Raw genomic sequence first — 144,179 nt, forward strand, 5'->3', positions numbered from 1 at the left:
TACACTCGTTTGATACCTTAGTACATGTATGCGTGCTTTTTTTTAATATATATATATACATTTTGGAGTTATAACCCCTCCTGGAGAAAACTCCACCAGCCGCCACTGGTAGAGACAGTGCTCATTGATTAACAGACAAATTGCTGTAAATAAGCCAGAGTTAGCAGCTATGCTAATTTCCATCTGTTGTCCCTAGCCAGATCTTAAAAGGCACCCTAAGATATAAAAATACATAAACTGATAAAAAAATAAAACCATAATTAAAAAGACATAAACACACCCTCAAACAGACATAGACAATGCACGCCTCTCACTACACCCTCCACATAAAAATTACAGCATACAGTAGGTCACAGTATGAATAAAGAAAGGAGGGAAAGAGAAGAATAACATTACATGGCTTTAAGCATTTGGTATGTGGTTACAGATATGATGTTCCCGAATCCAAAATTTGAGTTTGCTTTTGAAAGTTGTAAGGCTGTTACACTCCCTTAATTCATTGGGCAGACCATTCCAATAATTGGTGGCTCTAATTGAGAAGGCTGTGTGTCCAAACTTGCTTTGTCTGTACTGCACTCATTGACTGTAAAAATAGACTGCACTACACAGTCCCCTCTGGCAGTTGATCTGGTTACTCTATTGACATTATCTTTCTGTTTTATGAATTGGTGCAGTGGGGGTGGAGCAAGCCCATGAAGTACCTTAAAGATGAGACAGGCATCAGAGAATTGTATAAAGTTTTCAAAGTTAAACAAGTTATGCTTTTTCACTATAAGACAATGCTGATAACTATTTGCCTTATGGTCCAGTGTTTTTAGTGCTTGCTTATAGAGAGATTCAATTGGTTGCAAAGTTGTTTTATTGGCTTGCGACCAGCTAGTTAAGCAGTAAGACAAATGAGAGAAGAGCATTGCATGCAGAAGAGCTTTGCAGCCTTCATTGGCAGGTATGGTCTTATGTGCCTAACATTTGCCAGGTTAAATTTGACAGTATTGGCCACCTGTTTTGCATGCTTTTGAAATGAGAGTTGTGAGTCTAGGATGATTCCTAAATATTTAAAGTCAGGCAGCCCTCTGATCTTCTCTTGTTTAACTAAGACAGCAGGGTTATGAGATACAGTAGATTGTTTTGAAAAGTACATACGAACAGTTTTGCTTATGTTCAGCTGTAAGCATGAATTGGTTAGCCAGTTGGATACATGGCCCATAGCTTCAGTCAGTTGGTGTGCGGCTTGTTGTTTATTTTTAGCATGCACATAGAGGACAGTGTCATCTGCATACATTTGTATGTGCACTGATGGACAGACTGTGGGCAGGTTATTGATGTATACTGAACAAAAGAGGGCCCAGTATAGATCCTTGAGGGACATCTATTTTACAGCTTAGGTATGTAGACCGAGTGTTATTTATGCATGTACTTTGCTTTCTGTCAGTTAATATGATTTCCTCCATTTGATGGCATCCCCAGAGAAATTAAAGTAAGAAAGTTTTTACAAAACTTCATGATTGACAGTGTCAAAGGCCTTCTTTAAGTCTGAAATACTGCACCCACAATGTTCCTTTATCTAGTTTCATTTTTATATTCTCAATGAGAAAGCAGTTGGCTGTTTCTGTGGAGTGGTTACTTCGTAAGCCAAACTGCATTGGGTGCAGTGGTGTTTGGCCTTTGTTAAGATGAGTGGTCAGCTGCTTCGCCACCCATTTCTCGGCTACCTTGGAGATCACAGGTAGGATACTAATGGGTCTGTAGTTCTCCACCAGAGTTTGATCTCCAGCCTTGAAGATGGGGTTACCATAGCTGTCTTCCAGGAACTGGGAAAAATGCCTTGTTTTATTGATAAGTTAATTAAGTGGGTGATTAAGTGGGTTAAAAATTATTAAAAGTGCTAGCTATACTGTCATCTTCTCTGGTTATGATTCCATTCAATTTGAGTTCAAGTGCCTTTACGCAATGTTGAGTGTCTTTTCCAATTAATTTATTGAGATTTTTCCAGATTAATTTCCCATTTCCCTTTGCATCATCAATTACTTTTATATAGAAATCAGCTTTGGCTTTCCTTATGTTTCTTACTACTCTATTTCGGAAAGATGTATAACTATACCAGTCACTTGTAAGACCCGACTTACAAGCAGTCTTTAGTGAGGAATCTCTGTCTTTCATTTGTTTGAAGAGAACCTCATTTAGCCAAGGTAGAGTATTTTTTTGTCTTGGTCTATGTGGCATTCTTCTACTATAGGAGGGTATTATATTATTAACAGTGGTTAAGAAAAGGTTGGAGCTATTTTCTATGTCCTCAATGGACAAAAGATCAGTCCAGTTGATATCTTTTAGAGCAGATTTAAACATGTCCATATCCTGTTTTGGAATTTTCAGGTGATCCTGCTTCACAGTGATTGTATTTTCAAAACGTTTTTGGGTGAGTTTCCTTCCCAGTAGTGTAATATTATGGTTGGATAAACCTGTTAATAGATTATATGATTTTGTTATCCTTTCGGGTCTGTTTGTGAACATTAAGTCAATTTGTGTTTGAGTGGAGTCCAGTAGACGGTTCAATCCAGGATTATTACAGAGATTACCAGGAGCTGGCTTTCATACTCAGTGAAAAACAACGCTGTGTAATGTTTTTGCTGTAAACTCTTTTCCACAAAAAAACACAAAATAATAGGAGACGGTGTTAATGACTGTTCAAATATCAACGCCATTCTGAAGCAGCATGAGGGTAGTCCTGAACACACAAGCGATATGATTAAGTGGAGAGAACTTGATCTGCGCTTAAGTTGTTGGAAAACACTACACCACATATAAATGACAGTTTTGCAGGCTGAAAGAAAGAGATGGGGAGATGTCCTTGCATGCCTCATAAGTATCATACAGTCTCTAGCTGAAAGAAACCTAGCATTCAGAGGTTCATCAGATAAGCTCTTCCAACCAGATAATGGAAACTTTCTAAAAGAGGTTGAATTATTAGCTACATTTTTACCCTGTTTTGGAAAATCATGTCAGCAGAATTAAAGACGGAGAGACACATGCTCATTACCTTAGTAAGGACATACAGAATGAGCTTGTGAGTGACAGGATTCTCACAACTAGTGTGACTCAAGTGAGAGACTCAAAATACTTCTCCATTATCTTAGACTGTACACCTGACATTAGTCACCAGGAGCAGATGTGCATTATCCTCAGAAGTTTGGCTTTAAAGGGACAGCCAGAGATAAAGGAGCACTTCCTCGGCTTTGTGAATGTTGAGGCTACAACTGGCTTAAGTCTGTCTACAGTCATCTTGGACAAGCTGACTGATCTGAAAATTCCATTTGACAATTGCAGTGGGCAAGCCTATGACAATGGGGCCAATATGAAAGGTAAACACCAAGGAGTACAAGCCAGACTGTTGAGAATGAATCCCAGAGCTGTGTTTGTTCCATGTGGTGCACACACATTAACCCTCGTCATTGCAGATGCTGCCAAATCCTCCAAAGATGCTGTTGTTTTTTTTGGCTATGTATAAAAGCTGTTCACCTTTTTTTCTGCTGGCACACAAAGGTGGGATATCTTGAAAAAACATGTGAACATAACAGTGAAGTCATGGACTGACACAAGATGGGAGAGCAGGCTTCAAAGTGTCCACGCAGTCAGGTATCAGGCCTCTGAGATTCGAGAAGCCTTACTGGAAGCCAGACAGAAGATTAATGATCCTGTGGCGAAAGTGGAGGGACAGTCACTTGCAGAGGCAGTTGGTTCTTACCGCTTTTTGATATGCTGTGTAGTGTGGTGTGAGATACTGTCAAGAACAAATACAGTGAACAAGCTCCTCCAATCTGCTTCAATGCAGCTTGACGTAGCTGTGCAGTTAATCTCAAATGCAAAAGCCTCTCTCACTCAATACCGGGACACTGGATTCTCAGATGCCCAGACAACAGCCAGAAGCATTTGTGAGGAACTGAATGTAGAAGCTGTTTTGAAAGACAAGAGGCTGAGAACCAGCAAAAAGCATTTTAGCTACGAAGCACCTGATGAGCCAGTGGCTGATGCACTGCGGAATTTTGAGGTCAACTTCTTCAACATTGTGGTTGACTCCACAATAGCATCCATTGATGAACGATTTGAAACTCTGAACCAGGTGAAAACTAAATATGGAGTAGTGCTGAACTTCAGCACTGCATGTCAGATGTCCAGTGACTCCTTAAAGGCTCAGTGTATGGAACTTGAGAAAACTCTGACCTTCAACCAAGACTGTGACATCAGTGGAGTTGATCTGGCAAACGAAATCAAGAATTTACCTGACCTACCATCAGCTAATATGACTGCCTTTGAGCTGCTTTCTTTCCTTTGTGAGAAAAATCTGGAGGAACTCTATCCTAACCTTTGGATAGCCCTGAGAATTGCTGTCACTCTGCCTGTGACAGTTGCCTCAGCTGAGAGGAGCTTCAGCAAGTTAAACATGATCAAAAACTATCTGAGATCTTCCATGTCCCAGGAACGTCTGAGTGGTTTGGCCATCATGAGCATCAACCATGATGTGGGGAAGCAAATATCATATGATGACATAATTGATGATTTTGCATCCAAAAAGTACAGAAAGGGACACTTTTAATGGTGAGTAATTTGTTACACATTTAGTTCGATTTGATTTGGTCTGATTTGGTCTGTATTTATTTTGAGTTAGACTAACAGGTGGCGACACTAGTGCAATATGTTTAAAGGGGGGATGAGTGGAGGCACTGGGTGTCAGGTGCGACTATTCAGTTAAGAGTGCCCCTTAGCAGGATTTTGCCTAGGGCCCCATGGAGGTCTGAACCGGCTCTGACCTGGTCCAAGGTCTACCCCTCGGTCTCTTCCCAGCTGGACGTGCCTGGAACACCTCCCTAGGGAGGTGCCCAGGTGGCATCCTCACTAGGTGCCCGAAACACCTCAACCGGCTCCTTTCAACGCGAAGGAGCAGCGGTTCTACTCAGAGTCCCTCCCGGATGACTGAACTTCTCACCTTAACCCTGCGGAGAAATCCCATTTCGGTCGCTTGTATCCGCGATCTCGTTCTTTCGGTCATGACCCATCCTTCATGACCATCTGTCGTTCCACGATCAGGACAAAATCCGCATTGTTCCTTTTCAATCTGAGGTTTGACAATTGGCCGGACCCTCCTTTCCAGCACCTTAGAGTAAACTTTCCTGGGGAGGCTGAGTAATGTGATGCCTCTGTAATTGGCACACACCCTCTGATCCCCCTTTTTAAAAATGGGAACCACCACCCCGGTCTGCAACTCCTTCGGTACTGTTTCCGACTTCCACGCAATGTTGATGAGACGTGTCAACCATGACAGTCCCTCAACACCCAGAATCTTCAGCATTTCTGGGCGGATCTCATCTACCCCCGGGGCTTTGCCACTGTGGAGTTGTTTAACGACCTCATTGATTTCCCCCCGTGAGATTGGAGTTGATCCCCCTTCATACTCCAGCTCCGCCTCTAACATAGAGGGCGGAGTTGTCGAGTTCAGGAGTTCCTCAAAGTGCTCTTTCCACCGCCCTGACACCCTATCAGTTGAGGTCAACAGCATCCCATCCTTACTGTACACAGCTTGGATGGTTCCCTGCTTCCCCCTCCTAAGGTTTCGGATGGTTTTCCAGAACAACTTTGGTGCCGACCAAAAGTCCTTCTCCATGGCTTCTCCGAACTTCTCCCACACCCGCTGCTTTGCTTCGGCCATGGCTGAGGCTGCTTCCTTTCGGGCCTGTTGATACCTTGCAACTGCGTCAGGAGTACCCAGGGAAAACATATCCTGGAAGGCCTCCTTCTTCAGTCGGACGGCTTCCCTGACCACCGGTGTCCACCAGGATGTTCGAGGGTTACCGCCCCTTGAGGCACCTAAGACCTTGAGACCACAGCTCCCCACCGCAAGTTCAGCAATAGAGGCTTTGAACAACGCCCACTCTGGTTCAATGTCCCCAGCCTCCACAGGGATGCCTGAAAAGCTCCGCCGGAGGTGTGAGTTGAAGGCCTCCTGGACTTGGGATTCCTCCAGACGTTCCCAGTTCACCCGCACTACACGTTTGGGCTTACCAGGTCTGTCCAGAGGCTTCCCCTGCCACTCGACCCAACTCACCACCAGATGGTGATCAGTTGACAACTCCGCCCCTCTCTTCACCCGAGTGTCCAAAACATGCAGCCTCAGGTCCGATGATACGATTACAAAATCAATCATGGACCTTCTGCCTAGGGTGCTCTGGTACCACGTACACTTATGAGCATCCTTATCGAACATGGTGTTTGTTATGGCCAATCCATGACTAGCACAGAAGTCCAGCAACAAACCACCACTCCGGTTCAGATCAGGGGGGCCGTTCCTCGCAATCACGCCCTTCCAAGTGTCTCCATCATTGCCCACGTGTGCGTTGAAGTCTCCCAACAAGACAAAGGAGTCCCCTTCAGGAGCCCCATACAGGACTTCTTTCAGGGTCTACAAGAAGGCTGAATACTCTGAACTGCTGTTTGGTGCATAAGCACACACAACAGTCAGAGTTTTCCCCCCCATAACCCTCAGGCGTAGGGAGGCAACTAGGGTTGGGTATCGTTTGAAATGTATCAATTCCGATTCCGATTCCGATTCTGCTTATCGATTCCGGTTCTTATCGATTCCCCGTTTCGATTCCAAAATGGTAAAAAAAGAGCTCAAATGTTTAGATAACAAACATATCTTTATTATTTTAAGTGTGAACTGAAAATTTCACAAACTAAACAGTATATACTAAATGCATATAATACAAATGTCGACAACACAATGGAAAGCAGAAGCGGTTGAACCATTTATGGATAATAATGTTTTGAGCTGCATGTTGTGTGTTTATAGGAAACCTACTGACATAAATCATACAAGTCACATTCGAGATAAATAAAAGTCCGTCCGAGCAGCAATAGGGGCCAAATGCTAGAACTAAAATACATTCAGTGCACAGCACCTAGCTGCCTGCAACTAAATAAACAAAGTCAATAAAACAGAGGGTATGTTAAAGATTTATGCAACTCAACAGTTCTTTTTAAGAAAAATCTGCATATCAGCCTTTTCTGGTAGTATGCGTGATCTTTCTGGGCAAATAGTGTCTCCAGCAGTGGAGAAAACCCTCTCGCTAGGGGTTGAGGAAGCCTGCACGCACAAATACGGAAAGGCCACCTCTGATAGCAAAGGATATATACCAGGCAGGAATCAACTCATTGGTTAAGCTATCTCTGGAGGGAGGCGTGTACTTCGGATTTAGGGCCTTGGTCATTTCCCTGCAAAAAACGATTCAACATAACAGTATCTGTTATTGTACAAGTACCCTACAATCCCACACACATTTTTTTTTAACCTTGCATACCTAAACGACGGAGATTCGACCACAGAGAAGGGATGAAGCCCTTTTACTACAAATGCCATTACCGCTCTGTGACACTTTTTCTTTGGTCAGCTTTCCTTTTAATGCTTAAGAGAACGGTGTGTCGCGGTCAGCTCTACCTCTCTCTACTGGACATAGCGGGTGCTACTAGTGCTAGCTGTTGATAGCATACTCGGGCTCGGAGACCACAAGACATCAAAGACGGTACATTCTTTGATATCGATGCCGTGCTGTCTTAAATGTTTGCTCAAATTCGAAGTGCAACCTGACGAACAGCTAATTAACTTCCCACAGGCATTGCACTGTGCCTTGTCGTTGTCTTTTTTAGCTTAATGAAGCCACACTTTGGAGCGCTTACCGCGTTCCATCTTTAATAATGTTGTTGTGACTGGGCCATGCTGCATGCTGGTATCTAAACAAATCACACGTTGCGTTGATGCATGACATAGTCACGTTAAGTATACAGGTCCTGGCAGATAGCCTAGGTCTGTGCATATATGTAGCCTTTCTTTATAATACTAACAGGTTACCGCGTTTAAGAACCGTTAAGCAGAACCGAAATTATATTTTTTGTATGGGTACCCGGTACCCAGCATTTTATTATAGGTTCTCATTTGGAACCGAGTTTCGGTTCCCAACCCTAGAGGCAACCCTCTCATCCACTGGGGTAAACTCCAACAAAGCGGCACTCAACCGGGGGCTTGTGAGTATCCCCACACCCGCTCGGCACCTCACACCTTGGGCAACTCCAGAGAAGAATAGAGTCCAACCCCTATCAAGAAGCAAGGTTCCAGAGCCGACGCTGTGCTTAGAGGTGAGCCCCACCAGATCCAACTGTTAACGCTCCATCTCCCGCACAAGCTCCGGCTCCTCCCTCCCCAGAGAGGTGACGTTCCACATCCCCAAAGCCAGCTTCTGCTGCCCGGGTCTGGTCTGTCGAAACCCTCTGCTTTCACTGCCACCTTTCTGGCAGCGCACCCGACCCCATCGCTGTTTCCTGTAGGTGGTGGGCCCGCGGGACGGAGAAGCGGAGGTGTTGCCCATGTTGCTTTTTTGGGCTGTGCCCAGCCGGGCTCCGTGGCAAACCCGGCCACCAGATGCTCACCGACGAGTCCTCCTTCTGGGCCTGGCTCCAGAAGGGGACCCCGGGGTTCCTCCGGGTCGGGAATCCTCGCTGTGTTTGTCATGAGGTCTTTTGAACCAATTTTAGTCTGGCCCCTTACCCGAGACCAATTTGCCATGGGAGACTCTACCAGGAACACAAGGTTCCAGACAACACAGCCCCCAGGTTCATCGGGGCACACAAACCTCTCCAGATAAGGTGCTGGTTCTCGGAAAGGTTGTAATAAGTAATTACATTTAATATATTTTAGAAATTGTCAGAATTATACAGATTATAATTAATTTCAATACATAAATTTAAAAAATATGAGTATTTAAATAAAATCAAATAGATTTATATGCGTAAAAATAAACTCCACCATGATTCATGTGAGTTTAGGGGACCTTTAAAAATATTTCAGTTTATGAAAATAAAACAGTGTTTAAACCCTTACATTCTTTTAATTTATGTAGGTAATTGTCCACTTACTACTTTTGTGCAAGTACAAATTCTGATTCAACATATGAATATGGATGCACCTCACAAAGGACTGAAGCTTGCATTAAGTTGCATAAACTCCTGCCGCAGGAATGAGTACAAATAAAGCCAAATATAAATGGTCAGTAAGGAGCAAACTCAAATGTGCACAATGTTAAATATCCTGGAAGATGATGAGACTTGGGGGCCGAGGTGAGGTCTGGGTTCAGACTGTAAAGTTGTTCAGCCGCTTGTTGTTTTGCGTTTATTTGCAGTTGTTACTCATCTTTTATTTTATTTATTTTTTGTCACTTTGTTACGATGTTTGTCCTTTTGTGTTTTTTTTTGCTGGTGGCTGCACTTCCCCTTTTTGTAATAATGTGTCTCTATCTGATCATACTGAGTAACGCTCTTTGGGCAAACACAACCTGAAGAAGGTCATTACCCATATCAGAATAGGACACACAGGACTCAATCAAACACTCCACAGAACAGGCCACCACCCTACTGGACTACGCACACACTGTGTTTGTTATAAACTGAAAAATGACAGAAATGTAGCTACTAATAGATTTCAGGAATAAGGTAATTCATGTCAAGATTAATTCATTAAAACACAGTCTACAACTGGGAATTTGCTAGATAAGATACTTAACCGAAATGCAAGTCAAAATGTACATGAACTAAAATGTACTTTAAAATGATCAATAATGAATTGCTCTTTTTTACCGATCAGCTACTGTACCTTCCGGGACAGAAGGTGGCAGCAACGCACCGAATCGTTGTTTGCCAATCTCTAAGAAGAACAAGTAGAAGTGCAGTGTTCATCCGGCATACAGGGACAACACAGTAATACTATTTCTATCTTACCGCACGGACCCGGACCGGACAAATGGTCCACATTAGGGTAATATCTTTACATCAGACTACGGTTTGAGTTTGGTGTCACAACTGAATTGAGCAGCCCGGTCTCATGCATGACTACATTAACCAGGAGTCTACGCTCTTACGTCGAAAAGTAAGAGGTCACACAGACAGCTCGCGGACTTCACTTGTTAGGTAAGTGTTCTTCCTGACAGCTGCATGTATGTAACAATCTGACTGTGTGGCTCATGCTTATTACAATACACTGTCAGGGTGTCGTCCAATATATGTTCAGTGCAATAACCAGAATGAATCAGATGTGTTTACTTATATTTCTTCCTGGCATAAATCCGGATTGTTGTTAATCAATAATATCATTTAGTCCTAATTTCAACCTTTTAGCAGGGACCAATGCAAAAAATGGTGGCCTCATTATTCAAAAGACTAATTGGCCTCCAATGTTCAATACTCATCTTATCTTTTTTTGATTTAGGTATCAATTTAACAAGACCTTTTGGAAGAGTAGGTTGTAACTCTTCTTTTCCTATATGGCTTCTTCTTACATGGCCACTGAAAATGGATTTAATGACTTACTGTACTAAAGACTTTATATAATTGGCTTATCAACCCATAATTTCCTGGAGATTTATAATTTTTAACATAGTCAATAGATTTCTGCACCTCAGTTCAGTAGGTTTTGTGTTCACATTCTAATTTAAAACTGTCATGAATGCCTTCAATATCTTTTTTCTAAATCTTGTTATCTGTATCAGTGTGAGTGAATTCAGCAGAAGTCATCAAATCCAACGTCCTCTGTAGGCAGATCCACGCTAGGCCACACCGCTTCCAACAAGCGCTCACAGACTCACTGGGCTTGGCTCATCATCAATCCCAAGTCAGATTGGATCTGGCTTGCTGACATCTCAAGAAAAAAAGCAACCGTAGTTTACACACTTATACATCAACACTGGCTGTCGTCTTCTAGTTTGGATTCACGCAGGGGTTCAAGACTGCAGGGTGGTTACAGGGAAAGATCTAAAGGACATAAAGGGGTCTAGTAGCCGTATATTTGATATGGGTTAACCCTACATTAGATAAATCTAATCAGTCTTAGAACCACAATCTCAAATTGTCAAAGGGCATTCAGGGGTTTGTGCAGAATGTGATTGTTTCTTTATTCCCTCAAAATACATGCATAGGGTAAAAGAAGGAAATGACCTATACTTTTTATTTGAGATCATGTTCATTGAACTATTCACTTGGAAAGTGAAGAATTTGTATCTAGGCGCTGGAAATTTGATACCTCTTTACTTGGATATAAATAATTGAAATTAAAAAGAACTATATAAAAGAAAACATTGACCCATTTATAGACAATAATATCTGGGAGGCTGCAAAAGCGAATCATTATCTTCATACACATCATTTACAAAATGTGAAAAAGTTAGGCAAAGAATAGAACTTGAGAGAAGTGAACAGATGTGAAGAACTCCATACATCTGCACCAACAGATGAACATTGGGAACTATTAAAATATTGACATCACAAATGAAATCATAAAACAAATGAATTTAATTGTTTGAATATGTATTGTGTTAATGTAACTTATAATAAAGACACACGCTGTCTTAAACTCAAGTACCTTACTTGAAACGTTCATTCAGATACGATACAACATACTGTCGCACTAACTCCACAACTGCCGCTCTTGGCTGGTGCACCCAACATTGTCGTCCCCCTGACAACGTGTATTGGAACATGTCCCTTTTAATATATATATATATATATATATATATATATATATATATATATATATAAGTAACTGTCCACAAGAATAACACAATTACTAGGGCTGTCCCCGACCAAGGATTTTGTTGGTCGACCAGTGGTCGTCATTTACTCCGACTAATCGACTAATCGCCCCCCCCCCCCCCCCCCCCCCCCAATTTTTTTTTTTTTTTTTTTTTTTTTTTTTTACAATTTTGACCGGGATACACATCTGTGAAGTTTTACCTTTAATGCCCGGCTACCGCATCTATTCACATTTACCACTAACGCCGGGAGTAACCTTGTGTGACTACTAACAAAATGTTTCCTGGTTCATCTAAACACTAGGCCTATAGCCTACACAAGTTCTTCTCTCAGTCGGAGAGTGAGAAAAAAACCCGACGTTCGCAGAAAGACAGACGGAGTTTGAACATTCTGATTATTTATTTTAAACAGGCGCCACACACGTACTGAATGATGATGCAACAATTCAACAAAACCAAAAATAATAATACAGCCTTAAACTAATTAAAAAAAAAAACATATTATTATTTTCGTTTCTTTTGGAAATGTACATAACGAAAAAAAATATGATTGCTGTAAAATAGGCAAACATGAATAGCCCTAAACTAATAAATAGGCCTAATTTGAAACAGACAGTGCAGATTAACAGACCAACGAGGTAGACTTGCATAAAAAACCTGAAGCTCACAGTGATTTGTCCTCGGCTCTGAGTTTTCTCAAATTGTGAGAAAGGAAGACCAATTTGTCCACATTGTCAGGGAGAAGTGAACTCCGCGTCTTGCTAACAATGAAGCCGGCCTTAGAGAAGATGCGCTCCGATGGTGTGGACGTGGATGGGATGGAGTGAATACGCATGGCTGCTCTGGCCAGCTTCGGGTAACGCTCCTCGTTTTTTTGCCACCATGCTAGCGGTCCCGACTCAACTTTTGTTTTATCCTCCAAGTACCATTTCATTTCATTGTTCTGTTCTTCTGTCTGCAGCTCCTCATCTGTACCCATCAGCATGGATATTTCGTCCTGCTTTTCATTCTTTTTTGTTTTCTTCTGTGGTACAGGCCCGGGTTCGTTGTCGTCCCCACTGGCGTGCTGTGTCTGGGCAGGCTCTTCTGCTGGAGATAGACTCTCAGCTAAATCCAACACCGTAGTGTATGCCTGGTTGCGTTTCTCTTCCTCCATAAACGATAAGCTTTTAAAGCGTGGGTCCAAGACAGCAGCTTTGATGTAAATGCTGGACTGCAGCTCCTTGTTTAGCTCCCACCTCTTGTCAATTTCCTCACCAAGTGTTTTCTTCAGTGCTGTCACGGCCGCGCTGTCATCCTCGCGCAGCAACAGGTGACGTCTTTTCATGTTTATGAGCATGGGCAGCGTGGCAGAGAGAGATGCATTAAGATCTTGTGAAAGCAACTCTGTAAGTGTGACCATCGGCTTCAACACCGACACTATGTCTTCTGTTATCCTCCATTGGACCGTGGTGAGATCCAAATCGCGGTCAGATCTGTGTGTGGTAACGCTAACGGGGTCGGAAAGTACAGCGGTGACCGGCCACCTCTGTTCCAGAAGGCGCTCCAACATGCAGTGAGTGGAGTTCCATCTCGTGGAGACATCCTGGATGAGTTTGTGTTCAACCACGTTCTGTTGTGTTTGTTTTTCAGTGAGAGCCGCTGTAGCCTTGGCACTTTTCTTAAAATGTCCAACAAGACGTCTGGCAGCTGCTATGACACGGCAAATGGGATCTTTTTTAAGAGCCGCATTGATGCACAGCTGCAAAGTGTGCCCTGCGCAACGAACTCCTTGGACGTTACCCCAGGACGGGTTACGCGCTAACTGATGGGCGCACAGCACCATGTTCGCGGCATTGTCATGTACAAGAGCGACCCTTTTTTCCGCGGGGATTTTAAAGTCTGCCATGACTTCGCTGAGTCGCTCTGCTATGTTGACAGCTGTGTGGCTCACTCCCAACTCTTTCGTTTCCAGCACGAATGAATGCAGTTGCCAGTTATCCGAAATAAAATGCGCTGTGACCGTCATGTAACTTTCCATCTGGTTAGATGTCCATGCATCTGTTGTGAAGCTGAGTGCTTTGCAGTTATCGATCTTGCCCTGGAGTGTTTGTTTTATTGTGCTGTATTTGTTTGTAATCGCGTGCATCACTGTTTCACGTTTTGGCAGGCTGTATCCGGGCTCGAGGCAATTAATTAGATCTTTAAATCCCTCACCACTGACGATATTCACAGGTCGCATGTCCAGCGCTATGAAGTCAGCTATTTTGTCAGTTATGTCTCTCTTCCTTTTTTCAGACAGAGGGGCTTTCATTGTGAGCTTCTGCTGCGTTAATGATGAGGAGGATGAGGAGGATGATGAGGATGACGTGGAGGTGGAGGGGGCTAGATTGCAATAAAGTGGATGCGCCTGTAGAGATTTAAATAATAAGTTAACCAGTGAGCTGGATAATTTAGCCTTACCAATACTAGCGACAAAACTAAATGTACTTAATTCATTATTTATTAATTCAATGTATTATTTATAATTTATATATATTTATAATAGGCCTAATTGCATTAACTTCATCGCATAGGATAGCTAGGCTAGTAGGCTAAGCTACTTACATTCTTGAGGTGGTAAATCATGTTCGTCGTGGACGAATGATAGGCAAATGTTTTTCTGCAAATTTGGCATATAACCCTCTTTGGGTCATCTCTATCCTTTTCGAAATGCTCCCATATCTTAGAGCTCCTTCCAGACATGATAGCCAAATAAGTCGATGCTGTCCTTGTCAAACAAATCAAAACCGTTTAACGTCTTTCTTGTCACGCCCTTCAAATTAAAAGTCCCGGAAGCCCTTTGACGAGACGCGGCTTTTTTCCCCTGCGACCAATCGACCAATGGAATTTGGTCGACAAGTATTTTTTTTGGTCGACCAACGATTAATCGATTATTTGAGGTCAGCCCTAACAATTACCCAAATTATTAGTGGTCAAACAGTTGACCAACAACAGTATCTTAATGTCTTTTCCTGTATCCATATGATCTTGTTCTTTATATACCTATTCACGAGTATTGAGTAAGTGTTCTGTCAGTCGAAGTCCTTCAGATGCGCCGGTCGTCTGACGGGCCTGCCTGACCTATATATATATGTCTCCTGTTTCTTCTCAAGACCTGACCCTCCTCCGTCATTACTTCATAGGACCTTTGCTCTATAGGTTGAATGACTGTTGCTTTGTTCCACCACTGCTTTTGCCCAGTGAGTGGTTCAATTCGCACTCTGTCCCCTCTGTGCAGTTCAGGTAAGTCTTTTGCAGTGGAGTTCACTTCGTCTCATTTCACTCTCTCTGACCCCCTTATTCCGTCTGCTAGCCGTTGGCCTCAACAGCGCCTCACTCATAAGCAGAAGCGTTTTGGTTCGTCTCCCCATGAGCATCATTGCTGGGATGCAGTCCGTACCTTGCAGTGGAGTGTTACTGTGATCCAGTGTGACTACATAGGGGTCGCTGCCTGCCCGTTTAGCTTTAGCCATTAGCCTTTTGGCTGTTTTGACAGCCGATTCCACTTTTCCATTGCTCTGCGGTTATCCTGGAGAGGACGTTTTCTGTCTGCAGTCCCATAACCTGCTGAAGTTCCTGAACTCGTCCGATGAGTATTGAGGGCCATTTTCTGAAAACACAATATCTGGAATTCCATATCTGGAAAAGTGAGCTTTCAGTTTTTGTATCACTGTTTTAGACTTTGTATTCTCTAGATGATTTAACCCCCAGAAGTTTGTTAGATAATCCACAGTTATCATGTAGTCCCTGTCATCAAACATAAACAGGTCAGTTCCTATCTTTTCCCAGGGACACTTTGGAGTCTCATGTGGTCTCAGAATCTCTTTTTGCTGCTTTACTCCCCAGGAACTGCATGTACTACACTGTTCCATGTATGTTTTTAGTTGTGCATTCATGCCTGGCCAGTATACACACTCACATGCTCTTCTCAGACAACCTTCGATGCCTATATGTGAGGAGTGAATTCTCTGCCTGATATCTGCCCTCAGTGCTGCACAGTGATGGGCAAGTTACTTCCAAAATGTAATACAGTACATATTACTGTCTTTTTAAAGTAATAAGTTACATTACATTATTACTGTCTCTGAACTGTAATGCGTTACACTACTTTTGCGTTACTTTGAGTTATTTTCACCAAAATAACCGCAAAAGTATGGCTTTAAATGCTAACATGTAGTTTATCTATCTATCTGGCAGTACATGCTGAAATTAAACTCATGCTCCGTTTAAGTGGGCTAAATAATTATTGATTCCGGTAACATTACGTCTCTGTTTGTCATTAACAACATGTTAGTGGAGCCTCTGCACGGCCCTGTAACCTGCTGTATATGAACGAGTCTCTATGGCAACGTTAACTCACCTTGTCATTGGTGTGCTAACGGGGATTTGGCTGACAAGCTTTCTAAAAGCTGGCGATTCCACAGCTGACAGAGGCTGCATATCTTCAACACTCTGCCACGAGTCTCTTAACTTCTCGGGATTCAAGCAGCAGCCCCAGAGAAAGTTACCTTCGGTTGCTTCGGCCTGCGCACACTCCTGTCTTTCTCTTTTGTTTTCTCCGAGCCTGCAGCTCTGCATTGTGAGCCTGCAGCTCTCCATTGTGAGCCTGCAGCTCTCCATTGCGAATCTGTTTCTGCAGCCCTCTTAACCAATAGTAAACAGGCTTACTGAGTTACTATTCTACCTGCACAATTATTTCTCTGGTGTCAGAATGTCTCGCGATGTTGGTGAATTATTAGAAACAAAACACCACATCATTTCGGGTTAAAATGTGTTGTAACTGCATTAATTGAGAATTGTAACGGGTATTATATTAACCTAATTTCAGATGTACTGCGTTATATTAGTGCGTTACAGCAAAAAGTAATACATAACTGTAACTCTGTTACTTTTGTAACGCGTTACACCCAACACTACTTAGGATCTATGAGGAGTTTTCCTGTGGGCTTCCTTATTGTCAGCAGACTACTGATCCAGTCAGTGCTTCTTTCCACTGGCATTATGATCCTGCTCTCCTGTAAACTTGCAAGTTCCTTCTTTAGTGGATTGTATAAAGCAACTGGCACCCTTGGTAGATTAACTGCTTCTATGTTTGGATCCACTTCCAGCTTTAACTCACCTTGAAACACAGCTGAGTATTCTTTTTTAAACTGCTCCTCTGTCCAAGCTCCTTTCTTCTTTACAGCTCCTGAGTTCTTGCACACATTAGCAAATTGATGATGTTTTTTTCCACTTTTGTCCATATGCAGGGCTTTTCTCCTTTTTCCTTTCATGTCTCCGGCCACATAATTTACACTGAATAGTGTTCAATTTTTCTGCTGCTTCTGTTTTTTCTTTCAGTCTCTCTTTTTGTAACACTGCATGCACATTCAGCAAACTCTGTGCCTCTATGACTGGTTCCCTGTCTGGAAAGCTCTGATGCCCTCCCGAATTGTATACATTTATCCAATGTAAGATCTGTTTCTCTGAGAAGTCGTTCTCTTAGCTGTGAATCCCAAGTTCCACCGACTATCTTATCTCTGATTAGAGAGTCTGTAATAATGCCAAAGTTGCATGTTGCTGCTAACGTTCTCAGTTCTGTTAGATATTTGTCCAAACTCTCTTCTTGGCCCTGACTACTCCCTGTTCACGCACGACTGCGTGGCCACACACAGCTCCAACACCATCATCAAGTTTGCTGACGACACGACCGTCATCGGCCTGATCACAGACGGCGACGAGACGGCGTACAGAGAGGAGGTCAGAGCCCTGACATCTTGGTGCCAGGACAACAACCTCCATCTCAACGTCAGCAAAACAAAGGAGCTGATTGTGGACTACAGGAAGAGGCAGAGAGAGGCACACACACCCATCACCATCGACGGGACTCCTGTGGAGAGAGTCAGCAGCTTCAGGTTCCTCGGGGTAAACATCAGTGAGGACCTGACATGGACACATCACACCAGGGTCATATCCAAGACGGCTCGACAGCGGCTCTTCTTCCTCCGCAGGCTGCGGAAGTTCAACATGGACTCCAGGATACTCTGCAACTTCTACAGGTGCACCATCGAGAGTATCCTGACTGGCTGCATCACCGCCTGGTATGGCAGTTGCACCGCCCTCAACCGTAAGACTCTACAGAGGGTGGTGAAAACTGCTCAGCACATCACTAGGACGGAGCTGCCATCCATGGAGGACCTCTACACCCAGCGGTGTAGGAAGAAGGCCGGTAGGATATTAACGGACCCCAATCACCCCAGCAACAGTCTGTTCTGTCTGCTGCCGTCTGGCAGACGGTACCGCAGCATCCGGAGCAAGACTACCAGACTCAGAGACAGTTTTATACCACAGGCTATAAGACTGCTGAACTCCTGAGCTGTGTGAATGTCTACTCACATCTTTTTATAGTACACACATACATATATATATATTATACACATCTGCCATGCATATCTGTTTATAGTACACATATCTATATATTATACATATCTGCCATATACATCTGTTATACGTAATATATGCATCTGTCCATACCTCCTCATTCAACAGTGTAAAGTGTTTAAATACTTTCAATGTATTCCAAATATGTATATATTTCACATCCTCAAATCTTTATTGTTGATATTGTAAATATTCTTCTCTCTTCTCTCTTTTTGCACTATTGTATTTATCTTATTTCCACCATGTATGTGGAGTTGTTGGAGGAGCACGCGACATAAGATTTTCATTGCCAACATATACGTTGTATCTGCTGTGCATATGACAAATAAAACCTTGAAACCTTGAAACCTTGACTTCTTGTAAAGGAATTGTATCTTTCAATAGTGTAATTTTTCTTAGTATCACAAAATGCCTCCAATGCTGCCAATACTTCAAACTACTTGCAGCTAACATCAATTCTTCTGCATCTTCTGCCGGTAGAAAAGGTCCCCATGCTGCACAGCAAGACCCAGTACAGGGAATAGTTACAGAGGGCAGATTATTATGAATGTGCAGGTGTGTGTGTGAAACACGTAAAACACTGCTGCTGCTCTGGCAGAGATAACTAAATTTCTCAATTTCCCCTCCTCGACTACCTGGTTTTACTATTTAAAAGGTATGTCTTTGAGTTAAATGTTGTTGTTTTTTTAAATTGTATTGTATAAATTACTGACAACATTTCTCTGTGTTGGAATTCAACAGACACTGGAATGGCTGCCATACATGTAGAGATTGAGATTTAAGAAACATTTGGAGTGGTCTCTTAATTTTTTCCTGAGCTGTATGTATAGACTGCTCTACGATTTCAAAATCAAACAAATATCAGAGCACTCACATAATAATGTAACACTATCAGAGACTGGATATATTTCCTTCTCCTTTTTCTGGTTGCAATGAGGAAATCAAATTACGGCCAAAAGTTGTATTCACAATTATCAAAAGTAAGCAAGGGAAACCAGTTCTTGGAGGTTGAATTGTCCACAAATCAGCTCCTATTGTCTTCTCCTATCCCCTATTCTTGACCTCTGTGTGAAACGTCACAGGGTTAAGGAATAGTGGATAGGAGAATTCAAAAGGATTTAGGAAAAGAGGCTGCGGTGCTTTGAGAATCCGACTGCACTTACACTGTCCCACGTATTTATGATGAAGGACGTTATTAATGTGCGTCTGCTGTGGGGAACTACAATTTTCTGTACAGGACTACTGAAAGACTCTAGAGACTCTGCACCACGCTCTGATGGTGTTGTTTTTTGCTTTATGAACATATATTCTTCAGTAAAGTAAAACGTATTGTCACCCTCACCCTCCGGTCCACACATATGAATCCACATGTATCCAAATACGTATGATTTTATGAAAATATGGGACGAAGTGAAGGAAGAGACATGGGTGGTGGAAACGTGGATGCAAGTTAATAGGCTTGAGATGCAGATATTTTCTGTTGAGTTATGTTTTTTATCATTTGCAAAGATACAATTGCAGTGCTAGGTATCTGTGATTATTTACATAGAAACCAATGACTGTTCTGAAATAAGTGGGTCAAAATTCTATCTCTATTTTTTTAGCTTTTTCATGTTTTCTGCACATTGCACTTTGTTTGAAGTGGACATATGCTAATGTTCAGGTTGAACATAGTATTTAGTGTCTCTACTGGGACATACAGTGGGGCAAAAAAGCATTTAGTCAGCCACCAATTGTGCAAGTTCTCCCATTTATAAAAGATGAGAGAGGCCTGTAATTTTCATCATAGGTACACTTCAACTATGAGAGACAGAATGGGGGAAACAATCCAGGAAATCACATTGTAGGATTTTTAATGAATTAATTGGTAAATTCCTCGGTAAAGTTATTAGTATTTGGTCACCTACAAACAAGCAAGATTTCTGGCTCTCACAGACCTGTAACTTCTTCTTTAAGAGGCTCCTCTGTCCTCCACTCGTTACCTGTATTAATGGCACCTTTTTGAACTCGTTATCAGTATAAAAGACACCTGTCCACAACCTCAAACTGTCATACTCCAAACTCCACTATGGCCAAGACCAAAGAGCTGTCAAAGGAGACCAGAGACAAAATTGTAGACCTGCACCAGGCTGGGAAAACTGAATCTGCAATAGGTAAGCAGCTTGGTGTGAAGAAATCAACTGTGGGAGCAATTATTAGAAAATGGAAGACATACAAGACCACTGCTAATCTCCCTCGATCTGGGGCTCCACGCAAGATCTCACCCCGTGGAGTCAAAATGATCACAAGAACGGTGAGCAAAAATCCCAGAACCACACGGGGGGACCTAGTGAATGACCTACAGAGAGCTGGGACCAAAGTAACAGAGGCTACCATCAGTAACACACTACGCCGCCAGGGACTTAAATCCTGCAGTTCCAGACGTGTCCCCCTGCTTAAGCCAGTACATGTCCAGGCCCGTCTGAAGTTTGCTAGAGGGCATTTGGATGATCCAGAAGAGGATTGGGAGAATGTCATATGGTCAGATGAAACTAAAATATAACTTTTTGGTAAAAACTCAACGCGTCGTGTTTGGAGGAGAAAGAATGCAGAGTTGCATCCAAAGAACACCATACCTACTGTGAAGCATGGGGGTGGAAACATCATGCTTTGGGGCTGTTTTTCTGCGAAGGGACCAGGACGACTGATCCGTGTAAAGGAAAGAATGAATGGGGCCATGTATCGTGAGATTTTGAGTGAAAACCTCCTTCCATCAGCAAGGGCACTGAAGACTGAAGCGTGGCTGGGTCTTTCAGCATGACAATGATGCCAAACACACCGCCAGGGCAACGAAGGAGTGGCTTCGTAAGAAGCATTTCAAGGTCCTGGAGTGGCCTAGCCAGTCTCCAGATCTCAACCCCATAGAAAATCTTTGGAGGGAGTTGAAAGTCCGTGTTGCCCAGCGACAGCCCCAAAACATCACTGCTTTAGAGGAGATCTGCATGGAGGAATGGGCCAAAATACCAGCAACAGTGTGTGAAAACCTTGTGAAGACTTACAGAAAACGTTTGACCTCTGTCATTGCCAACAAAGGGTATATAACAAAGTATTGAGATGAACTTTTGTTATTGACCAAATACTTATTTTCCACAATAATTAGAAAATAAATTCTTTAAAAATCCTACAATGTGATTTTCTGGATTTTTTGCACAATTGGTGGCTGACTAAATACTTTTTGGCCCCACTGTATCTCCATGCTTTAATGTTCAAAAAGCTCTTTATTTTTCTCCTCCTCCTGCAGCTCTCTTCACCCTCTCTAAGCAAGCTCAACTCAGAGAACTGAGAGCCTGAAAGCAAGATATCAAGCTAAAGTTGTTAGCGGCCAAAATGTTAAAAGTAAACGCACCTTGAACACATTTAAGCGTGTTCTGAACAAAAACACATCTCCATATTTCTACACAATTTAAGGCGTAGTTGGTGGATACACAGCCTATGAGCGCAACAGTTTGTGGACGGAACACAGGGATTTTAGCCTTTGCAGACCATTTACATGCACACACCAAAATAAACACTAAAGGAAAAGGAAAACCCCTGAAATTATGAAAGAGCCTCTTTTTAGCCTCTGGCTTGAGTTTCAAAACAGGATACATGTATTTATTATCCTTGCAAGAATGGAAGTAGTCATCCCATACAGAGCATAAGGTACAACTAGTTCCTCGAACAGTGTGTTTAACATGCCTATTTACAGGAGGGGCTGTTACACAGTCAGAAGATGGAGGAATACCGGTACAAAGCAGTATACCCAGGCCCACGTCAGGAATGCTCATGCTTTGTCATATCTCCCTTGAGGCTGAATCCTCATGTTAATCGTTGTCACATAGATATCATATGCCTAAAACAGTGTGTCCTGATGCTCTTCTAGGTAATATTACATCCTGCCATATACACTGTTACACTTGGGCCTTCGTTATCATGTGCTCCTTTGAAAGAGTACATTGAGTATTTTCCCAAAAATAGCTTTTCAACTTTGAACTTATTGCCCATGTTTGTTTCTCCCATAGTGCCGCTGATGGCTGGTCGACTCTTCAAAGTGTCCGCTCTTGCCACAGCAGTGTGTGCCTCCTCTGGGTTTTACCTGTACAACAGAAAGCTGAACCTCGATGATCTGAGTGTGATCCGCTTTGGACGAGCTGCAGCCACAGTGAGTCAATGACCGCTCTGCCCTTACAGTCTTTATTTAGGGATAGTGGATTTGGTGCAACACCAGTTTAGATGTTATACTGTATGTCTTTGTCTTACAGAAGAGGATTAGGGCCACATGAAAATATATCTCGGGGGATGTGAAAAAGATATATATATAGGTAGGTAGGTAGGTAGGTAGGTAGATACTTTATTGATCCCAAGGGAAATTCAAGGTCTCCAGTAACTTATAGACAACACACACAACATACACACACAACATAAAAAGGATGATATAAAATCCACATGAATGTAAATAAAAACAAGTATAGACATAGAAAGCTTGCAGTGGCAGGGCCTGACCCTGTGCATTGTAAGGTGCTCATGGAGAATGTGCAAGGGAGTCTTACAGTGCAAGGCTAAAGCTGAAAAAAACAGCATTAAATATGAACAATCGCAAATAATGTAAACAGTAGGTGAGACACAAAAATCAGCAGCAAATATTATAATAATGTAAATAGTAGGTGAGACACAGAAATCAGCAGAAAATCTTAGAGTATTGAGTATAACAATTACAGCCAGTATTTAAGTTAAAAGTTAGGACACAGTCCAGGTTGGGGGAAGGAGGGAGGGGTGTGTGCATATGGCCTAATATAGCCAGTAGACAGTCAGACAACAAACATTGTTATAAGTGGCAGTGGAATGGAAGTGGTGGAGAGGGAGACAGACTTATGCACTTTACATGTTTTTTAGTAAAGTGTGAATTCTGACTTTTCTCTCAGAACAAAAAAGATAATCTTTTTTTTTCACATCCCCAAAAAAATCAGAAGTACGGGTACCTGTAGTGACCGCACTTCAGTGAGAGACTCTCATAATGCAGTACGGAACAATGGAGGAGGTTACAGAGTTTCTGCGCACCAGAGGGGTCCCAGAGGAAACCATGTTCCAAATGGAACACGCATAGATTTATATAAATCTATATCTATTGTTTTGGCGTTCGTAAAAAAAAGGCACACGTATTTTGAAGCTTATAAAGTGAGGCAAGAAACACACCTTTTCTGATGTGCAACGTCACAGGCAAATTATGGTCCTGTTAGGCCACAAAACAGATCTTTGTTTTCACAATGAAACTGTAGTTTCTCAGTGAATTTCCTTTATTGGTCTTGAATCTCATAACATCAGCTTTTCATTTTCCTCTTGGATGTTGTTCTGGACCCTCGGAGAAGGAGAACATGGTTAGGCAGCGGTGTCTTTCAGGCATGTCATTACCTAACAGAAATAACAAGAAACGTATAACATAACTGAAGAGCAAGTGTGTTATTTAGGAGGTGTGTTTGTGTCTTTAGGAGCTGTAGATATATTAGGACAGTAAGTGTTTTTTTTTAATTCAGCTGTGTACTACAATCAGATTATCAATGAACAGTTCATCAACATTAAAATATCTGGGTTTTTTAAAATAATATTTAGCTATTATCAAAACTTAATGTAGAATCATGCTGTTTGGTTGTCTCACTGCAATAATCACTTTTACCATGTTTTTACAGAGACAGATGTTAGCAATTCTTTCTCTGTATATGCTAAGGAATTTGCCTTAAACACTTTCAAATGCCCAAGCTATTTAAATAAGAAACACCAGTAAAATATAAATAGAGATCTAGAATTTTGCATAAAATATCCAAAAGACAGCAAGACAACAAACACAGCTGTGCTCAAGTTATGTTTCTCAATAAGCTAATTTGAGCTGCTAAAAGAGAGGAGAGGAAGCTTCCCTACTGCATAATGTGAAGTGAGTCTCTCACTGACGTTGGTTCACTACAGGTACCCGTACTTTTTTCTCAGAACTAAAAAAAAAGAAAATATTTTTTTCACATCCCACATTTTGTTTATTTTTTTACCAGGGGTCTGCATCACAAAGCACACTTTTTTGTTAAACCAACTATATTTAGCCTAACTCAGGTTTTTCAGCTTCAAACAGGGTCGATTAAAACTCAGGTCTCCATAGTAAATTGTGCTGACTGAGTCATCAGGACAACATTTAAGACAGAAGTTGATGATTTAATAGATCGACAATTATAATATGTTCCAGATCCACCTCAACATGCTCCTATCTTTTTACATGCAAGTTTTTCCTCAGCTTTTTCATACCACATATTGTCCTCGCTCGTCTGTCTCCTTTCAGCCATCAAGACGCTCGGCTTAAGTCCATGCGCTTTACCACCTCGACCACTAAATGATCCATGGGGGGCGGGCAATTTAGAGCAATAGGGCGTGATTGCATGGGACATGAAATGGGCTACCATTTATAGGTATAATTTTTTGCAGTCTTTGCGATATGTATACCACAAATGTTGATATTGCAATGATTATTCCGTAAATTGTAAAGCCCTTATATTATGAGGAATACCTGAGGAAACATGTGCCAGTTTCATACAACAGGGCATCCAAACCCCAAGGTCAAAAGCCAAGACAAAAATCAACAGAGGGAGAGCAGTACAATAATATTCTATCATAGTGGGGTTTTCCCAAAAATATAACTGCTTACTCATTACGTTCCATGTGTCTGCTCTCTCTGCAGACAGCGATCATCAGCTTTGACTATCTGACTGCTTTCAAACATGTGGAATATGGCACAGAGGAATACTGGGCTGTCAGGTCTAAGGTAGGTTGTGTGTGTGTGTGTGTGTGTGTGTGTGTGTGTGTGTGTGTGTGTGTGTGTGTGTGTGTGTGTGTGTGTGTGTGTGTGTGTGTGTCTGTGTCTGTGTCTGTGTCTGTGTCTGTGTGTGTGTCTGTGTCTGTGTCTGTGTGTCTGTGCGCACGCTGAACTGATCACGACATAACATGTCTCTTCAACTCCTATAATTGTGAATAAAGAAAATAGCTCAATCAAAAGACTACACAAACATTTTCTCTCTCCACATTAAGACAGTATCTCACACACTCATTATAATGTGGTTAAGATTATTATTGAAAATGCACTTTTTGATGTCTCTGTCCCCTGTGTGTAAGGAGACTCACAAAGTGTCAGAAAATACAACCCTCTCTCTTTTCCTCCTTACCCACATCTCTAAAAATGGGGGTACAAACGAGCTGATCCAGATTTGCTGCCGATATGATGTCATAACCGAAATGTGAGCTGGCTTTTCATTGAACTCCTGGCAACGTCCCAACCTATCGTCCCCCATATGAAACCCTGACTGAGTAACAGTATGCAACGCAGAAACAAACTAGGCTGATCAAAGCGGTGGAGACTCAGTTGACATTATAAACAAGGGTCAGCTATTGGTCAGAATTTAGGTTCAAAATTTGAACTAACCAAATGGTTCTAATATCGATATTGTTAACATTGTTTTAAAAGGCACGTTTTACATTTTTCAAATGTTCATGTCCAAAGTAAATAAAAAAACACTGAATTTGGCACTATATTTACAAGAATGTGCTTGACATAATATGTCAACATATTTTCAAGGTATATTTAAAATATACTACAAACAAAAAGGCTTTGCTGGTTTGAGTTTATGTGGGGCAGGTAGCCGATGGCCTATCACACGTTTTGCATACAGCAATTTAATGACATTATATTGAGCTAATGCTTTTATCCGTAGCAACTCACAAAAAGTGCAATGAACTATAAAGATACAAACTCAGAACAGAAGATACATGCAGGTACATTTGCTTCAAATAATTCTCTTGCTGGTGCAATAGTCTCAATTTACAGAAATCTTTGTCAGTACTTTTGGAGGAAAATGTATGCTGTCCTGATATCGATGGGTAGCTTGTTCCTCCATTTAAGTGTGAGAACAGAGACAGGCGTATTTTTGTTGAGGAGACCTAGGTCACACTTGCAGTGAGGTAAGGAGCCCATTGACCGATGCAGAGTGAGTCTAGGTAACAAAAGAGGTGCCACCGTTAATATAAAGGTCATCAAAGGAAAATACTCCGCTGGAAGGAAGGGCAGTTCTGTCTTTACTTTGAGCCTCAAGTGGTGTGCAGACACCCACCGAGAGATGTCAGCCAGACGAGTGGACATGTGTGCGACCGCTTAGGTTGCATACCAGGAAGAAAAACATCAGTTAGATGTGATGTGCGTAGCTGTGGTAGGAGAAGCCTTGAGAATTAATGGGCATACAGAGAAAGAGGAGATGACCTAGGACAGTCCACTGTGGGACCCCAGTGAGGAGTGGACGAGAGTCTGGGACAGATCCTCCCCAAGTTACACTGTAGCTCTGTTGAGAGGCCTGCTCTAAACCAGACTGATGCAGATCAAAAAAGATGATGTGATGACAGTCCAAGAGAGTTGATTAAAGATGGCACACTCAAAAATGAACAATTGCAATGGTATCCAAGCACTGTGCTTTCATTTTCTTTGGGGGAATACTTTCAAAAACTAGCTACTTTTTGCTGGTTTCTCCAAAGTTCTCTTGAGTTTTTTGGGGGTATTTACCTTTTTTCCAAAATGATGCCCTCACTTACATCAGTACTCTGACGGCTGTGATGGCATGCTAATAGATAGAATAGCAGCCACATGAGGAGATGTTATTTTAGGGGATGAGGTGGAAGAAAAGGAGATGATGGCCACAGCAGGAACAAACAGAAACTGATGTAGTGATCCTTTTCTCTTCCTCAGCTGCACGACAAAAAGGCAGAACAACAGAGCTGATTAAGGTCAGCAGCCATTTTAAAGGTGGCTTTTCACAGCTCAGATTCAGATGGCTGAATAGGTTCATGCAAATTCTCTTTCAGCACCACTGAAGGTTACAGTTTAAGATTTATTTCATCCCTTCTAGAAATGTGTCTAAGGGTGTCACAGCAACATGAAGTCTCCACTGATTATTTTTTTTTTATCACAATTTGTGAAATCTTACCAGAGGAAAAGGCTTCCTCCATCAGATACTGTAAGGATTCTTGTAGTTTTCCCTTTTTTCTTGCAACTCTAGCTGTTGTCATAATTACTTCTACAACTTAAATGGTCCTTGTTGTATTCAAAATTCAAACTTTTCAAAACAGCAATCATGACTGGCATTTGGGAGCGAACACCCAACATGTGTCTCAGAACATGCTTTTGCCCTATTACTATTTATGTTTTTATGTAACGCTGATTTACAGATAGTACAGGTGTGCTGTGATACGGTAAAGCCCAAACCCCGGGGTGTAGGGCATGATCACACATTCTAATGCTGCTATTCCATCATTAACTGTTGCAAGTTTTGATGAGTTTAGCTAACTGAGCAATATATTGTTAAAGGCAGGTAGGTTTCTCTCAGTCTGTAAAAAAGTATTCATACCATTTTCGGGATGATCATAACATTTGCAGTTAATAATCATTAGACCCTATTTTTATCCCATTATTTAGAGCTTCAATTATGATAGATATCAATGTATCAGATGTATTTGTTAAACACAAATATGAAGAAAAAAAAACTATGACTAGATAACAAAAAAAATGTAAACAAATGAAAAAATGCATGATATGAAAATAAAACATCATGAAAACAATACTGTAATTCTCTGTTTGAACAACAGAGGGCGCTCTGTTTCAAGGCGCAAGGCAGAGGAAGATCTGAGTGGAGGAATCACCATACTCTTTCCGATAGGAGAATTTATTTAAGATATATTCAATGCCACTTTGGCAAAGACAAGAAAACACTGTTTTGGTCTGCATATGATAAACCATATATTTAGAAAATTATTTTATTTATTTGATGAAAAAAAAGAGAAAACATTTTCACTTCACAACATTTGTAATGATTCTCATTTTGTTTAGAAAAAATCTAAAGAAAATCCCAGACTAATTTTATGTATTGAATATGTACTCCACAATTGAATTGAACAGCTTTGTTTTTCAGTTTTTAATAACAAAGACAGTAGATAGATAGATAGATAGATAGATAAATGGATGGATATATAGGTACTTTATTGATTCCAATTTGGGAAATTTTTGCATTGCAGCAGCTCAATAAAAAAACTAAAATAGCTATACAAATGAATGACATATACATAAAAAATGAACACAAAATGAAATAAAATATTAAAAAAATATATAAATATAAAGTAGGATATTGTATATACATTAGGTGTTAGAGGAATGGAATATTAATATAGGATCTAAATGTGAAATGAACAGTGTTCAAGTCCAGTAGTGCAATAGAAGCTGTGGATAAGAGAGTTGTCTGCCAGCCAGAGGTGAATTGGTATAGAGTGTTATGGCAGTAGGCAGGAATGTTCTCCTGTACCTGTCCTTGTGACAGTGGAGTCTGTTGGAGAACGAGCTCTGCTGTCTGTCCAGCTGCAGGTGGAGAGGGTGGGTGGGGTTATCCATGATGGACAACGGTTTGTTGAGAGTCTTCCTCTCCACCACAGCTTCAAAAGGGTCCAGTTTGATGCCGATGACCGAGCTAGCTTTCCTGATCAGTTTGTTGATTCTGCTAGTGTCACTGGCTCTGATGCTGCCCCACCAGCCGGTAGGAAAGAAGAGTGCACTAGCAACAACAGACTGGTAGAAGATCTCCAACATCTTGCTGCACACGTTGAAGGATCTCAGCCTCCTCAGGAAATAGAGTCGGCTCATCCCCTTCTTATAAACAGCATCAGTGTTGGCCCTCCAGTTCAGTCCATTGTGTAGGTGCACTCCAAGGTACTTGTACTCCTCCACCACAACCACATCCTCTCCCAGGATGCACAGGGATGGATTAGGTTTAACATTCATGACAAAAATGGGCATGAAAGCTCATCCAAAATATATATATATATATCCCAAAGTGATACAAAATAAATATCAAAAAACATAAATGATTAAAATAAAAGCTACATGGTGGGGCGGGGTGTACATTGGGTTATCGCCAGAGAACTTGATCTCAAATTGGACCGACATGGTTGCCAGACCATAGTACTTTGCGATAGAGCCCCAGGTGCTGTGCTGTAGCTGTTCAAGTTTAAGATGAGACATTACTTATTTTACCCAGCGCTTGTGAAACGTTGGTGCAGCCTTCCAACTAAGGAGCATCAGAGGTCTAGCAAGTAAGGTAGAGAACGCCACAGCCTCAGCCTGATCCATTGTAATCTGTGTTTCTTGTGGGACCCCCGCCAAATAATGGCGTCAATCAATGGGTTAGCATCAACAGCCTTATTACACATATACTAAAAAGGTTTTAAATATACCAGTCAAAAAAGGGGTCAATTTTGGACAGAGCCAAAACATGCGACTGAGGCTGGCTGGGTCCCGACTGCACCTGGTGCAGGTTGAGTCTAATCCTGGGAAGAATCTGGCCAGCTTACTTGCAGATAGATGTAAAGCCGTAAATTGTAGCAGCCCATGTCTAATGCACATAGAAGACGAGTATACATCATAATTGCTGCCTGCCTAACAGTATCGGATGTATTAATTCCCAGCTCTTCCTCACATTGCCGCGTTAAGTGATTAAGCGAAGTGCAGGAAACCCTCTGGATATTGTCATATAAAACAGACACCAGACCCCTGTCACACGGATCCATATTTAAAAATTCATAAATCCAGGTACGCTGCTACAGTGTTTTGAGTTCTGATCTAACTACGTACCTGCAGATATTTAAAGAAACATGGCTGTGGGATACTGAAGTCCTTCTTTAAATTTAAAGGAAATAAAGTGTCTGTGAGCGTTCGGGCTCACACCTGGGTTCCCAATGATGGAAGGACCACTGGTACTTTGAAACAAAATATATTTATTTCCGAACAGCCAGTTAACAACGTTCTTGCTGGCTAGTTGATTTCGTCCGGCGTGGGAGGTGGAGACTGTTCTCCCTCAGTACCCAGTCTACTGCAAAAGAAACCCAGAACCAGGTTACGACCGTGACTTTAATCAGTGCCTGATTAGCTGATCCCGATCAGCTATCTGGTCTCCAATTTGGCCTGTAATAATATTACCTTCCTCATCTTTTATTGCGGATATAAAACATGCTGTTCCTGACCGTTTAAGTTGATGGCAGAAAAGTTTTCTGGCATGCTCCCCATGTTCATAGAAATTAAAGCGTGATTATAAGTAAAGACATACAGATCACCATTGGTCAGAATGAATTAATCCTATCAATCAATTCCGTAGCTCGTTTGGATTTCCTTTTAGTTTCACCAGCGTTATAAAATATAACTTGCCCCTTCACATATGCTTTCATGGTTTCCCACAGTGTGAAATAACTTATCTCCGGGGACTCATTGGTTTCGAGAAATGAATCTATTTGTGTGTTTATAAAGTCCACAAAGTTTTTTTCGGCAAGAAGTCTTGGGTTAAGGTGCCTAGGTTTGCAAGCACTACTGACCCATTTAACAGATGACCTTGAATAATTATTTAACAACCATTGTTGTCTCTTATGGAATTTGACTCTTCTGCAGGAGAATAGCACCCCCCAGCCCCCCCGGCTCGGGCTACTAAAATTGGAGTGGTACATACTCCTCTTTGAAGCGTTAGCTGCTCTTTATTTAATAGATGCGTTTCCTGTAAATATGCTATTTCGGTTTTTAGTTTGTTTAGTTGAGAAAAACACCTTGCTTCGCCTAACCAGGTGATTCCCTCCCCTCACATTCCAACTCCCCACAGTGGTGTCTGCCCTGCCTATACCTTTATCTACCGACGCCATCAAGACAGTCCTTCAAATGATGACACTGCATTGCAGAGTCCCTGAGCTTGGTAAAAGTGTTGTAGCCAGAAATAAGTAAAATAATAAAATAAAAATAAGAGGGGTGGGAGGAGGAGGATGAGCACTTGAACACATATGCTTTCATAAACATAAAACACAATCTAGATTTGACATTCCTCAACATGACAAACGATATGCATGTCTCTCGCATGGAGACTGCTTGCACTTCCAGTAAACCCCTTTCCCTAAACTGCCTACCATGCGAACCCCTCATGGGAACAGAATAGTTACTCAATACAGAGCCTTCTCTTCAGCTGACCAGGCAATGCTGAATACAGTCGGTCTGCTTCAGATCGCACGCTGCTCCCGGTCAAGGGTTGGAGGCTTGTCGAGAGGTAAACATTTAGCATATTACGGATGCTTCCCTTGCTCGCATCCTCCCTTCACTCCTATAATGCGGATATTGTAGCGACACGATCTTGCCCCCAAATCTTTGAATGGGTTTTAATAGAGCAATATTCTGACATTAGTCGTTCCCGGGAAAGTTTACTCTAAGGTGCTGGAAAGGAGGGTCTGGCCAATTGTCGAACCTCAGATTGAGGAGGAACAATGCGGTTTTTGTCCTGGTTGTGGAAGAACGAACCAGCTTTTCACTCTCGCGAGGATCCTGGAGGGGGCCTGGGAGTACGCTCATCCGGTCTACATGTGCTTTGTGGATTTGGAGAAGGCTTATGACCGGGTTCCCAGAGAGATACTGTGGGAGGTGCTGCGGGAGTATGGGTTGAGGGGGTCTCTACTCAGGGCCATTCAATCTCTGTACTCCCAAAGCGAGAGCTGTGTCCGGGTCCTCGGTAGCACGTCGGACTGATTTCCGGTGAGGGTTGGCCTCCGCCAGGGCTGCGCTTTGTCACCAATCCTGTTTGTGATATTCATGGACAGGATTTCGAGGCGTAGTCGTGGGGTGCAGTCCGGTGGGCTAAGGATTGCACCACTGCTTTTTGCAGATGATGTGGTCCTAATGGCTTCATCGGTCTGTGACCTTCAGCACTCACTGGATCGGTTCGCGGCCGAGTGTGAAGCGGCTGGGATGAGGATCAGCACTTCCAAATCTGAGGCCATGGTTCTCAGCAGGAAACCGATGGACTGTCCACTTCAGGTAGGGAATGAAGCCTTACCCCAAGTGAAGGAGTTCAAGTATCTCGGGGTCTTGTTCTCGAGTGAGGAAACAATGGAGCGTGAGATGGGCCGGATAATCGGAGCAGCGGGAGCGGTACTGCAGTCGCTTTAACGCACCGTTGTGACGAAAAGAGAGCTGAGCCAGAAGGCAAAGCTCTCTGTCTACCGGGCCATTTTCGTTCCTACCCTCACCTATGGTCATGAAGGATGGGTCATGACCGAAAGAACGAGATCACGGATACAAGTGGCCGAAATGGGATTTCTTTGCAGGGTGGCTGGGATCTCCCTTAGGGATAAGGTGAGAAGTTCAGTCATCCGGGAGGGACTCGGAGTAGAACCGCTGCTCCTTCGCGTTGAAAGGTGCCAATTGAGGTGGTTGGGCACCTAGTGAGGATGCCACATGGGCGCCTCCCTAGGGAGGTGTTCCAGGCACGTCCAGCTGGGAAGAGACTGAGGGGTAGACCTAGGACCAGGTGGAGGGATTATATCACTTCGCTGGCCTGGTAGAGCCTTGGAATCCCCCAGTCAGAGCTGGTTGATGTGGCCAGAGAAAGAGAAGTTTGGGGCTCTCTGCTGGAGCTGTTACCTCCGCGACCCTAACGGAAAAGTGGGAGAAGATGGATGGATGGATGGATAATTTTGACACATGCCAGCTGATCTACTTGCAGTGCTGAACGACGCAGTCAAACTGGGCAACTTCATCAAAGCTCGCCTGCTAAATTCAAGAATATTCAAAGTGTTATGTAATGAGATGGGCAGCGAACACAAATCACTGCTGCTGCACACAGAGGTGCGTTGGCTGTCCCGCGGCAAAGTGCTGACAAGGCTCTTTGAACTCCGGCACAAACTGCAGCAGTTTTTTGAGGAGAATCCGTTTCATTTGGCATCCAGTCTGCATGACGAAGATTTTCTGAAGAGGCTCGTCTATCTAGCGGACATCTTCTCAGCTCTGAATGAACTCAATCTATGTCTGCAGGGAGTCATTGTAACTGTGTTCAACACACAAGACTGGATTGAGGCCATGATAAAGAAGTTATGGTTCTGGGTGAGTTGTGTGAGTGGGAACACACACCTGTGTTTCCCTACGCTTCACAAGTTCTTGGGGCAAAATGACGTTGACCTGGGTGAGCATGTGAAAAGTCTCATAATTGAACACCTCAACCAACTCGCCGAGCAGCTACGGAAACACTTCCCACCTATGGACACATCTCGCGCTTGGATTCGCAATCCATTTGAAGTTTCCCTGCCCGTCCCACAGCTGTCATTTCACGAGCATGAGCAGCGGATCGAGCTGTCATCTGATGGAGCGCTGCAGTTACAGTTTAAACGAAAGTTACTTGTGGAGTTTTGGACCGATTCACTGACATCATACACAGTCCTGGCAAAGCAAGCCTTGAGAGTTTTGATGCCCTTCGCCACAACTTATCCCTGCGAGGCTGGTTTCTCTGCTATGGCAGCATTTAAAACTAAACATCGGCAAAGACTGGATGCTGTTGAAAGGGATTTGAGGCTTAAACTGTCTTCCATTGTGCCAAACTTCGGAGAGCCTTGTGCCAAGATGCAAGCCCACCCGTCGCATTAATATGGGTAAGTATTTGTCGGTGTTGATATTATTGTTACAAATATAGGCCTACTGGGAATACTCACACATCATCCTCCCCGTCTCCCATCCCCCCTCCCTCTCTCGCTGCAGGCTGAGTGACTTTTGCGCTGCGCTTGAAAAGTTCCAGATGGATCCTCATTTATCCTCTTTTAATTTAGGCTTATTTTATGTTTCTGAGCCTATGCTCTTTGTTACTTATGTTGTGGACTGTGTGTAGTTTTATTGTAGCATTTAAAGTTTCAGATTGATCCTCGTTTTTATTTATTTGATCTGTTTCTGACCCCATGCTCTTTAATTTTGTGGATCGTTTGTAACTTGATTGCAATTGAATTCAATGTACTGTCGTTGTAATCTCCATTACCATTGTGTTATGATGATGTTGATGTTAGCTCCACGGTCATTTAATATTGCTGCAATTTTTCTTTGTTGCATTATATTGAAACTTTGTTGATGTTGTTATTGTCATGCGTGCTCTGGTTATTTGCGCATGATTAAACATCAGTCGCTTTATATGGCGATAAAACAAAGCTTTGTTGCGGGGTTTTTTTTGTTGCTTTTTTTTGGGGGATGCGTCAACCCGGTTGGGACGTAGAAGGGGGTGCTCCGCAAAAAAAGTTTGGGAACGCTGCTCTACACATTACATTTTTCAGACTAAATTTTACTCAAGTTGAAGAACATTTTACGCTAAAAGATAACATTTGGTTCCAACCTATATAGAGTAAAATGTACTCTTTGCTCAGTGTTGTAGTTTTAGAGATCATGTTAGTCTATTTTGTGCTTAGATTTTACTCTGCTTGATGGTTATTTACTCTTAAGTAGCGTATATTAAAAACAACTCTTCTACCATTTTACTCCCAATCGAATGTCAATTTACTCCCAATAGAACTTCATTTTATTCCCAGTAGAACGTCATTTTACTCCCAATAGGACGTCATTTTACTCCCAATCCAACGTTCATTTACTCCCAATAGAATGTAATTTTACTCCAAATACAACGTCATTTAATCAGAATAGAATAAATTAACCCTAATGATCTTTACACTAAACAAGGTCAATAAACCAAAGTGCTTAACAAAATCCAATTTATTATCATGTGCAAGACATAACTCAATGTTAATCCCTTTGGAAATGTACTGATTTAAAGATATAAAAGAAAAGGGAGGCCTCAGTAAAATGGAAATTAAAATGTTGGGCTCTGTTCACCTTCAAGACATAAGCATACTGTATATCCTATTTAAAAAAAAAAAAAATAGTGCCTCTTTACTTTCAACAGATGAAAATAAAAACATTAATATTTTTCTATTGCACAATACATCAGTACAATACATTATAAAGGGCGTCCTATGCATCTTTGTTTGATCACAGGAAACATTATGGGACAATAAATAAACTTGCATCATCACAACTGTATATCAAATGCTTTGTAACAGAAAAGTTATTTGACTTCAACCACACAAGGTCCGTCTGTAGTACGCATGACTTTGAATGCATTGAAATGCTCATCAAGACATACGGTTTGCAGAACAAAAGTAACCAACAGTGGTCACTAATGGAAAAATAACATGGTGGATTTTGTGAAAAACTGGCATCTCACTATGGACTTTAACACGGACAACTAATCTTGTTCGATACATATTTTTATGGTGGCCCATCTAACATTCCAAACCTTGGTGTCAATTGGTATCTAAAGAGGCTCAGCTATCTCACAGCCCCATTCCATTCCATGTAAAGACAACATTTTACTTGGACGCAAATGTCTGAAACTGTAAGCCATTTGACTTTGGTGTTTGTTGGCCAATGTTTTAGTTACATTTTTGAAGCTTTTTAATAGTTTTTTAAAGAAGTTGTGCTTTGCTTCATAGCGCATGCGCTAGCTATGCCAAGTTGTGCCAATTTTAAGAATACATGTAGGATAATGCAGCATAAAATGATGCTTTGGTAGCAGCCTCTTGTTTGGATGTGATCAAATTTTTCAGAAAAACTGTAATTTCCATTTTTAACTTTGGAGAAAATACAATGTTTACTATTTGAAGTAACAGTAGTAGCAAATAACAGTGTTGATCATTTGGAGAAATTAAGTCTCTAAAGATAAGCGGTAGATTGCGAAGTAAACACAAGGATTGGATAGCATTTAACCCCAAGTCATTTGATCCCTCAGCCAACATTACTGGAGGAGGTTTGTTGTTTTGCTCCATGTAACCATGGTTAAAGCTCTTAATTCTTCTCTCAACTTCCTTTGATGTTGTGCCATCGTCTATCAAGTGAAGTATTAGCAGTTTCATTTCATACTGTGCGACTCCTTCTAAGATAGCATGCATAATGTCAACAGAGAAATTTGCACATATGAAGTGCTGCAAGGAATTTAGAGAGCAAGAACACCCATCACATATGGAAGAGTTGGATTTTTCCATTCTTTGGCAATGTTCTGCATGAAGTGCTTGAGTTAGCATAATGATCTTAGGTGAATCTTCATCAAATACTGTCTGAAAGTCCTCTTTAAAAGTGGCAACTATATCTGGCACTGAATGATTCAATAAAACCAAACAAACAGTGGAGACTAAGGTTTTCACCTGTTACTTGGACAATAGTTCCATACACTGGCTGATCAAACAAGTGAAGCATAATTCCATCCCTCTCAAGTATTTGGATATCTTGCGCAATTGGATAAAGGATTTTTGAAAAGCAATATGTTTGTATGTCTTGGGCATGAAACAAACCAACCAAATGAATATTGAGCAGAATTGAGTTGTGTTTTGGAGAAACATTTTGCAATGTAAAATAGATTGTTCCCAATTTATGTGTTTCCAGTTTTGATCCTAGAGGATTGTCAGTTTCAAAATTGTCATAGAAAAGCTGAATCTGAAATGTATATTTCTGTTTAGAACAAGAGCATGACTCTTTAAAAAATCTCCATCACAAAAATGATGAAGAACATTTTCTTTTGAAATGGTTTCAGTCTGCAGTATCTCCTTGATATTAGAGTCTTTTTTAATGAACTGTAATGTTTTCAAGATTGGGACGTAAACAAATAATGTATTAGTAAGAACAACCTGTTCATAAGCTCCAGTAGTCCGATTGCGCAGGGTATCAAATCTTGTCCCAAGAATATATTCCACTGGGTCTACCGTTCCCCACTTCTCTGTAAAATATTGTCTTACTTTCTGAGTTTAATACGCCAAAAACATTTTCCGTTTTTTCAAAACACTGATTGATTTTACACTCAATGTCAATTTTGTGAGGCTCCTGTAAAGATAAACACTTTTTTTACAGACTCTTTTGCTTGAGTACGGATATCATGAACAATCTCTTCCATGGAAATGACCAAAGACTTAATGGTGGTTTCACCTACACCTGCCACTTAAAGTTTGGCTACTGTTGCTGCGCAGCTGTCTACGAGACTCTTATCAAGAAGGACTGATTCAGAAGGGGTAGTTAGTGATGGCAAATCATCACTATGACTTGATGCCAAATCTTCAGCTGTAGAGGGGCCTTCACCAGGATCAGAACAAGGTGTTTGTGTTTTATTGAGATGCTTTCTAAACCTGGAAAAAGTGCCATAAACTTGAGAACAACCAGCCTGACCGCATTTAAGGCAAAGTGTCTTACTTGATCAAAGTCCATGAATTAGGTTCAAGTGTTTTGTCAGGGAATTAGAATTTGCTTGCAAACTTTTGCAAATAAAACACAACTTTTCAGTGTTAGCTCAATGCAATATTAGAGCCCTCCAATACAATCTCAGTATCAACTCAATTCAGCATCCGAGCCCTCAACTCTGAAACCCTAGGATTCACCTTAGTGGTTTCCGCATCGATTTCATAAATCGTGGTTTGCAAGAAGTTGTACACATTCACCAGATCCTGGTTATAGGAGGTACCAAAGACGAAATGAGCTTTGAAAAGCTCATCAATACAGGCAAGACAGTCTGGTGACTTACAGGGTATTGCATGTTTGTCAATCACGATGAAGTACTTGTGAATCACACTCCTCTCGGTCCCCACAACACGCAGATAGAGTTGACAGCTTTCCATGATGCTGTCCAGTTGCCCCTGAATGCTGGTCCCAGTCTGTGACAGAAAAACTTAGTTAGCCTTATTAAAATAATACATGATTCACAAACTGTTTTCATTTAAAATGACAGACATACCTTATCTTACCTTGATTTGACTATGAACTTTATAAAAAATCTTAGGATTACCAATGTGGACTAAACAGTAAACTTTCTTTTAATTTCATTGAACCGTTACCTCACCTTGAGAAACTTCACAAGATGCTCCCTGGCTTGTCTGGCTGAGAGCTTTCCTGGTCTCTTGTGGCAATGAGTTGACGGTGGCAGAAGGTGTAGAAGGACCGTAATGGATGACATATCACTGTCCCATCCTGAAAAAAACAGTACAAACGTGTACACAGTCATTCCATTTTGCCTTAAAACTAATTCTCCCTTCAATGAGAACAAATATTTTATTCCATTGAACACATTTCAGTCTCCATGCCAGGTACCCACTACCATCTTCTACATTGTAATAATGCTCCTGAAGTAAAAGGGTGTAATTCAGTTTGAATTAGCAGGTTAAATACAGTTTTTATCTCATTAAAACTACACACTAAACTTGGCATTATTGCCACTTAAGGAAAGCTTTAGTGGAGAGTTAATAATAATAAATGTTATTTATGGGCGCCTTTCAAAGCTCTCAAGGACACCTTACAGAACATAATTAGGAATAAGCAACAACAAAGGTCAAACAGTAATTCCAGACTTAAAAAAACAAAGATTTAAAAACAACAATCCGATTAGAGTTATTATGGCAGAGTACGCCAGTTTAAAAAGGTGGGTTTTCAGGCAGGATTTAAAGGTTGAGAGTGAGTCCATATTGCGGATGTCTTGTGGGAGAGAGCTCCAGAGGCTCTTGACCCCATGGTGGTCAAGCGGGCAGAAGGTACAGTGAGTTGGAAAGCAGAAGAGGATCGGAGAGCACGAGAGGGAGTGTAGGTGTGAAAGAGTTCAGAGAGATATGGAGGTGCAAGAGTGTGAAGGGCCTTGAAGGTGAGGAGCAAAATGTAAAAGTCAATGCGGTATTTAACAGGGAGCCAATGGAGTTGTTGAAGAACTGGAGTGACAAGATCCATGGAAGGAGTTCTGGTGATGATACGGGCGGCTGAGTTTTTGGACCAGTTGGAGCTTATGAATAGATTTTTGAGGAAGACGAGAGAAGAAAAAGTTGCAATAATCTAAACGGGATGTAACAAGGGCGTGGATGAGAATGGCGGTGCTGTTGGGTGTGAGTGACGGGTGGAGATGGTTAATATTGCAGAGGTGGAAGTAGGCAGATCGAGTAATGTTGTTCATGTGAGCTTCAAAAGATAGGGTGCTGTCGAGGAAGACAACCAGACTCTTAACTTGGGGGAGGGGGGGACTGTGTAGTTCTCAATGGTAAGGAATCATTTGTCAGTTTTGGCCACAGTGGACTTGGAGCCAACTAAAAGAACCTGGGTTTTATCACTGTTTAGTTTGAGAAATTTAGATGAGAACCAGGATTTGATTTCCATTAAGCAGTCGGACAGGGTAGTGGGGGGAGAGTGCAAGTGGGTTTGTTGGAAAAACCGAGCTGGGTGTCATCGTGTAACAGTGAAGTTGGATATTGTATTTTCTGAAGATATGGAGGTAGATGATCAATAGGAGGGGGCCCAAGACAGAACCCTGAGGAGCACCAGTGCAGACTGGATGGGACTGATTTGAAGTGTTTGAGTTGGACAAAGTGAGTACAGTCGGAGAGGAAAGATCTGAACCAGGTGAGGGATGTGCCAGTTAACACATATTGTGGGCATACAGAAATGTTAATAGCTCTTTAGCTGAACTGGAAACATCACCCAACAGTGTAATATTTCCACATTTGAGGACAGAAAGCAAAAGTCCCAGAGAATTGTGTGACACCTAGTTTCTAATGTACTTACAAAGGCAAACTTGCTCCTCGGATCGGCCAGGTTCGGGAACAAGGAAGTGATGCCCTTTGCCTATTCCTCTTTAACACACCTTGAAGGACTTGTCCTACAGACACAGACACACACAGTGTGAGATGCAAACACACAACTTCTATAAGAGAAGGATGTCGTACTTCACTATATCAAACCAATAAAAATTGTAATAGGTGTGAAGGTATTTAATGATTTTATGAAAACATACCCATGATCACTTGTCATATGTGCAACCAATATCTTGACCATATTGCATCTCCTGGCATCTGTTAGTCTTTTAGGCCAAGCATACTCGTTCATGATCCTCTCTCCACCAGGTTTGTTCTTCAGAATGTCTTGAATCATCTTTGTGGAAGTAATAATACAAAGAACACACTGAGACGTTTAAAACATAAAATATCAAGTGTTGAAAAACACACTATAATCATTATTTTACAACTGTCATTCATCTGTCATTTATCACTACATTTTCACATTTGTTTAAACTTTCAGAAAAAGGCTGTAATGAAGTCTGAAGAGCTTACTTTGGCTAAACGACTATCCTCTTCTCTCTTTGTAGAGGCAGGACTACGCTGCAGTATAATGGTGTCATCAGAGTCCCCACCGCTGTAGCTTGTAAATGAGGCGCTTGCAGAGGAGTTTAACGAATTGGGAATAAAGACAAATTTGGTGTGATTGACAATAACCATAACACAATTTAAGTAGAAATGTCTGTTATAACTCAAAGAGTTGTTGTTAATTATAAATGGAATGCTAAATATTCACATAAGCCCCACTACAGAAGGGGTTTGATAGTTAGGGAGAAATAAATATGATTGTAATAATGAGAAACAACAAATCAGCAGAGACATTTGAGTGTTAGGGCAGACAGGACTGTATAGATAAATACGGGGCGCCAAGATAGGTAGAAACGCACCATTTCGATCTTGAGGCAAACAAATCTCCAGGACACCAAGGTCTTGTTTCTGTATTAGAAACTCAAACACCTCCTCATCAACTTCAGTCTTTGATACATGAAAGACTTTTAGGTCCAATGTGGGAATGTCAAATCATTAGTATTATTTATTATTATTATTATTATTATTATTATTATTATTATTATTATTATTATTATTATTATTATTATTATTATTATTATTATTATTGTTGTTATTATTGTTATTATTGTTATTATTGTTATTGTTATTATTATGTATGCACTGAATAATGATGCATATAAATCTTGAGTTCCCTAAAAATACAGAACCAATTCTTTCTTTTAAGATAACTCTTATTTTACTGTTATATAATTACATGTGCTTAATATCAACGGAAGAGATTTGCTTACACAATTGCTTGATTAATTGGTAGAATACTCATCTACAACCGCAATTCTGACGGAATAGTTAATACAGGCAATAGTATGATGATTAAAAACATGTTTTTGGCTAACGGAGTAGAAGACATTCCTTAGGTACACCTATTAAGGCATGTAACCACTAATCAAGTGTATTTCTGTATAGCCTCTGATAAATATGCATGAAAAACCTCTTCCAGTTGTGCCACGCATAAACTGACAACCCAAGTATGTTCAATAGGTTAGTGTGAACTATATTCAATTTTCACTCACCACAATCCAAAAAGTATTTGAAGGTTAGTTGCCCCTCGTAGCAAATGTACCCTCTGATGATCCCTGTACTTGACCCTTACATTTTCATCCTTGATGACAAGAAACATATTTAATTTTAATAGCATTATTACATCATTACACAGCAAGTTCAAAAAAAACAATACAATTTACATTTCCACTGTAACCACCAACATTAATAGTTGATTAGTATGTAAACAAATTGAAATAATGTTATTTTGTAGGGTGTCATGGAAGGCACCTAATATAACATTTATTATTATTATTATTATTATTATTATTATTATTATTATTATTATTATTATTATTATTATTATTATTATTATTATTATTATTATGTGTACCCCCTCTCACAATTCCACAATGCATTAGTCAAAAGCATTGGATTCAATTCAATAGGTCAAAAGATCTTCAAAGAAACTAAATTGTTACAAGCTGTCTGCCTACACACAAGGTGCTATGACCTAGACAGTGAAAGAAACACTGCGAAACAATTTCAGCTCTAGTCAGAGTAAAACACACGTGGTGCTGTTACTTCAGCTAAAAGCTGACCTAGTGTTAGCAGCTGAAAGCTTTTTAGTACATCTGCTCTCTGTAAAATCCGAGAGAAAGTGATGGTAGCCAGTACTGCTCAGTTAATGATTAAATACAGTTATTTCACTGATCCACTATGCATTAATACTGTCCTTAAACCGCTAAAAGTGCTGTATACTAATGTTCACAGCTAAAAGCTAACGCTAGCATCTGACTTTTACACTGAGCTTACTATAAAATGGTAGCAAGCTGTGTTGTTGCTCAACTGTTTAGCTAAACATTAATAATATGGAATAATTTCCTACCATTACACATGGGATTAATATTGTCCATAAACCACTGAAAGTACTGTACAAAACTGGATTGAACTGATTTAATGATAGCTTTCATATCCGCTAATTCAGTTTCAGACCACATCAACACCCTGAGAAAACCCCCCTTGCTTTGAAAGGATGAGATCCTTGTTTTCCATCCAGACCATAACAGATTATTCTGTCCTTCAGCTCAACCGCCAACCCCTCATCCAGTACATCATGAGACTGGACAGAAGAAATAATATGCAGACTGGCATTTTATATAATTTTTCTCATTTATTAATATCTGTGTAATTTAATTTAGTTAACAGTGTCTTGTAATAGTTGTAGTTGTTTTATTTTGTGCTTTATTTCGTGGACATATATCTAGCGAGGCCTTTCGCAACACCTCTCGGCCCTCCTTTAGGTGCAGCTTTGACATGTACTGTCGTTGGGTTCAAGGCAGTCTATGAGTATGTCACACTCTCCCAGCTCCGGCTTCAGCGTCTTAGTGTTTCTGCTTCAGATGTTCCTCTTGGCCTTCCTGAGAGCTGGACAGTTTACCACTGTGCTTCTGTCCCAGCAACCTCCTTGAACTTAGAGGGCGGCTTTTTTTCTGGCCCTTCACATCAGCGCCTCCAATGCTGCTCAGCCCGACGAACAATGCTGATCTTCTTTTGGTGTGATCTGATTCAAGCCAACTCGTTCCACTTATCCCACCTCCTGAGACTTGTGCTTTCGTCTTCTTCCTGATGTTCTGGAGCCTGTTTCTACCTATTGTCTCAAACGTTCAGCTGCGATGCCAGCATTGACTGTGCTCAGCTTCTGATCCACCTCCCCCTTCCCCACTGCCTCTGAAGCAAAGTCAGCATCTTTAGCATCTCATTTCACAGTGAAGGTGTTTCTGCTGCTGGCCATTTGATCCATTCAGACTTTCTGTTATAGAGGCATTACTCACACACGGCTTGTCTGATCACTTGTTCAATCCTACAACTTTGCAAGTGTATTGATGAAATCAAAATGAAAACTTGAAATGGATGCGGTCTGAGCAAAAGCCCTGGAAAGAGGCCTAAATACGGCCCCATGAAGGGTTGCACATCAGATGGTGGTGGAGAACTGCAGAGTTTGTGAAACCATCACACACACACACACACACACACACACACACACACACACACACACACACACACACACACACACACACACACACAGCGGTCTATGTGATTTGACGGTGCATATGTGGAGATCGTGGGAGGAGGCCAGCGTCAGCAAATCCCAGATCAGCGTTGGTTTCAGGGTTTCAGCGAGCAGCATTGCCATGGTGATGTCATCCTTAAGCTGTGCGCCTGCCTTCATTGGACAAAGCATACTGATTACTGGAAGAGAGGAGAGAGGAGGAATGATAAAACTGGAGATTAGACCACGAGCCACGGGCAAACTGATACCAGATTCTCATACTGATCGTCTTCCATGCACATTTGTACAGAAAGGGTTCTCACATGACTGCAGGTGATCGTGATGTTTAGAAGGCAGTTGGGATCAAACTGAGATAATAATAAATAATTATTGTATACAGTATGTCACTGATTTATTAAGAAGACCTGTGTAAGGTGCATCGGTACTCGAACACAAGAATGAACATGGCAGCCATTTCAAACAGAAGGATAATATTAGTTTTTATAATGTTAAAGAACTAACAACAATTGATATCCCATTCCATTTAATCTCTTCAGGATGAGAACAGAAAAGCTCTGGCCTTGAGAGTTTCCTTGCTGTAGTCTACAGACACAGTTTTTAATACACATGTGTCTATCACTTGATGATGATATACTTTGTTTTTGTTTTTCTAATTCTATTACCTCTTGGACCTCGATGAAATGAAGTAACTCGGCACATGTCCACTCTCACAATAAACTGTTGTAATGACGAGGAAAACTGGAACAGACGTTGTCGATTTTAATTACCATTAGCTAAATGTGATAAAATCAATGTTAAGACCTGGGTTTTAATTTAGGTATGATTTCAGATTAAACATTTTAATAAGCAACGTTTTCGAATAATATAGAACAACATATTTTGGAAAATCACTGTGTTAATGCAGTTAATTCCATCGGAATATTTATTATCAGATGACTGGTTTTATTAAATCAGAATTAAAACAAGTAAAACTTGAAGAAATTAAGGGGGGGAAAAGGAAACAAGTCCAACTTGTCTTTTTTCAAGATCCTGAAGATTCCTTTTTTTATTTCCAGCATTGTGAGATTAAAGTTTTAATTATGTCCTTCTCGAAATTAATAATTTAAGAAGTGTGTTTTACCCATGGCTCCTTATTAAAGGTTCTATTAATAAATTCATATTAAAATATTGATATATTGTTTGAGGATGATTTGATGCATTTGGTGTTTTTGTTTAGTTTATCCAGAAACACATTGTATTTAAAAAAAATCATGTTTATGTATGATATATCACAAAAAAAATGTTATACCAATTATGTGTCAAAGGTTTTCCCATTACTATAACTGGCCATTTATAGGTGACGGATGGTGCCTCCATCCAGATTCTAAAAAGGTTCCCGCTGGAGGGATCATCTGCTCTTCTCCTGTCCCTCTGCTGTGTCATCAGTGCCCAGATGACACTCATGTCAAGTGGTCCAATGTGTGTGTGTGTGTGGGGGTGTTACTGAGGTTAAGGGGAGCTAATTTCACGGCTTTTTATTTGCAGTGGTCTCAGGAGATGAGCTCTCTATAAGCATTATCGCTTCCAGCTGGTTCTAATGAGACAGAAGGGACAAGGGCCCACACACACACACACACACACACACACACACACACACACACACACACACACACACACACACACACACACACACACACACACACACACACACACACACACACACACACATACACATTCATCATTTTGGGCCCTTCAACAAAATAGTCATTTCATTCTGTTAAAACTGTTATTTTAATAATAAGCTGAGATATATTATTTTTATTATTTTATTACTGCTGTATATCTTACTGTCTCCAAACCCCACAACCGTCAACTATTTCTTTAATATTTTGAATGTTAAACAGGCATAAATGTAAAAATTTCACAATCTGTTTTTGAACTTTCCCCTCATGGCTGCTTTTTGGTGAAAAAACATGTTTTATCAGAAAGTAAACAAGTCAAGCATAACGTACTGAAATGTAGCCAAATGGACTTTATTCTACTATATATGTCTTATTTAAAATCTTACCATACAGTGGGGCAAAAAAGTATTTAGTCAGCCGCCAATTGTGCAAGTTCTCCCATTTAAAAAGATGACAGAGGCCTGTAATTTGTATCATAGGTATACCTCAACTATGAGAGACAGAATGAGAAAAAAAATCCAGAAAATCACATTGTAGGATTTTTAAAGAATTTATTTTCAAATGATTGTGGAAAATAAGTATTTGGTCAATAACAAAAGTTCATCTCAATACTTTGTTATATACCCTTTGTTGGCAATGACAGAGGTCAAACGTTTTCTGTAAGTCTTCACAAGGTTTTCACACACTGTTGCTGGTATTTTGGCCCATTCCTCCATGCAGATCTCCTCTAAAGCAGTGATGTTTTGGGGCTGTCGCTGGGCAACACGGACTTTCAACTCCCTCCAAAGATTTTCTATGGGGTTGAGATCTGGAGACTGGCTAGGCCACTCCAGGACCTTGAAATGCTTCTTACGAAGCCACTCCTTCGTTGCCCTGGCGGTGTGTTTGGGATCATTGTCATGCTGAAAGACCCAGCCACGCTTCATCTTCAGTGACCTTGCTGATGGAAGGCGGTTTTAACTCAAAATCTCACGATACATGGCCCCATTCATTCTTTCCTTTACACGGATCAGTCGTCCTGGTCCCTTTGCAGAAAAACAGCCCCAAAGCATGATGTTTCCACCCCCATGCTTCACAGTAGGTATGGTGTTCTTTGGATGCAACTCTGCATTCTTTCTCCTCCAAACACGACGAGTTGAGTTTTTACCAAAAAGTTCTATTTTGGTTTCATCTGACCATATGACATTCTCCCAATCCTCTTCTGGATCATCCAAATGCCCTCTAGGAAACTTCAGACGGGCCTGGACATGTACTGGCTTAAGCAGGGGGACACGTCTGGAACTGCAGGATTTAAGTCCCTGGCGGCGTAGTGTGTTACTGAAGGTAGCCTCTGTTACTTTGGTCCCAGCTCTCTGCAGGTCATTCACTAGGTCCCCCCGTGTGGTTCTGGGATATTTGCTCACCGTTCTTGTGATCATTTTGACCCCACGGGGTGAGAACTCGCGTGGAGCCCCAGATCGAGGGAGATTAGCAGTGGTCTTGTATGTCTTCTATTTTCTAATAATTGCTCCCACAGTTGATTTCTTCACACCAAGCTGCTTACCTATTGCAGATTCAGTTTTCCCAGCCTGGTGCAGGTCTACAATTTTGTCTCTGGTCTCCTTTGACAGCTCTTTGGTCTTGGCCATAGTGGAGTTTGGAGTATGACTGTTTGAGGTTATGGACAGGTGTCTTTTATACTGATAACGAGTTCAAAAAGGTGCCATTAATACAGGTAACGAGTGGAGGACAGAGGAGCCTCTTAAAGAAGAAGTTACTGGTCTGTGAGAGCCAGAAATCTTGCTTGTTTGTAGGTGACCAAATACTTATTTTACCGAGGAATTTACCAATTAATTCATTAAAAATCCTACAATGTGATTTCCTGGATTTTTGTTTTCTCATTCTGTCTCTCATAGTTGAGGTATACCTATGATGAAAATTACAGGCCTCTCTCATCTTTTTAAATGGGAGAACTTGCACAATTGGTGGCTGACTAAATACTTTTTTGCCCCACTGTATATATATATATGTGTGTATGTACAGTTTTAAAATATTAATCTCTGCACTCCTCCTTATGTAAATATTGATGCACATTTAGCCTCAAATTTGGCTATTTACATTGGTCTACTTACCCACACGTAGACTAATAGATAGTTCTCGTCCTTATTTCTCCTGATTTATCTTCTTTAGTGCTGGAACGCGTTGGCAGCCAACAATGGGCCGTAACTTTGTGTTGAAGGAATACAAAACTGAGTGAACCTTCAGATCATTTATGACTGCACTATATTAGGATTTGGAAAAGACATGTTTTCATGTAATAGACACCAGGGTGATGTGAACTATAGTGCACATATCCATCCCTACAACTGTTCACTGACAATAATCGACTCTCCTTTTAGACGTGTGTGTGATTATTCGCTTAAAGCTGGTTCTACAAATGAGTATGATCTTCTGTGGGCAGATAAGAAAAAACGTCCTCACCACATTAATGGTGGAAGAGGATGAACACACACTGTTTGGCTCCATCCTCTGGCCAGATGTCAAAACTGCCGCCGTTCTTGAGACTTTCAATCCGGTTTCTGACTTTAAGCTGTTTTTTCCCCTGCAGGTGCATCTGCGATCGGCAGAGCGTCTTCGAGACTTGTGCTGTGCCAACCGGGGGACTTTCATCAAGGTGGGCCAACACCTCGGGGCCCTGGACTACCTGCTGCCTGAGGAGTACACGTCCACGCTGAAGGTGCTGCACAGCCGGGCTCCTCAGAGCAGCATGCAGGAGATCCAGCAGGTCATCAGAGAAGACCTCGGCAAGGAGGTACGTTGGACTGGGTGTGTAACATGATGAGATCGGGTCAGATTATTCAACTGAGCTCACGACAGATTCTCAATAATCCTCACCTCCAATATCTGCTTTCTGCTCTCCGAGGTTAACATAAAACACAAGCTCCCTGATGGATTTTACATTGATTGTTCTACACGTAAGTAAGAGACAAAAAGAATAGAGAATGTGCTGCGCCCCATGACGGCTCACCACGGCTCCTACATGATGTCATATTTTGTTGATACATTATTTTCTGTTCTCATATCCGAATCTCAGCCCTAAACCAGCATCTGAAACCTACATTTAATTTATCCTTGAAGGAAACAGTAACCTTTAATTCTTACTACACTAATAATCTCATTTAACAAGACAAAATCTGTCCAAGTCATCTTTAATATTCACATTTAATGTTTTAATATTGTTAAGGTCCAATCATTACAGGAGCTATCAGGGTTTTGTACAGAAAAAAAACACAAGATACATTCTGGGCCTTAAAATCATCGGCTCAATCTGAGAAAAAGGCCTGACACACACAGGGATTCACCCATAACTGAATGTGCTGTAAATCCATTACACTTTGGATTCTGTGTTGCTTTGGGTTTGTAGTTTGGGGGTTTGATGGCACAATTATATTCTGTTCTCTGAAGGTAAGAGCATGTGCTGGTCCCTGCATGTGTGCTTTGCAGGAAGAAGAAAAAGGGCAAACAACACAAGTGGGTATGTTTGACATTCTGTCCTCATTTCATTTAATAAGCAGCCGTCTTCCTGATGCAGCTGTTAATGTAGCTTTTAGTGCAGAGGGCCAGTCTCTCGCAGACGAGTTGTTATGACAGCAGGTAAGGCAAAGCTCTGTCTGTCTCAGATACTGTGTGTGTGTGTGTGTGTGTGTGTGTGTGTGTGTGTGTGTGTGTGTGTGTGTGTGTGTGTGTGTGTGTGTGTGTGTGTGTGTGTGTGTGTGTGTGTGTGTGTGTGTGTGTGTGTGTGTGTGTGTGGGAGAAATGGCTTACTTCGTTGAAAATATTACATAAGCAATTTCAGCGAAGGGTACATATTGCTCCCCCAGTTTGCTTTGTGCTTCACACCAGAGTAGCTAAACCTTTAATACATGGCTTTAATGGATATTATGGCGTGTTGCAAAGCACTGATTGTCTTTTTTCATTTTTATATAATGGCACTAGAATGAAGATCTTCTTTGTGTACTTAATGGAACACACAAAGGACATGCTGATCAAATCACAAGGTTCCAGACAGCAACACAAATATCATAAATGACCCCACAGTCAAGCCTGATGAAACAAAAACTGATCCAGAGCCTGCAGATCTCTGTCATGCCTTGGCTCGTAGAGTTTGAGCCATGAAGGTTGCGCATCATTTTATTATTCATTTTTAACTTTATCATTTAAGTTGCGCTGAGAGGCAACAGAGGGCGATAGCGGTGATGCAGTTTTGTGGTTCTTATCTGTCAAGTAAAAACACACGGCGAAGAAACAAGACCGGTAAGAGGTGAAAGCATGGATGTATATAAAGGAAACAGATTAGACAGAATGAAAAGATATGGATACGGAGTTCAGATAAACTGCCACCCTGATGAGGGACAGAGAGTTGAGCAGCTGGTGGAGTATAAATAAAACAATTGTTGGTGTAATTATCTGATAAAAAAGTATTAATTCAAGTAGTATTATAAAAAACAATTACTGTATATGGAATGGATATCACACGGTGATGTAAGAAAATTTGCTGAATAAACCACGTTTTTTAAACTTTAATTTTATATTTGTTTAGGTTGAGGATAGAACAGGGACAGATGATGACACCCACTGCAGCTCGAGCTGGTGTTATTTTCAATTCCCCAATTCAGACAATAACTGTCTCTTATGACAACAGAGGAAGACATCCTCATGTCCTTCGACGATGACTTGGTCATAGACAAAGTTGTAGAAAAAGGGAGCTACTCAAGAAACCTCTGATCCCCAACATGAGGTTTACAAACTGCCTCAGACAATCCTGTTTATTTCTTTAAGCTGATTATTATCCTTAACTACATTCACACATGTAAAATGATAAATTAAGATCAAGGCATTGTGTTCAGCTTTTTTACAGTCCCAGTCCCTGCACATGACTATTTTTGTATAACAAAGAAAGAGTAATCACATCAGATAAATTACAGCCCATGGTAGCTGCATTTCGCACAAATGGGTTCCATAACCAAGCAGACTGTAGCCTATGCCAACACATAAAATATAACGTGTAGATATGGTCGTTCAGCACCCGGGTCAGTGCACACATGCAGTGCTCTCCATGCTCCTGAAACTACAGCTACACAATACTCATATCCCCCTCCCTTTGGGATAGGCAGCAGAAGAAGTGACTGATGGGCTGGAGTCCGGGAGCAGCTCTAGCCTCATCCTCTATCAGGCTTCTTTTTTCACACATGTACCATATGCCTTCTCATGTTCTTTGCATAATTCTCAAAGACGTGCTCCTGCTGTTTTCAGAGCTGTTTCTGGTGGCTTGGAATCTGAGAGCTTTGCCCTGATTTTGGCTGTCATTTCCCATCTACAGTGAAACTACTGAAAGGCCAATTAGTGCAACTAAATAAATACTAAAAGTAATCTGTTTCGCTGCTAGATATTACAAGGAGTTAGTGGCATAACAAAAACTTGGGGTCTTGTCGTTAAGGAGGGATATCTGTGGTTATGGAGCTCCAGGAGTTGGCAGTATGTTCTCATAGTGGAGTATCCAACAATAAAACATGACCTTTCTGCTAATGTTGTTCTACTTTGTAATCACCTGGATTTTTCTTATCAAAGGATTAGTCTTGTTGAATTCACCATTTTTAAGTTGACTACTGCTGTTGTCTTTTCAAAGTTTTACCCACATACATTTATTAGTGTCATTTAGACTGCCTTTTATATGACACATCAGTGAAAAATCTTAAGTCCAAAATATACAAGACATATAAAAGTAAAGACCCTTTAATCAAAAACGTAACCATTTGATTCTCAGTTGAGTTAAATTAAACAAGGGTTTTCTGTGTGAACAACACATTCTTCCTTTAATTCCCAGATCCTGACCCTTACATCAGAACAGTTTGGATTTTCTCTTTTCACTCAAGCAGCCTCTTTCATTCATGGCCTTCTGTGCTCTAATAATGTGTTTGTCCCAACTCAGCTGGGGCTGCTGCCAGCTGATGGCAGCCTTCATGGCCACCTTGCTATGCTGAAAGAGACAGCAATGTGTTGCCATCCCAATGTAGAGCCTCAGGGGCCATTTATGTGTGCCATAACTCATATCAGGGAACATATGTCACTGTGGGTCTGCCTTCCGGGAGGGGGGCCTGCACGCATACATTACCATGTTTATTAACTCCACTGCTGAAATTAACATAAGCAGTGACTGAGTGGTGAGGTTTGAACCGGAGGCTACAGGCCGGGCATCGGTGATACACACAAAATGCAAACATGACAAAGTGGTTGGATCATTCATGCCAACCTTTTTGATTTAAAAAAAAAGTTCATGTTGATATTTCACTGCTTTTTCTCAGATTTTACATTGCTACTAAAGTAACAGGCTGACCTGGGAAAATTCAAGGTCCTTAAACAATAACCCATTGCTACTCATGATGGTAATAAGTAGACACTGGAGGTAGCAGACTGTCGTTTCATTTAGCATATTTGCATAATGAATAACTATGCTGTTCCATCACAGGATCCAATACTGCTTGCATAATTTATCTTCCGATTGCTTCTTCTGCAGGGCTCATGTTCAGCCTCTACCTGATGGGCCAACACGGTGTTCAAATTAGCCTCTCTTAATGTTCCACTTTGTACAAACAGCAGGGAACTCCCACTGTGATACAGTCTGAAGTATAAACATGAAGGAAGTCTGATCTCAGCCAAAACGACCAAAAGCTAAGCATGCTAAATACTATACTGTAGTAGATGAATAATAATACATACATTACAGTTTAATGCTTTATATTATATGTTGTGGCGTTTTAGTCCGTTTCTTAAAATTAAAAGGCATTTTCTGGATATCAGGATTGTGGGTCATGACTCCCTCCCTTTGTTTCCAACAACATATGCGGAGATCGTAGAGTTGAATCAAATCATATTTATTTGTTGATCCGGCATACAAACAGGAACATAAGCTTTCTTCCTTCAACGTAAATAAATGGTATTTCTCCATCTCAAATACTATCACAAAAAGAGCACGGTCAAAAGATTATAACGCATCCCGTCTAATAACTCACACAGCTATGTCTGATTGTCCTGCTATATAAGGACACACAGACATGCACATCATAACCCCTGACAGCGCACATTGGACAGCAAAAAAATATATAGACTTTAAATAACTTTTTCATACTCATAAGTTAACATTTTAAACAGTATTGTGACTCACAAAAATAGTAAAGAGTTTTACTCTAAGGCTTTATATTAGTAAGCTAAGTTTTCAAATCTAAATGTTCCAAAGCAAAATGGCTCTAACATTTATATGATACATGATAAATGATATGAATACCATTTCACAATCTCAGCCATGTTGTCTGTATTGAATTCTTGCTTATACTATGCAAAGGGGACTAACTAATGAAAATTGTTTCTTCTTATTAGCTCTGTAGAAATGTGTTAAAATTGCTTTTGGTTTGAAATGTTCAGGGCCTGATTTATAAATATAGATACAAGTAAATACCAGCTGGCTTCTACTGCATGGGGCAAATATTTGAGGGCCATGTAAAGGCTGATAATTCATAAGACATCTGTACACCATGCTGCATACATGTAAAACACATCTGACAAATTGAGAAAAAGGCAGACCAATTTGAAAAAAACACAGCCCCTCTTTGGACACTTGAGCCTCAGACTTGGGGAGTCATTTACAGGTCAGGTTTCAAAATTAAATACTGTTTATTACCGTGTATTACGTTAAATAAATTGTCAGATACAAGCAGATGAATGCTTATGGAGGAACTTTACAGAGCTTAGGTCCTTTTGGTCTTAGTCCTCAGTTTGCTTTCACCCAGTGGTCTCTACATCATGCATGACGATCAGTTGAAACTGTCTTATTTTCATGGCACATGAAATCCATACTGGACCCTTCCCCTCTTATCTTTTTCCTCCCTTTCTGTCTCCCTCAGCTGTCAGAGTTATTTGTGGCCTTTGAGGAGAAGCCTCATGGTGCAGCCTCCTTAGCCCAGGTCCACAAGGCAGTGCTGCATGATGGGAGGACAGTGGCCATCAAGGTGCAACACCCCAAAGTCCAGAGCCAGAGTGTCAAGGACATAGTGATGATGGAGGTGAGTGTCCCTGTGACTACACGTGTGTCTGAGACACAGACTATACAAGAGCAGAAATGCAACCAAGATTGTTTCAATATACCTTTGCCAGGGGGATATTGTTTGTTGATGCACTGTTGGCCTGTGGGACAACAATAGTGGGTGCACCAGGCTAGAGCGGGAGTTAAAGCGTCTGCGCAGTTTGCGCCGACAGCATATACTGTATGTTTTGTATCTGAATGAAGGTTTCGAGTGAAGTACTTGTGTTAACAACAGCGTGAGTCTTTATAAGTGAAACACAATACATATTGAAACAAAGAGGCCTTCCAGTTTCATCCAAAGTCAACATTCTTGTCTGGTGATATGTTTGCTTTAAAGCAAGGCTGTGATATCTCTAAACACATCAGATTTGGTATTGCTCCATCAAAGCTACAGACATACAGTATTACAAATGTTTTCACGGTGTAAGCATTTATTTTATATATATATATATCTATATACATACAGTGTGTGTATGTATATATATATATATATATATATATACATACACAAACAATATATATATATATATATATATATATATATACATAAACAAACAATATATATATATATATATATATTGTTTGTGTATATATACTGTATATATATATATATTCACTGTATGTATGTATATACTATATAGAGCTTCTTTATAGCAGATTTCTTTTCTCAAACCAGAATTACCCAGTGCTATGTCCCATCACTTTTCCTGATCAACTGCTTTCTGTAAAACAGACAGGATATCAATCTATTTGTACATGCCTAATTTAATGTATTTTAAGACTGATTCTAATTTGTAATTTGAAGGTGCTGGTGAAGGGTGTCCATTGGCTCTGCCCAGATTTTGCCTTCATGTGGTTGGTGGATGAAGCCAAAAAGAACATGCCACTGGAGCTGGACTTTCTCAGAGAAGGACAGAATGCTGAGAAGGTGGCCAACATGCTGGCCCACTTCCCCTTCCTCAAGGTACACTACAACATTTATACCAGGCTTCATCTTATACCTGAAACCTCTTAGGTTCTGTTTTTCTGCCATTTGAAAGAAACATAAACCCTGGAAGGGTCTTTGTGCAAATCTGTACATGATTAAAAAGTCCAATTTAAGAAAACACCATAACTCGTGCTGTGTATTTGACAAAAACTTAAAAAGTAATGGCCTTAAATGTTCTTGTTCCTTTGTATTTATTATGAATTAAAATATCTGATGTGCATTATTGGAATTTATCATGATGCATTTGTGCTGTTAACATAGGACTGTTTGATTACAGTTCAAAGAGTGACAGTTGAGCACTGAGCTTTTCAAAGGACATGCCTAATACAAATTTGTCCGTAAGTAAGTGTTTTCAAAACTTTTTACAAATCCTGAAGTATATATATTACAATCATCAGACCAACCCTTATTCTTGTTATGGTGGAGCTTTTCAGAAGCAGTGGACCACAGGGTAGAAACTGCACATGCATATAGGAAAAAAATGTAGGGTAATGGTTCACATCTATACTGTATAGCTTGAGCCAATGAAAAATAAATAACTTCCCTCAAACAATATTTCATATGTCCAAGGAAACTATTGTATAAGGCTTGGCACAAAGCATATTTTTCTTGTTGAAGGAGGACAATTATTTAAGTTCTATATTAATCTAAACAAAAAATATAAAGATTTGATCAAACAGCTGCTTCTAAATACAATTCATTACAAATATTTGTTTTATCCAATCAAGAATATACATTTTGTTAAACTATATTTTTCTCTTTTGAGTAACATACATTTAAGAACGGGCTTATTACTTAAAACAACCTTATTTACAGGGTATCTGCATGATTCCAATAAAATGTAACAATTTAAAATAAAACATAGAAAAACCGCACCGCAGTTCTATGCCTCCACATGTTGGTGAGGTCACACCAACGTTGCCCTTTCACCTCCACATTTCAAACATTTCACCCTTTACGGGGTGGAGGCATAAAAATGAAAAATAAAAAATTATCCTCACCAGAAAACAGTCAAGTTTCAATGCTCAAGCCTAAGTCTTCAACAGACACCCTGATTTACCTTAACATTGTACAACTCCAATAACATTAACTTTGGAATCCCAAACATGCTGAAATGTAACATCCTCAAGTGGGGTTAACATTGGGCTGACCAGACATGAAGACATTCTACAGATTTTGATACAATCGTGTAAAGTCAGTCAAGTCTTAAGTTAGCCAGTAAGCTAACTTCTCCAGGGTCAGATTTGGAACTTTGAAGAACTGTCTGCCGAACATATTATTGACTTTTGAAACATATGAAAAACAGTTGTGTACTTGACCAACCAGAGCAGAGCCCATCAGTGCCACAGCGTAATTGCTCATACAGTTTTTATATTTTCAAACTGTTCTAATTGAGAATGACGAACCATAACTAGTCACACAACAGTGTAACCTTTTCATTCTCCAGGACAGTCACATACGTTTTCTGTGACGTTTTATTTTGTTTATCATTTTCCATCACTGGAAAACTTGGACGTGTGGGAAACCTAACCTAAGCTCTATTGTAGAGCTGTTCATAAAGCTTCTTGACCTTAGTGGGCATGCTTTTCGGGTCCAGCTCCATGAAGACTTTCTGGGTATATTCAAATGTCAATTTCAATGTCTTGGGATATTCCAGATTGTGAGCATAAAGGAAGCCCAGGAGAATGGCGACAACATTTGCAACCAAAGCCAACTTATTCACAACCTCTTGTCCCTCAAGTACGATGCCAATGTCTTTGGTGAAGCTTGTGCATCTTTGAAGACGAAGATTGCTATAGTTTCCTGCTGAAGAATTTGTCCAGCCTCTTCCTTCTCCGACACCTGGAAAAGAATTTAGGAAAAAATAAATAAATCTGAAATCAATATAACTTGGGTTTCCCCCAGATGAATAGCCTAACTTTTAGACATATCGTGGACATTCTGGAAGGCCATAATTGGCTGCAGGCGGCACTGGAAGAAGGCACTTATCGTTGTAGTGAAAACTTCTGAAGCAATGGAGACGAAACAGAGAGACGCTGGAGAGCAGGAACTTGACGGCAAAACACTGTTCGGTTTATTCGGTTACAGCGGTTGCCAAACCAATTCTGAAGATATCAGGGATAGAAAGAGGTTTTATCTAGTTTCGATTGGGTAATCAACATTCTTAGAGCAGCAGACTAAACAATCTAGGACAATACGTCTAACTTAAACTGTCATCTAGGTCACAAATAAGGTGTTTACCGGAGCATCTGGGTCCAGATACAGTGGGGCAAAAAAGTATTTAGTCAGACACCAATTGTGCAAGTTCTCCCATTTAAAAAGATGAGAGAGGCCTGTAATTTTTATCATAGGTATACCTCAACTATGAGAGACAGAATGAGAAAAAAAAATCCAGAAAATCACATTGTAGGATTTTTAATGAATTAATTTTCAAATGATTGTGGAAAATAAGTATTTGGTCAATAACAAAAGTTCATCTCAATACTTTGTTATATACCCTTTGTTGGCAATGACAGAGGTCAAACGTTTTCTGTAAGTCTTCACAAGGTTTTCACACACTGTTGCTGGTATTTTGGCCCATTCCTCCATGCAGATCTCCTCTAAAGCACTGATGTTTTGGGGCTGTCGCTGGGCAACACGGACTTTCAACTCCCTCCAAAGATTTTCAATGGGGTTGAGATCTGGAGACTGGCTAGGCCACTCCAGGACCTTGAAATGCTTCTTACGAAGCCACTCCTTCGTTGCCCTTGCGGCGTGTTTGGGATCATTGTCATGCTGAAAGACCCAGCCACGCTTCATCTTCAGTGCCCTTGCTGATGGAAGGAGGTTTTCACTCAAAATCTCACGATACATGGTCCCATTCATTCTTTCCTTTACACGGATCAGTCGTCCTGGTCCCTTTGCAGAAAAACAGCCCCAAAGCATGATGTTTCCACCCCCATGCTTCACAGTAGGTATGGTGTTCTTTGGATGCAACTCTGCATTCTTTCTCCTCCAAACACGATGAGTTGAGTTTTTACCAAAAAGTTCTATTTTGGTTTCATCTGACCATATGACATTCTCCCAATCCTCTTCTGGATCATCCAAATGCCCTCTAGCAAACTTCAGACGGGCCTGGACATGTACTGGCTTAAGCAGGGGGACACGTCTGGAACTGCAGGATGTAAGTCCCTGGCGGCGTAGTGTGTTACTGATGGTAGCCTCTGTTACTTTGGTCCCAGCTCTCTGCAGGTCATTCATTAGGTCCCCCCGTGTGGTTCTGGGATTTTTGCTCACCGTTCTTGTGATCATTTTGACCCCACGGGGTGAGATCTTGCATGGAGCCCCAGATGGAGGGAGATTAGCAGTGGTCTTGTATGTCTTCCATTTTTTAATAATTGCTCCCACAGTTGATTTCTTCACACCAAGCTGCTTACCTATTGCAGATTCAGTTTTCCCAGCCTGGTGCAGGTCTACAATTTTGTCTCTGGTCTCCTTTGACAGCTCTTTGGTCTTGGCCATAGTGGAGTTTGGAGTATGACTGTTTGAGGTTGTGGACAGGTGTCTTTTATACTGATAACGAGTTCAAAAAGGTGCAATTAATACAGGTAACGAGTGGAGGACAGAGGAGCCTCTTAAAGAAGAAGTTACAGGTCTGTGAGAGCCAGAAATCTTGCTTGTTTGTAGGTGACCAAATACTTATTTTACCGAGGAATTGAACAATTAATTCATTAAAAATCCTACAATGTGATTTCTGGATTTTTTTTTCTCATTCTGTCTCTCATAGTTGAAGTGTACCTATGATGAAAATTACAGGCCTCTCTCATCTTTTTAAATGGGAGAACTTGCACAATTGGTGGCTGACTAAATACTTTTTTGCCCCACTGTAAACTGGAGCTAGCTGTCCCTAAACAATAAAGCCAATCTTAGGTCAGCATGAGCTTGTACCCACTGTCGGAACAACAAGGCTTCGAAAGCCCAGGCTGCCCCTCCTTAATGAAGGTAACAGCACCTGCAAGGCCATTAGCCTGTGAAGGAATCAACTGTGGGAGCAATTATTAGAAAATGGAAGACATACAAGACCACTGCTAATCTCCCTCGATCTGGGGCTCCACGCAAGATCTCACCCCGTGGGGTCAAAATGATCACAAGAACGGTGAGCAAAAATCCCAGAACCACACGGGGGGACCTAGTGAATGACCTGCAGAGAGCTGGGACCAAAGTAACAGAGGCTACCATCAGTAACACACTACGCCGCCAGGGACTTAATCCTGCAGTTCCAGACGTGTCCCCCTGCTTAAGCCAGTACATGTCCAGGCCCGTCTGAAGTTTGCTAGAGGGCATTTGGATGATCCAGAAGAGGATTGGGAGAATGTCATATGGTCAGATGAAACCAAAATAGAACTTTTTGGTAAAGACTCAACTCGTTGTGTTTGGAGGAGAAAGAATGCAGAGTTGCATCCAAAGAACACCATACCTACTGTGAAGCATGGGGGTGGAAACATCATGCTTTGGGGCTGTTTTTCTGCAAAGGGACCAGGACGACTGATCCGTGTAAAGGAAAGAATGAATGGGGCCATGTATCGTGAGATTTTGAGTGAAAACCTCCTTCCATCAGGAAGGGCACTGAAGATGAAGCGTGGCTGGGTCTTTCAGCATGACAATGATCCCAAACACACCGCCAGGGCAACGAAGGAGTGGCTTCGTAAGAAGCATTTCAAGGTCCTGGAGTGGCCTAGCCAGTCTCCAGATCTCAACCCCATAGAAAATCTTTGGAGGGAGTTGAAAGTCCGTGTTGCCCAGCGACAGCCCCAAAACATCACTGCTTTAGAGGAGATCTGCATGGAGGAATGGGCCAAAATACCAGCAACAGTGTGTGAAAACCTTGTGAAGACTTACAGAAAACGTTTGACCTCTGTCATTGCCAACAAAGGGTATATAACAAAGTATTGAGATGAACTTTTGTTATTGACCAAATACTTATTTTCCACAATAATTTGAAAATAAATTCTTTAAAAATCAGACAATGTGATTTCCTGGATTTTTTTTTCTCATTCTGTCTCTCATAGTTGAGGTATACCTGTGATAAAAATTACAGGCCTCTCTCATCTTTTTAAATGGGAGAACTTGCACAATTGGTGGCTGACTAAATACTTTTTTGCCCCACTGTATGTACATGGGCGTTTGGGTGGTAAATGGGTAAGGATGCATTAGACAGAAGAGACATTAAAAAAGAGCATAATTTGGCATGAAGGTAGGGCTGGACACTTTCATATCAGTCGATCAAATAATGATTACAATATCAGTCAATTAATGTGTAAACCATATCAACCCTTAAGAGTCGACCGTCACGCCGGCGTGATCAGATCACGTGAAATGGTCATGCCGGCACTGCATAAAAACAACAGTCCAGACAACATTGCCGGCTGATTCTGTCGAAAGAACAGGCTTGAATCTCTATGCCAGTCTTTGTATCATTCAAATAGACCCAGAAAAGGTTTTAAAAAGGTAGATACGATGGTTTAAAGTTTATACAATAATATTTATTCCAAGCGCTCAAAAGTTTGAAAAATGGAAACGCATATTTTAATATCTTCGCCGTATTGTATAATTTTACGGAGCGGAAAAAGATGCTGGAAACTTTAGACCCTGCACAACAGGATGAATTTACCAAAAAGGGGGAGCGGTATTTAGATAAACGGAGCTATACGAAGCGAGACGAAGCAAGATGAAGAGAGACACTGGGAGTTCGAGAGAGATGGTGGGAGATCGAGAGAGAGAGAGGGAGAGAGAGGAAGATAGACCAAGAGACATTATAAACTGCTGAGTGCTGGAGGGCTGCTTGCTTGATATAATCTTTCTGAATAATATACATTTGCAGTTATCCTCTAAATAGTGAATATGCATTTACTAGGCTAGATATAAGTGTGTGTGTGTGTCTGTGCGTGTGCGTGTGTGTGTGTGGAAATACTTCAGACTAAGTTTACAAGTTTTGAAACATTTCTCACAGCAAAGTGATCAGAGGTCTCAAATGCAATCTGAATGTTTGAATCCTGAAAACACCCGCTACAAGTATTTCAAATACCATAACCAATGACAATTAAGTTCAATATTGTCTTTATGAAAACTTTATTCTTCAAAAAGGAACATGAGACGTGAATGCCCTTTTTTCTTTTCAAAATTTCAAAATGTTCATTTGGGTGGGCTTTAAAACTTTTTAGGTGGGCTCAATGTAATGAGTATTGTATGAACATGTTTCAATTGGGTGGTTGATGTAACATCCTCTAGGGGTGTCCGTGGGTATGTCAACATTTTAAACATTTTAAAGTAAAGTGCTTCAATCTGGTGCACTTTGGTTTACTGTCCTAGAGTATACATTGGAATGATTTCATACCTTTTTATTTATCCTAATAATTATAAAGGTGTGCCTATGAAATATTTCTTTACATAAATGGTGATCAAAACGTTTGAGACCCACTGCGATTAACTGAAAGTGAACTGTCTCAACACTCAGAGAGTCCTTTACCTTACCTGAGCTGTATTTATCAGACCCTCTCTCCCTTTTTATATCCATTAGCGCCGCTAGCACCAGATGCTAACAACCGCAATCCCCGTAACCCGTGCGCTCTGTCCAGCTTTCAGCTCGAGCTGCCGGCACACTTTGGCTATGAGCTGCGGGCACCTGATAAGTCTCTATCCCCCACTTTCATCACTTTTCAGCGGCAAAAGAAAAATTTAACCAGGGTGAAAAGGGTGTTTCTTCTTTTTAATTAGTAATGTATGTTTCTTACATCAAGGTAGAAAATTAGGATGAGCGCCAACGATCAAAACATTTTTTTTTCACCTATGAGATCTACTAGCACAGCGCCCCCCCAGATCTAGCACCCGAGGCGACCGCCTATGTCGCCTCTGCCAAAAACCGGCCCTGCCATGCCCTCATGTATGTAGACCTGTCACATTTTATTAATCTCTCTCTACAGGTTCCCAAGATACATTGGGAACTGTCCACTAAGAGGATTCTGACCATGGAGTTTGCTGAAGGGGGTCAGGTCAACGACAGGGAATACATGAAGAAACATGGCATCAATGTCAACGAGGTACTGCCTGCTCCGTGTCTGTTGGTGACAAAAGCTTATACTTAACTTAACTTAACTTAACACACACACACACACACACACACACACACAATTAGTCTGTCTACGCAGCCCGTGTAGCATAGACAGACGATTAAAAATCATTGGTGAAAGTGGGGAAAGACCATCTCTATATATTATATATAGAGTTAAATTCATTCTCCCTGTGTTTGCTGTGTGGCTCCAGACGAAAGGCTGACTTCTTGTCGAGAGTCGATGGCACACCCTCATGCACATGGACAATATCAGAGAACAGATTTACGCACCGTTTGTGTGTTTGCCAAAAGTTGTTTGTTTGTTTGCATGGACTTCCTGTCGGGTTTGCAGCGTATGTCTAGGAGATATTGTTTGTTTCCAAATGCTACATATAGCGATGCAATCATTTAAGTGGGGGGTCTGTTACTTTGAAACCTGTTTGTGGACATCGCTGAGCCAATTCTGTGTTCACCACGTCTAACACAAGATGTTTCATGCATTTTAAAGTACCAAGAAAAATACTAAAATCTGCAGTGGCCACATGTCCGTTTGTGAACAATTGGGATTACCACAGTTGCAATGCCACTCAAAATGTTCCTGAAAAAGAACAGATTGGACAATTTACAATCAAGTTATGACAACTTCCTGTTTTATGGCGAAAGGCGCTAATTTTACAGTCAATGTTGTTCCATGTGGGCTGGGCAATATATCCTAAATATAATATTTCTATATTTTAAGACTATATAGATATACCTATTAAAGCAGTATGACAATTCTTAAATGAAGACTTTTAGGGCTGTACATGAAGCCCAGGCCTAACCATAAACTCCTGTTTATCCGTATGAAATATAAGAATAGAGTATTCTAATTAAACTGGAAACATTTACATTTTACGATACCAAGATATTCTACACATCTTTCAAATATCCAAACCTTTCCACGGCTTTTCAAGGTGGCATTTTAATTACCATTACCACGCTTTGAAGCTAAAAATAATTGCAAAGCAACAACATGTGTACACTGAATAATACGTGTTAAATAAACATTGTAATATGTTTTTCAATATTCCTAAAATTGAAATGTACAGAGAAAAACAACCCATCAAACTGTTGCATTTTACAGTTCAATCAGGAGACACTTCTTGTTTTGTTTAAAGAACAACTGTTGACACGTCCGCCATATGATAGAAATGTTATAGTCTTTGGTGATTAGTCCCCGATACTGATATCCTATAGCTGAGGCCAAAATGATTAGCCCCCCAGAAACTATGGTATATTTTCCTAAAATTATTCCCAATATTTGCAGCATTGATAAAACTTGATATAATCAAACATTCACCAGTGCTATTTAGTAGCTTTTGGTACATCTTGGAATATAAAATACATTTTTAGGCTTGCTTTATATCAAATAAAGTCAAAAATGGGGTGTTCAAAAATATTAGCCCCCATGTGAATGTTTGCTTTCAAAACACACCTAATTAACCAATCAGCTTTCAAACCACACCTGTGCAGTCAATTGGCTTCCTAACAATACCTGAGCATTCAATCGGCATAAAAGGACTCCAAGGAACAGGGCACATTATTGAGAGGGACTGCTTTTACTCATCATGCCAAAGACAAAGGAAATCAGTCTTGAGCTCAGAAAGAAGATAGTGGAGGCTCATGATAAGGGGGGAGGCTATACTGCCATTTCCAAGCGTTTCACAGTGTCTAGTACCGCTGTGCATTGCATCATTGCCAAGTACAAGGAGACAAATTCTGCAAAAAACAAACCTGGGCGTGGTCGTAAGCGCAAGATTTCAAGAATTTTACAGAGGAAAATAGTCAGAGATGTCAGCAAGAAGCCCCACACATCTGCCAAGATGATTGTTGCTGACCTGGCCTCTTCTGGAGTTGATCTTTCAAGGAACACAGTTGTGAGGGCTCTCCACCGTGGTGGGCTTCAGGGCCATCGTCCAAGAAGAACCCGTCTACTGAAAGAGCGGCACATCAAAGCCAGACTGAGGTTTGCCCGTGAACATTTTCAAGGTAAAGATGAGTTTTGGAAGTCTGCGCTTTGGTCTGATGAGACTAAACTGGAACTGTTTGGGCACATGGATGTTGCTTATGTTTGGCGAAGAAAGGGAATGGCCTTCAACCCTAAGAACACAGTTCCCACAGTTAAACATGGTGGTGGGAGCATCATGCTGTGGGGCTGTTTTGCAGCTTCAGGCACAGGGAGCCTTGTTCGGGTGCATGGCATCATGAAAAAAGAAAATTATGTTGAAATTTTGAGGGATAATATCAGTGTATGAAATTCGGCCAAAATAGGAGCTAGACCACAGGGCTAGTAACTTTCAAAAGTTACTAGCCCTGGTGTAAAGTTACTAGACCAAGCAAATCAATGTATGTCGTAGGCACGCGCATCACGTTTTCACATCATACACCACAATTTTCATAATAATAATAATAATAAAAAAAGCGATTTGGCGGACTTTCAGCTCAGAAAAGATAAAATTGGACATTATTGTTATTTTGTATTTGTGTTTTCAGCTATTTTTGGCATGATTGTATTATCAGTATACTTTAGGCTGGGATAAGTGACAGCACTTTACATTTTCTTCAAAGAAAAAACACAGCAGATTACAAACAATAATTTATTAAAGTAGAACAACAGACTGAGAACAAGGGACATGAACAATATTAGCAGTGGATCAAACGATCAACATCAGTTCATTTAGGCAAAATGGTAATACAAACCGTAATACTTGCTGTAATAGCAGTAGTAATTGGTCTACAACAGACTACCACAATCATTCCTCATCCTCACCAACAAGACCTCTATCTTCCATCTCACCATCGTCAGAATCTACATTATCCTCCATGTCTGTAAACCAGTCTGAGTCATCAGAGTTTATCTCCTTGGTTTCAGCTTCAACTACTGCACCCCCAGCAGCTTCAGCAACCATTTGAGCACCATCCACTCCGTCAACTCCATCAATCTCTTCCTGCACTTGTTTGGCTCCCTCCAAAGCTGCCATTCTGCCTTTCTTTCTTCCCTCCATGAAGTTGGGTCTGCGATTGTGGTTTTGATTCCACTGGTGAATGGCAGATGATGGATCAAAATCCTTTGTAGGTTCTGAGTGCAGCTGAATTGTCATGAGCATTGTCATGGTGGTAGCCTTCAGTCTATTCCTGTACTGGGACTTGGTAATCTTCATTTGAGAGAATCCTCTCTCACACTCAGAGGTGGCGGCAGGGAGTGATAAGACCAGATCAATTACATGCAGGATATTTGGAAACGTGCTCTTGTAAAGCTCAAACACAGATGGCCAGGACATGGAGTGAATCTTGTTCCCCTGGTTTTCGTACAATGCTTGTTTGAGGGAGGTCCACTCTGCTTCGATTGCACTTACATCTACTCCAACATTGTCGAAGTGCTCCCTGTAGTGGTCGATAATCACTCCTATGAAGTCATCCCCAAAATCATCTTCATGCTCCTGAGGCCATGACTGCATGTCCGCTATTTTTGTAGCTTTGAGGACTTCACCTCCCATGTCACTGAATCTCCGGGCTAGTGAACCAACCAATGCCTCAACGACCTTCTCAATCTGGCCTGAAGAGTGGTCTACCCCTGTTAGGGTCTGACCTTCAAAGGAGTTACAGTCTCCCTGCTGGAGTTTCCGCTGCTCAGGTCCTGCCCTGAAATAGTGAAACCAGCACCAAAACCATCACCACCAAAAATAAAGGCATAAAACAGTTGTGATTTACAAAAGAACCAGCAATAGCAAAGAGCATTTACGTAAATAAGCAAGTGGTTAAACAACTAATTAGAGCAGGAAATTACTTCATGATTTAATGAGCAATGTATCTATATTACCGGTCCTTGAATTTGTTGATGCTGGTCATTGTGGCCTTCAGTGCTTCATGTACATGATAGGTACAAACTTCTCTCTGCTGCAGCGTCTTCGACAGTTTGGAGAGAACGGCCAGAATGTCACTTAGGAAGTGGGCAAAAGTCATGGCATCTTTGGAGCGCAGCGTTTTCAGGAGACCTTTTGCCTTTGCTTGCATACCACTAGCTGTCCTGGTGGTGGCAACCTGCAATTCATTTAATATTTTTTTTAATTTCAATTTACAAAAATGTATTTCAATATGTTGCCACAGTGGATATCAGATGATATCATTCATGCAACAGAAAATTCATCGGGCTGTTAATAACATGTTATTATTATCAAATGTCTTGACTGAGATGAAGAACAATTGCACGGTAACCACGCAACATGTTTTGCAGTGCTGTGTGGGTATGGCTAACCCAGCGCGTTCCTCCAACTCGGACAGGCCAGATCTTGGAGATGTTGGTGGTACTGAAAGCTGCCTTCAAACCAGCGGCCTGTTTAGGGATCCTGTAAAGCTTGTACAGAGCATCCAGGAGGACATAGACTTTGATGAACAAAGAGGCTTGTTTCATGGCTTCTTTGAAGGCCAATTCCACCCTATGGGCCATGCACTGCACCATCAGTATGTCTCCACTGATTCTTTCCCGCATGAGAGCGATCACCCCAGCCTTTTTCCCGGTGTTGACAGCCGCCCCATCGCCAGCAAATCCCACAATCTTCTTCATCATTTCTTCCTTTGGGATCCCCGGGAGCTTTACAGCTTGCATTATAGCATCATAGATGCCATTGGCATCTGGTTTGTCACACTGTACAAGTCCAAGGAAATTGCAGTGAGTCTTGCCATCCACTGCAAAGTGCAAGTAAACAATCTCTTGTTCAGTGGCAGAGACATCTGTTGATCCGTCGGACATTATTGTGATAAACTTAGCACTCTTAACCTTGTCTTCAATTGCTAGACGGGTGATTTCGGCTATAGCAACCAAAAACTCCTTACAGCTCTTTTCATTTCTGTAGGTGCTGCCGAGATCCAGGCCCTTCTTCTCATCCATCTCACACATCCATTTGAAATCAGAAACTGGTCTGCAGTGCATGGCAAGGGCGTGGCCATTTATGAAGAGTATCTTGAGCTTCTGAAATACTTTAGTATTCAAAGTCTCAATGGTCTTCTCGGCTATGCTCTCACCTTACTTCTTATTCCTGGCCTCATACTTCTCCTGGGCTTCCTTGTGGCCGTCAGATCATTGGTGACAGACTAAAGTGTCATGCTTCAGGTTTTGACACCCTTTGACAAAGGAACCTTGACTTCGCTTTCTGAAGATATCCCTCTGTTGTCGGGTTTCAGCATGGGGGCCGTATACAGTTTGACATGGCAGGCAGAATAAAGTTTCACTTTCGTCCACAATCAACCAAGGAAATTCTGCTTTCCATGCAGGCACTACACTTCGTTTCCTTTTAGTGGCATCAAATGCCTTATTCACTTCCTTTAAATCCATTTTCTTTTTCTTTTCAGGTGGTTGGTTAGGCGTGAGACCACACCACTGACGGAGCATGATTTTGCTTTGTTATTGTCAACCTCTCTTGCACAGCATCTATAAGATTGATTGTGAACATGTATTTATTCATTCTTTATACAGTACATTTAATGCTAGTTCTGATTATATTACTACTATTACTCACAGACTTGCAGTCAGGGGAGGCAGAGGAGGCAGAGCTAAATGTGGTATAGGGCCAAGCCCTTGGACTACTAAACTTGTTGACTTGTTATAGTCATTTTTTTTTTCTATAGGCCTATTATTATTATTATGGTGGGTGTATGGAGTTTGGAGTTTTTTGTATAATAATCTGCGAAATCCCTAAGACAAACCTTAAATAAAATCAAAAGTGAATAGGGCCATTACTAGATCAACTGCAGTGAAAACGCAGAAGGGAGGCAAACACAGTAGCTAGCTCTGCCTCAATGAGGGGGACGTGCGAGAGCGCACCAGTCGGGGTTATGCTTGTTCTGCCGTTGATCTGAGCTACGTTATGAGGCTACGTTATGTCTTTGACGTTTATGACCTTGTTCGTCAAAATGGCAGATTTTATAGTGATTAAGCGTAAATCTGACTGAAAGTGGAAGTGTCTGCCTCGCCAGCCACGAACCTCACCGTATGTCACTGCTAGATCTAACATCTCCTCATTGACATCTCCATCCATTTTTCATGTTTTACAAATGATTTAAAAGTGCTAGTTATACAAATCACCCAACATTTAACAGTGTACACGATTAGCATTCAGGCAAACTCATTACAAATATACTCCTGTGTGACCTTAACTTCTAAAACCAAGATTATGTTCACCGTAAAATGACGTGGCTTACCTATAAGATTGAACGCTAACTTTATTACATGTTATCGTGGGCAACACACAGCATGAACCCTACGGGTTATCAGAAGGGACAAAAACATTTGAATAAACACATTATTAAGACACGCAGCGTGTGCGAAATAAGACCAATCTTATGTTGTGCAAGACAGGTTTACAATAGCAAAAATAGGTTCGCGATGACGGCCGTAATGCTTGTAATAGACGCTCCGTGCAAAGGGGCTGTAAAATTGCCAGACACACGGGCAGGCAAGTGCATAGAGTTACTAGCCCGGTAAGAAAGTTACTAGACCCGGGCTTGCGGGCGTGTCGTTATTTCGAACCCTGATAATATGCAGAAATATGCTCGTAGTCTAGCCGTAGGCCATCGCCGGGTCTTCCATCAAGACAATGACCCAAAGCATACATCGAAGTTGGTCCAACAGTTCCTGAAGGATACCAAAACCAAGGTCCTGGAGATGCCCGCACAGAGCCCAGACCTCAATCCTAGTGAGAATCTGTGGCGGGTGCTCAAAGTGAATGTCCATGCTAACCACCTTAAATCGCAGCTGGCTGCAGGAGAGAGTAGTACCATTTTAAAGTTTGACTTGGCAATAGAGGCAGAGATGACAGGGAGGCAGGTCTTCACCAGGGTGGTAGGCATGGGGTCCAGCTGGCTGGAGGAGGTCTTCGCTTTGGACACCAAGTCATGCACCTGGTCAGTGTCCAACATGGTGAAGGAGGAGAGGCAACACTGCAGTGGGCAGGCAGTAGGGGTGTCGGCACCAGGATGGTGGGGAGAAGGGGGGGGTGGCGTAGAATATTGCAGAAGGTGATTATGAATAGTTTCCACTTTTTTCTGAAAGAAGTCCAGGAACCTGGAACACAGATCAGCTGCATCAGAGGGTTGGGGGGAATCAGGAGGGCGCAGTAGTCGGTTGATTGTTATGAAAAGCTTTTTAGGGTGGTTTTGTTGGTTATTAATAAGTATGGAGTAGTAGAGTGTCTTCGCCTTCAAGAGAGCCTCCTTGTAGTCCCTGATGTGGTCTTTGTAGGCCTCATGGTGTACGGTGAGGCCAGATGTCCTGTAGCGCCTCTCAAGCTGGCGGCCGGCTGCTTTCATGAGGCGGAGCTCAGGAGTAAACCAGGGAGCGGGGCGTGCAAATGAGACCAACCGGGTTATGGGAGGGGCAACTGAGTCCAGACTGAGGGAAAGAGCAGTATTGTAGTGTTCCACCAGACCATCCACGGTGGTGTTAAGAGGGGGAGTGGCCAGGTGGGTCACAAGGGTGGAAGACAACAGGGATGTGCAGACCTGTTTGGTTTTCCGAAATGTGATGGTTCGTTTACTGGGCTGACTGGGAAGGGGCACAGAAACAGAGAATGAGATGGCGAGATGGTCCGAAATAGCCAGGTCATCACACTGGAGATGACAGGGGGTGATTCCAGTGGAGCACACAAGGTCAAGGGTGTGCCCCTTGGTGTGTGTTGGAACATGCACATGTTGCGCAATACTAAAACAGTCCAATAGTGACAAAAAGTCAGAGGCAAAGGGGCAGTTAGCCGAGTCCACATGAATGTTAAAGTCACCCATTAAAATAGTAGATGGGTACATGGGGCAGATGGTGGCAAGCAACCCGGAGAGCTCTGACAAGAAGTGGGTGGAGGCTTTAGGCGGCCGGTAGATAAGCAGCACTTGGAGCTGTGTAGCGCCTGCCAATGCAAAATGGAGACTTTCGAAGGAAGTGGAGCTGACTGGAAATTCTTTGACCAGTATATTAGATCGATGAATAACAGCTAGCCCACCACCACGGCCAAGGCTACGGGCCTTATGAAGATACACATAGTCTGGGGGAGTGGCTTGGTTAAGAGTTACGAAGTCCTGCTGGCTCTGCCATGTCTCTGTCAGACATAGGAAGTCCAGCTTTTTATCCAGAATAACTTCATAAATTAGTGGGGCTTTGTTATTTAGTGAGCGAGTGTTTAATAACATAAATGTGGCAGCCCTATTCATGGAGGCAGCAGCAGGGGTCACAGTGCAATTGATGGGGAGCAGAGGACACCGGTTGACAGCAAGTGGGCGTGGTTTGTTATGATGACGTTGCAGCAGAGAAGCGGTGCACCTAACTGAGGGGACAGCAAGAGTATTATCCATGTAAACAAACTTGTGCTTGGCAGCCCTATGCACGTAGCGGGGGCGACGAAGTAGGCAGAGAGATCTGATGACCTCAAGACAGTTCGGAGAAGAGAGAGTGCTGAGTTTTAGAAGTTCAGCCGCAGAGTAGAGAGTCATGGCAGCGAGACAGCGCATCCTAGCTATCCAGCTAAGAGCACCAGAAAGTGTTAGCCTGCTAGCGCGGCGGCTAACTACGAACAGGAAAACTTCAGCAAGACTATTATGGAGGAGGCAGTCCGGGTGAACCAGGTCAGTTGCAGCACTGTTGATCTGTGTCAAGCAGGGTATCCGTAACACGAACACTCTCGTTGGTGGTAGTCCACAGATCGTCTTGAAATGAATGAAAAGTATACGCAGATTACACAGGCTGACGAGAATGTAGCGACGCGAGATTGATGCCTACTAGTAAGCAGATCAACTCGTAAACAACAGCGATTTGCAAATCCCTGTAGCAGCAACCTGTAGACCCGCGATTCAGAGGTAGGAATCCAAGTTTGGAGTCTGATAATTTTAGCGAGTTGGAGAACTTTGGAGAACTGAGAAGCGGCGACATTCACGCCAGCGTCCTCTCAGCCGCCATTGATTGGATGAAACTTGGATGAATGAGAGTCCTGAAAGGCGCTATATAAAATTAATTTATTATTATTATTATTATTATTATTATTAAGGAGATCAGACCACTTGACATCGGATCTTACCTCACCAGGCGCCATGGATTCTGCTGAGACATGATTGAGAATTAGACAGAGAATGCGAACAAGCAAATAATACAAACATGAGGGGTAGTCACATTTGTGATTAATTTTTAGGTGCCACAGAATGGAAACTGTATTTACCTTGGCATAGTTGAATAAGGACAGTTCGGTACATTGAACTGACATACCGTGAATCTCAAACACCATTGTGTCCTCCTTCACGTGCAAATCATGAATATGCATATCACAGCGGTAAAACGGGCGAATTACACCAATCCCTGTGTGTGATGTCACACACAGTAGTCCAGCCCCAACATTTGCATACACCAGCTGCTGGAAACACTAACGCTAACACTAACCACTCCGTAACGTTGCTCTCCAATCTCCTACCAACTGGCTGTTTCCTTGGTTTCCTCCTCCGATAAAAGGCTCAAACATATAAGGTTGGATGCCAATAGACTCCATGGTTCATCTCTCACAGTTTCGCGAACTTCACTTACTTCTGTGGGCTCTGAGGCAGCCATGGATTGTGCCTTGTAAACCAGCCAATCAGAGCAGAGCTCGCCATAATTATTTAAATGAGCCCCAAATAAGGCAATTCAGCTTGTTTCATTCTAGGACCAAATCATAGGGTTGTAAATGGGCCTGTAAACATATCTGTTTATAGTACACATATCTATATATTATACATATCTGCCATATACATCTGTTATACGTAATATATGCATCTGTCCATACCTCCTCATTCAACAGAGTAAAGTATTTAAATACTTTCAATGTATTCCACATATCTATATATTTCACATCCTTAAATCTTTATTGTTGTTATTGTAAATATTCTTCTCTCTTTTTGCACTTTTTTATTTATGTTATTCGCACCATGTATGTTGAGTTGTTGGAGGAGCATGGGATATAAGATTTTCATATACGTTGTATATGCTGTGCATATGACCAATAAAACCTGGAAACCTAGTATGTTGCGGCTAAGGAAGCATATGCACGCGAGAAGCTGTGATGTAGTTATGCAGAAGATAAACATAACATAACAAGAACCAATAATACGTACTGGACAGGGATAAGATTAGATGAGCCGCTAATCAGAAAAGAAAAGTGCTGAGTGATTAATATTGCAAAAATGGTATTTTGGCAGAAGATTACAATGTACGCTGAGTGAGTGACTCATTGCTGTGGGATAGACTTGACTATGTTAAGAAACTAAGATTGTATCTATTCCTTTGATAATGTTCTGATGAAATAAGGTGCACTGGGATTTACAATTGGAGTACCAGATGAAGAGGATCGTAAATGAGCATGAGCCCGGACTGTACCCTTTTTTCTGCCAATGGAGGTCTTACAGTAAATGGTAAACAGCTGCTTTATAGAATAAACAGCTCATCACTGATCACTTCATTCAGTCCCTTCAACTGAACAAGGAGCGTTGCTAAAATTAAATAAATAAATCAAGTTGATCGTGCATAGATAGAGTAGTGAGACCCTATCAGAGACAGTTTACAGCTAGTTTATTGCTGCAACGCAAACATTTCCCAAATTGGGATCAATAAAGTATTTCTGTTCTATTCTTACTTATCAAAAAGGAGAGTTATTTACACTTGTGCAGGCATAAAAAAATCTCTTGTCACTGAGGGGCCCCTGTTGCTCAAGGGACCCTTGGCAGGTTGCCCATTTTGTAGATCTGGCCAAGGTTTGATGATGCACACCCCTCACACTGAGGACAGCCCGCAACGGGAAGCAGTGAGGTCCGGTCGGGGGAGCTGTAAAGCTCACCTTCGGGCCTGTAGATGCCCTCAGCTCTGGACCTGTGTAATCAAAGAGACATTTAGGACAGACTGTACCGTGTACATTGGAGTACATTGTAAGGTTGTCCGTTGAAAATGTTGCATCGTCAATGTCTTTAGATTATACTGATACACATAGAAGTGACGATGGCCACTACACAACACACACTGCATATTTTATTGGGCTTCACATGAACACATACATTGTTACACACACAAATACTGACCGAGACACATTATCTGAGCAATAAGCAGTGATGATGGGTATTATAACACATATAAGTAGAGGACATAATAAAAGGCACACACAATCACCAAGCGAAAGGACGGATGGAAGTATGAGCTTCAGTCATGCATGCTGGAATCACAGACTGAATGAGGGCCCAGATAGCTCTACTCTGAACTCGACCACTGCCATGTCCAGAATGTGACAGCGCTTTGCTTTAACATTCAGATTGTTACTGACATGCTCTATAAGGCATTGACAAGCAACATACTGTACAATATATCTGATGAAAATGTTTGGTCAAGGCAAAACAGGTATCTTTAGCTCACACTGGAGAATACAGTAGATCAGAGTGACAGTGTCTTATTGCACTTATAGACTGCATTTTGAATGGGGATGAATGAATGTCGGTTGAGCTTCAGGTGGTGAGCAGACATCCATGACGGACCCCTAAGGGATCCCAGTGATGAGTTGACAAGGGTCTGACACAGACCCTCTTTAAGTTGTAGGTGAGACCCTCAATTCTCTGAGGGTCAGAAGGAGGATCTGGTGGTTCACTGCGATGAAGGCAAGCAGAAATATCCAGAAGGATGAGGACAGAGTCGAGCGAGGCTGCTCACACTTTATTTTTTTATACGTTTTCAGTTATATTTGTAGTGGCTATATTCAACCCTGATAAAGTGGAAAACTTGTACTTCAGTTCAATCTTTACTATTGTGCTTTTCCCACCAAAGCGGTTCCGGAGCCAGATCGGAGCTTGTGCCCGATAAGCACCAGTTCTTCCTGTTCCCACCTCAGCGGAGCCGGATCTCGGCCCCGAAAAACGGAGCTTATCTGGCTCCAAAAAACTGTCGGTCTTGAGACAAGAACCACATACATCGCACTTAAGTCGGAAGGGGGGCGAGATTAACTTGAGCAATAACAGTTCACAGAGAATACGGCAAATAGAAGTTGTAACACGCAGTAGTGCTGAGAAAAGTGACTAAAACGCGACCACACACTTACATAAAACACACTTTATAAAGTCAGGCAACACTAACCAGGCTTCGTGTGATTCAGTTTATTTTTACTTTACTTTTAATCACCGTCCGTAGCTTTTATTGATCATTGTGAAGAGCAGGCAGACGTTCTCCTGATGTTTTGTATTATAGTAGCTATGGAATGGAATCAATGCACAGGTTGCCATGTCCGACTATCAAAAGTAAAATCATAATGAAAAACACGCCGGTAAAATATGCCAGTAGAAAGCAGTTTATGCCACAATATGATAACAAGTAGTCAAGATAGTCCGATTAGCTTTGGTTGCCATGCTAACCTGTTTAATGCCAGAGACATGTTAATAATGGTGTTATGATTTGAAACAGCATCAGATCAGGCTGAAACACATTCACTTATGGGGATGCGGGGTGTGCATCAGCTGCTTGTGTGACAGTCAGACAGTGAATACTTCCCTGCGTTCACTGCCGTGAGTTAACAAGAGACCAACCGCGGGTAGACGAGCAGCAGTGCAACGGGCGGTAAATGCCGCTGAAACACATTAATAAACAATGAACCACGGCACTCTGGAGAAGAGTATAAGGTTGGTGGAGTAGTTGTTTAATTTAATCTGGTTTAGTATGATTAAAAGCAAAACGAGCATCGACCTGACGCAGTGTTGTTGTTTAGAGCGGCGTTGGGGGGAAGATCTGCGTCATGACGCAGTACCATTCGGGCTCTGGGCGGTAAAAACACAATTGGGGCTAACTAGAAGAGCCGGTTCGGAAGCAGAAGAGCTCTAGCACGGAGCTACAGCTGGTTTGGTGGGAAAAAGGTATAGGATGAAGATAAATGAAAACTCCATTAGCCTCAGATATTATTTAAATACATTTTTATTCAACACAAAGCTGACTTAGAAAAGATCTTGGCATAACATGTACTGTATAGGTAGACACAGACAAACCTGGGGTTAAAACTTCCAATCAATTACCACACCAATACCATGACCATGCGCAAATCATACGTTGCCTCATGTCCAAATCATTTAGTGCAGAAATAATTATTAATGATATCAAAAATACACCAAGATTGTCACGCTTACTAAAGGTGAAACAAAAGCAAGTAGATTCTAAAAGTATTGTGACTCTTTCTACATCATGTCTCCAAACAGATCTCGGAGAACCTGGGCAAGATCTATAGTGAAATGATCTTCATCTGTGGCTTTGTTCACTGTGACCCGCACCCGGGCAACGTCTTGGTCCGAAACTGTCCTCAGAGCAAGAAAACCGAGATCACCCTGCTGGATCACGGGCTTTATCAGGTAACAAATCTACAGGCTGCCTGCAGATAAAAAATGCTCTATTTTTCATGCCGCTGGCCTTGGCTTTTAAGACATTGGTAGAGCAGCAAACACATAGTCAAGATGCCCATAATAAAGCATGGTTGCCACACACACACTCACAGGCAGACACACTCTTATTAGAGCTGCAGCACCATAAAAGCTTTTTGATAAACAACTAATTTGAGGTTGTGCTTAGCAGAGTGCAGGATGTTGTGTTGCGATGTGTGCACCACAGCTTTAGTGATACAGTAAAATATGTGCGCACACACACACACACACACACACACACACACACACACACACACGGTCTTAACATTCTTGCTCTAACAAACACTAGTATTACCCAGTTTATTTACTGCTTGTTCCTGCATTCATAAAAAATTTAGGTAATCCTTCAAATTTGGCACGCCAAATGCATTCAAGCACACAATCAAAAACAAAACACACACAAACACACACACACACACACACACTTTACTGGAACCATAATGGTACCAATTAATTCCTTATGACTTCTGATTAAAGCTGTCATTTTGGAGTAGAATATTATTTTAGAATATAAACCGACATACAGAACCCCCCCCCCACAAGCAGAAGTTATGATCATTTTGACTTAGTATATCATTCCTATTTTCCAAGGTAACTAGATACAGCGTGTTTCACAGTGTACCACCCCATTTTATTCCGAATCTGTCAAATTATCTCCTCTAATATGGCAAACGCATACATCACCCAAGTGTCCATCCAGTATTCAGCCCTCTTCTCCCGTGACATCAAAGTGGTGAGGTTCCCCTCTCTCTACAGCAGTGGTTCCCAAGGTGGGAAGTACTGCAGGGGGGGCGGGTGAAGCTCGGGAGGAATTTGTAAACAAACATTGGTTGCTCTTTGTTATAATTGTAAAAATATATAAAACAGATATATTATTTCTTATCATTACTTATCTTGCACATTTTTTTTAACCAACTATGTACAAATGGATCAGGATATCCACAAAAATATATAACATTATAACCGGATCTTTGTGTCTTGATATTATTAGCAGAGAAAATGTCATGTTTGTACAATTATATACAATTAATCCTAGTCGGTAGGTCGGAACTGGGTTAGGGGGGACTCGAAAATATTTTCATAAACACAAGGGCCTGACAGACCTATCTCAGCATGTCATCTGTATTTATTATCAGATGTAAGTTCCATGTTATAAGAAGAAGAATCGGAGGATGGAACCCTATTGGTCACACAGCAGAGCACACACAGTGAGATGTGTCCTCTGCATTTAACCCATCTTATTACTAGGAGCAGTGGGCAGCTATGTACAGCGCCGGGAGAGCAATGGGGGGTGTCCAGTGTCTTGCTCACGGGCACCACGGCAGGGCCCAGGAAGTAAAAACTGGGACCTCTCCAAGTAGCAGTCCACATTCCGTATTTCAAGTCTGTACAACCGGCGATCCTATGAAGCCCAGTCCAAGCCCCTACTGACTGAGCTACTGCTGTACAAGCATGTTCTGTTCAAGATTTTCGGTCATCTGTTATATTATCAGAATTATATTGGTCACGTGTCAGGTTTCTTTCCATGGCATTGTTTTAGTAATGGTATTAAGATATTTTGGCTAGGTATCCTATCAATGTCATAGTTCAGACATTTATGCTGTCAGGACACCACCAATAGCAGCAGCATACTGAATCTATTTAATCTATCATTAAGAATGTGTGACTTCACCACAATATAAGATGCAATTTTAAAATACTTCATATCGGAAATAATCTTAACTACGTATTTTTGTTCGACCGATATATCAGACAGGCGTCAGATTATTTTGGGCCTAAACTCCAGCAGCACACCCAGGACTGGGCCCTCACATGAGCTCCTGTGGGACGCTTTCGGGGGAAACTAGCACCAAGAGATGTTATAAAGACAAAGTCAAAATCAAGTCAGATCAAGCTAACAAAGTTGGGTTCTTGAGAGTCAACGTCCCCCCAGAGGTGTAAAGTAACCAAGTACATGTACTCAAATACTGTAGTACAAAGTACAATTTTAGGGTACTTGTACTTAACTTGAATCATTTTTCGCTACTGTGTACTTCTAGTCCACTACAGTTCCGAGGTAAATGGTGTACTTTTACTCCACTACATTTATTTAACACCTTTAGTTACTTAACAGATCTGGATTAATGATGTGAAATATAATCAACCCTTAAAATCAGACTTTAGTTCACCTGGAGTAAATTCAGCAGCTACCCTGCAGTATACAAAGCCATTAAAACTAGCTGCACCTTTACCAGCTTTGAGAACACTTTAATGATCAATAATTATAAAACATATCATATCATTTGTGCTCTTGGCGCCGTGCTAGGTGGCAGCCTGTTTGCAGCAGCTCCCTGTGTTTTATAGATTTTGTCTTTTTTATCTATTTTATTCTCGTTATTTGTGATTTTTCTTTTGACTGTTTATTTATAAAACCATGAACATACTTGGTGTTAATAGTTTTTGGTCATTCTACTTATACTTTCTTCACTCTCAGAGAGCCATGCGCAGATGAGTTACGGAACTGTTAGTGGGAGTACCGTGAGTGTAGCGTAATGTGTTTTACGGAGACGTGGCTGCACTCGCATATCCCGGATAACAACACAGCTTTCCCCGGCTTCAAGAGCGTTCAGGAAGACAGGGATGCCGTGAAGGAGCGATTCTGTAGCCCGGACATTGAACTGTTAGCTGTTGGATTACGTACTTTTTACCTACCCTGAGAGTTTCACTACGCCATTGTTGTTGCTGTTTACATCCCACAATCATCTGACACGGAGGTGGCTGGTGACGTCATTCACTCCGCTGTGGCAACACTCCAAATTCTACACTCAAATGCTTCCATTACCATCACTGGGGATTTTAACCATGCAAAACTGGACAAAACTCTACCAACATTCATACAGTATGTAAAATGACCCACCAGAGACAACAACACTCTGGACCTTTCATATGCTAAAACAAAGAATGCATACTGTGCCACTGCCCTCCCCCCCAGGGCAGATCAGATCACAACCTTGTCTTCCTGACTCCAAAATATGTCCCCATTGTTCAGAGGCGGCCTGTATCCACTTGGACTGTTAGGAAGTGGACCCCTGAGCCCAATGAGGCTCTACATGACCGCTTTGAGACCACGGACTGGGATGTTCTTTGTGTGCCACATGGAGAGGACATCAACAACATGACCGACTGCATCACTGATTACATCAACTTCGGTGAGCAAACAACATTACCAGCTAAAACTGTTCACCGCTTCCCGAACAATAAACCCTGAATTACAAGTGACCTGAAAGCACTTTTAAATAAGAAGAAGGAAGCTTTCAAGTCTGGTAACAAACCACTGCTGATGCCAAGCTCCAGCAGAACAATAGCAAGGATGTATGGACTGGAATGAAGGCCATCACAGGGTTCAAGGAGAGAGACAGACTGACTGTGGGCACCCCAGAGAGGGCTAACAAGCTGAACACCTTCTTCAATAGGTTCAACTCCCCGCCCCCTGCTGCTGTCTCCTCCACTTCACACCTCACCTCCACCACTCATCCGGGCTTCAACATCCCCCCACTGCTCTCCTTGCCTCTGACCACCCGCCCACTATCTCCCCTGCTGAGCACTCTGAACTCTACCTCCTCGCCTCTGATATGCCTCCCTGCTACTGAGACATCAAACCCCCTCCCCTGCCTCACTGTAACTTCAACCTGAGCCTGTACCTGGAGACCATCCCGGTGCTGTGGAAGACATCCTGTGTTGTTCCCTAAAAAGACGACTACTTCTGGGCTCAATGGCTATCTGCCAGTAGCTCTCACATCTCATGTGATGAAGGTGCTGGAGAGACTGTACTTGTCTCAAACTGCAGGGGAGATCATTTCTTGACCCTCTGCAATCTGTCTACCAGCATCATTTGGGGGTGGACGATGCCATTATTTACCTGCTGCAGCATGCTCACTCATAGCTGGATGGATCGGGGTGCACTGTGAGAATCACCTTCTTTGATTTCTCCAGTGCATTCAACACGATCCAGCAACAGCTACTGAGAGACAAGCTGCAGGCTATGAGGGTAGACGCGTCCACCATCTCCTGGATTACCAACTCCTCACAGACAGGCCACAGTATGTGCGGCTGGGCAGTGTTCTGTCTGATGTGGTGGTTGGTAGTACAGGAGCCCCACAGGGAACTGTGCTGTCTCCCTTCCTGTTCACCTTATACACCACTGACTTTAAATACAACTCAGAGTCATGCCACCTGCAGACATTTTTGGATGACTCTGCAGTGGTAGTGTGTATAAGGGATGGACAGGAGGAGGAGTACAGAGTGCTGGTGGAGGATTTGTGGAGTGGACTGGAAGAAACCATCTGCTTCTGAATGTGGCCAAGACCAGAGAGATAGTCATTTACTTCAGAAAGAAGAGGACGTCATCCTGGGAGACGATGTGGCTGCTGTGGAGGACTACAAGTACCTTTGAGTGCACCTAGACAACGGACTGAACTGGAGGGCCAACACTGATGCTGTGTACAAGAAGTGGATGAGCCGACTCTATTTCCTGAGGAGGCTGAGATCCTTCAGCGTGTGCAGCAAGATGTTGGAGATCTTCTACCAGTCTCTTGTTGCTAGTGCACTCTTCTTTGCTGCTGTCTTCTGGGGTGGGCAGCATCAAAAGCCGGTGACACCAGCAGAATTAAAAAACTAATTAAGAAGACAACTCACTGCTCCATAGCCTCTCTGTTAACTGGAAAATAACATGCACACCTTGACATTTGTACATTTCTAATTTTTACACATTTTTATTCATTTTTAGTTCTATTTATTTGTTATGCTTATTCTTTTTGTATTTCGCTGCTGCAATGAAAACATTTCCTAGTTTGGGATAAATAAAGCATTTCTGATTCTGAGATATATTATTCTGAAATGGACCAATCTGCACAATGACTACTTTTAGTGTCGCTACTTTAAGTACATGTTGATTCTAATACTTTTCTATGTTTACATGAGTAATATTTTGAATGCAGGTAACAGAGTACTCCTACACTCTGACATACACACCTATGTGTGTGTGTGTGTGTGTGTGTGTGTGTGTGTGTGTGTGTGTGTGTGTGTGTGTGTGTGTGTGTGTGTGTGTGTGTGTGTGTGTGTGTGTGTGTGTGTGTGTGTGTACCATCCAGGTCCTGGAGCCAGACTTCAGGTTGGACTACTGTCGGTTGTGGCAGGCTCTAATTAAAGGGGACATGTCGGGGGTGGAACGTTACAGTCGCAGACTGGGGGCTGGAGAGCTGTACGGGCTGTTCGCCTGCGTGCTCACCGCTCGATCCTGGACCGCTGTGAACGCTGGCATCAGCTCTGTGCCTGTCACACACTCTGAGGTACTGCACAACCTCAAATAGACGGATTATGCATGTTCAGAGTATTGATTCAAATGATTGCCTTTATTTATGTAACAATGTACATGACAGGTCCATAAAATATGTCTATTACCTATAAATCTGAATGTTGAGCCTGGATTGGTATTATTGTCCACACTGTGTTTAGACAGCAGCAATCAGTTTACTCTGTTGGCACAAGTTGGAAGAAAACTCACTTAACGATGGATGCTGTTTGAGCTCAGACTGGTCTCTGCAGCTGCTCAGACTTAATGCTATAGGGCAGAGTGGATTCAGTCCAAATGATATATGATGCAAATTATGAAAAAAAATGTACATCATCATAGGGACAGTGCCAATAAAAGGCAAACAATATGAGTTTACGAACATAATAAATAACAAAGCACACGTTAATAAAATAAAGATCAATTAAAACAGTCCCAAGTTATAAAATAAGTAGAAGCAGTGCAGAAGAGAACTATTGACATAATTGCTGACATTATTCAATGTGAACGTTTGTTTTCCTTTCAGTGGTGCAAATTGTTCACAGGTAAAGCCTTTAATGTGATAGTACAGGAGATGGGCAGGGAAGAGCGAGAGAAAGGAACACGCAGAAAAGGTCAGACTAGAACCAGGTCTCAGCCTTTGTCTATTGCGCATCGACTCTACGGCGGTGAGCGAAGCCTTATCATCCAACATCAGCTGGACCTCATTAACTCTCGCTAATGCCCCTGTGGGAGGATGTCCACACACCTTTGGCCATGTTGTTTTTACCAAATATTCCTCACACGTGTTTCAAAGCCAAGGGCGCCAAAATACCAGACTAAAAGTTATTTGTTATTTAGATCTTTTTCACGATAAGATTGTTTGTAGGATCCACATTCATTTGTTGGTCCCATTACCCACAGGGGTTCCACAGCGCCATCTGTGCTCAAGAGGGTTTATTTATACCTCTCTTATGCAACAATGTCAAGCCGGCTACACTACAGTCTGCTACAGCGTCTGCCCACTTATACATGACAGGCTTTACAAAGAAGAATTTAACAGGGACTAATACATCAATAATGCTGTGTGTATTTTTCTGTAAACATTTTATAAATCATATGGTAGAGCTGACATGACACTGAGACAAAGAAAGTATAAACTATTGTCTTGTAGAATGTGCCTGAACATGTTTCAAAATGTAACAATAGCCCAGCCCATCATACAGTACACTGTCAGGCCTTTAGGAGCATCAACACCACAGGGTTGAGCGTGAATGGGGGGGGAGAGAATCAATGTCACATATTTCACAATCATCTGCCAATAACGTTTGAAATTTGGCCTTAAAGTAGCAGGGATTCTTGAGATGAGGGACAAAACATGTCCGAGAGATAAAACTCATTGTAATTCTTAAAATGTGTTTAAAAAATGTCCAATAATTTGATTAAACAATAAAACAAGAACTTATTTATACCACAAAATGTGAATTAATGCTTTTTTACACATATATTTTATTTTACATCACCTAGTGTGCTGCCTGAACCCCAAAATACCCTTGTCCGAAAGCAAGTTCCATGACTTTACAATACTTAAATAATTGTTAAAATTAAAATAAAACAAACACAATAGCTACTGTGATCATGTATTTTAAGTAATTATTCAAACTATATAGAAATTTACAATTAAAAATATATATTTATGTACTTTTTACGTGATTGAAATCGCGTCCGGAGTTTCTGTCAACACCATAAGATTTTTCTAAAAATGCAAAAAAACAGCCATTATATTGGCCAACTCATACTCTAAGGACCCCCTTTTCCACTTGCTGTTTGGTGGACATGCCATGAGGCCACTGCTCTGGTAAGTAAATATTTCTCATAATTTTCCTTAATTATCTTCTTTTACAAAACCAGCTATGTCACAACCATAGAGTGTCAACACCATGGTCGATAAAATTCAAGGTTTATGTGATTTTATCAAGAAATAAAAGTTTAATCTAACGTTATTGTTGAGGCCACTAGCAGCTAGTGATAAACAAGATGGCTTCTGCAAAGAAATCATATGTTATGATGAAAAATTGAAGATATCGTCAACTCCGTAAGACTCCATCAGACGTCAACTCCGTAAGAAATGTTGTCTTATGGAGTTGACCACTTACCTTATGGTGTTGACAAATGGGATTTAAATGTATCATTTGCCCATTTAATTCAACACCACGGCATCCACACACCACATTGTCTGGCAAAATCCTCAAAAAGTATCGCCTGATGCATCAGGTTCGTGAATTTGGCCTTAGCTACAAAACACTCAGAGAAAACACACCAATCCAAAGAAAGCCCAGTTACCTCCAGACAATCTCCTCAGTGGTTCACACATTTTTTGAAAACAATTCAAGAATCACGACAGACAAGCAAGACACCATCACAAGAAAAAAAGTGAAACGTCAAAGGATGGTGATGACAGACACAATGCAGAATCTCCACCAGTCATATACTGAGCAAAACCCCAGCATTCGCCTGAGTTATTCCTCTTTCTGTGCACTACGTCCCTTCTACATAACACCACCCAAAACCTCAGATCGAAACACTTGTCAGTGCCAGATCCATGAAAACGCCACGCTCATGCTTGATGTTTTGAAATCTTTCCAGGCTGTGTCAACCAGCAAGCTTAAAGAGAGTTTTCAGCTTGTCTGTTGTTCTCCACCAAGTGAATCGTGTCTATTGCGCACCTGTGCAAGATGCCTTCACAAATCATCAAGTCTGCCTTTAGAGCAAGGGAAAACAAAAGTGGACTGGAAGCAGTGGGAACGGGTCGAAGAGAAAACAGAGGATGGAGTTCACTTTCATACCAGACTACAGAAACGTACGGGTACTCTGTCGGAGCTGATGGATCTCTACCAAGACAAATTAAGAAACGAAACAACCACCCATGTCCATCTTGTTCAAAATCAATCCAAAGAGTACCGAAACATGATTGAAAATTGCAATGAAAGAACAGTGATTGTGCATATTGATTTCTCTGAAGCATGGAAATGCAAATACAGCTCCGAAGTACAATCCTGCCACTATGGCCAAAATCTCCCACTGATAACGCTCCATACAGGCATGTTTTACACCAAGCAAGAAAAACAAGCTTTTTGCACAATTTCCGAGTCCAAGCGCCAAGACGCAGCAGCAATATGGACCTACATGGATGAAGTTCTGAAGGACATTCATACCAGATTCCCCCACATTGACACAATTCACTTTTGGTCTGATGGTCCAAGTAAACAATACAAAAATAAAAAGAACTTTCTCCTCCTCTCCACCATCCCTCCTCGACTGGGGTTCAACAATGTAACATGGAACTTCTTCCCTACATCCCACGGAAAGGGCGCCCCGGATGGTATTGGGGCAACAGTTAAGCGGTGTGCTGACAGAATGGTTCTTGGAGGAGTGGACATCGTCAATGGCATGACTTTTCATCAGCTTGTGTCCAGCAGGCTAAGTGGAGTCCACCTACACTATGTCAGCACTGATGATTTCCTGGCTTATGATGCTGTCCTCCCCAAGTCCCTACGACCCATCTCAGGAACAAGAAAGGTTCATCAAGTGGTAGCTCGGGGCAATACCATCTACTGTAGGCATAGTTCATGCTTTTGTAATGAGCCACAAATCTGCCGCTGTTTTAATCCAGTTGCACACCACCACAATCCAGTTGCACACCACACCACACCACACACACCACAGCATGCAGATGAGCATCGGGCTGTTCAGAGTCCTCTTGCCATGTTAGTGGAGGCAATGGAGGAGGAGCCGACCAGAGCACCTGAGGGCTTAATGTCAGCAGTGGGGCCGAGTGACATCAACACAGAGGATTGGCTTGCTGTGGTTTATGACTACAATTGGTGGCTGGCTAAAGTGCTTAAAACAGATCAAGAACAAGGGGATGTTCAAGTGGATTTTTTCCACCCTCATGGGCCATGTAGTCGTTTCCAAAGGAAACAAGGGTGCCAGGATGTCTGCTATGTTCCATCTACTGACATCATAGTCAAAATTCACCCATCACACAAGCCGCACAAGGGATATCTACCAGCTCTCCTCAGAGGTCATGGACTTCCTAGATGAGGACCTTTTCAATCGGTTGTTGCCAGGTGTTTAAATTCATGCCATGATATAAGATGAGTTCAAGATTTACAGAGAATTTTCCATTTCCAAAGGCTGAATTAATGAATATTCTTAGTGTTTTTCTCCATGATCTGTAAATTTGATGAGTTTATGGACTGTTCAAGAGATCTGATATGAGTTTATGGACTGTTCAAAAGATCCAATATGAGTTTATGGACTGTTCAATAGATCAGATATGAGTTTATGGACTTTTCAAGAGATCCGATATGCCTACTGCCAAGTTCCTGTTTTTAAAGTGGGTGTGAGTGCAAAAATAACGATTGATATTAAATGGCCTTTTATCCTGAAATGTTACAGTTGAAAAGTTGAGTTTTTGAAGTTCAATGGCCATGTTAAATGAAGTTATCTCCAGTTCTCTTCTAATTCGTCAACACCGTAAGATGTGCGTCAACACCGTAAACAGCTGGTCAACTCCATAAGATGAGTTTTCTGTTCATTTTTGTTTTTAAAAAGATATTTTATTACATTTTCTCACATTATCTCAACAAAAGCACTGCATTTCCTAAATAAATGTGTAATTTCTGTATTGCTGACTAACATTGTTTGTTTTTGAGATTAAAAAATAAATGTGAACATGTATATTTCCCCAGTTATAATAATTGGCAGCTTGATAATATATATATTTTAAAGTAATAGTATTAGTTTAAAAACATGGATTGAATAACACAGATTAAAATAACCTCCAGTAGTCAAAATAACTGCAATAAGTTTATTCAAAATACATATTTCTATGTTTCTTTGTGTCTTACGGTGTTGACAAAATCCCAGGCTTGTCCAGCAAACATGAAAAAAATGTTTAAAATGTTAAACCTGGGAGATTGTATTTCAACAGCATCAAAAGGCCAGCACCTGGGACAAATATAATATATAGATATATTTTGGAAAAATCAACATTTTATTTTTAGAAATTAAAAACCCATTTTGTCCCTTGTCTCAAGAATCCCTGACAGTCGTAGTGGCAGTCATTAGAATGTATTCCTATGGTTATAAAACAAATGTTTTATTTCAATTGTTTAAGGCCACAATACTTTTGTGATCTTCTGATTCATAATCAACCTTCCAGAACTCTCTTCTGGGACAGGTCTGCAAAAAGTAAACATCCTATATTTAAATCCAGGCTGAAGACTTTTCTTTTTGCAGTTACTGTTAAATAAATTAAATAACTTCATATCTTCATGTCATTTTTCTTGTTGTATTTTATACCAGCCTCATTCTGTTTTAAGTTGTTCTATTTTTTTATTTTATTTCTTTTGGCTTTATAATGACTGTTTTGAAATGTGTTTCTGCAGCACTATATGCTCTTGATGTTTTTTTTTATTTTTTTCAAAGTACTTACCGCTACTTATACTGTATAACAATAATGTGTCATATTTGGTCATATCACAAAGCCTGCAATGATAGATTTAGCTTCCATTCAATTTAGTTGCTATGATCAATATAAGATGATATATGATAAATACGCCCATCTGCACATGCACAAAATGATATTTACTAAATAGAAACATAAAGCATCAAAACTTTATTAGACATTCAGATTTATGGATTCTAATGTTTGTCCATCCACACAAAGGTGACTCACGGGATGAACATTTTCATATATATCATATAACAAGTATAAAATATAAATCACTGTTATTAGCTTATAGTGTATCGCAGGCAATGCCGGGGTGGCAATGGTATTATCCGGGACCTTTCCCGGCCCAAACCATCGACCTGGCCTGATTGGCCCATGGGGAAAATAGTTGTAACTAATTTTTGTCACTTATCTTATTCTTGCATTAATATCAATTCAACTGTAGTCTGCATAAATTCACCATTGCAGCGCAGCCGCCTGCTGCATCACAGCAGATTAAATAGGTTCTACCATGTAAGGGAATTCTCTCCTCCCAAATGTTTCAGATGGTTTGGCCCACGGCTCGTCTTTTAAATAACAACGGCGCGAAACAGAGCGCGTCAGTGATGGAGGGTAGAAAGAGGCCAAGTGGAACGGAGAGGGCTAAGCTTAAAAAAAGACAGGAGGTGGCAGCCAAATGGGCCAAATTGACAGATATGTTCTCAAGACAAGCTGGTAGGTTACTGAGAGATATGGATAATAGGCCTGGTTGTGAATTTGATCAAATAGGCTATAACGTGGCGAACGTTTGCAACTCAACTGTCATCTGACTGCTTTTGTTGTTAAATATGTAAAATCTCACAATTTACATGATTTAGAAGTGTATTCCTATATTCAAAGAAGAACCGAACACTTTCTTTACATTCCAGTTCTGATGAACAATTGCTTAACGCTTTATCACACTGTATCTCCTCATCAACTGTAGCCTGCATTCCCACAGGCGCGCACATGTGGTTACTAACGCAATATTAAATAGGGACGATCACATTTGTTGTTTGATATTTGTTATTAAATGCATCTCAAACATGCAATTAAAATAAATATAATTATTTAGAAGTGCTGTATGCAAATATTGTACATGGTTCGCGTGTGCAGGAACAGGGGCAGCGCGAGCACGTTGGGGTGTTTAGTTGCCTTTTTGAATTACTGGAGAGTCTGCACGCGCGTTCTATCCGCGGGAATCAGCATCATCTTTCATGTTCAAGCCTTCCCCTCCCATTTATTATAATGTGAGCTGAGCCCGCTCAGACCCGTGCAGGGAATAGACTGTTCTATTTTCAAGTTGCAATGAGCACTTATCCGGACACCGCGCGGGCACGACGCTTTGATGTGAAAGGAAGAATCTGTTTTCTTGTCGATTTCTATCCATTTCGGACTGAGCACGAATGCAGATGCAGAGATGTTCACGTCCCGTGCTTGCTGTGTGTAAACGAACCGAACACTTGCTTTACATTCCATTTTTCCATTTTTTGACAAACAGTTTCAAATGTGCTGTCACGCTTATCTCCTCTGCAACTGTAACCTTTTTCGTCTCGCCGTCATATCGTGCATTTCCACAGAGGCGCGCACACTGTGGTTATCAACTCACTATTAAATATATTTTTTTATTGTTATCGATTGTTTTCTAGCAACAGCTCAGCAGACCACTTCCAGTGCTACTGATGATCCCAAGGAGGGCACGACTACTGAAGGGCCAGGTAGAGGAAGATACTGTAGTTAGTCAAGATAGACATTTGTGATGTAAAATATTGGCATAGAGAAGAAAACCATGGTAGGGTGGTAGACTAAATCATGCAAATCATTTAACACAACCACAATTACAGTAAATAAATAAATGAATTAATCAGTGAATAAAAGGATAAATAAAGTGTGTCATGTTTTCTAGCAACATAGACAACTCTTAATGAACATTTTCTGTAGCCTCAGAGGATCAGGTGCAGTCTGAAGGAGAATGCAGTAGGCATGGAGAGGCCAGGACCACAGAGGAAACAGGTAGCAGGATTTAAAACGAACTAATTACTTGAAATGCATCAAAATAAGCCCAAATGAAATAAGTAATCACTTCAATCAATAATTAATCAATAATTGTCTATGTGACTAATTGCTATAATATAGGAGAGTCAGATGCTGAGAGGGAGGCTCGAGGAACCTTAGAAACAGCAGGAGTGCAGCAGGAGATCTCACAGGCAGCCAATAGCATAGATGAGGAGGCATTTGATTATTTTTCTCGTCCTCAGAGACAAGACCTACAAATGTTTTTTAGTTTCCATCCTCAGCAGCCCACAACACCCCCTGTAGCCAAAGTGTTCTACAACAAACAAGGCACCAACCGCAAATGGTTGACTTTCAGTGACAAAACAGAATCACTGTACTGTTCTGTTTGTTTGGCATTTGCGCCACCTGCTAAAACAAACAATCCCTTCATTAAGGGTGGTATGAAGGCATGGAAACATATCCATCAGCGCATTGAAGAGCATGAACAAAGTAAGATACATAGGAATTGTGCAGATGCTTACTTTCTGATGGCTAAAGATGCAAATGTAAACAGCCTTTTGGCAGGCAAACAGATGTCTTTACATCATGAGAAAGTTAAACAGAAGCGCCAGGTAATGGAACGCATTGTTGATGTGGTTAAAGTCATTGGAAAGCCTCAAAACATTTGCCAGGGACTTTGAGGGAGTTAAAGGAGCAGCTGATGTGTTTGTGAGTTGGGCCAACAAGAAACTGGAAGAGGCAGACAGTGAACTTGTTGTGGAGAGTTCTCTCCCAGAAAAACGACTCAGAAAAAAGAAAAGAATGCCAGGAGAGCTCCAGGAAGATGACCCACCAGTCTCACCTTATACTGCATTTGAGGTCAAGGTCCATAATGTTATTCTGGACACAGTTGCTGGCAGTATCAACAGGAGGTTTGCAGCCAATGCAACACTTGCCTCAGATTTGGCTTGCCTTGACCCAAACAACTTTGCTGAGTTGAGGGAAAACGGAATCCCCAGTACAGCACTGCAAGAGTTAAGCAAGTGTGTATTGAGGTTTGATGACAGAGCGACTGTCAGCAGGTTGCATGACGAGCTGTATAGCCTGGCATCCCAGTGGGAGAGACTGAAAAAGTCTCCTCTGGAGGATTATGTGGTCAGGACAGGAAGAGAGGTCACACAGACTGATGAGGAGGGTAGTGGAATTTCATACATGGAACCAGAATTTGAGCTGGAGAGCAGGACATGCTCTTCTTGCAAAAACTGTGCTATCTGCGTTTACTTGATCCTCACACAATATAACCTCCTCACAGATGCTTACCATGTAATCGGGTTGGCTTATAAGTTTCTCTTGACTCTTTCAACCACCCAGGTTGCATGCGAGTGGGGCTTCTCTGCCTTAAAATGTGTGAAAACCAGGCTACGAAGCTCAATGTCGCAGGAACTCCTTGATGCATTTATGCTCATGTGTGTTGAAAAGGACATTTTGATGTCCATTGACAATGACACTGTCATTAACGAATTCGCAAAGACAAGCACTTTGCTGAGGAAACTTTTGCTGTTTTAATCTTAAATACAGTATGTGCAGTTTGATTTTTGAAATAACTTTGATTTGTGAAATAACTTTTCTTCTTTATCATTATCTTTATTTTATTTGAATTTGAATTATATATTGTTAAAGTGACGCAAAGTATTATATACCTTTGTTTAAAACAAATAAAAAGCATTGAGAGAGAATTGTTTTTTGTTTGTTTTATCTTTTCATGGACTCAAATTCCTCCTCCATATCAGAGTGGCCTGAATTTGAATTAAATTCCCGGACTGAGAAAATGGCCCACCCCGGCCCTGATCGCAGGTCTGTGTTTAGGCTTTCAGAGGTCAACTCAATTACAGTCTTTAAAAGAAGCCGGATCTTTTTTGGGGATTGGTTGGATTTATATTCATTCCTTTATGGCAAAGTTGCAATATTTATGGGACAATGCTCGTATCTGTGCGCATTTTTATGCATGCATAACCATAATAGTTTTATGCCTGTGTAAGAATGTTTGTAAGACCCGATCCTCCCCCCTTATGTCTCCCACTGTAGCTATGACGAAGGCTCTCCCTCATTTTACATCTGCTTTCTCTTTATTGTCCTTTTTAACATTTCCTTCCTTCCGTTTTCCTTTCTATTCACTTTCTCATGCATTGATAATTCTTGAAGTCCAGCTTCTAAAAACTGATGATGCCTTCCATTAGTGTTAATGTGATCCCTGCACTGAGCAGACGGTGAGTGCTTTTAGAGCCGTGGCTTTCTGCCGTCTTCCATGTAGGTATATTTATCTTTCTAATGAACGCTGCTCTACTCAATATTGAAAACAAAGTAATTAGTAAAAGCATTACCCAGGCTGTGTTTGACAAATGAAGCACATTTTGATGTTTTCTGGTCTCCTTTTGGCGCCGCTCATGTGGTAGCTCTCCTACTCACAGCTGAGTAGTTCTTAGTGTTTTAATATTTGTATTTATCCCACTTTGCACTATCTTTTGTTAATAAACTTCTTGAATTATTGGTGAACCATGAGTGTTAAAAACCGCACCGCTTGCACTGGTTCTTACACTTTTTTGCACACTTCTGTGTCTGGGGATCTAACGCACCATGAAAGGGATTGTGGAGTTTTTATCCAACCCGAGCCTGAAGCTAGGTGGGGACCACAACTGCGGAAGACGTCCTGTGTGGTGCCTGTGCCAAAGACCCCCCACCCCAAGGAACCTTCCAACAGCTACTGGCCAGTGGCGCACAAATAATTGACTGTGAATTCTACTACTGTACTACTGAGGAGAGTTACATGAGCGTAAAATGGCCCGTACTATAAGGAATTCTGAAATTCTTCCTCTCTCCACCTGCCTATACCATCATGTTTTAATGTCTGCATGCTGCTGTATGAAATCATCCTGCAGAATCTCGAATGCACTTGGGAGAAAAGCCACCCCCCCCCATCCCCCTTTCCAATCGCATTCCCTTTGCCTTTTGCACGGCCTATTATCGCAACACAATATGTCCTTTATTGAAGCTTTCAAATGCAAATGAGAGCACAGTCGCCTCCTCGGTCCTGCTGACAGCTGTGAGCCTGCTAACCAACCTCCTATAATTGCTACTAATGTTGTTCCCCAAGCAGGATTCAGCAGATCACTTCTGAACACCCAGACCCTGATTATTTGGACTGGCAGCAACCTAGAAGCGTCTTTTTAGTTCATACAAATAATTTGAGAGATGGAAGTAACACAATGGGGTTTGCAATTATTGGATAATATGGGACTCACTCTTCTACAAATGTGTGTGCAACTGTCTTTCATCTGCTAATTATGTTTAAAAGCAATGTGCAATGCTTATACAGGAAGTAGTGTCACATTTATATTGAGCCATTACAGCGTCAACTACCATGGCTAGTGAAAAACCCATACCGGAAGTCCCACGGAGTCCATCTGCTGTTAGAGGCCGGCGCACATGTAAAGCAGATTAAAATTCCATTTAGAAAGGATCTTTATCTTTGGGGTCATTTTAGAAATCATTCTTCAATTAATATTGTTACACGGCTTATAGCTGCCTCTGATGTCTTCCACATAGACATTCATTGATTGCAGTGATGGACAGTTTCCTCTCCTGCTTCCTTCCTCTTCCTCTCTCTGTCTTCAGGACTGGCACTGACTCGGGATTCCTGACCTTCCTTGTGGTTTTTTCACATTTCCTGTGAGCATGGGACAGAGAGCAGAAACAGTTTATCTGTGTCAGGATGTGGACTAGCTGTCTGTCTTCCTGTATGCTTGTCAACTCTCTGGTTATCTGAACCGACAGCTCCAACAATGCTGCTGTCACACATACATACACACACTCACAGAACCTTTTAGACATGGTGTATTGGTACATACTAAGGATTGGAATTGGCAGGCAAATTTATACCGACCCCAAAATAAACGGTTAACTGGTTAACCAAATTGACGTAGCCTACAAAAATCTGATTTGTCCAATTTATTGAACAGGTGACAACAGTTTGAAGAGTTGGCAGTTAAAGGCCTACAGCTTTAATGATCAAAACACAAAATAGTGGCCCAAACTTAGACGCTGACCACTTATTGCTCATTCTTGCTTAAATATCAAATTAGACACAATGGAAAATTAAGTGAATGTGTTGCAAAGGCTAAATTCTTACAACAGAACCGAGATTCGACTAAATATAACAGGATCCAAGCAGCTATTCTAAGACTCATTCTCCCTCGATGAAGCTAAGTTGTAGAATGTCCCTGGTTATCCTCCGGGTCACAGTGCCACCTGGTAAAGGAGGTGATACGTTGCTGCTCCTCTTTCACTCTTGTGATTCTGACTCTCAGATTTTGTTTGAATTTATTCTGGTTATGCACCGAGCTAGTTGACTCATGAAATACACGTTTAACTTTGCATAGTTTGCACTCTACACTGCTCTCACTTACCTGGTCGAAATATCTCATATCATGTTTGCTTGTGTAGGACTCTTCGTTTTAGTAACGCAACATTTATTTGAATATTCTAATAATCATTCCCATACCTAATACTTACCTGTAGAAACGACCCTAAGGGTGTGCTTCATAGAATTAGGCTGATTGTTGACTTTGGAATTGGGTGTTTAAGTTGAAAGAACAATTTTTATAACATGATTTTCTTTGTCAGAAGATTGATTTAGTTGTTGTAGTTGTCAACTTTCAGGCATCATCCTCGGAAAACTACCAACCCTCTTTGTCAACTACTTTGAACGAAAGATAGATGACTACTGTTTATTGCCAACTCACAAACTGAGAGCAACAGCTCATCTTCTACAGTCCCAATCACCCCATGAGTCTTCTTTTACTTCTTCCTTTTCTCATACTTTTTAAACAACTAGTTGCTTTCTTAAACACTCTTCAACACCTCTTTTACACTTAAATGAGCTCCAATCTAATTCAGTACAGGTGCTAGTTGAACCAACTAATCAACCAGTCCTGTTGGGCATTACACAGTGATGGGCCGTCGGGGCGAGCAAGGCCTTCTCCTGGCCTTGCTCGCCCCGATCACCCTATCAGAATCCCTTTTTAATATTGTTTTTTCACTAATATGTATTACATTATTTCTAATAGCCTATTATCTTCATGTTATAGCTTTTCTCCGTGTTGCGCTCGGCTGCGCTGTGTCCAGTAGTGGTTGCTAATGTTGGAGCTTTTATCCAATCATATTTCAGCACTGCAAACTGCATTGCTCGGAATGCCTGATATTTGCACTGATCTTTCTTGGTGTTTGGAGCCGTAGAGGGTTTGCAAACTTTCCCAAGGCAAGTGCTAGACACCAAAGCACGGCTGGACACTTACAAGCAACGCTGCTTTTGAAAACTTGTTGGTTAAGCCTGAGTGGTAGAGTTAAGCCATGGGTGGAGCATAACGGACAAGTTTGCAGGGAAATGGAGCTTCACAATGCTGTTTAACAGAAATACGACTGGACAGACTGGACGATCAGCTTTAGTCTCCATGGCAATTGGAAGTGAAACACTCAGATAATCTGAGTAACTGAACTCTTCTTGAGGAAAGAAAGGAGGATGGATTATTTCTTGCTTTAGTAACGGCATTCATTCTGCTACATCAGATATCTGTCTGTAAAGCAGCACCCTGTTAAACTGTGTTTCTGTTTAATATGAATGGTTTCTATAAAAATGGTGCTTTAAAGTACATAGAGGGAAATATACAACTAAATATTGCTGGTGCTTCTATTCAGAGTGGTGAACAATATAAAAATGTGTTTCTCCACCCATGTTTTCCAATTAACTTGTAATTGCATAGCTGTTTATTCCACTCTTGTAATGTTCTGGACTCGTAAAGATTTGCACCTCCTGGTTTACATTGTGTCTGAGATTTCTAAATAACTGCTTGTAAGCTTGCTTTCCACTTTGTTCCATGACTAATACTGTGATTTAGGCCTGCTGAAGTGCAGCAGGGAGAGGTCTTTGAGGAAGAGCCGGACACTGACACTCAAACACACATCTTCGACATCAAAGAGACAAAGAATGATCATTGAGGCAAAAATATTCCCTCTTTCTCTCTCTTCATCATTTCCTTCCTCTATGCTGTGACTGATATTGTGTTGTCATTTCTGTTAGGGTCAAAACTCAGTACCTTTTAGAAAGGCTCATTCTTGTGACTACATGGGTGTCAGCATGTTGGATCCAGTAAAGACACAGCTTGTCTTCCTATGTCTTTTCCCCGGCAGGATGTAGAGATCCGGACCAACGCGGCTCTGTACCTGCCTCAGATCAGCGAGCTGCTGAACCGAGTTCCCCGGCAGATGCTGCTGCTGCTGAAGACCAACGATCTGCTGAGGGGCATCGAGACCACCTTACAGACCAGAGCCTCGTCCTCGTCCTTCATCAACATGTCCCGCTGCTGCATACGTGCTATGGCCAGGTCAGCAGGGTTGTTCTCTTAACACATATACTTTTCTTCTTTGTAATCTTATCTTTAGGATACTTTATTTATCTGAATTTAGACCAGAAGTCCAGCTACATAGACTTAAAGGTCCCCTATTATGCAAAATGCACATTTTGATGTCTCTTATACATAAATATGTGTCCCCTGTGTGTAAGGAGACTCACAAAATGTCAGAAAATACAACCCTCTCTCTTTTCCTCCTTACCCACATCACTAAAAACGGGGGTACAAACGAGCTGATCCAGATTTGCTGTCCTTATGACGTAATAACCGAAATGTTGGCTGGCTTTACATTGAACTCCTTGTAACGTCTGCCCACATGACACGTCCCAACCTGTCGTCCCCCTATACAGTCGGCAAGCTGAAACCCCTCCCCAGCTGTTTTGGACGTAATATGGTCTGTGTTTACATTAGCAAGCAGCGCTAACACTCAAAACTAACGCTGTACTAGGGTGGCCAGACGTCCGGCTTTAGGCCGGACAGTCCGGCTTTTCAATGCCCTGTCCGGCGTCCGGTGCAGCATCAAGCCGGACGCGTATTTGTCCTCCTTCTTGAGTCTGGGCACCCTACGCTGTACTGTAGAGACTATGTGTAATATAAAAGGTCCTGTCGTTGTGGTAAACCGAGAGAGAGAAACGTTTGAGCTCCACACTGTTTCAGAAATAATGCTGGATGTGGTTTGAACATAATATGGCGTTTAATCGCGGCAGCGTTTAGCTGAGTTTCTCCCGGGGGAAAACTCTCTTCAGAGGAGAGATCATGATGCTCCATAGGGGCGTGGCCAGTAGCAGCTAGTTCATTTAAAGCTACAGTCACAGAATCAGCTCTTCAGGAACAGGGCTGAAATACAGGGGGATGAGGCATGCTACAATGAGGGATCTGTTTGCTATTTTGAGCAAAACACTTCACATGCATGTTTTGTATAAATATGGCCCTACAATATATTGTTCAAATATAGCATGATAGGAGACCTTTTAGGGATGTGAGCTATCCATTTAGTCTACATAGATTGTGATTTTAAGAACGAAACCAAATGCAGCAAACATTTTAGAGGAAAAGAGGTGCATTTGTTTCAGATTAAGAAAAGCCACAATGAAGATAATCAAAAATCTACCTATGTGATGTAAACAGACCATTTGATATACCATCCCCGCACCAAATCCTAAGTATTATTACGGCCCAGTGCTCTGGGCCTCAGATGTATGTAGGGTACTGATCAGGGGCGGCTGGCCCATAGGGGGCGATAGTGCACCGCCCTCCTTAAGCCAAACGAAAAAAAAAAAAAAAGAAAAAAAAAGAGAGAAAAGAGTTTATTTTGCCGGTCTAAGTCTTAATAGTATAGTCCAAACAGCAGCCTGAATATCGCTGCGACAATCAGCAGCCTGGATGTCACTGTCCAACCAGTAGCCCCGCCCCCTTGGGGCGATATCAGTCAGATTGAAAATCGCCCCAGGCGCTCTCATAGACTTACATGTTGAGACTCGTTTTTTCAAAAATCGAACGATACAATGCATTTCTATGGGCTCCGGGGGGGCTTGCCCTAACGTGATTTCGTCATACGCAGTTACGCACTGATGCGTGCTCGGACGTACAGCGCGCTGTGCGTGCGTTGGGTCTGTTGGTTTTCTATACCTTTACTAAACCTGTAAACTGTATAGTGGTAAATGGAATATGTTCTGGAAAATTTTGATTAATTACAGTTTTGATTATAGTATAATTTGATTTGATTATTGCTATGGCATCCATGATGGCTATAAATTGTAGACTGTGCTAAAAGTGATTTCAAGGGCAAACTATTAGATGACAAACTATCTGTTAATGTGTGTTTTATTGTGGAACCAAATGTATTGTATATTTTATGTCTGGGGTTGCATCTAGTGGTTGAAAACCAAATTAAACAATGAGATGTGACACTGTAAAGCTGGCTATCTGACTTTTATTTATTATTATTTTACCCATTGAATGGGTCATCTTAGCCATCATCACAACTTTTGCCCCCCCTGAGAAATTTGTCAGGAGCCGCCACTGGTACTGATTTCTGCCTTAACACAACAAAAACTTGTGTATTACTGGAATGTTTTCCCATCTCCTTGGGCCAATACATTCTCTGATTATGTAGTATGATTTTACACACAGCCATATATTAAACTATTTTAAAGTTGAGGTACTTACTGAAAGTCAGATTTAGACTAGTATGTTTACATGTCTACCAACATTTTGACAGTTTGAACATTTTGTGACAACTTAAAGAGCATTTGTAAAACAAAGAAGATCAATACTAGCTTGATGATTCAAATGAGATGAGCCGAAATGGGGCCTAAAACCTGGAAAAGAGTCAGGATTTACCACTTCCCTTGGCTCAAAGTTGCAAAAAATGTGAATGTGTTTTTTGTTGTTATCCAGAAATAAGGTCTGTGGTTAACCCAAGCTGGAGAGATTTTCACGTTTTGTTCTAGGACATAAAAATATGTCAGTAAATACCCCACTGGTGAATGTCTGAAGCTTCTATGTGTCATAACAACAGCTAACTTTTAACTAAACGCAAAAATGAAATGTCAACATGCTGAATTAGCCCCCTTTAGCTTAGCGGTGGTGATGTGCAGTCATGTGACTGTGCTGTAGTTCCTTTATAGCCTAACGTTAGCAATTTACTTCAAAAATGATAAAATGAGATTATCCTGCTGAACAAATAGTGCCTGACTCTTGACCTTTTCCTTTGTTTGTCCCCCCCGCTGACAGGCACAAGAGGAGTAAGGCCCGGTCCAGGAGGACGCGTATGCAGGTCACGCTGGCAGAGTGTGTACAGCTGTGCACGCTCAGTGTGTACGAGCTGCTGCTGTGGGTGAAGGGCTGCAGGCTGGCAGCCTGGCTCACTGCTCTGCTCACATGTTTGCAGTGAGACACAGACAGTCCTGCACCTCTTACTGCACGCTAACAAAGTTGAACATGTGCTCTCACACACACACACACACACACACACACGGTACTATTATGGTATTGATACATTTTGAAACTGTATGAATATATACATGGACATAACATGCTGGACACCAATCCGTCTATTATATTTAAATGTTTCAAGATGAATTATTAGTTTTAGACTTAAAACACTCAATACAATAATTGTCAATTATATTTTTCCATAAACTTGAAATTGACTTGAGCCGTTACATCAGACAGTTACCTGTGTTCACAGAATATCTGCAAACTGTCATACAGCTGCAGGACTGTAGGCAGGTGTGAACATTTAATGTCAATAAATGGTTACAGTACTGTCTGTTTGTTTGTGTCAAAGCTCCTATTTATATTTTTCATGATTTTGCTGTTATCTTTACCGTATTATTTAATGATCCTACCACTTACAGTGAGTACCAAGAATGCACAACAACACAATCACTTGGTTGGATGTTTTAATTGTATATTAATGAGTTATTATTAAAGTATATTATGTCTTTTGTTGCTATTCTGTTTCTTTGAGGATCATTTATCGTCATTTGCATCACACTATTGCACAACAAAATGCATGGGACCATGGGAGTAGACAGGAAGCGAGGAACTGTGTTTTAAGAGCAATGGGACTCCTTTCCTCTGTAGCATCACGCTTCTCTGTTTGTGATGACATCATCAGCTGATCACCACTGGATCGGCTGTCAGTTGCTTTAACAGCTGCAGGACTTTTGTGGGAGTTTGTGTTGGCAGACGTGTTCTACAGTATTACTAATAAAAGATACACATCACTGCCACAGCAGTGTGTCACCTTTTTCATACACACCTGCACACTGTTAGAAATAATCAATATATTGAAACGGAACATTAAAAGATAATTCACTGTTTCTGGACGGATCATATTTGTCCAACTCCGGTAGTATTACCGGATGTTGTTTTTAGCCTCAGTTAGCATATAGCTAATATTGTATTGTATAGATGAGTATAGGGAGAAGGACGCGTGGAGTTACATACTAAACACACCGCCTCTACCTCTCACTCATTGATGCTGCAATACAACTATTGCATGTTTAATAACTGATAAACCTCAGAAGGATTGCATAATAGAATATCGTAAGTGAGCGCTTCAGGACATCATTAACAAGATGGCGACGGTGACGTCATAAGAGGACCCGCCCCCGACGACGTCAGCCTAAAGAAGAGTCCGGAGGACCACATGTGACAAGCGGCCAACAGGATCCAGCCCCCGCTACCAACCAATGAGAGCACGAGACCGGAGCACGTCTTATTTCGAAGTTGTTTATTTTATGGCCGGAAAGGGGTGGTTCTATAAAGCATGTTTGTATCGTGAAATCGAGCTCTGTTTCGTTCCGGACCGCCAGACAGTAACTAGTGACTAGCTCCACTCAGTCAGTGGCCTGTGGACGCGTGTACCGGGCTATTGAGCCACAGCTGTGAAACTTTTGTAAAACCTACTGCTGCATCCTTTTATTAAATACTCCTTTTGAACCTTATATGAGGGGCTTCACTTCGTTTCTTTTGAATCGACTCCTGGGCTTCGAATAAAAGAACATTTCCTACAGTGCAAAGTAAATTTTCAGTAGCAGCGGAGTGACAGTGACTGGTGCTGGATGAGGGAAGTCTTCGGATTTCTAGAATTCGGCCCTCCAAAAAGGCTTGACAGTTATTGAATCAATAACTCGTGTTTTTATCCTCGGTCTTCTTTTAGTTTATTATAAAATGACCACAGGTCATACATCTGAAATGGTCAAACCACATACAACAGGTTAAATATAATATTAATGAAATTGCTTACGTTAATAATAGCTTAATGCTAGCAAGACCTAGCTCAGCGCTAGCCTGGAGAGCTAGTAGCGTCAGCCTATTATACTAACCATAGCTAGCCAAGAGCGCTAAATAACACTCTCTCAAGACAGCGTAACAGTGCAGCAAACATCAACACATTATATTTATAAGCTACACATCATTAGCAGGCTATCTCCCAGCTAGCTGCAGCTTACAAATGGGCCCATGTACTTCTGTCGAATCGGTTACATCTGCCGTCATCGATAACACAGGAAGGAACACAGACTTTTCAAAATAAAGACACAAAACCCATAAATAAATGATTCAGAGCTAAAATAATAAAAGTCTTGACAGGAAGGGTGTGTGAGGGAGGGGCATTAATGTCCTGGTACATTTCCATTGAGGCAATGGGGAAAGGTGGGTGGGACGGAGAATAGAGAGGTTAGGGGAGAGATGGGAGCGGGGGGAGAGGGAGATGAGAGAGGGGGAGAGAGAGGGAGGGACGGAGAGATGGGGAGCGAGAGGAAAGAGGGAGGGAGAAAGGTAGGGAGAGGAGAGACGAAGGGAGGGAGGAGAGAGAGACAGGGAGGGAGAGAGAGGATAGAGGGAGGGACGGAGGAGGGAGAGGGAGAGAGAGAGATCAGCATCCTGACCGCCTGGTGGAAGAAGCTGTTCCTCAGCCTGGTGGAGCTCGAGCGGAGGCTGCAGAACCTTCTCCCTGAAGGCAGCAGGCTGAAGAGGCTGTTGGAGGGGTGGGTGGGGAGAGTGCTTTGCGGGTGACGCGTCCTGTAGTGTAGGGAGTGAGGCCCCGATGACCCTCTGGGCAGAGTTCACAATGCGCTGCAGGCTCTTGCGGTTGGAGGCGGTGTAGCTTCCAAACCACAGCATGATGCAGCTGCTGAGGATGCTCTCAGTGGCGCCTTGGTAGAATGAGAGCATGACGGGGGGGGGGGGGGGTCCTGCTCACTTGAGCTTCCTGATGAAGTAGAGGCGTTGCTGGGCCTTCTTTGCCAGTGCAGTGGTGTTGTTGTTCCAGATGAGGTCGTCTATGATGGTCACACCCAGGAATTTGGTGCTGCTCACCTGCTCCACAGCAGCACCATTGATGTTAAAAGGGAGGGGGGGTTGGGAGTGGGTTCTCTTGAAGTCAACAACAATCTCCTTTGTTTTCCCCACATTGAGGAAGAGATTGTTATTTTGGCACTAACGGGCCAGCTGGTTCACTTCCTTCCTGTAGTTAGTCTCATCGTTGAGGCTGATGAGACCCACCAAGGTAGTGTCGTCAGTGAACTTCACGATGTGGTTGGAGCTGTAGTTGGGTTTGCAGTCGTTTGCAGGGTGAAGAGAAGGAGGCTGAGCACACAGCCTTGGGGGACCCCATGCTCAGTGTTAGTGTGTTCAATGTGTTGTTGTTGACCCGGACAGCTTGTGGTCTCTCTGTGAGGAAGTCCAGCAACCAGTTGCAGAGAGAGGGGCTGAGGCCCAGGTCTGTAAGTTTACGCACAAGCTGCTAGGAGTTCTTAGTGTCCAGGTGTGTGACGGCTGGGTGTAGAGCGGAGGTGATTGCATCCTCTGTGGACCGTTTAGCTCGGTAGGCAAACTGAAACGGGTCCAGGGAGGGAGGAAGAGTGGATTTGATCTGCTTCATGACCAGCCTTTCGAAGCACTTCATGATGGTCGAAGTTAGTGCGACGGGGCGGTAGTCGCAAATCAGTTTGAGAAATAGAAACTCAATTATTTACTGTAGAACTTATAAACAAGCTAAATTAAATATACAGTCCTTCAATGCACCTATTACTACTAATACTAATGACTTCAGCGTGACAATCCCCTTTCACTAGAAATCAGTAGTCCCCCTATATTTCAGGTTACCTTTTGCTCAAATTCACACTTAACTCAGTGGACACACACACACACACACACACACACACACACACACACACACACACACACACACACAAGCCGGCAAATAAATGAAATAAAACCCCACGTGCAGGCCTGATGTGATGCTTGAGAGTGTGGAAAATCCACACTATTTGTCCTCTTCACTCAAACGAGCAATAAGACAAAATTGATACCTTATGCCAAGTTCACACGACAAGATTTTTAGCCCAATCGGCCGCTCCCAGAGGGATTTTGGAGGTCGGGGATGATTAGAGGGAAATCGGCGTTACATCTGCGCTTGGCAGTCGGCGTTTGATCGTTATGTGTGAACTGTTCAAAGAGCAAGGTGAGAGACTCCCCGACGCCTCCCAGCGGCCTCCCCGAGGCCCGACAGATATCTAGCAAGCTAAATATCTGGACCTGTCGGCGAGTCCAAATCCTGTAGTGTGAAAAGGGTTGTGCCTGGTAATGGGTGCGCCGACGAGCTACAGCCAATGAGAGCACAAGACACGGGGTGAGGAAAAGCCCCGGGTTCCTTCACCCATATTCTTTTCTTGTTCCTTTCCTGTGTTTTTTCAGCACAAAGCATGTTGCAAACAACTTGCATTGCTTGTTTTCTTCTGACGTCCATGTTGACTGTCGACAAAAACATCCTTTTTTGCGCGTCGTGTCGCATCATTTCCCATGTCACTTCTCGCGTGTTTTCGTTATAAAATGTAGTTTGGAGACCAGACAGACTCCTTGGGGATTTCTCCTGGTGACAGACAGATCGTGTAGTGTGTGACCCCCTGTCCCCGTTCAATCGCGTAGTGTGCACACCACAACGACTTCAAGACTCCCGAGCGAGTTGTGTAGTGTGAACTGGCAAGCGATCTGACGACTTTGAAAGTCGTGTAGTCTGTGCAAGGCATTAGCAGCTCCGACCCCATACAGCAGCTTTACCGGTCTCTTAGTCTCCAGTGACTATTCAAAGAGGCGGGAAGGTGTCCAGCGACGGCGTGGTCTTTCTCGAATTGTCCAACGTCACTGACTTGCAGCACAAACTGAATTAATCCTCAGGGTTTCTATTCCAAAAATCCCCAACTGGAGCCAATAGCACAAGCTGGGTTAGCTATGCAGTGGCTAATAGTCCATTCACTTTGCTAATGAATGCTAAAACACTCAGTCGGCTAACAAGCTATACACACGTGGATAACTATGACAAACTTCGAGAAGAGATATACTCAGCTCCTTGCGCTGAGCGCTAAAAAAAATGCCGAGGCGTATCCCGCAGGCATTTTTTTGAGGTCGGTGAGCTGAAAAAAACGCCAGGGTGCCACGCTTCACGAGTTGAAAAATGTTCAACTTTGGGAAAAACGCTATGGTCGTCAATGTCACTTTCTACCCCCGCCGTCCAATCACAGTGGAGGAGGGGTGGGACAAGTGCTCTACCCCGTCTCGACATTTCTGCGACAAAATCCGCGATATAATATATGTATTATGATATATATAAATATTTGTAAATATATTTATATTTCTCTCTCTCTCTCGCTCTCTCTCTCTCTCTCTCTCTCTCTCTCTCTCTCTCTCTCTCTATCTATCTATTTCTATAGATAGATATACGTATAGATAAAGATATAGATATCATTTATAATAATAGTTAAAGAAAGTAATGAGTATAGCAATAATATAGCCTATATAATTCTGAGCAAAAGTGCACCACAAGCCTGACAGCGAAATCAGAACCGCGAATATTCCGTATCATAGTAACCAAAACGCCAGCGTTGGGCGCTTTCAGAATAACGCCGGCATTTACATGCCTTGGTGGACACACGGCCTTATTCATGAACACCACTTCCTCTTTCAAGCATGAACTTTCAAAATAAAACACAATATTAATAACTATACATCTTTGTCTTTTAAACATATTTATTACACCTAACCTTTTTAATCTGTTATGAAATAGCTTTTAATAGTTATTTTTGTATGAGCTATATATTTTAAACACACTTATAACGATACCTAGTGTTTGTATTTTAACCAAATTACATATTTATTATCCTGTTTTAATTTCATTGTATGGGTTATTTTCAACCTGGTTACATAATGTAACTTATTACTTTAAAAAGACAGTAATAAGTCATATGTACTGTATTACATTGTGGAAGTAACTTGCCCAACACTGGTGTTGGATAACTGCTCCGATGCCATATGCTGAGGCATCACATGCGAAAGTCAGTGGAAGACTGGAGTCATAGTGGAATAAAACCTGGTCACTAGTCAGTAGCTCTTTACGCTTAGCAAAATCAACCTGTTCTACCTCGGTCCACTTCCACGTAACATCTGCTCTGAGCAGTTTATACAATGGAGCTAATACTGTGTTTTGCTGTGGTACAAATCTACCATAATAGTTGTAAAGTCCCAGGAAAGCTTGGAGCTCCTTGACATTTGTGGGAGCAGGTGCCTCCTGTATGGCTCACACCTTTTCCTTGGAAGGCTTGACACTATGCTCATCCAGTACATGGCCCAGGTACTCTATGTGAACGTTGCCAAACTCACATTTAGACCATTTCACTCGTAGTCCTTTTTCTTGAAGGCATTGTAGGACCTTCTGCAGGTTGCGGAGATGTTCTTCCTCCGAGCGTCCCATAATGAGTAGGGATGCACCGGATCCAGGATCCGGGGTCCGGTTTTGCCGGATAGTGGCGTTTTTGACGAGGTCCGGTTACTGCCGGACCCGGTGCCCCAACCGGACCGGATCCTACAGCACGTACGCACAACGTGATTACGTCGTTAAATGTTTAAAGAAGATAACCTCCATTGTGCTAGCAGTCGTCGGCGGAAATGGATGCATTGAGCCGAAAAAGTGCTGTATGGCAGTACTTTGAACTGAAAGAGGGAGATTCAAGTCGCGCGATATGCAAGCTTTGCAGTACAAATTTGGCTCGTGGAGGTAAAGACACTAGACACTACTCAACATCTCCGCTGTTTAAACATCTCCGTGCAAAGCATCCAACGGAGTATGAGTTGTGCAAGGCCGAGTCTAACGTCAGTGAGGCTACAGGTACCACAGCAGCACAGTCACAGAGTGGTACTCAGACCACTATTACCAACTTCACTAGCCCTGTACCAAACAAACCGTGGGCTTCAGACAACCCAAAAGCCAATGCCATACATGCCGCAATCGGTAAAATGATAGCTGTTGATTTGCAACCATACAGCATTGTGGAAGACACTGGGTTCACCGAGCTAGTGCAATTGCTTGAGCCTCGTTACAAACTCCCCTCACGGCGTTTCTTTGCTGATAAAATAATTCCTGAAATGTATGAAACGGTAGCTTCCCGTATACGAGCGCATGTCAAGGAAGCGCAGGCCTTTTCATTTACATGTGACACATGGACTTGCGAATACACCACTCAGTCATATTTGAGCGTAACATCACATTGGATTGATGATCATTTCAACCGCGTGACTGCTATCCTACAATGCGAGGCATTCGATGGAAGACACACAGCTATTAACATCGCAAACGCACTGCAAGGCATTATGAAAGCGTGGGACATACCTGTCAACAAATGTCACCTGGTCCTGAGGGACAACGCTGCGAATATGCGCAAAGCCATGTCCGAAGCTGGCATTCCCAGTGCTGGCTGCTTCGCACACACGCTCCAGCTGTGCATACACGAAAGCCTTCTATCCCAAAAAAGTATCTCTGACATGCTCGCACTGGGCAGGAAAACAGTAGGCCACTTTAAACACTCTTCAAGCGCGAAATCAAGGCTGTCAGCTCTTCAGCAGGAGTTGGGGCTACCACATCACCTATTAATCCAGGACGTAGTGACACGGTGGAATTCTACCTATCTGATGTGCAATCGCTTGGTGGAACAGAAGCGTGCCATAAACCTCTATGTGTCAGAGACGGAGAGCATGCAACATATTCATGCTCAGAGGTGGACTCTGATGGAAGATGTGCTCAGTGTGCTCAGGCCTTTCGAGGAGTTGACAAGGGAAATAAGTGCAGAAAATGCATGCATATCAACAGTCCTGCCAGCTGTGATGATGCTGAAGCGCTTCATTCACAATGAAACCGACAGCAGTGGAATTAAACAGATGAAAGAGCGCATGCTGACGTCCCTGCGAGACAGATTTGAGGGACTTGAGGGCAACGCTGCGTTCATTGTGGCAACAAGTCTTGATCCGAGATATAAAACCAAATTTTGGATGAATGACACACTCCAGTGCCGATCAAAGTTACTTGTGCAGGAGGCTGTCTCCCGCATATCCGAATCAGATCAAGACTCGCGTGCGAGGCTAGCGCCATCTGACCAGGCTGAGACAGAGGGGGCGACAGGCCGAGCGAAACGACACTGTTCAGGTATCTGGAGCAACTGGGACGATCTGTTCCGCAGCAACACCGAGTGTGAGACAGCCACACTGAGCGCCGAAACAGAGGTCAGCGTTTTTTACAGCGAGCCACTGATTCCTCTAACCGAAGACCCGCTTCAGTGGTGGAGAGGCAATCAGCAGCGCTTTCCACTGCTGTCAAAAACGGCCAAAGTTTATCTCTGCCCACCACCAACCTCTGTACCCAGTGAACGACTTTTCAGCACCGCTGGAGACATCCGTTCTCACACGCGCAACCGGCTGTCGCCGATAAATGCAGAGCGTCTTGTTTTTCTGAAAGGAAACGCTCATTTTCTGTGAAAGCTAGCTATAGAAGTTGTTCATAATATAGAGTAGGTTCGAGTTTTTTGTGCCACACTTTGTTTAATGTTCTAATTAAGCCTACAATTATGTGCTTGAAAAGTGAAATAGCCTGTTCCATGAGCATTCATGATTATCAAGATTCCCAGTGTTTTTTTTTCTGAGAAAAAAAAATCAGTCTGCAGTTAATAGGCTACTATTAGCCTACATCTTTTTTCATTACATTTACCAGGCCTGTTAACATTTTGTATCCAAGAGTTATACATGTGCTACATTTGCTATATTTTAGTTTGTAAAAGCAGTAGGCCTATGTTGGATTCTTTTTACTCTTTTCTTTTACTTTTCAAAGAGCACTTTATGGCTTGCTGTTTATGACAGGCCTCATTCTCTTTAGTAATAAATAATCTAATTTTTTGCTCTCTTTCTTTGTTCTTTGGATTGAACAGAAGTTGAACAATAAGCCTGTACACAAATGACGTTAAGCTGCACATTTCAGCGGTGTGTTCCAAGTAACTATTGAAATAAAATAGATAATGTTAGAAGTTATTGCGTATGTTTCATCTGTTAAGGAAAGGAAATGAAGTAATGAACTGTAAAGTGGTTTTCACTGCATTATAATGTACTAGCTGATGATCCGAGTAGGATCCGGTTCCGGTTCCGGTTCCGGCAGTATCTTAAGCAGTGGATCCGGTATCCGGCAGGATCTTAAAAATCAGGATCCGGTGCATCCCTAATAATGAGCATGTCATCAAGAAAAACTACGACTGGTAAGTCTTTCATCAGGTTTGCCATAATCCGTTGGAAGATGGAGGGTGCAGAGCTGATGCCAAATGGAAGTCTGTTATACACAAACAGTCCTCTGTGGGTGTTAATGCTGGTGTACTTAGACTTCTCATCTAGCAAAACCTGCTGGTAAGCTGCAGAAAATCTTGCCTCCACTTAGTGTTGCTAACAGCTCCTCTAAACGTGGTAAGGGGTGAGTCTCTGTCTCAACTGCCTGATTTGCTGACACCTTATAATCTCCACATACGCAAAGTGGTGCGTCTCTTTTCTGCACTGGCACTATGGGAGCTGCCCATTCACTGTGCTTAACTGGAGATATTATGTTAGCTTTTTCTAACCTCCTGGGCTCTTTCTCTACTCTGTCTTTCATAGCGAATGGAAGGGGTCTTTGTTTACAAAACTTCAGAGTTACATCTGGTTTCACTATGATTGAGGCTTTGACATCTTTAAGAGTCCCCAACCCGTCTTTGAACACTTCTGCATATTTTTCTAGCACTTCACTAAGTGACAGACACTTGTTTTCATTCAGATTCTTAATCTGCTGCCAGTTTAACCTGAGTTTCCTTAGCCAATTTCTGCCACACAGTGTTGAGCCATATCCCTTAACTATTAACTATTGCAAATCCACTGTCTGACCCTCATAGACCACCCTTGTTATGATCTGACCAAGTACAGGGATCTGACCTCCATTATGAGCTTTAAGCTTGATTTTAGTTTTCTGCAGTGGCAGATGTGAGAACTTCTCTTTGCATGTTCTCTGTGACACAGCACTCCTAGCAGCCCCACTTCCATCTCTAAAGTAACATCAGCTACTTGAAAGTTTTCTCTATACAGGTCATCATCTTCACTTGTGAGTCAGAATGCTAAACACCCCAAACACCAGTTTCTTCTTCAGCTTCAACATACTTAGTGTGCTTACTTTGCTGTCCTTTGCCTTGCCATTTCATTCCACTCTCTGTCTGTGCCTTGGAACGACACGCTTTTTTAATGTGCCCCGTCTTACCACAGTTATGGCATTTAGTCTCCTTGAAATGGCACTCACTCGCATTGTGGTTTTTTTCTTTGCATCTGAAACAGTTCTAGTTTCTTTGTTTAATCACCTGTTGAACGCTTGCAGCTCCGCCGCTGTCGTTCTCCATTCCTCTCAAATGACGTCCTTGTCCCTGTCGGCCGTCTCCATGTTGCAGTAGGGCCTGGCTCAATTTGTGGCATTTGCAAGCAGTGGCAAGCACTTCCGTTGGCAGCTGCAGATGCCAGTACTTGCCGATGGCTTGCCGATCACTTGCTGAAGGGGAATTACCACTGGATGCCGAGGCAAAGGAACGTTTAAGGTAGTTGCCGTTCGCTTTCCGTGGCAAATGCTGCTGTTTTAACACTTCTTTATCGTGGAAAATGTCTCAGTCAAGTAGAGGGTGCTTTCTCTGTGGAAAGTGTAGGCTAATATCTATAATAATAATTGATTATAATATATATATATATATATATATATATGTTTTCATATTTCATAATAAAATCTTACTAACTATCATCATGTGTTTTAAGTACCTTACTGTTTAATATATACATGTAAACCATTATTACAGTATGTCACATTCAGAGTGCATTTTCGACTTCTGAACACTTCACTGGGAGAAATATACGTAATGTAAAGCACTGGCATCTGCAGTAAAGTAGCGGCATCTTTAGTGGCATCGGCTGCTACCACTGGATACCGAGTAAAACCAGATGCACCTTTACCAGCATTGATAACACTTTTGTGCATCAATAATTATGATCAAATCGCCTTCCGTGCCATCTGCAGCAAGTTGTGGCGTCTGCGGCTAGAGATGCCACTACTTTGCGGCAGATGCCACTACTTTTCGTGACGTTAAAGTAGTGGCATCTTTAGTGGCATCGGCTGCTAGTGATTCCGAGTCAAACGAGTTGCACCTTTACCAGCATTGATAACACTTTTGTGCATCAATAATTATGATCAAAACATATATGATGATGTGATCATATACAGAGTGGTTTTACTTTAAGTATATTTTGATGCGAATACTTTTTCACTTTTACTTAAGTAACATTTTGAATTCAGGACTGTTACTTGTAACAGAGTGTTTATTATGTCGCCTAAACAGCGACATTTTACAAGATGAATAGTGTTAAAACAGCAGTATTTGCCACGGGAATCGAGTGGCAACTACCTTAAACATTCCTTTGCCTTGGCATCCAGTGGTTCCCCTTCAGCAGCCATCGGCAAGTACTGGCATCTGTGGTAGCTAGTCGCATCTGCAGCTGCCACCGGAAGTACTTGCCACTGCTTGCAAATGCCACAAAATGCGTTTGCTCTCTCTCTTTGAGGGCCTAAGAAATTGTAAAAAATGTAATTAAAAAATGTTTTTTAAGTAAGATTTTTCATTAGTTTTACCTAAATGAGTTGATTTATTCGTATTTTAAAAAAAGAAGAGAAATAAACCTGTTTATGTTTGAGTGTGAAGGGTAAAAAGGCCCTTTGGCCTCTCTGCTCTTACTGGGAAGATAGGTGATTGGTGGTCCAGATATAAATGCCCAACAATAGTAATTCAATGAGAGACTACTGTCAAATGACAGTCAAATTGACCCAAAAATGGTTGGGCTTTATTATCGCGGACTTTATGACAAGTTCCGGCAAAATTACGGCTCTGCCCGCTTTAGAGGGAAAGCAAAGACATTTGAATAGCGGTAATGTGGTGACCAAATAATGTTTATCATGTTACAATGCAAACCGGTGCTTTTTGGCCCTTAATGTATGCAGTCCTCGTAAACCTGTTGTAGCGCGCATGCGTAGCCCGAAGGTGGAGTTCAACGTGGAGTAAAGATGTAGCAGTGTCCGTCTGCTTAATACACCACAGTAAACTGGCGACGAGGATAAAACCAACGTTTCCTTGCGGGGAAGGAGAGACACTTGGTGTCGGTACTAGTGAGTACAATGGCCCTGTTTGGAAGAATTGACAAGTTTAGGTCGGAAAATGAGCAATGTTCGGCGTACATTGAAAGGCTCAAACAGTTCTATGAGGTTAAGGATATTAATGAAGACAAGCACGTTGCTAAGTGTAATGGCCACATCTACGTATGGTCTTTTAAGAAACCTGGTGCAGCCTGATAAGCCAAAGGGTAAAACGTTTGACGAGATTGTGGACATACTAAAGAGACATTTTGAGCCAAAGCCTTTATTGGTGGCGGAAAGGTTCCGTTTCAACCGGTGCAACCAAAAAGCTAACCAGTGGGTAACACATTAGGTAGCAGAGTTAAAGCAATGCGCATCTAACTGTAAGTTTGGTGCGAATCTAGACTCATCCCTGCGGGATCGATTCGTCAGTGGAGTTCGGAACGAAGCATGCCAGAGGAGACTACTGTCAGAAAATGATCTCACTTTCGCCAAGGTTTTTAGTTCGCCCTCAACATGGAGAAGGCCGACAGGGACGCACGTCAGTTGAGAGGAATGGAGAATGACAGCGGCGGAGCTGCAAGCGTTCAACAGATGATTAAACAAGGAAACAAGAACTGCTTCAGCTGCAAAGAAAAAAAAACAATGCGAGTGAGTGCCATTTCAAAGAGGAGAGAGAGCAAGCGCATTTTGTGGCATTTGCAAGCAGTGGCAAGTAGTTCTGGTGGCAGCTGCAGATGCCACTACATGCCGATGGCTGCTGAAGGGGGAATTACCACTGGGTGCCGAGGCAAAGGAGTGATTAAGGTAGTTCGTACTCGCTTCCCGTGGCAAATGCTGCTGTTTTAGCACTTATTTATTGTGTAAAATGTCGCTGTTTAGGCATGACTATATATCACTGATCTGTACACAGGACTGATGTGTGATCTTTATTTTTCAAAAAGATTCTAAATTATAATTTATGTTCGGATTTAATTGGAGAACGCGGTTTGTTAAAAATAAATGACCGTGCTACATTTTTGATAGTAATACAAATATATTGTAACATAACATAAATAATGGCGAGTGAGGGTTGAACGCCGAGCTGACGCCGTCCCTTCTGAAGAGGAGCTTCCACTGCTTGCTATGATGAACCAGGTGTATTATTACTAGTTAAGAACAACAAGTAATTAACATTAAAAAAAATCTGTATTGACACATCAACGTGTTGACTGGTGTCATTAGGCTTGGCTACAGAGTTAAGGGTGTGCTGTAACTGATTTAAATTCCCACTGCCAGTGAGATGCCAAGGTTTATATTTTCTAAAGGCACAAATAGATTTTGATATACATCAGGGTGTATTTACTTTAATTGTCCAACATTTGTAAATATGTGCGTTACAGCAGTGTTTTTAAAAGGCATAGAACATGAGTACAACTAAAATAATAATAATAAAAGTAAATGTGATCAAATATAAAACCTTGAAATGTGGAAGGGTTGTCAGCGGCAGTCCATCACATGGTTACCGAAAACAACCGAGTGACAGGAGCCGATCTCAGTCGAGACTGGTGGAAAGTTTGTCTCAAATCTCTGTGTGTGTTAAAAGACGATCCAAAAGCACAGAATCGAGATCAACAAGCACAGAAATGAGTTCCACAAGCGGTCGACAATTGCGAAATTGATTCACAAATGCCTGAAAATGTTAGAGAGATTCACAAATGTAATTATAGTACTCACAGATCTTTCGTTTGATTTGTTAACATAATTTTTTCTTATTTGAAAGTCTGTTTTACATTTTCAAATCAAACATTTACACATCAATTATTTTTCTTTTCGCATAAATAATTATGACACATATCTACCCCCATAATAAACATTCTGTTACAAGTAACAGTCCTGAATTCAAAATGTTACTTAAGTAAAAGTGAAAAAGTATTCACATCAAAATATACTTAAAGTAAAACCACTCACATCATCATATATGTTTTGATCATAATTATTGATGCACAAAAGTGTTATCAATGCTGGTAAAGGTGCAACTCGTTTGGCTCGGAATCACTAGCAGCCGATGCCACTACAGATGCCACAACTTGCTTCAGATGCCATGGAAGGCAATTTGATCATAATTATTGATGCAAAAAGGTGTTATCAATGCTGGTAAAGGTGCAACTAGTTTGACTTTGAATCCAGTGGTAGCAGCCGATGCCACTACAGATGCCACTACTTTAACGTCACGAAAAGTAGTGGCATCTGCCGCAAAGTAGTGGCATCTCTAGCCGCAGACGCCACAACTTGCTGCAGATGCCACGGAAGGCGATTTGATCATTATTATTGATGCACAAAAGTGTTATCAATGCTGGTAAAGTTACAGCTAGTTTGACTCGGTATCCAGTGGTAGCAGCCGATGCCACTACTTTACGTGACGTAAAGTAGTGGCATCTGGCAAAAAGTACTGGCATCTGGCTGCAGTGCTTTACAGCAGATGCCACTACTCTACTGCAGATGCCAGTTCTTTACGGCAAATGCCACTACTTTATGTTACGTATATTTCTCCCAGCAAAGTGTTCAGAAGTCGAAAATGCACTCTGAATGTTACATACTGTAATAGTGGTTTCGATGTATATATTAAACAGTAAGGTACTTAAAACACATGATGATAGTTAGTAACATGTTATTATGAAATATGAAAACATATATATATTATAATCAATTATTATTATAGATATTAGCCTACACTTTCGACAGAGAAAGCGCCCTCTACTTGACTGAGACATGTTCTAAGATAAATAAGTGTTAAAACAGCAGCATTTGCCACGGAAATAGAGTGGCAACTACCTTAAACATTTGTTTGCCTCGGCATCCAGTGGTAATTCCCCTTCAGCAGCCATCGGCAAGAACTGATGCCACAAGATGCCACTAACTGCCTCGGAAAGTAGTGGCAGCTGTAGCTTCCACCGGAAGTACTTGCCACTGCTTGCAAATGCCACAAACTAACCCTAACCCTACTGCCCTCAGATGCCCCTTTTCCCCTTTTCTCATCTGGTTCTACTCTGTAGCACCACTTGTGTTTCCACAGCTGAGAGCCCGAATGGAGGTCGATTGGAGCAGCGGCATTGCGTCATGGTTTGCGTCATGACGTAACCATTTACGTGCCCTCTTATGACACCCACATGGTGGAAAAGGGGCAAGAGAGGGTCTTAGAGGGCCCTGACGGCTCCCCACTGAGGCTGAATAATCATTTGATACAATCAGAGTGGTTTAATCCGTACCAGGAGGATACAGTTGTTTCTCTCCCTTCAGTTCCTTAATGGAAAAATCCACTTTTCATAGCGGGCTGTAACCCACTGAATAACAGAGCTGTGCAAGGACAAAATGTACATCATATCAGTCAAATAAAAAACAATACCATAATTCCTTTCTCAGTGTTGATGAAAAATGTCAGTCAATCCGTTTTTCTCTCATAACTACTATCAATTATAACGGACATAACATCAAAATGTATCAACAGGTTGTGTTAAACACATGGATGAAACAAAATAAAACTTGCCAACAAGAAGGGAATGGTTTCATTCGTGTATACTAGCGGTGTGCAACTCCATCACTGAGGCTGATGCGATGCACATCTCAATACGTTGCCAACTATATGATACATTAACAATACATTTGAAACACCGACAATTATGCTATTCGGGGCGATACAATGCCATTCAACACGATGCAGAATAATAACACAATTCTATATGGTACGACAGAGGATTTAGTTTTATTCCTTATATGCAGCAAGTCATAAATTAACAAAAAAGTGCTTTAAACATCTGTCTAAAGAGTACAGTGGCATTTTATAACAGCTCACAGTTAAACTAGTTAAGGATGCATTGCCCAGGATTAAAGATATGCAAATAACAATTACCATAGTGCAATGCCCATACAACTGATGTGCTTAACACTCATTCATTAGGCTAACTCACCAGTGAGCAGAAAGCAGTGGTGTAATTTTTATAAATGTGCTTTTCTAAAAACTCAAAGATACTTTACAGAAATACAGTTCATCAAAACATAATTCAAACCACACACTTAATATTTTTAAAACACAACATTAATTTAAAGATTAAAAGCAGTTTGGAAAAGGTGAGTTTTGATCTGGGATTTAAACATTGTGAGATCGGGCCAGTCACAGATGTTTTTGGGGAGTGAGTTTCAGAGGGAGGGGGAAGTGACAGAGAATGGTGATGGAGGGCTTTGTGGGTGAGGAGAAGGATCTTGAAGTGGATGCGTTGTGGGACTGGGAGCCAGTGGAGGTTCTGCAGGACAGGGGTGATGTGGTCACGGGAGCGGGTGTGGGTGAGAAGACAGGCGGCTGAGTTCTGGATGTACTAGAGTTTATTGAGGAGTCTGGATGGTGTGCCATAGGCATGGATCAGGGTTTCGGCAGCAGAGAAGGAGAGTGATGGGTGGAGATGGGATATTTGGTGGCAGTTTTGGTGATGTGGTTTTCAAAGGAGAGGTTGCTGTCAAAGATGACTCCAAGGTTTCGTATGTGAGGGGAGGCAGTCAGTGTGATGTTGTCGATGGTGAAATAGGTTGTTATGGTTTTTGGTGAGGGATTTGGGACCGATGATGACCATGTCAGATTTATCACAGTTGAGTTTGAGGAAGTTGTTCTGCATCCAGGATGTTAAGTCAGTGAGGCAGTTGGTGAGAGTTGAGATGGTTGAGGTGGTGATGGATTTTGTTGAGATGTAAAGTTGCACATCATCAGCGCAGCAATGGAAGTGGAGGCCATCGTGGCATATGATGTTACTGAGGATATAGTTTGCCGTGACAGTGACATATGAGTCAGTGGTGCAAGATGTCCAGCCATCAACTGTAATCGCAACTCCTTGGGCATTGCTTAGCAAGCCAACTACCTCTCTTCTCACATTGTCATACAGAGCAGGGATTATTTTCTCGGTAAAGAACCTCCTGTTTGGTATATGGTACCTGGGATCCAAAATGTGGAGGAGGTTTTGGAAGCCCTCATTCTTTCTGACACTGTACGGCTGGATATCTTTACCGATAAAGAAGGCGATGGCGTTCGTAATTGCTTTGGAACGGGTAGAGTTGTTAAAGTTGCAATACTTTTCTCACCAGTGTTGCTGACACTAGGGCTAGCAGGGTTAGCTTTAACTGAATCCGAGGAGGATGGGGAGGCAGCTGCAGACGTACCTTAAACGCCATGTCCCCGGGCGCTGCACAATAGCTGCCCACTGCTCCTAGTACTAGGATGGGTTAAATGCAGAGAACCAATTTCACTGTGTGTGCATGTATGTGACAATAAAGAGGGTTTCATCCTCCGATTCTATCTATCTATTCTATGTCGCCTCTTTATTTGCTAAATTTGTCCTACTACGTTTGTACTTTATAGCGGCACAGCATCGTTTGCAAATCACTTGCGATTTGTCAAGTTGGTCTAGCTTAAAAAATCCAAAGTGTTGCCAAACTTTTGATTTGTAGGTATTTTTTGGTGCACTGTGTATCTCTTTCTCCTCCTCTTCCATGTTTGTTGATAACTGTGACGCGGCTCTCGGCTTCCGTATTGGTGCAGCAAAGATCAAAGATCAGAGAATACATTGTCTCTGCTGTGTGTGCTGAGCACTAGAAAATGAGCATACCCTAAGAAAAAACAGTGTGTTAGACGCAATGAACATACCCAAGATTTTAGCAAATATACAATGAAAGGTGAGCATTTGGAATAAGATGGTCTCTATGCCTGACTGCAAGACAGGACACCATGGTGAAAGGTGTTATACAAACACTGATAAAGTATTGGAAGACAGTCTGGATGTGACAGTGTCAGCCATTTAGGGATCCAAATTGAGTAGCCGCATGTGCCTACTGAGGAAAGAGAGGCCATATGCTCTCATAGTGCCAAAAACTACCATAACTTATTAAGGCGTTCACAGGTTTGAAGTGGGATGATGTGAAGGTGGCTAATCTCTGAGGCAGCTGCAACCAGGAGGCCTGGCATCAAGGAAAATGCTGATGAGGCACCATTTGAAATTTTCAGGAACTAAAGGACAGCTAAAGACTGATTTGTGACTAAATGAAAGACACCCATAATTAGCTGACAAGAAGCCGCTGTAGATAGAATTGTGGTGAAATGAAGCATAAAGTTAGTCTCCCTGAATTAATTTACTATGAACTTTCTATTTTACCTACGACATCATGAAGCATCAAAGCCTGAATGATTTAACATGTTTCCCGTGGCCAATTTGATCTTTATGGCAAATTAGATACACTCTAATAGGTCAAGTGGATGTCCATACAAAATGATACCACTGTTTGTTATTTTCAAACAACTCATAATCATAAAATAAGTATAACTGGATTACACAGGGAAATGGCAACATTTAATATCTTCTATATGAACAATTGAACATTGTGATCGGTGATCTTGATCACTTAACATTGTTGTTAGGAAAATTAAGAATATAATCATTGTGTAAATACTGATTTACTTTGTAGTCCAGTGTGACTGTCATGTTATTATGTTTTCCATATTATTGTTAATGCATTTATTCTCCATTACTATTAACCAACTGCCAGTAGTTTTCCACTAGCTATAGTGTGTGTGTGTGTGTGTGTGTGTGTGTGTGTGTGTGTGTGTGTGTGTGTGTGTGTGTGTGTGTGTGTGTGTGTGTGTGTGTGTGTGTGTGTGTGTGTGTGTAACTTTTCAGGGTTAATATTGGCTTACTGGAGTGAATTTACATTGCTGCGTAATCACTCTGCATTATGGACCAGCTCAATAACCTCGGACTGCTGGTCAGTGGCATGTCAAGCCGCTTTTGCCAATATGTGCTTCACCCCCCACCCACACACACACACACACACACACACACACACACATAACTACACTCAAAAGATACTCCTGCAGGCAGCCATGACTTATATACTCTGTGAAGAAGATAACACAGTGATGTGATCAATAGCACTTTGGTGGACCACTCCCTGTCCCTGTGCTCGTAGGGTGTGTTTGAGGGCAGTAAAATCCTAATGGATTCCCTTCATTTCATCTTAGCTTTATCACCATCGCTGTCACTCAGTGCTCATTTTCCTGCTGTGAAATATCTCTCTCTCTAAGGCGATTCTTTGCAAAGAAGATGCTATATCTTCCAAATAGGTCCAGCTCTGAGTTTACATTTTGGCTCAGTTTGTGACCACATAAAGATGCGTCATCATCCAGCATGTGTTTAGGTTATTGAAATAGGACTGGAAAGAGAAATATCCCTCTGAAGACATTTTATCTACATTTAATTGAAACAATTTAAACTTGTCCTTGTTTTGCTCATTTTCACAATGGGCGGATTTATTTTCATGATTTATATACACTGTGTGTACAATTATTAGGCAAGTTGTATTTCTGAGTTTCAGTTCTCTCAGGTCAATCAAAAATGTTAAGAAGAAGATGAAGAAGAAGATATTGTGCAACTATTACTGTGCAGAATTATTATGCAACTAAAGGAAATGTTCCCACCTCAATTGCTTATTTCACCTGTTAAATTGAGAATAATAACTAACAACTCAAAATGTACAAATAAACATTTCTCACATTTAAAAAAGACTGGCATAGCCACCCTTCTCTTCACTGACAGTCCCAATCTTTCCATTCCTGGAGTCTGTCAGTTTTTGATCTGTTGCCCATCAACCACAGCCTCCCAGACTCTGCTCAGAGAGGAGTCTCCGTTCACCCAAAATCTTCCGTTTAAGAAGGGCCCACATGTCCTCAATAGGGTTTAGGTCAGGGGAGGATGGGGGCCACGTCATCAGTCTTTCATCTTCAAGGTCTTTACCGGCTAGCCACGCAGAAGAGTACTGCGGTGCATGTGATGGGTCACTGAAGGAAGAAAGGGTCTTCTAAAAAACTGGCAGTAGGTTCAGGAGTTGATTTTGGGTCCATCTTTATCCTGAAAAGGTCCAACTAGCTCCTCTTTAATCATACCAGCCCACACCAGAACCCCACCTCCACCTTGCTGTGTCTGAGTGGAACTGGAGCACTGGGCCCGTTACTGATCCAGCTCCGGGACCATGTATCGGGTCTGTCAAGAGTCATCCTCATCTGATCAGTCCATGAAACCTTTGACAGATCTGTTCTCAGATATTTCTTGGCACAGTCGTGACATTTTAGGTTAGGGCTGCACGATCTGGTGAAAAAGTCATATTGCGAGTATTGGGGACAACATTACGATTTTTGATTTAATCAACAAAGTGTAATATGTACTTGCTTGGTCAGGGAAAGGAAAGAATACAGACAAAAAATCATTTTGAAATCTGTATTTCTCAAAGAATTATGAACAAAAAAATATTTTATAATAGTAGTTACTGAGTCAGACGAGTGAACGCTGGCAAGACCTGCTGCCGCTGCTCTCTGAACATTACTCTAATACTGTAGTTTCTCTGTCACTATTTGTACTGTTCTCTCAGCCATTTGAACAGTAGCCTATCCCCCGACAATATCAATGACTGGATTGCTTGTTTTAACTTGCAATCGTGTGTGTTTTCGACTACCGATCTACCGGCTTCCTACCTGGCTAGCTCCCTTGCCTCGCCTAGCTGGCAGCGCCACTGCTAACATACTCCTTGGGCCTGTATCTGGTAGCTTCACCACCCAGGTAACGATGTGGATCAACAGGCTGCTGGTATGGAGTATCCTCGGATGGATTATATCCTTCATAGTCCAACCAGTAATACCGATACTTCAAAACTCAGCAGCCAAACTTTTCCAACTACGATTCCACCTGTCAGAGCCCCCACCGGCATTGCACCCCCTGGATATTGCTCACCATGCTCGTCGGAAGTACATCCACCGTGGATCCTGTCAGTGCTTCAACTTCGATGACACAAAACCAATACTTCATTCCTCCTTTACCTCTGGTCTCGTCCCCTCATCCCTCAAAAAAGGTGCAATAACCCTTATTCTCAAGAAACCTGGTGCAGACCCCAATCTACTGCCCAATCTCTAATTTACTGTTTCTCCCCAAGATACTCGAAAAAAACAAAAAAACAGTTGCAGCGCAGGTCCACACTCATCTGAACAACAATAATCTTTTTGAAGAATTTCAGTCCGATTTACGTTCCTCACACAGTACAGAGTTGGTAATGGTTAAAATCACAAACGATCTACTGGTAGCAGCTGACTCTGGGCTGTTATCCATACACATCCTCCTTGATCTGACTGCAGCCTTTGACACCATCTCACATCAGATCCTCCTTGACAGATTATCTTCCATTGGTATCACTGGCACATCCCTCACCGGGTTCAGATCTTTCCTCTCCGGCCATACTTACTTTGTCCAACTCAAACACTTCAAATCACAGTCCCATCCAGTCTGCACTGGTATTCCTCAGGGTTCTGTCTTGGGCCCCCTCCGATTCATCATCTACCTCCAGCCTCTCGGCCATATCTTCAGAAAATACAATATCCAATTTCATTGGATATTAGAGCTGGGTGTCATTGGATGACACCCAGTTCTATTTTTTGATGATACCCAGCTCTATTTTTTCACCAAACCCACTTCCACTCTCCCCCCACTATCCTGTCTGACTGCTTAATAGAAATCAAATCCTGGTTCTCATCCAGCTTTTTCTCAAACTAAACAGTGATAAAACCGAGGTTATTGTAGTTGGCTCCAAGTCCACTCTGGCCAAAACTGACAAATTCTTCCTTACCATTGACAACTCCACAGTCGGGGGGACTGGGTGTCATCCTTGACAGCACCCTATCTTTTGAAGCTCACATCAACAGCATTACTCGATCTGCCTACTTCCACCTCCACAATATAAACCGTCTCCACCCGTCACTCACTCCCAACAGCACCGCCATTCTCATCCACGCCCTCGTTACATCCAGTATTGATTATTGCAACTCCATCCTCTCTGGTCTTCCTAAAAAATCTCTGCATAAGCTCCAACTGGTCCAAAACTCAGCCGCCCGTATCATCACCAGAACTCCAGTTCTTCAACAACTCCATTGTCTCCCTGTTAAATACTGCATTGATTTTTACATTTTGCTCCTCACCTTCAAGAACCTTCACACTCATGCACCTCCATATCTCTCTGAACTCTTTCACACTTACACTCCCTCTCATGGTCTCTGATCCTCATCTGCCTTCCAAGTCACTGTACCTTCTGCCCGCTTGACCACCATGGGGTCTTCAATGTCTCTCCCGCAAGACATCCGCAATATGGACTCACTCTCAACCGTCAAATCCTGTCTGAAAACCCACCTTTTTAAACTGGCCTACTCTGTGCCATACTTACTGTAAACTGATTGTTGTTTTTAAATTTTTGTTTTTTTAAAGTCTGAAATTACTGTTTGACCTTGGTTGTTGCTTGTTCCTAATTATGCTCTGTAAGGTGTCCTTGAGAGCTTTGAGAGATGTCCATAAATAAAATATATTATTATTATTATTATTATTATTATTATTAATAATAACAAAAAAATCTTAGTAGTGTTAGGGAATTTTTGGCTTAGGTAGTTAAACTTTGACACAGTTCATCATTTTCTCCTTCACTGTGTATTTTCCCATGGCATGGGCTTGTATCGCTCACTCTCGTTTGCCCCTGTCTGCGCCTGTAAGATTGGAAGCGCCCTGTCAGAATAAAAAATCCCTTTATCATATATTGATTATAGGTCCAGGCCGTATAGGTCGGAATGCTGTCCGCCATTTGGTGATGCCAGATCTAAAAGATCACTGTATAAAGCTCAATGAATAACAACCAAATCATCAGAAGTACATTTAAAACAGTAAAATAATCATACACTTACTTAAACAAGTATGATTAATGCTATTTTGCTATTCTGCTGAGGAGGAGCAGCTGTGGAATAATGTGGCCTGCCACAGGTCAAGTGTGTTGTGCTGTTTACGGCTGTTTCACTGTTGCAAGGTTGAGACAGGTGGCCCAGTACAGTTAGCTTGTGGCTAACTGCTCTTTTCCCCTAATATTGTTAAGTCCAGCCAGCTGTTTGGAGTTGTTGCATGTACTAAACTTAATTACTATAAGTTATTAACTATGGCTCCCTTGGCAGTCTGTTGCGTCTTTACTGTGAAAAAAAGAAAGTTCTGTGCATCAGCTTCCAAGCAGAGTGATTTGCTGAGTCCTTTGCTGAGAACTGTACAAAACTAAAACACTGGCCCTGATGGACATGGCAGTGGAAGTGTTTAACTATCTGCCGATGTGTACCTCATTGCTATGTGGCCAGAATACACTGTGTTCTGGAGACTACTGCCTTATTCATCAGATTCAGAGGAAAATTATAGGGGGGTTATCTGCTTCCGCTGATATCCAAAAAGCTGGAAACTGCTTCCTGAGGTTTTGATCTTGTGAAACATGTTATTCTTTCATGGCTTTTGCATATAATTGTGTCCCCGGTGTGTAACGAGACTCACAGAGTCAAAAAAAACAAGCCTCTCACTTTCTTCATCTTAAAAACCACTGAAGAAAAGAGCAAATCTGATTTGCTTCTGAAATCAAATAAATGTTGTGTTGTTGAGCATGTACCATATGTGGTGTTCAGTGAACATTAGCACTAGGTAACAGAGGTGTGGACTCCAGTCACAAATTTGATGCGTTTGGTCTTAATATGACAAAATCACAAAACCCTTTCAATTCCCGCTCGGGAACACAACAACAGCAGGTAGCCATGGCGATTCCCCAATGTTTGCCGGTCTTGGTGATAGACTGCTGTCCACACAGTTTCTGAATGTGTAGAAGTTCCACTCTGCTATGTTGTATAGTGGAGTTGGCGTTTTCGGCTCGCAAGTTAAAAACACACTACGAAATGTAAACAAATACTGAGATAAATGTGGAGAGGAGCTAGAGACACGGCAGCCATCATCACCAGTGCAATCTTACTGTCTGGATGTAGTTACATAGTTACTATACTGTCTGTTTACTGCCTGTATATTCTGTACCTTCTGTCCATTTACTTTACTGTCTGTCTGTCTATGTTTACTGTCTGTCTGTAGTTACGGTCTGTCTGTATATATTTACTGTCTGTCTGTCTGTCTGTCTGTCTGTCTGTCTGTCTGTCTGTCTGTCTGTCTGTCTGTCTGTCTGTCTGTCTGTCTGTCTGTCTGTCTGTCTGTCTGTCTGTCTGTCTGTCTGTCTGTCTGTCTGTCTGTCTGTCTGTCTGTAGTTACTGTACTGTCAGTATACACAGCTGGTGGTTCTTTCATTTCTCAGCTTTTAAACATTAGGAATCCAAAAATGTATTGCTAGTGCTGTCAATCGACAAAAAGGTTATCATGTCAATCAAAATAATATTCTATGATAAATTAATCATTAGCATTTACCTGTATTTTGTGGGGACATAAAACAAATACATGGTATTGTAATAAAGACATGCATGATAAACTGGAGGATATAATGAACTTAACCCGGACAGGGAGGACTCAAATGCGCTTCTCAAAGAAATGTATTTTTAACAAAAAACGCTCCCAAGGGAGGATAAAAATACAACCAAAAAACTCTCACTTGGGGGAGAGATTAAACATTCAAAAAAACAGAATTCAAAACTTGGTTTTTTAAGGCTCACAGACTGGACCTGGAGAAAGACAAAAATGAACTGACAACAAGACAAGGGAGACAAGGACTATTTGAACATGAGGTAGGGAGCCACAGGTGGAACCAATCAGGGGCGGGGTTTGACAATCACAACGGAGAGAAAGCACACAAAGGGAGAATGTCAAGATCTGAAACAAGAGGGAAACAGGTGAGTACAAAATAAAACAGGAAGTGCATGACAGGACTGGACATGAGTGACTTGACTAAACTCAAACATACAGGACCAACACCTGAAACTAAACAAGACATGCCATAATATAAACATGATTAACAAATTTGACGAGACATAACAGAGGACTTTTTAAAAATATATTATATCATGATTTCCGAATATTGGCATGGACTCCAATCATTTGGCAAAGTGACCACATTGGTGAATGCTGCTCAACTGGTCTTTTATTGAGGATGGGGTCAGTGATAGTGATCCATGTTTTCACTTTCTTGATTAGATGTCATGATATGGTCCAATTTTGATCAGCTTCACTGAAAAAACTAAAACATTGACTTTAATTAAATATATTAGTTTGTTTGTAAAACAAAATAAATGACACATAAAGCACAGTTATTGAAACTCACACACAAAAAGCAAACCTCTAAAACTCTAAACACATTTTCAGCTCTGCAACCAATTTTGAAATCATCTTGGCACTTTTTGCAAGACACTGCACACACATCTTTAAGTAAGACAGAAATCTGACATATTCACTTGTTTACCATTTTCAAAACACTGCCATTAAAAATGCTACACTCATGAACAAATTAATAAATACACTCTGGGTGCATGCTTCTTCTGCAGGTGGATGAGGTGCCATGGCCGGAAGTTGTAAAATGCAGCCAAATAACTTTTTTCTCTCCTCTTTTTTTGTAAAACGATTTTTGGTGTTTTATGTTGCTCAACGTTTTCCTTTCCATTCACTGTGTTTGACAGAGGCATTTATTTGGTTCACACAACTGTAACTATGTGTTGTGCGTGAATGTTACACTATTTATTTTGTAGAGAAGTAAAAGTATAACAGTATATTTGTGTTTCTGCACATATTTCTGTAGACTTCAACAATCTTTATATGCAGAATTATCTACATACAGAACATCATAAAAGATGAGTGTGCTTTAGATTAAGCACAGTGGTGTGTATTTGGTTGCTTGGTGTGTAAGTGTGTGCCATTTGGTACAGAAATGTTGGATTTGGTAAGTGTTTACAGTTTCTTTCAATTGCTAAAACACTTTTTTTGAAAGCAGGGCTCATTTTCTCAAAAAAAATTGCACAATTCACAAAACCACACACTCAAAGTGCAAAACACCTCATATATCTTGCAAAATTAAGCACTGCACCCAAAACTACATAAACACCTACCAAAACCAATTATTTTCACCCAATGGCACACACTTCATTTATAGTACAAGACACTTTGTCTAACCAACTCCACACTGTGATGCTAAATCTAAAGCAACTGCACACAACAACAACTCTTAACGAAACCCAACTTTTGCAACAAATGGCATATACTTCATTGATAGTACAAGACACTTTTGTTAATAACTACACACTGCGGTACGCAAACAAAAGCACATTTATTTATATGGGCTTTTTTCTGTATGTAGAGAATTATGCACTACAGAAAAATGTGCAAGACATTCTGACACCAGAGAAATAATTGTGCAGGTAGAATAGTAACTCAGTAAGCCTGTTTACTATTGGTTAAGAGGGCTGCAGAAACAGATTCACAATGGAGAGCTGCAGGCTCACAATGGAGAGCTGCATGCTCACAATGCAGAACTGCAGGCTCGGAGAAAAGAAAAGAATAAGACAGTAGTGCGCGCAGACCGAAGCAACAGAAGGTCACTTTCTCTGGTCTGCTGCTTGAACCCCGAGAAGTTAAGAGACTTGTGGCAGAGTGTTCAAGATATGCAGCCTCTGTCCTCTGTGGAATCGTCGGCTTTTAGAAAGTGTTAACACACCAATGATAAGGTGAGCTAGCGTTGCCATAAAGACTTGTTCATATACAGCAGGTTACAGGGCCGTGCAGAGGCTCCACTAACATGTTATTAATAACACACAGAGATGTAATGTTACCGGTATCACATATTATTTAGCCCAGTTAAACGGAGCAAGAGTTTAATGTCTAGCTCTTTTCCTAATTTTCAGCATGTACTGCCAGATAGATAGATAGCTTTAATTACAGTTTTTTACAGTTGCTAACACACTAAAATGACATGCATAGCACAATTATTTAAACTGACACACAGAGAGCAAAACCTCTTCTCAAGTCTCCAAAACTCTAAACACGTTTTCTGCTTTACACACATTTTGCAATTCAAAATGGCACTTTTTAAATGCAGTGACACAAAAATCTGACATACAGTCACATCTTTGCCATATCAAAACACTGCCATTCAAAATAACACTTCATGAGCTAATTGGCCAAAATATGTGCCACCTGGCCAAACACCTCAATGCTTAATTGTTAGCACTTCAATCAGGAAGTAAGCACCATAAAAGCACCACAGGTGAGCATCGTTTTTTTACAACAACAATGGAAAACGTCGCAGAGAGAGGAAGAGGAAGGGTGAAAATGAGAGGAGGAGGAAGAGTGAGAGGTAGGGGTAGAGCTGGTAGAGGAGTTCATGGCCAAAGACAATGTCATACACTTACTGTACACGTTTCCGGTATAATTTACTCTACTGCGGGGGAAATATCTTTAGGCTGCATTGCCCTATGTTTTTGTTTTTTTGTTTTTCTAAAGGACTGAGAGACGCAACCATGGTGGAGGAAGGGGCCTAATGTTCACCGGGGTACAGGAAGCTGCCATTGTAAACTTGGTTTTGGAAAGTAATGAAATCAGATTACAGTTTTTTACAATTGCTAACACACTAAAATGACATGCATAGCACAATTATCTAAACTGACACAGAGCAAAACCTCTTCTCAAGTCTCCAAAACTCTAAACACGTTTTCTGCTTTACACACATTTTGCAATTCAAAATGGCACTTTTTAAATGCACTGAACACAGTTCTCTGCATAAGACACAACAATCTGACATAAAGTCACATGTTTGCCATATCAAAACACTGCCATTCAAAATAACACTTCATGAGCTAATTGGCCAAAATATGTGCCACCTGGCCAAACACCTCAATGCTTAATTATTAGCACTTCAATCAGGAAGTAAGCACTATAAAAGCACCACAGGTGAGCATAGTTGTTTTACAACAACAATGGAAAACGTCGCAGAGAGAGGAAGAGGAAGGGTGAGAATGAGAGGAGGAGGAAGAGTGAGAGGTAGGGATAGAGCTGGTAGAGGAGTTCATGGCCAAAGACAACAACATTCAAATGAAATCGTAGCAACCTTAGTTGATCAGGTCATCAACCATGGGCTGACAATGCGAGAGGCTGGACAGAGAGCAGCCCAACTTGAGCCGTTTTACTGTCGCCTCTGTCATCCGGACATTTAGACTGGAGCACAGGTATGTAACCAAAATTTCTTTCAAACTTTGTAGTACATGCCATTTCATAGTGTATCAGTTGGGTGACACCTGTTTACTTCATGAATGGCTGATGTCATACACTTACCGTACACGTTTCCTGTATCATTTAATTCTACTGTGGGGGAAATATCTTTAGGCTGCATTGCCCTATGTTTTTGTTTTTTTGTTTTTCTAAAGGACTGAGAGACGCAGCCATGGTGGAGGAAGGGGCCTAATGTTCACCGGGGGTACTTGGTTTTGGAAAGTAATGAAATCAGATTACTGTAAGAACATACATGCAACATGGTTTCCCAGTGTACTGGATAACACCATATTGAATGATTTTTGTTCTTTTTTTCTAGGGAGTTCTGGAAATGGATGCTCATGCAATCCCGCATGAGTTCATTTTTGTAGATGAGGCTGGGTTCAACTTAGCAAAGACCAGAAGAAGGGGAAGGAACTTCATTGGACACAAAGCCATTATAGATGTTCCGGGCCAACGTGGTGGGAACATCACAATGTGCACTGCCATCTCCAATACGCATGGTGTCCTCCACCGTCATGCCAACCTTGGACCATACAACACAGCCCATTGTCTCACATTTGTGGACAGACTCCACAATATTCTCATACCACCAGAGCGTATGAATGATGCAGAGCGTCGAAGGAACAGGTATGTTATAGTATGGGACAACGTGGGCTTTCATCGTGCGGCCCCAGTCCAAACCTAGTTTGCTGACCACCCACCATTTGTAGTGCAATACCTTCCACCATACTCACCATTTTTGAACCACATAGAAGAGTTCTTTTCAGCATGGTGGTGGAAGGTTTATGACTGGCAGCCCTTTGTGCGCATGCCTCTTTTGCAGGCTATGGAAGAGGCATGTGATGAAATTGATGTTGGTGCGATTCAGGGATAAGGCACTCAAGGCGCTTCTTCCCTCGATGTCTGGCAAGGGAAGATATTGCCTGTGATGTGGACGAGGCATTGTGGCCAGATCCAGCTATGCGGCAAGATGCTGCCTAATTACAGTATTTTTCTTGCCTCTTTTTTTCAGATATATTTTTTCTGTAATTTTCTTTTTCAGTTTACTGTTTTTTGTTAGCATATTTTTGTTCACTCCAATGTATCTGCTGTACATATTTTGCATTGAATTTTTGGGTGAAAAATAAAAAATAACAGCAGCATGTGTGTGTATCTACAAATGTTTTTGTGCATGTGAACAATCTGAAGAATTTTCAACAATTTGAACTATTTTAGTATTATGGCAAAGCTTACTAAAGAGGTTAGTGCTTTACATTTTGCCCAACAGTGTGTAGTTGGTGAGACAAAAATCTGGTAATATGAATGAAGTGTGTGCCGTTTGGTGCAAAAGTTTGATTTTCATAATGGTATATGTAGTTTTGGTTGCAGTGCTTCATTTTGCAGCATATACGAGGTATTTTGCAGTTTGGGTGTGTGGTTGTGTGAATTGTGTTAAGTATTTTGATAAAACCAGGATAGTTTCCAAAATTGTGTTTAAGCAATTGTAAAAAACTGCAATGAGCTGCAATAAACTACATTTTAGCATTTAAAGCCATACTTTTGCGGTTACTTTGGTGAAAGTAACTCAAAGTAACACAAAAGTAGTGTAACGCATTACAGTTCAGAGACAGTAATAATGTAATGTAACTTATTACTTTAAAAAGACAGTAAGTAATATGTACTATGTTACATTTTGGAAGTAACTTGCCCAGCACTGCCCACAACTAATCAGCGCTAAATGTCTGAATCAGAATCAGAATTACTTTATTTTGAATGGCAGTGTTTTGATATGGCAAACATGTGACTTTATGTCAGATTGTTGTAAGTTACAATCTGACATAATTAGTTGGCAAGTTACTTATGCAGAGAACCGTGTTCAGTGCATTTAAAAAGCGTCATTTTGAATTGCAAAATGTGTGTAAAGCAGAAAATGTGTTTAGAGTTTTGGAGACTTGAAAAGAGGTTTTGCTCTCTGTGTGTCAGTTTAAATAATTGTGCTATGCATGCCATTTTAGTGTGTTAGCAACTGTAAAAAACTGTAATCTGATTTCATTACTTTCCAAAACCAAGTTTACAATAGCAGCTTCCTGTACCCCGGTGAACATTAGGCCCCTTCCTCCACCATGGTTGCGTCTCAGCCCTTTAGAAAAAAAAAGAAAAAAAAAACATAGGGCACTGCAGCCTAAAGATATTTCCCCCGCAGTAGAGTAAATTATAAAGGAAACGTGTACAGTAAGTGTATGACATCAGCCATTCATGAAGTAAACAGGTGTCACGCAACTGATACACTATGAAATGGCATGTACTACAAAGTTTTAAAGAAATTTTGGTTACATACCTGTGCTCCAGTCTAAATGTCCGGATGACAGAGGCGACAGTAAAACGGCTCAAGTTGGGCTGCTCTCTGTCCAGCCTCTGGCATTTTCAGCCCGTGGTTGATGACCTGATCAACTAAGGTTGCTACGATTTCATTTGAATGTTGTTGTCTTTGGCCATGAACTCCTCTACCAGCTCTAACCCTACCTCTCACTCTTCCTCCTCCTCTCATTCTCACCCTTCCTCAAATTTACTTTTAAGGTCAAAAGTAATGTACATTTTAAAGTTACAGTATTGTCTACTCGGTTCAGTAAAGGTATCTTTTGTATCTCCTTTTTCCTCAGTTATCCATGCATGTGGAAATGTAAAGACTGTAACACTTGATTTTCAAGAAGATCTCAACTTTTGAAACACTTTAAGCTTGATCATCAGCATTATGGACGAGGTCGTGCTTACCCCTATATTTATGACAATTGCACATGCACGACATGGAAAGCTCTACTGACTCATCTAAGCAAATTTCATCCTGCTCAACAATCTTCACAGAACGATAGATTTTAATCATTCAAATGCAATGTTTGCAGCAACAGTCTGCATTCTTCTGAGGTAGACTATTTTCGACATATCAGGCAGCATTTGAAATATCATGAATTTGGAAGTTGTGTTTTTTCTGGTTGCTCATACAAAACAAATCTTTATGGGGCTTTCAATACTCACAAATGGAGGAAGCATACCCCACAATTAATGATTTCAAGCCTGGAATTGTTGATGGGCATGATGTTGTAGAATCATTTGAAACAGGTACTACTGAGCAGTTGAATGAGGATTTGCCATCTGAAGAATTTCCTGATTAAGAATCAACAGTTTTGACAGATATTGAATAAAAAATTGCCTCAGTCCTACTTAAATTAGAATATTGTTTCTTTGTATCAAGTGCAGCTGTGAATGAGCTACTTGAAGAGCTGCAATATTTAATTGGTACTGACTCTGTGCCAGTTACCCAAAAGACTATAATCCACTTCTTACAAGATCGCAATTGCCAAGTTGATGAATCAGTTGTGAAAGAGCTGGCCACTGAACTTTGCACTTCAAATCCCATTCAAGCTGCAATGGGCGGTGGTGGCGAAGTCCATAAGGGCTTGGCCTGGGAACTGGAAGGTCACCAGTTCAAGTCCCCGAAAGACCAAGTGCCACCGTGGTGTCCCTGAGCAAGACACTGGTTACCTACACTGCTCCCCGGGCGCCGTACATAATGGCAGCCCACTGCTCCTAACACTAGGATGGGTCAAATGCAGAGACCACATTTCGTTGTCCTAGTACTTGTACTCTGTGCAATGACAATAAAGTTGAATCTTCATCTTCATCTTCATCTTCAATAAGAAAACATGGTCCACTGTCAACCACTTGGAAACGGAAGCAATACTATAGAAGACACTTTAATGTTGTGGAACCTCAAGAGTATGTGTTAGACCGAAAAACTAGAAGGTTTTTTCAGTATGTGCCTATACTAAAATTGTTGCAGCAACTTCCAAACTGTGAAACTACACTTAGTGAGGCTGTAAATTTAAAAGAAAAATATCAGCAAAGGGAGAGTGATAAGCAGGTATACAGATCTTTTTGGGATGGACTTCCCTTTAAAAGACATTCTATTCTCTCAAAAGAGTGTTCAATCTCTTTGATTTTGTATGTTGACAATACTGAAATGTGCAATCCACTTGGATTCCCGTAGAAGACACAAAATCTGTGCCTTGTATTGGATTTTAGGCAATCTTCCACCTGGTTGTCATTCTTCCTTGTCCTCTATTCATTTGGATGCATTGATTAATAGTAATGATGTGAAGTTCTATGGTTATGAAAAAGTATTAGAACCTTTGATTAGGGATCTCATAACCTTAGAACAACACAGTGTTGTTGTTTTTTTTAAAGTTGGGCAAAAATGTAAAGGGCACAGTGAAGTGTGTTGTTGCAGACAACCTTGGAGCACACTGTTGCTGGTTTTGTTGAGAGATTTTCCGGCAGATTTGTTTGCAGGTTTTGTACAGCAGATAAGTCAGATATTCAGGCCAAAGAAGCTGGATGCTATTCTCTGAGAACTGAGGAGAATCACAAAAAGCATCTTAAAACCAAAATTATTTGGACAATTGTTATGGTGTTAAGAGAAAATCTGTTCTTTCAGAACAACTTTCCCATTTCAATGTAACTACTGGTTTTCCTCCAGACATTGTCCACGATTTATTTGAAGGAATAATCCCTGTTGAAATAGCTCTCTGTCTGACTTTATTTATTTCCAAGAAGTATTTTACTTTGGCCACTGTGAACAAGGCGATAGAAAATTTCCCAACCAATCGCCCCACCCTGTTCAATTGGATATTTGAGCTTCAAGATCTCTGAGCACAGATTTAGATTTAAGGAGTTTTTCCCAGACTCAAACTTTGGTCCCAAGCACCATTTCTTGGAGCATTATCCTCAGTTAATCTGTGAGTTTGGGCCATTGGTTGCACTATGGACAATGCGTTTTGAAGCAAAGCACAGCTTTTTCAAAAGAGTTGTGCGGCATACCGCCTGCTTCAAAAATGTGCTACTGTCGTTAGCTGAACGACATCAGTTCCTCACGGCATATCACCCTTTACCTGTCCAGTTTGCCAGATCCCCCCTGGAGGTGGCAAGTGTTTCAACTCTTCCCATTGACGTTTTGAAAGAGGACATTGCATTTGCTATTAAGCAGAGGCACCCGGACTTGGATGATGTGTGCTTGGTGAAAAATGCATCTTACAATCGCATAAATTACAGGATTGGGATCATCCTTGCACATGGCACTTTGGCAGGGCTGCCAGAATTTGGGGAAACAATCCAGATGATTGTTATCAAGAATAAGCTGCTTTTCATCATCAGAAAGCTGAGTGCATGGTATAGGGAACATTACAGAGCCTATGAACTGCAAATGTGCCCTACAAAGAAGGTGCACCTTCTTGACTTAAATGAAGTGACTGATCCATACCCATTGGCTGACTACACAGTTGGGGAAATGTGGTTGATAACTCTTAAAAGATACATTCATGTATAAGGTCAGTACAAGTGTTTTTCATAATTTTGTATGTAACACTTTATAAAGTAAAACACAATGTGATTAAAAAAAACAAGAGTAAGTTATTTAGTGTACACTGTATACCAGGGGTCTCCAACCTTTTCCCCTCTGAGAGCTACCTCTAAAGATTCCCTAAAGAAAATTACGGAGAGCTACTTGTGTTTTATATCATGTGTTACATTTATTCACACGTATCTAAATCCCTGAATAAGGTTTCGTTTGGCACAAGCATATACGGAACATACATCCAACACTCACTATTTGTGTAAGAACATTAATACTCGAATTAAACTCAAAGTCTGCATGTTTCTTTGTCTTTTCAACAACATATTTTTTTGCACGAACATTTTCAAAATATTGGCAGCCAATACTCACACTCAAAATACAGAAATGTAACTAAATATGTATCAGTATGCATGTCTATGCATTTCTTTCTTTTCAGCTATCACTGATAAACTCACATTTTTTGCATAACATTTACAAAACACTGACCTCTAATACTCACACTTTGTGTGAAAACATAGTCCAAATTGAACTCATCAGCATATGCATTTCTTTATCTCTTCAAACTATAAAACACATTAAACTCACATTTTTTGCATAACATTTACAAAACACTGACACTTTGTCAAAACATAACTCACACCTTTGAAATCACATAGGCTACTATTGAAGTTGAACAATTATAACTTCTTAACTTTGTCCACATCACACTTTCAGTAATTTATTCACTAGCCTACATATTCAGTCAAGCACCTTTAGTTAGTGAGATACCTGGCACTGCATGGTGCCAACAAGAGAGCTGTATGCTGGAATATACCCACTTAGATTCACTCTTATGGAGTCTTTCAAATGTTCATCCGTCAGTCTTGTTCTGAACTTAGATTTGATGACATTCATGTCAGAAAAGGAAGATTCACAGAGGTATGTAAACACAAACAGAGCAGCTATCTTCAGAGCTGCTTGACACAGATTCTTATAGTTTTCTGGCTCAACCAAGCTCCAGAAATGTTCAGCATGCTGTTGAGATTTCAGCTGTATGTCGTTTTGGAGGTTTAAAAGTTCCATTTCCATTTCCACAGGATCGATACAGAAAAGGTCTGCCATCTGCCCAGAAATCTGACTAATGTCCACATTCATGAATGGGTTGGCAATTAATGTCACACAGGGCTCAACTCTCTGAACCTGTCTGCAAACTCCTGGCCAAGCTTGATCAAGAGGTCACAGTACTTCTCTGTGTTCAAAGCATCAGCTACCCCTGCATGGGTTTCCAAAACCTTTGTGACAGAGGGGAAATGCTGGAATCTTTTGGCCTTCAACTGCTGGATGAAAAAGGCCAGTTTTGCGCTGAACGCGTTAACAGCACTGATCATGTTGCAGACGTCTTTCTCTTAACCTTGCAACTGTAAGTTCAAGTTATTCATTTTCTCAGTTACATCTGTCAAAAACGCAAGATCAAGGACCCACACTGCATCAGATAACAAGGTGGTGTCCTCCCCCCTCTCTTCCAAGAAAATCTTGATTTTACCCAGCAAGGAAAAGAAACGTTGCAGTACTTTACCCTTACTGAGCCATCTGATGTCAGTGTGGAGCAGGAGATCTCCATAGGCCACAGTGCATTCCTCCAGGAATTGCTTGAAGGTCCTGTGTTGCTTAGCCTTTGCTCTGATAGAGCTGATAATCTTGACAACCGGCTCCATGACATGTTCAAATCCCAAGACCTTCGCGCATAAAGCCTGTTGGTGAATTATGCAATGGTAGGCCAGAAATGGCGGAAACTCCGGGTCTGCTTTGCATCGGGCAATAAATCCAGAGTGACGACCTGTCATCGCTGGTGCTCCGTCAGTGGTTATTGACACCAGCTTTTCAATAGGGATCTTCTGTTCCGCGAAGTAGTTCTTCACAGCATTGTAAATATCGACTCCCCTTGTTGTAGTTTTCAATGAAAGTAAAGTCAAAAACTCTTCATGCGCAGTGAAATCATCAAAAACCATGCGGATGAAAACAGCCACCTGGGCTGTATCGCTCGCGTCAACAGATTCATCCAGCTGAATAGAAAACCATTTACACCTGTTAATGTCAGTTTCCAACTGTCTTCCCGCATCCACAGCCAGTGCAGACACTCTCCTTGCCATTGTATTTGCACCAAGTTGTACATCAGCAAAAGCAGACAATATTTCTGTCTTACATTTATGGTCATTGAATAACGTTTCAGCCGCCGCGGTCATGGCCTCCTTTACAACACTGCCATCAGTGAAGGTCTTTTTGCGTTTTGTCAGGATGTGCGCCACTTTAAACGAAGCCTCCGTACAAGCAGTAGCCTTCTGTGCTGGTCTGGTAAAAACAGACTGCTGTCGTTGTAGCTGTATTTTCAGGTCCTTTATCTTTTCTTTTCGTAGATTGCTACCAGCGGGAAAGTTCCGTGAGAAGGTGCTGTGGACTGTGGTGAAATGGCGCTCCACATTGCATTTTTTACCGACCGCCACGCTTACTCCACAGGTCAAACAAACACACTTGTCCTTTACACTTGTGAAACAAAAGTCTATTTCCCAATTCTCGTGAAAAAAGTATGTTTTCCGCCTCTTGTTGCATTCAGCGGCCATGGTCAAGCTAATGCCGCGTTCGGTGTTTGCCGCGTTTACATCGGAGGTCGGAGGTCGGAACTGGGAGTAACGTCACATTCGAGGTCGGAAAGTCGGAAAAGATGGACGCGCCTTGTTTACAGATTTAGCAATTACCTCAGGTTATCCATTGTTAGCAATACCGGTTGATAACAACGCTCTGTGTCATATTTTGTGAAAACAAATATCGTAGCAACATATCTTCAGATAGAAGATGAGCGGTACTTTATGTACAGGTGACAAATGAAATTGGCATATTATGAAAATTTGTGTTTAAATCTTATATATACAGTCTATGGTTTAAATGTAAACTATTTGGCGAGCTACTTTGAAGGGGGCGGCGAGCGACTGGTAGCTCGCGAGCGACGTGTTGGAGACAGCTGCTGTATACTGTCTCACTCATTCACATCACTCTATTTCTCTCTTTCTTAGGGCACCATGGCTGATATTGGATCACCTCTTCGATTTCTGATCATCTTGAATGAAAACAACAGCGTAAGACTGGAATTTCAAAATGGGATTCCCAACTCAATGGAAGAGCTCATTGAGGAGATCAAGAATGGATGTGGATTGGAAGGTTACATACGGCTACAGTACAATGACACTGATTTTGGGGACACATTTGTTAATCTTACATCCATACATGTGACTAAAGATTTAACAGTGATCAAAGTTGTCCAATTAGACCCGATTCTACAACTGTGATCTTATACCCAGTTGGTCAACCATTAACCATTGGACAGTGAAGACTTCTCCTCTGGATCTGTGAATACGGATGACACAATATTACTGAGCAGCTCTTTCTCAGACTCATTAAGAACAGAGCAGTGGCCAAAAGTGTTTCCAATCCCGCTCTTCTCCTTTCACACAGATTGTCAATTACAGAGAGGAAATGCAGAGTACACAAACAACCAATCAAGACTGACACCCAGCTCAAAAATGCTTTCAGATATACTTGAGAAACTGGCTGATAAAGTCTACACTTACAAAGCATATCCTGCAGATGCTGACTTTAGTGATGTTGCTGAGGCATTGACAAAAAAGCACCCCTGCCTGAGAGAACCAGGTTTGTTCAATGAGAGCTATGGATGGAAACACAGGATGAAATTAAAAATGGCTAACTACCGGACTGTACTCAGAGCACACAGAACATCTGCAGAGCTCGCTGTGAACTCTTTGAAGACAAAGTCTCAAGAAGAGGCCTACCCTGCAAAGAATTTAAAGAGAGCCAGTCGAGCCGAGGCCAACCATTTTCCGTCATTGCCGACTGCTGAGACTCCAGAAAGCCTGGAACAAGAGAGAATTTCCCTTTTGGCAGAACAACAGAAAAGGAACAACCGGAAAACTATAAAATAAAAGATAGCAAAGACGTTTGGATACCGAAAACAAGAAATAGTGCATCAGAGGCCAAGTATTGAAGGCATCTTGGAGAGGTGGCCTGCACTTTTTCAGATGGAAGAGGTAATTATTTTTGATAAAACTCTTGATTGTAGGCATCAAGAACAAGAAATTAGGCCCAAACTAACAACTCTATAGGCAGCCTAGGCAAAGATGTTGATGTTTTATATTATGTAATATATCACAACATAAGCTTTACACCTGTGAAGCTTTTTGTCTTTATTTGGTGGCGTTTTCTAATAAATATGTGGACAACTTCTTATTAATTTGACATTCATACAAGCTGACTTGGAGAACCGTTGGCTCTTTAAAAAAAATATATGTATTATAAAATCTCAGTGTTTTTTATGTTGCTTATATATTCTAGATAAATGCGGAGTTCATGCGCATCACAACATTTCCATTGGAGACGAAGTTCTTGGCGCAACAAACACTCCACCAAACTGCTGGAGGTCATCAGGAGCAGGGGAGGAGTTGTGAGATAGAAGACCACCAGGATCTTGCAGGTTTTAGATGAGGTATCTGTGAATGAGTTGTCTATCAGTGGGATCAGTGGCTGAATAGTCCTTTTTTTGCACCTAATTTTGATTTATAATATACAGTATGTATATATATGTTCTATAACTGTTCTCAGACTGTGGATAATGTGTCCTCAGACTGTGGATAATGTGTCCTCAAATCTCTGATGACCTACCTGGGTGAACATGTTAAACATCTCATCAAAGAATTCCAGGTTACACATCCCACTCACTCACAACATGTTTTTTCATAAAAGAAAAATAACATAATTATAATGCATGCAAATAACTGCTTAGTTAAAAAACTTGTCATTTTTTACGACCTCCTGTTCCTCATGGGCCACCATCAGACTAAACTGAGAACTTTCTTTCTTTCATTTATCCATTTTAGTCTTGCATTTTTAAAAGTAGCGGCAAATTGGGTAAACTTTTGGGCCCTAGGCCTGTTGAACTGAACTGTGATCCTCATGCATTTCCCCTTTTTTTGCATGATATGCAGGAAAATGATGCTGAAGAACTTGAACAGGCAACAATGGCAATATGTGTCACTAGGAAAGAGGATCAGTTTCATCCAACCAAAGACGTCAAGATTCTCAACGAAGGAATAGAGGTCCTCAATGACTTGCCCTCGGTTGCGACAGCTTTTGCGATGCTATATGGGCTCATATACATACTGAACCTAAAATATCCAAAAGAACTGCAATCCACTTTTGAGTTTGTGCAAAAAGTCCTGATGGAGCTTGAGCGAAACAAGATGACCCCAAAAGTGAATAGAATGAGAACCCAGCTGTACATCCCAGAGTAGACAATTTGTTGTACTCACTCACTTGATTGCATTCACGGTTGTTCTTAATTGGTAGTGTTTCTAAAACCAAAGTCTTGTATAATTGTATAAGATGTTAGTGTTTGGAGTTTACACATGTAGGAAGAGTGTACTCAAAATGTGCAGAGTTCTTTTTTATAAGATTTTGGCATATTATTATGTCTGCTGAATTTCGAAGACCAAGTGCCTCACAGACTAATGTGCAGAAAGGTTTTTGGTGTTCAAAAGTTGCACTTACAGTTTGACTGATTTTCATTGTATTAGTGGCCCTGAAGTGCAAGTCAAAAAAGCATTTCACAAAACACTTCAACATTTCAAAGATTACGGAAAGGATATTCGTTTAGGGAGAACACTTCTTGTTTGTGAATGAACAGAGCTAACCTGAGAAACACTGCTGTGATTGATTGTTTGATGGCGCTACGTCTTTCCTGTTTGGTACTACTCAGCTGTGTCAGCACAAATTTTGCTGGAAAGTTGGAAAAAATAGAAGAAGAGATGGAAATCCTAAGGAAATATTTTAACAAAGGATATATATATGAAGTTGTTCTCAACCTCTGCTTTAGAGGCCAAAGTTGGTTGTGTAAACAATGTATTTTTTATTGGCATATCAATTAATATGTTTGTTTCATAAATAATTTACGATTTGTTATTAAATGCAATATTATCAAAACATTTTTTTAATTAGAATTGCTATACTTTTCAGATTCTGACAACTAAAAACGTATATTTGAAACAAGGTAAAAAAGTTGGTTTGAGTAGTTTAGAAAATGGTTTTAAATTTAGTTAATTATTTGAGGTTCAACTGAAGTTTTTTTTACATTCTTTCAAGCAACAACTCACAGTTTTTAATTAGGACAACACAAAATAATGTACTTCATCATCAGATAATATATTGGCTGGAGTTCAAATACCCAGATTATTCTGAAGAAATTAACTTTCATTGAGGCAACGTAAAAATATTTTGTGTGACCGATTTGTTTTAGTTGATCCAATGTTGTTGTTTTTCAGTGTACGACTCTGTCTTCATTGGCTGCAATTTAACTTGGTGTTTACATCAGAGTTACGACACATTTCATGAGAACACTACAGTTGCAGTTGTGTGAACCAAAAGTATGCTATCTATCTGATACAGTAAATGGAAAAGAGAGCTTTAACCGTTATGCTTCAAATAACTTTTCAATTGACTTCAGTTCGTCCTCCCTCTAACTCTTATCCCCCCTCTTCCTCTTGCTGCATCGATATCTCCATTGTTGTTTTAAAAAGTTCTTAGGTGTAGCCTTTTTCTAATGCTTGCATCATGATTGCTGAGTGAACAACAAAGCAGTTAAGTGTTTATCGTCCGTTTGCACGTGTATTTGGAAAATTGTTCGTGTGTAGCATTTTAATGGCAGTGTTTTAAAAATCGCAAACGAGTGAATCTGTCCGGTTTTTGTGTCTAACTGAGATAACTGTGTGCAGTTTTTTGCAAAAACTGCCAAGTTGACTTGTAGAATTGGGTGCAGAGCTGAAAATGTGTTTAGAGTTTTGGAGACTTGAGCTAAGGTTTTGTTCTTGGAGTGTGAGATTAAACAATTGTGCTTTATGTCTCATTTTAGTGTGATAGCAACTGAAAAAAAAACTTTATGTAGTTTTGGGTGCAGTGTTCATTTTGCAAGATATATGAGGTCATTTGCACTTTGAGTATATGATTTTGTTTTGAGAAAATAAGCCCCTTTGTCAAAAAACGTGTTAGCAATTGAAAAAAAACAACAACAATATTGTAATATTATTGCTTTCAGCTAACCTAATACAGTTATGTGTTTATGTTAACATAATACATTTAATTAAAGTCAACGTTTCAGTTTCAGTGTGTTATGGTATAGTGTGTCAGCATTTAAAACAATGTACTGTATGTAACCCTCTTAAAATCTCTCTCTCTCTCTCTCTCTCTCTCTCTATAGGCCTATATATATATATATATATATATATATATATATATATATATATATATATATATATATATATATATATATATATATATATATATATATATATATATATATGTATTGTGGTTGCTACTGATTGGAAGTATTATTATTAATAATCGTATTATAAATTGTATCATAATTAACGAAGCAGTATTATTAGTATTAGCGTTCACTTACCTATTCAAATGTTGTCGCAAATGTTTAAGCCATTTGTTAACTCTTATTTTCGTATAACTAATGTGTGTTTTTTGCTTTATTTAACATTGTAGCTACGTTATTATTGGTTCTTTTTATCTGCTATGTCACTTTTGCTGTAGGCTAACGCTGTACATTTCCCGGCTACGGGTGGGAATGGAGCGGGGCTTCGTTAAATGTGTATGTTTCTGTGCCGACGTGTTTTCAGCAAGGAAACTCCTTTTATTTATTAAGACTCTAAAGTGTGTGTGTGTGTGTGTGTGTGTGTGTGTGTGTGTGTGTGTGTGTGTGTGTGTGTGTGTGTGTGTGTGTGTGTGTGTGTGTGTGTGTGTGTGTGTGTGTGATGGCCGCTTACGTGCCGTACGCCTTTAAATGGCGCTTGCTGAGGGCGGACCCGAGTGGCGCGTGGTGCACGTCTGTGTGCGTGCGTGCGCCTCTCGCCTGCAGCCGCTGGCATCCGCACCGAGCTAACAGCGGCTTTTGTGCGGATGATGCACCGTGGTAGACGCACCTGAGAGGAAGGATAGATCAGCCCCGTTCGGCCTGTTGCCCCCACCCCACCCCGCCGCTGCGCACTGGCACGAATACGACTGCTTTGGAACGGATCTTGGATTTTAAAAATTGCGGCTCCGTGGAGTTTAGAGCTGGATTTTACAATTGGATACTATTGGCGATGTTTGTAACTAAGGTCAGTAGCGTCGTGTTTTCCTCCAACCTGTTCATGTTGAAGTAGAGAACTGTGTGAGATCAGTGTAGTGAAACAGGAGCAGGTGCAAGAGGAAATGTAAGGCTGCAGGAGAGGCTGGAGCTCCACTCCTGGCACACAGGTATCGAGGAACTTGCCACTTTTCCAGGACTTTTCCAGCTTGTGCGCACCGGAACCGTGAATATGTGGAGATGGAGGCGCGCTGAGTCTCCTTGAAGGAACAGCGGCGTGTGTGGATTAAAAATGGGAATTTCTGCGCTGTTGGCCTGTGAATTCCCCCCGCAGAGTAGATGTAGCGTGACAGGCGGGTATAGAATTACACACGACCTCTCCGATCGCCAGAGGCGATGTCTATATGAAAAATTAATTTTATTTTAATTTGTCATGTTGAAAAACGTGGACAGAGCGTTTAAACCGCGCGTGTGTGTCAAATTGGAAGAGTAGTGGCCCTAAAAAAAAGGCTCTAAACCACTATCCAAACAGATTTCCTTCACCTGGTTTTTAGAACGATGAATAATAGATCACGCACGCCAGGTGTCCGGTGTCCGCGCATTGTTCTCTGCAGCTTCATGTTAAAATGTGAAACTAATGCAGGCGGCGCATCCCTCTGCAAACCAGCCACCGCTGTTAATAAACTCTTTAAATATGGATGCATATTGTGATGTAATTGGAGAAGTAGTATGACATGCAGTCAATTAAATGACCTTATGTGTTAACGGAGGTGGACAATCAGCAGGCTGCACAAGTTCCCTCCATGAAATAACCATCCCCTTCCAACATGTTTGCACAGAACCTTTTTACCGGATTGATTAATCCGGTAAAAACGGATGGCACGTTTATTTTTCAATTTCCGATATGTCATTATAAAGGTTTTAATCAAATCAACAAATACCGTTTATATGTTCACGTCAATAAGCTTAATATACGTTGGTGTGCGATTGTGGAGAGGAAATCACATTTTAGTGAAAATTATTCTGATGTTTTTTATGACTTCGGTTCCCTGGTGGAGCAAATGGCGTCCGCAGGGAGGACTGAGATGTGACGGCTCTGAAAAAAAGCTGCCTTTCTCCTGCTGCATGAAGAGAGGGAAAATCTCCTTTGAATTTATTTTTTTCCCCCGAAAAGCCAGAGTTTAGGCCTGTTTGTAGATCAGGTTCAAATCCATCTACAGTCAAGTATTTTCATTTAAATGAGCACTGCCTTCCTTGTTTGTCATTTACATTGCGACGAATACAGAATGTATAATTCTTAAGGTTTGGCCATTTTTTTATTGTAGGAAAATGTGAGGCCTTTTGCAGTACGTCATGTCAATCCACTCTGATCAGCAGTAGCCTATGTGTCGGGCCTTCATCGCTTCATGCAGCGTTTACTGTAATATGTTACACTGTCACACATGATCAGCAGCTCCAGTTTACTGATGTGCGAGACTAAATTCGTCGGAATTCACAAAAACAAGATGATGATAATTATGTGTTATGTGTTATTCATCGATCCAGCCCAGATTTCGATGTTTCGGATTTAAAGAGTTAATAGGATTAGATGATTCTTGTACATTTATGCAGGGCCAATTCCTAATCAGGGTTTTTCCAAAACGAGCTTCATTATGGGCGTGACCCGCCCAGAGAATGCGTCGGTTTCTCCTGCACAGGGCCCAAAGGTGCTCCATCACCTGCTCCTTCACTGTTCAAAACATACATTCACATAATCAAATAACGAAAAGTATTTCATCTCACATGTTTCGATTATTTCAAATAATTTGAAAGTGTATTTCCCCATCTTTTGAACGAACAGCTTTTTGCGCATTGCTCACACTTGAAACTAACCAGACTCGATTGAAAATTATTTAATTGGGTGATCACAGTTGACAAAATATTAACCTATGATTATTGTCATTCTATAGTGAATGCACCATACTTATCGTGTTCATCTATGAAAGACATTCCGTGTACGTGGCACTCGCGTATCTTCCGCAAAACATTCTTCCCCGTCCTCGGTTTAATTTCCTTCTTCTAGTTGTCTTTCCTCTCTATGTTAATGCTGGGGGTGTAGGGGTAGATGGAGGCTGTTTGGGGTAATTTGGCTGTCCTCTTTTTTTTGTTCTGGTTGGCAGCCGATTAAGTGCGCTGACAAATCAGGCGCAAAAAGCCAAGGGCTCTCAAGGTAACAGTAATCCCTCTGGGCGGGGAGAGGCAGATATTACGGAGGATTTTAGAAATGCTCCTTTTTCTATAATGTGCTCGTTTGTCTACGTTCAGACGGTGTGTCCTCCCTCACGCCTTTTTCGCTATTTATTTTGTATTCAGGTTCAATAGTGTGTGACATTGCTCGTTGACATTGGTAATTTATATTATCCACCTGCCCCGCATCGAGAAAGGTGCTGTGCCATCTCCGTGGACACCCTTTTCAATCAGGTGTTCAAATATAAACAATATGTAATTATGTCAGCTGTGTCGGGCCTTAACATGCAGAGGCATCATTTCCTTTACCGTTTCATTTCTTCGAATGTATCAGTAGTGAAAATAAACTGTGAATAAAATAATCTAAAAACTGTGAATAAAATAATCTAAATAAATTGTGATTAAAATAATGTAAAATAAACTGTGAATAACATAATCTAAAATAAACTGTGAACAAAATAATCTAAAATAAACTGTGAATAAAACAATCTAAAAAAAGCTGTGAATAAAATAATCTGAAATAAACTGTGTGTAAACAACTAATTAGTCATAAATGGGAAAATTGTCGCAATGAGAAAGGGAGTGCGATTTTATATAAACTGTTGGTGAGGAGACAAAGGTATTTGTGTGTGTGTGTGTGTGTGTGTGTGTGTGTGTGTGTGTGTGTGTGTGTGTGTGTGTGTGTGTGTGTGTGTGTGTGTGTGTGTGTGTGTGTGTTTAAAGCAGAGTTTTTTTATTCGTGCTTTGGTAGTTAATATGCATGTGTAATATGTTGCGGTTCTATTATTTTATGATGTGTATACTGTGAGTGTGTGTCTAGCACTGGGAGGTGTGTGTGTGTGGACGTTAGTGTGTTACGCTGGTTTGCAAAGTGCAGGCTTGCTTGTGTGTGCTTGTTTGTGAGGCGGTGCTGGTGCTCTAACTGGTGATGTAATGCTGTGAAGGGTGCTGCAGCAGAACCAGAGCCCAGAGAAGGCGTGTCCTGCAGAGCTGAAAACACCGTACACACACACACACACACACACACACACACACACACACACACACACACACACACACACACACACACACTCCTATGCACATCCCTCACTTTTATTTTTACAATTTTGTGTCTTTTAATTGTATAATTAATTGTATATGTCCTTTGAAAACATGCTCTACACAGGACATATTGGAAAATAGAAGCATAATAAGTAAATGTAGCAATAATCATAATGCCTACGAATATTGACCCTATTATGAGTTAATAGATTTTTATATTTTTAATTGATGTATCAGTCTTTGTATTACTGTCCTTATGATGATCAATGTCATCTTATCGTTACATTTGGTGCTAAGGGGTTGCTAAACTGTTTTTGCCTAACCACATGGTAAAATAATAGTTATTTAAGGGTTGAAGGATGTGATAAAAAATGCCATTTCACACTTACATCTTAGATATTTTTCCATATTGCATTCCTGTCCGTATCTTTATCCATAGGCCATATCTCCATAAGGTTATTATAAATTATAAATTATATTCAGTCTTTTGATGGGAAACCAAACAACATCACACCACAGGCTGGGCATGATGGAACATCCCTGGTGCTGTCAGATGAAACAAGGCAAGCAGGGGGCTGGCAGCCTGAGAGGGTGGGGAGGTGTGTCTCTGACTGGTGTGTGTTTGCAACGTGATGAAGAGGGAAGAGGAAGAATGGCGCTGGGGTGTTTCATGCAATGCATGAGTGGGAGTGGATGAGGTGGAACATCACTCTTTCTGTCTCTCTCTCTGCTGTCTCTCCCCCTCCCTCCACTTCGATGTAGCACAACCTGCTCCAATGTTTTTGGAGTGTACCACTGCAGCAACCGAAGAAAATGGCCCCTCTGAATGTTTTGGGAGATGTAAATGCAGCAACACTGTCCCGCTTATTTCCAGGGCCTCACACTGAGCCATACAATCAGGAGAAATGCAGCCTCTCCTCAGATATCATCTGCAGGCTGGGAAGACATTTTGTCACTGCGTCTGGACAGCTTCACTGCACGTGTGTGTATGTGTTCTGTGTGATGAGTGTGATCAGGGCACCTGCTGTAAAATGACTTGTAAGTGGCATCCATTTAAACTCAAAGGGCCTACTGGTGGGCTGCTTTATTTGCATTTACACACACATCTCTGTCCCAATGCGTGTGTTGTTAATAGGATCCAGAGTGCTGCTGCCTTTTGTCAGTGTGTGTGTGTGGACTCGTCCCTGTGGGGTTGGTCAAAGGAGCCTTTCACACCGAACAATGATCCATGCCGTTTAACCTTTTCACCCCCGATGCTCCCAACAAAAGACACACACACACGCACACGCACACACACACACACACACACACACACACACACACACACACACACACACACACACACACACACACACACACACACACACACACACACACACACACACACACACACACACACACACACACACACACACACACACACACACACACACACACACACAAACACACACAAACACACACTCTGTGAATGATGACACAAGTCTTCATTTGTACACATGATGCAGTATTTATACTCTCTAGTAATTGAAGAGTAGGATTCATATCTAATGAGCTGGCACAGATGGGCAGATGATGCTGATGTTATTAATAAGTCAAAGCAAAGGGACTTTTGTTAAAAAATGGATTTGCTTGCTGGGAAAGAATATCAAAACGTTTTTTTTTGTAACTGTCAACATACCGTTAAACATCACAGTTCAGATTTATCTGTAATCTGTCTGGGCTGATGTGAGTTGAAAGGCTTCTATTGTTTTCCACTGAAGCTGCAAAAAGCAGATATATCAGGCCATTTTCTGCTACTCTGGCCTTAAAATGATAAGACCTGCCTGATTAATGGTAAGAATTTAACAAATTAGATTAGTTAAATTATATATATATATATATATATATATATATATATATGGTTCAGCATGATGCAGTCTTGTGGTTTTCAGGGATGCAGAGTGTGACTGAATAAAGGCTGTCCCAAACAGCTGCACAGCCATATCACTTTTTTTTTTTTCTGGTTATTCACTTAATGTCGGCATTGCTATAGGGAAATATCCAAAAACCTATCAAAATGGAATCAAATTGAATTATTAACTTTTAAACACAATTGCATTTCTGCCAGCAATATTTGTTTTTGTGATTGGTAGCAGCAGTGTTGTTATTTGCTCTTGTTTTGTTTTTATGTTCTTTGTGTGACACATGGTCCATTTTGTGTCACCTACAAAGAATATAAACAATATCACATAATCTGAAACAATATTTCAATATGGAGATACCAATACCAGGCCTAATGTATTTAATTTGACCCCTTGTGGATGCACCTTTAGCAGCTCTGAGGACAGTCCTGCTAGAGATCATTCTCTGGCTTCCTGCTTTCACTTTTTTTGAATGTGTTGTTGTTGGATATAG

At 41.4% G+C, this 144,179-nt stretch overlaps 3 protein-coding genes across 10 annotated transcripts in view; 2 read left to right on the forward strand and 1 right to left on the reverse strand.

Moving 5' to 3' along the window:
* The first annotated feature begins 9,756 nt into the window (after positions 1 to 9,756).
* On the forward strand, positions 9,757 to 97,318 carry adck1 (aarF domain containing kinase 1). Of its 4 annotated transcripts, XM_063909011.1 has the most exons (11): positions 9,757 to 10,005; positions 22,103 to 22,242; positions 24,796 to 24,879; positions 47,473 to 47,676; positions 52,823 to 52,981; positions 53,807 to 53,965; positions 60,949 to 61,065; positions 74,337 to 74,486; positions 79,685 to 79,882; positions 93,638 to 93,831; positions 96,595 to 97,318. In XM_063909011.1, exons 2-11 carry the CDS (start codon positions 22,111 to 22,113, stop codon positions 96,752 to 96,754), a joined length of 1,557 nt encoding a protein of 518 aa, XP_063765081.1. In that variant the 5' UTR covers positions 9,757 to 10,005; positions 22,103 to 22,110; the 3' UTR covers positions 96,755 to 97,318. The 4 variants fall into 4 exon arrangements, with proteins under 4 accessions (XP_063765081.1, XP_063765083.1, XP_063765082.1 ...); XM_063909013.1 differs by lacking the exon at positions 79,685 to 79,882; XM_063909012.1 differs by lacking the exon at positions 60,949 to 61,065.
* Positions 63,699 to 66,053, reverse strand: LOC134881098 (zinc finger protein 862-like). Its single transcript, XM_063908231.1, has 2 exons — positions 64,936 to 66,053; positions 63,699 to 64,757 (listed from the first exon to the last, which is right to left on the reverse strand). The coding sequence occupies exons 1-2, from the start codon at positions 65,127 to 65,129 to the stop codon at positions 63,869 to 63,871; spliced, it is 1,083 nt and encodes a 360-aa protein (XP_063764301.1). The 5' UTR covers positions 65,130 to 66,053; the 3' UTR covers positions 63,699 to 63,868.
* Positions 97,319 to 138,354: 41,036 nt separating the features above from the next.
* Positions 138,355 to 144,179, forward strand: part of nrxn3a (neurexin 3a) — a 205,770-nt gene continuing 199,945 nt past the window's right edge. For all 5 annotated transcript variants that reach the window (XR_010168054.1, XR_010168055.1, XM_063908905.1 and 2 more), the window contains exon 1: positions 138,355 to 138,549. The gene's annotated coding sequence lies outside the window, so the exon portion shown is untranslated. The remainder of the gene's footprint in view (positions 138,550 to 144,179) is intronic.

Source organism: Eleginops maclovinus, chromosome 19 (assembly GCF_036324505.1).
Source record: "Eleginops maclovinus isolate JMC-PN-2008 ecotype Puerto Natales chromosome 19, JC_Emac_rtc_rv5, whole genome shotgun sequence".
Taxonomy (NCBI): domain Eukaryota; kingdom Metazoa; phylum Chordata; class Actinopteri; order Perciformes; family Eleginopidae; genus Eleginops; species Eleginops maclovinus.

Bases quoted from the DNA above. Each gene is read 5' to 3' on its own strand.
- LOC134881098 (XM_063908231.1), bottom strand. From the start codon at position 65,129: ATGCAAGCAAAGGCAAAAGGTCTCCTGAAAACGCTGCGCTCCAAAGAT. The intron at 64,758-64,935 runs GTAATATAGATA...TCACTATTTCAG, and splicing joins ATCAACAAATTCAAGGACCG to GGCAGGACCTGAGCAGCGGA.
- adck1 (XM_063909011.1), top strand. From the start codon at position 22,111: ATGGCTGGTCGACTCTTCAAAGTGTCCGCTCTTGCCACAGCAGTGTGT. The intron at 47,677-52,822 runs GTACGTTGGACT...TGTCTCCCTCAG, and splicing joins GAGAAGACCTCGGCAAGGAG to CTGTCAGAGTTATTTGTGGC. The intron at 93,832-96,594 runs GTCAGCAGGGTT...CCCCGCTGACAG, and splicing joins TGCATACGTGCTATGGCCAG to GCACAAGAGGAGTAAGGCCC.